Genomic DNA, 144,179 nt, shown 5'->3' with positions numbered 1-144,179 from the left:
AACGGTATACTCATACATACGTATATATATTCGATGGCCGTCTATAATTCTAACAGACCAGCATTCGCACGCCACTGAATTCGCGTCGTAAATACGAGCCGTGCTGCTTGTCGTATTTGTAATCGACGTAATCTGTCTAATACGACAATGAAGTCGGTTACCCATTAAACCGTTATTGAAACCGTATATGATTACGCGAATTACGGCGGGATAGTTCGGTATGCGCCATTGTAACGCGCGTGTGCACCAAATGCCCGGGTGTGTACATCGCACAGATTTGAAACACAGGCAAATATCGCAAATGCATTTGACAGGATTACACAATAACGATATATGACTATTTTATTTCATCGTGCTCAAATTCTATACGCCGTGCGTTTTCGTGTTGAATACATACGCATGCATAAGGTACATGGACATGTCACTGTTTCAAAATATTCGATATTTTTATTTCAAAGCACTCTTGCGAAATAGCCAGAAAGACGGTGTTCAGAGATAGATATTAGAATTATAGTGTGTAAAAGTAGGAGAAACCGAGGCCGATTGTCATACTGGGTTAATTGTCAAAATGCTATAAATCAATGAATATATGGCAGAAAAATCTCTTTTTTTGACTGTAGATTGTTAATATTAATTTGTTATATAAAATGATTTGCACCAAAAGCATTGCATATATTATTTACAACGATTTTTAAGGAAATGAAGTTAGTGAGTAAATTTTTCCTATCACTTGTTGTCTGACAAGTCTTTGGCATTATTAATCGCGATATCCTGTATTCATAGAAAATGTCTTAGAAAATTTTTGCTATAATTAATTAATTATCCTGACAAAGTTTGTGCATACAATCTTTTCTTTTTATTAAAACTGGCTATGTGGAATAGATTGACCAAAATGAGATGGGGTTAGGTGACAATCGATTTTAATATCTTTAAATCGACCCATTTTTAAAGAATATACTTACGAATAAATTATATTTCATACAGATATACTTTTTCATTATTCATATAGAAACTATGGTACAAAAACAAATTACCTACGTATTTTATGATTAAAACAACTATAGGTATATTTTATTTGTATTAATACTATATTTTTACTATTAATTAACTGACATTAAAATAAAAATTATATTTTTTATATGTGTTGTCAATAACAAATATGATACTGTGAATCCGTGTGAGAATCAATCCAAAACGGGGTTAATTATCATATTTCCACACAGCTTCAAAATTGAATAACTTATTTGTGTGATATGATAAATTTGAGAATATTTTTTAATACCTAAAGGATATAGACATTATAACATATATAATATTTCAAAATCATGTATCCACTTTTTTTTAAAAGTCACTAATTAAAAATTGATAATGATAACCAGCCTCGGTCTCCCCTACTAGATATTATTTGAAGAAATGTGTAGAAGGCATTATCTTTGTTAAATTATTCGATCATGCTAAATTTTCAACGTATCACTCTTTGGAAGCAGTGGCTTTCATATTTTAAGATTTAATTCATCTAATTGGACACGGCGTTTCGTAAATGTAGTTAAGAAATGGATTCCCGCGTGCTTATTGACTCCTGAATTTATTCGCTAGATAACTGCGTTTATTGCAAACGAGGGGTGCTTCTTAATTTAGTCACCGATAGCAATTCAATCGCGCGGAAATTTTCGGACCTCCATGAATCAAGTAGTCTTGTATTGTCGTATAAAAAAATAGTAAAAATACCTCGTCGCAAAAATTGTTATAAGTCATGAGAAAGGCTCTGAGATTTTGCACATTTAAAAAGGGGGATAAAAACGTCGTAATTTATGATATAAAAACCAGAGCAGATGTCACGCAATATTTTAGAGGTTTCTATTACAGATAAAAAATGAAAGACACGTGAGGAGGCACATGTTACGCCAGGCAGTTCCTTTTCTAGGATGATGTGAATATCTGCTTTCAGGATAAACATACCGCCTCATGATATTCGACTCCAACGGGCGTTGCTTTATTTCATAGAGAACGTACACCTGCAGAACTGTCGTCCAATTTTGGCACGAATGCCGGTTTCCGGTCCGATCCTAATATCTGCGATATATGGTAGCGACATTAAATCCGCACGTGTAAAAGACGATTTTGCTGAAATATTAAAAAATTTAGCTACATGCAGATCTGAAAATAATTTTGTTGGGCCATCAAAATAATTATGTAGCAACTAGTTGCTAAATCAGCTAGAACATCAAAACTTCTTGTAGCATTTTATTCAACACACCTACTTGAGATTAACACATAATTATTTAAATAGTCCAGCAAAATTATTTCCAGAACTTCACTGAGAGAAACATTTTTGGTACGATTTTGTTGACTTACAAAAACATTTTTACTTTGTAATTAAAAAATTATGTCGTTTGGTTAAAATAACCAAATTTTAATTAGAACACAATTTTTAAATTAAAAAGAAAGAAAGTTTTTCTAACTCGCATATCAAATAATGGTTATTTATACCAAACATTTCTTTCAGTGTGTATCTAGCTAATAGATACCTCAGCAAAATCGTTTTTTTCGTGCGCGTTATTCCTTCAAAATCAATCAGCCAGAATCATGCAAAACGGATAGAATAACAATTTAGAAAGGACATTGTGAAACAACGACGGTAATAATTCCACGCGATGTCATTTACGTCACAAAAATCCGCAGAATGTAATTCATCACGAAGAACGACGCAAGAACGTAACCGCGATATTTTTGCAGCGAACTTTTCAAAATTGAATTGCTCGTGCGCGCGCTGTGTCGCATCCCGATATGATTCTCGTTTCATTCTTTTTTTACTTTTTATGAAACTGGACTTGGAGTAATGAAGGATATATTTACGGCAAACTTTAGCGCGGTCACAGTCACGCTGTAGCGTGATTTACTGTCACTCTTATTTTTCGAACGTTACACTCTTGCGCTAGGCCTCTCCTTTGTATATTTTACGCGGTATTAAATTTATACTCATCTCCCTCTTATCGTCACTTTTTATCATCATCGTACTGCACTGCTCGACGCCCGTTTACCACTGTAGTTTATCGTAACGCGATCTTTTTGTTCATTTAACCGCAAGTGGACCAGAGGCTCATGCATCCTGTCGCGGAAATCCGAATTCGCCACCAAGCCGCGTACGAGCATGTCGTCAGTTGGTTAACCCGCAATATCCTAACTTCAGCTCGTATATGGTCGCCCTATTTGGCTATCAAATAATTCGTGTCCTATTGTAAACACCGATTGTAACCACGGTATAATATTGTTCCCTTCTATTGTCTTAATTCCTCTGTGATGTATGTAAAATGATTCATAAAGTGCAACTTGATGCATGATTTGATTTTCTAAAAAATTTAGAGGTGATGAAAAGCAAAAATTTAGCGACAAAAAATCAACGCTACTCTCTACTTGGACTTAAATCTCTCTACGCTTTAAGAGAATGAAAATACAGCCTCCTTTTGAGTAAAATTTCACGCTTTTTGAAGAAGTGAAATATTTTCACTCTTCCAAAAAAATAGCCGTATTTTCACTCTTTTGGAGTGAGATTTCATTCCAAGAAATTTAGAGAGTAGAATAAAATAATTAAGATAATAGAGATGTTTGACTAAAGCCACGTTTAGAAACATCACTCGAGTGCCTCCGTATTACTTTATTCGAGATTTTATCTTTGTTCATCAAATTTTAAAGCCACTCGGGTGATATTTCTAAAAACCTACAATAATGTCAAATGATATCATCTTAAAATAAATTAAAGCCGTTTGCATCTTCGATTATTTAAATTACGAAGTTTTGCATTTAATCTATGATCAGTATCGTTTATAGAAAAAAGGATAATTATTTTTAATATAAAAAATGAAGCAAAATCATAAATAGAGAATAAAACTGAAAAAAATACGAGAATTCTCAGCTTAAAGTCAAATTCTTAGAAAATCTCACATACAGGAATCATCGCGTTATTTCCATTGCTATTACGTACGTATGTATCCCGTTTTCACGCGATAAAATCAAACTCGCGATGCCTCGATTAGCACATTTCGACATGCGAAACGTATAAATCGCGGATATAGTTAGTGCGCGCTGTTTAGCGATTCGTTATTACGAAGTATAACCGCGCTCTGTCGGGAGCAAATCATTTAGAAATTTAATGTCATGAATGTTAAGTAACGTCCCTCGTTTGCGTCGCTCGTTAATGTACCAGGGGAGAGCAGGTAATTCGGTAAGCATAAATTTTAGAGCCACCGTTCCGCATTCGCTGCTCCTTTCAGTCAATATTTCAATCAAAGTCACATCGTAATTCTTATTCACGCTCTTGCTTTTATTTAATTTGCCATTTTTACGTTAAACAAATTTACTCTTTTGGCTGTTTACAGCAATTGAAAAGAACCAAATGAAATGATGTAACGCTGTTTAATTATTTCTATGATAATTATTTCGGGATATGATGGCTGCTATTTTTATTTGTATTACTTGTTTAGAATTAGACAAAATTTTATTATACAAAGTATTTGCATGAAAGAAATATTTCTAATATGCTTCTAAGATATTATATTTATATTAATCATTCCAAAAGTTTTTGATATAATAATAAAATCCTTAATATTGTATAGGGAGAATGATTTTGCTAAAGTATTTGAAACTTTAGTTATAAATACAGATTTGAAAATAAACTTGTTGGATCATCAAATAATTACGTAGAAAATTTAAGCCTGATGAATAATGCTGCAAAAAGTTTTGACATTCTAATAATCATGTCTAACAAGCAATCTATATTATTTTGATAATCCAACAAATTATTTTCAGATCTGTTTCTAGCTAAATGATTCAGAAAAATCGTTCTTTCCGTATGTAAATGTTAAATTTTTTAATTACTACAGTTCGATTAGAATATTTAGATAGCATTCTATTTAGACAGAAGGCGAGCAATAAAGTCATTTTAACAGATTATAGATTATAACCGTGATACTGGCGCTTATAAATTAAACCCACGTTTCCGATATTACTGTGATATTGTACGATACGTTATTTGTGTGAGCAACTTCATAATATGACCCTATCTTCCCTTCTGTTGTAACATCGACCCCCCGATAATTCTAAAATTGATGTCTGAATATATTCCTGATAGCCTAGGAATGAAAAGCGACGTGTAAAGAGAAAATTTTCACAAAATGTCCCTAAAAATTTGTAATCCTTATTCAAGACAAATATTTTTCTAAATCTTTATAGATTGTAAAGTAGATTAGTTATTGTGATATACGGTTTAAATGACAATAATTCAAATGACTATATGTTTTGCAATTTTGTTGATTCTGGGTATCATAGAGATAAATTCTTTCGAATGATGTTAGTTGTACACTTTTGTGGACTTGAACGTCGTTGTTAATGCCAAATGATTTAGTGTCAAATATTTAGTAATGCGCTCTGCATCATTTAGCTTAATGTATGCGCGAAGTTAAACGTTGGACGAAAGCGCTCTTGAACGTGACATCTTTTCACATGCTTTCAAGGCGATGACAAACGCCTTCTGCTTTGTCGCACGCCATCCGATGGAGAAAAGTTATGCATTTGCAACATCACAAACGAGGTCTTGATGGTGCAGGCTGCCAACAACAAAACACGAGGAAGTGACATTGTAAAAGTGAATTGAAAGCTCATGCATTTACGTCAAAAAATGTATCTTCTAAAGAACGAGATTCTTCATTATAAGTTCTTTATTTCATAATTTTTGACGAATTTGAAGAAAAACCGTATCTTTGAAGAAAAAGCTTATCTTCACCGAAGCTAATCGTGTCGATCGGCATACTGACTTCTTCTTTATAAAAAAAGAAGAAACTAGTATGACGTTCAACATAATTAGCTTCAATGAGAACATGCCTTGAGATTACTAAAACGCCGGAATCATTTCAGAGCATTTAATTTACATTTCCTTGGTTTAATATTTGTTCTTATTTACACGAACCTTTATGAAAGTTTCATTTGTTTCGCCAATAAATGAAAAAGTCGCGTTTGACATTTATCACTTCGTTAGGTCAGAATGGGTTAAAACAGACGATAGTGATTCTCACGAATCAAAATGGAAAATCAGACTCCGACTATGTAAATCCGTGAATTATACGCCGGGGCTGATCGTATCGAATGCACAGATAGTTTCGTAATAGATTTGTAACTCCTAGTCGCGCTTTCGTCTGGCCCGCGGTTGTTCGATCGACCGCCCTTGGTAATTCTACGATTAATGCGTTCAATCCGTCCCGCATTACACGCACGCTATCGCAGCACGCGACGATTTGTGCGTGGAGAACAGCGGTTTCCCCCGATTTTCTATCGCAAACGCGCGAATGGTTACCGAATTGTTACCGTTGCAGATGTTAGTAATATCTACAAGCATCAATAACCTTCGACGTTTATCTCCGTTCCACGTTTACAAAATATTTTTCACAATATTTCCACTTCGATTGCTAGCTCTTTTATCATCATGAAATCACATTGTGAGAAAATTTAAGTTAAAGCTTTGTATTTTTGATAAACGTATGATGTATGGCTTATCATAAAACAACATAATTATAATCATTACGTATTTGTTGTTAATTTATTGTTACAGAGCAGAGTTTCTAATATATTTCAATTTTTTTCATCAAATGATAATTATTAGAATTACGAATTGAATTAAGTATAAACATTATAAATTTATTTTCTTGACTCCAAGAATAAATCACGAATTAATTAAAATTGCCGATATGTAATCTGACTTAAAATTACAAATGTTTTCTCGAAAGATTTTCATGAATACGATCTTGAATGTTCTATCGACGGTTCCGTAAACAACTTTATATAAAATAATATGAAAAATCATCTTTATATATATTTATCTTCTCAAAATTCAATTAACAATTAAGGATTCTTTCCAAAAATCTAGCAGGCAATATTGAATGTCCAGTATCTATTAAATAGGAGAGAAAGAATATATATTTACAAACGATATATATATATATATATTCGTAATTTTAAATACTGTAACCAATCCAACAGCAAGCTGAAAGTTCTTCACATTCTTTCTTATTCTCAAGAAAACATAATAGACGTGTCAGAGAACGCTAAAGCTTTGAAAGAAAATGTTAAAATTACTCGAATCTAATGTTGAAATAGATTTTTTTCTTCGTATTTATTGTTCACCTGTTTGGAATAACACAGATTGGAATCAGAAAAATAATTCTTGATTAATTATTCATGCGACCGCGTCACCCGCATTTAAGTTATGAAACTTAGGAAAACATGAGTAGTACGCACCCGAAGACGCAGTGAAACCGGCGTGCATGGCATACCGCGGCGCAGCCATGTGCTGGGGATGTGGAGTCGGTGGTAGGGTCGCATGTGATGGCGGTACCGATGCCTGGGGGTGGACCGTCGCCGTCGGTCTCGAGAGTATCGTGTCGATGCCGTGGGGATTGCTGCCGACGGAGGTGATGGAGGTTGCCGGGCTGTGCTTGCCGCTGCCAGTAGGCGACGATTGGCCCTGCGTGATGGTGGATAATGGCACCGTGATACGCGGCAACTGGATGCCGCCTTGTTGCTGCTGGTGTGACGGATGATGCTGCTGCTGCTGCTGTTGCTGCTGTTGATGCTGATGACTCCTCTCCGCCATAGAATGCAGCGCTGCCAATGGCTGGCTACCGAGCATGCCACCCCCGGCGGCGCTCAGATTGAGAAACTGCAAAACATGGGGCGCGGCCGCCGCGTGGAAGTCGTGGAGCCAGGGCGGCCGTGGGGGTGGTGGCGAATGGCTCGAGGCGGGCGGCGGCGAGCACGAGCCCAGCGAGGAACCTGCGGCCGAGCTGCGGTCGCCCTGGTCCAGGTGGTGGTTATTGTTGCGTCGGTGCGCGTCGCTGAGCGACGATGACATGTTCTCAGTGATCTCGAGTCCGCCGCCCTCCGGCGTGGAGCGCGATGGCGGGTCCGGGCACGGGTCTCCGCTGTCGGCGCAGGCCTTGCCGCTGGTCAGAGAACACACCATCTCGCACCACGCATAGTTCGGTAGTGAGCGAAAAATCTTAGCCGGTGCTTAGCTACGCGCTGAATTGAGGCGTGTGGCCGCCTCGGAACCGCGGAGTCCTCGCGCGCGAGAGGATTCCCGAGGACCACCCGCCGTACCGAGGAAGAAGTCCGGCGATACGCCGATCAGTCCTTCGTACGAAGGTATACCGCGGTGACGGTTGTCTCACTTGTCGCGTTTCGCTAGTTGAACAACGACGCCGAAGCACCGATGACACAGGACACGTTTGACACTGAATCGCGATCGCGACCGCAAGTGGCACTGTTCTCGAAGGGGAAGGATGTTCTGTCGCTTTTACCTTTTCCGTTTCACCGGTGTCTCATCCAGGTCAATCACTAATCCCCATGATTCCCCGCGGATCGCACGGCGCGTCGTCTGCGCGCGACAGGCTGCCGATGACACGTTCCGCGAGTGGCGATCGATGAGTGGAGAGAAGTAATCACCGCACACCCTCAACAGTAGTCACCGGCTCGCCGATTTCGCGCGATCACATGGAGAACGAACGATCAAGGAACGATCAGTCACGGACTGTTCCGGTCTGAGGTGATCACCGACGGGTGGTCGACACGCGCGATCAGGAAGTCGTTGTCCGTGTCGCGACGGTACGGGGTCCTCGCCGAGTGACTCGCCGCGTCGCTAAATGGTATGCGAGTAGGGTGCATCGGGCGCGCGCGCTCTCTCTCCGGCGGGAGATCGAGTCTCTCTCCCGTGCCTTCGTCCTTGCCCTCGTCCTCGCGCGCGCGTTCCGGAAACCGACACGGCGGAGGGAGAGATAGGTCGGCCCTCGACGCGAGTCGATTGGCGTATCGTCCGTGGGTCGTTTAAGTGCTCGGGGGCGGTACCGACATCGGATTGGTCGGCCTGGTGGTTTTCCACCGGAAGGAGAGGTGTTCCGGGCGGGGCCTCTCAATCTCGCGTTAGCTTCTTGTTAAGCGTCTTTCATTGTGTGTTTAAATTCGTAATTTATGATCCCGACTGAATAAAACAAGAACTTGCTGGTTCACTCGCTCGTCCGTTCGCTCGCTCGTACGTTCGCTGGCTGGCAGGCTGGCTGGCTGGCTGGCTGGTTGGCTGGCTGGCTGGCTGGTTGGCTGACTGAGCCTCTTTGGCTCTGAGACTGGCCCTCTAGTTTGCTCGACGACTGGGCACCTCTGCACGACTACGATGACACTACTGTCTCGATAACTCGCTTCCTTCCTTCCGTCGTTCCTTCCTCGCTACCTACCTAACCGTCTCCTACCGTATCTCTTCCCACTTTACCTTCTCGTACCATTTAGCTCTATCCTTCCCGCCCACTCGACTCCTGTCTACCACCTATCTACCCTTCGGTCTTTCAACCAGTTCGAGTACGCGTAGACAGAGCAAATCGAGTTATTCGTTGCCAATGGTCCATTTGGCCTGTTCCTCCTATTCGTCGTACGTATGCCGATGCACGTGTCAACGAGAATTCGGTTACTTCATCCCGATGAACCATTGCCACGTCGCTTTCAGTGCGGCGCGCGGTTGACGTAACTAATGTCGGATGAACTCGCAGGTTCTCTCCGACTCTGGCAGCCAACCAATGTAATGTCGGCCGTGCTTCGTCGCTCAGTTCCGCTCTCGTCTATTGGATCCGCGTTTTAGACTCGCCTTCGACCGAACGGATAATTTACGGCGGCCGACTGCACTTCGCGCTCCGGTCATTAAGCGCCGCGTAGGCGGGGTGTGCGCGTTGCTTTTCTCTTTTCTCTCTTTCTTCTTCCACACTCTCCTTTTCTTCCCCACGGTATTCGTTCGAGAAGGAGTTCCACCAGTTAGACGTGCGCGACCGTATAATCCTTAAACGAATTTCTCGCAAATTTCTTTCGTTCACCGTATGTGAGCTAAATATGCTCAAACTTGGAGCAGGTTTCTTTCGGTTCGAAATTTTTTATCTTCACGTTTTAAACGTAGATTTTTCTGATCTTACGTACTAAACGGTTTTATAAGTAGATAAAATTTTGCTGGATGAAATAATAATGTTTTAGTTATAGCTACATCTAACTTGTATTATTCGTATTTCCACAAAAAATCATTATTGTGATAAAAAATTTTAATCAGCGAGTGTGAAATTCAGTTTCACGATTGTGAAAAATCATGAATATACAGATGCGACATTTTGAACGACAGTGTACGTCCGAGCGCAGTATCTGCATCATTAAATGCGAGCGTGCCGAGATCGATCGTTTAAGAGTAATTATGCTAATGCGGCCCGATTATGATGAAGGCTCGAAATAAGCTTACAGGGTATCATCATTACCACGTTCAAATACGTGCGTATTATTAATAATGAAACAATAATGGATATTATTAAAGCAGCATGACGCAATAATAGCCGGCTAGCAGCGCAGTTGCCAATATTTGTTGCACCGTATTAATCACCAGTCGCATTAATATTGCACTTGTGCACGTAGAAGGCTTTTGCAATCCGTTTCGCGCTACAAATTGTTGCCTAATTCGCAAGAAAGCTTTTCGAACGCTTCTCATAATTTCACAACTAGGACTATCTGGAACAGATTGAACATTTCTATTATATATGACAGACGTTCGACAATGATTTTTTCGCAAAGTGTGCATTTTCCTTATATCCTCTATTTAATTATTATGTCGATTCTTATTTGGCGAAGGGCAACGGCATAAAACTGGAAAAGGTTTCTCGGGCCAGTATTCTCCCGACCGAGCTGGATTTAAATCTATTTTATTTGACCCCAAAGGATCAGTCCTTTTCATGGAGAGGCGACTCCTTTTCGAGGGCCATCAAACGAGAAAGACAAACTCTCTCCTTCTTTCCGTTTTTCGGCCTTGCGTTTCCACCGACGTTCCTCGCAAATTATGTAAAACATGACGGGCAGCCAGCGACAAGTATTGATTCCCATCGCTAGATATTTTACGGCCTGTATTATTTTCAAGGATAGCAATTGTTCGGTCCGACGGAAGGTTTTCCATTCGCGCGAATTTCTCGCGAGCCAAAAATTCGGCTCTACTCGGAACGATCTCCCTTGTTATGCGAGTCATACATAACAGATCAGAAAATGAAGGAAATTATTTTCCTATAACAAATCCTGTGCAAATAAATATCCGACGCTGAAATGGAATTTTTTTGAAATTGTGGAGTCTTGAATTGTAGATCTCATACGATATCTTTACATTATTTTTTTTATCTGCTCATCTTATTGTTTCTAATTATATACTTTTGTAATACAGACCATCTTGTTACGTTTCAACAGAATTTAATGATTAATTATACATGTGGCAATTTTTTTTATAACGTCTTTTGTATTTTCTTTATGCAATCTTTATTTGACATTATGCTAGAATTTTTTCCCAAATTATCGACTATTTTATATGACATTCTGTTATTAAGTGAGCTAATGTTTGATGTGTCGATATCCGGCGCGAATCGAGTGGCAATAAAAGCGTTCTTATTTAAACACCGTTTCGCAGGATTATATCGAATAATTTGTTAGCTCCGATAAGCGCAATAGAACACGCCATATGCCGCACGTGATCGCAAAATATTAAATCCTAGTTGTGCCACGTATCATTGCCCTCGCGTTGCCACGGCAAGCTTATCTGTCAAATATACCTCGCTTTAATAAACCGTGCAATACGAAATATCACGTGAAAGAAATTCATTATTCTCAGTAAATAAAAATGGCTCGCTGCCTTGCTACTCTCTTATTCTTACAATTTTTATTACATTTATTTGCGTCTATAAATACATTTCTGAGTAATTTCGAAGGCGGTTCAGGCGGACCAAATAGTCGTGAATACTTCTTGACACCTCGCATAATCGCTTTGAGATACAACGCGTGCTCGGGACATAAATTTGTCGTTAAAAAACTACGCCCATTATTCGGTTCCCTTCCTGCAGAAAGTCGCTATACAAATTCGACTACTTGTATTCCCGGAGTCCCACCCCTTAACCCTCCCTATCGGCGACTGCCTCTTCCCTAAACCCTCTCTGATGGACCCCCTCCTCTCTCTCTCTCGCTCTTTCTTTCTCTCTTTCTCTTTCTCTTTTGTTATCCCTTCGGTTTAGGGTGGAATTATTATGCAGAGAGAGACCAAATTGTCCCATAAAATCGTGCAAATTACACACCCCGATGCGTCTGAGCTTCATCGTAGTGATTAACTGACAATAATGGTGAAAATCGGCGATTCGACGCCGCCGATTAATCGGGTATTTATCGACGCAGGACCGCCTGCAGAGGACTCTTTGCGATTGACGTCGTTTTAGGGTTTTACGCGTGTATCATCTGTCGTAGCCGCTTTACCGCGTGACGATGGGTTAATTTATCGGAAGATTAGCTTCAATTAAGGACGAAAGGGAACACGAATATTTATTCAATCGCGGCTAATCGCTCGGAAAAAGAACGTAGTCTCGGAATTCAAATTCCTGAACGAATTATGACATTCTGATCATCTTTATATTATTAGTTTAGATATAAACTATGAAGGAAGCACAAAAACATTCTAAAAAAATAAAATCGTGTTAGCTATTTTACACATTTCTTTTTAATGCACAGAAAGAATGATTTTTCATTTGCTAAACATTTTCATCAAGTATCAGTTCAATTGAAATTTTTATTCGTCCGATTGAAAAACGTCTTGGAGTCAAGACTCAACATTCGCCTCTTACGTATCTTGTGCTCTCTCATCGAGACATAAACGTGGAATTAGCAGTCCATTTGTACGCCCGAGTAGCACAGCTACTGAAAATCTTCATCTACACACTGAAGGAACACGCAAAACTCCCCTGTTACTCCGTGTGTCGCCAGTATAGCTAATTCGTATTCGCAGCACGACCTCACGTCGCATGATCACGCCGTATGGATTCAAATCCGAAACGCATCGAAAGTTTGCGATGTCGTTTTGCCGCCGCATAACTCACAGAGGACATGAAACTTTTTCGGTGCCCCTCGGCTCGATAATACGTTTCTGTCAAAGTTCGAAACAAGTCGCTCGGCAAAGGGCGGCCAGTGAGACACGATCGCCGTCAAACGTGATCTTTTTTCCTCCTCAATTGATTCGCGATTATTATTTCGCGAATGGCTTTCAAATGGCAGTTTGAAAAACGTAAGAACGGTTTATTTTTAATCCGTTGCTGCATCTACGTGCGTATGGTACTGCGAATTTAATGCGATGTGTGGAACAGATCCAAAGTTGCGTTTTGAGAAAAGAAAGAGGGAAAAACACACTGTTAAATTTATAATGTCTCTCAAATAATATACCCAATTTAAGTTATTTTAAATAATATTTATAGTATGGAAATATCCACTAAGGAGGTCTGACTCGAAGCTTTGTGATCGGACGCAGCGTTTCGTCCTGGTCCTACACTACTAGACTCATCAGTAAGGCGATGTAGTGTGGGAATTGCCTTAGACGCCTGGAACGAATCCAGAATGATATTCTATTTAAAGGGAATTCGCGATGCTTATGCGAACCGAGTGAGTCCCGTGGACCTCTAGTGGCGAGTCGCCACAATAGGTTCATAAATCGTTTATTATTATTTATAGGTTGCCACTATTCCTATTTAATATGATGTTAATTTAACTGAACAATTGTGGAGTTAAAAAACAATTTAATTTAAAAAATATAGACATTAAACTTGACTTAAATTTAGTTTATTATGTACTAAGTGCATACATTAATATGGACGTTGTTTATTTTAAAATTAATTACAAAAATGGATTGATTTACATTTTAACATACGTGAAAATTAAAAATAACAGAGTATTATTTAATAAGAGTTATTATTATTCTTTTGATTTCTAACAAGGGCGGATATAATAAGGAATAATTAATTTTATTTATTTATTTTATTTATTTTATTTATTTATTTTATTATTCGAAGAAATGTATATATAAATATAGTTTTATTCGTACATTATATTTTTGTGTATACGATACCAAAGTAATTATATTATTATATATGTTATTGACTATCAAGAAAATTAGATCGTGTATACATTTTAATTAATCAGACAATTTCTCGATTGTTCATTAGATATAATAAATACACACGTATTTCCCGAAAATTGTAGAAGAATCAAAAAGATACAAAATTTATCTCAACTGTCTAATAATAAATGTCCTGATGCTTCGATAGCTATGTATTAATTCGCCATACAATGGGACACTTTCGTCCCGCCCTTTCGTGCAATACATATATATTTTTCCAACCAATACATACATGTACATATTATATATATAATAGAATATATATATAATATATGTGCACATTACAGCGTCTGTATTCTTCGACAGGCATTTCCTTCCGTTCGGAATGTCGGCGTGGCGCGGCGGTGATAAACGGGGCGTCGAGCGGCGTCTCATCCTCGACATCTCGGAGGGCGGCCTCGGTAAGTGCGACCTAATTTTACGGAACATCGGCTCTTATTAATGACGCGACAAAGCGCAGGGCAGGTGAAGAGAGATATAGCTTGGCTGTCGGTGAAGAAGTCATTTCGCGCGGACACCGGGCCCTGGGCGCCATTGTGCTTGCGACTCGTCACACGCCGATGATTGCATTATATTAAGCGTGCAGAGTCGATCGCTCGCCCGTGGATAATCTGTATCGTGGCGGGCCCGTGGCAGTTATTCCCTTATTCATCCCCCTCGTCGTAATAGCCCGTGCTTTTTGCCCGGGATCGCCTTTGCAGTTTGGCTGCATATGGCCAATATTGTTTTATTTCTGTCCCAGACATTATATCGATCGATTGCGTCGTAAAGATGTCGATCTTGCGACGGACCCACGAATATGAATTTTCGAGAGTCGAGGGGTGAGATAGAGTTTTTTTTTCACGGCACGACTTACCGAGAGTTTTTTTTTAATTTTATCAATATTCTTTTATGTCATGTATGTCTATTTGAGATATAAAATATAATAGATACGATATATATGTCAACAATATGGAATTAACTTTTTTATTACACAAACAATTTGGATAACATAAATTATATTTGTCACAATATGAAGTAATGGTTCTAATCTCGACTCGTGTAGCGATGTTGTTAATGAGCCATTTTAGCCCTTCGGGGAACCATATCGCATAAGAGTCATAATTCATCCCCATGTAGACGACAAACAATAAGGCCAGACTTCGCGAAAACATACAGTAATACCGGAATGGATAGACGTATATTGTTATACAAGTTAATTGCGTTAATTTGAAAACGAGAAGATCTATTCAGCATAAAGAAATTTCGCGAAATTAATATGAACCGGCTGGTACAAAGTACGGCGAATATAATTTGAACCACAACGACGAAGTGTGTTTTTAACTCGTGCTAAGAAATTAAACGTTACTTAAGTTTTAAAATAAATTTCACATCTACTATATTTATATTATCAGCACATCGATTAAAATTTTTCATTAAATTATTAATGTATATAGAACGTGCATTTGAAATTTTGACAAAACTCACTATATACGGTTTTGGTAAAGTATCTAAAAATAATTTTGTTGGATCATCAAAATAATTATGTAAGACGCTCAAACATGATGAGTATAGTGCTGCAACTGACATTCTAGTAAACAGTTTGAGAATCTTACATAACTATTTTAATATATTATACAACAAAATTATTTTCAGATCGGTATCGCAATCTGAATTTTTTAACATAATCATTCTCTCGGTGTATTTTTATCGAAGAGCATTAATACTAACTGTGGGTTTTTATATACAGTATTATCGGATAAAACTCGTTACGATTCTCAATGGAGATATGGCACAATGACGATGACTTCTCCAGCAATGATTCCTCCAGCTAATGCCGAAGAATAGACAGTGAATATGATTCGTCTTTTTAAAACACTATTCGTCAGGGAATAATTCGTCTACCCTCCCCGAGTAAAAAGCTCATATTTTACGCGGGAACAAAACGTGTCTTGGAACGGCTACCCCTTGTGTGAGCCTCCGACACACAACGGTGCGACCGAGAATCGAGATCCTATCCCGGATTTAGCCCGGGTAGCCTTCTCGACTTCAAAGGATTAGACGAAGGATGCGATAGTAGGAAGCCGAGAGATGTTTTTCGCTGAGTTCTCATACGAGAACTCTCTTTCTCCCGCAGCGAGTAGTTTTACATTTCGTCACATTGTTGCGTCGACATTTATAAATGCTTGTGGTCCAGCGGCGGTCGATTATGATGATTATATGACGACGGGCAGGAAACGAGGGGGGGTAGGGGAGGCGAAGGGAGACCGGAGATGACGCTGGATGTGAGCCGTGATGCGATGGGACGAGTGTGATTCAGCGAAATCAATGCGTCTTCAGGAATACTGAAACGCCTGTTAGTGACGCTTCATCATTTCGCGATAATATTCGCGGTCGCCGCGCCGATTAATGAGCCGAGGCTCAACGTCGCTTTGAATACGGCGTATCCGGAGTCTCTAACAGTCGCACATCCTCCTTTAAAAACGTATTATCCCGCGAAAGCGATCCGTCGAATAATATTTTAATGAAATTCGAATTGAGATGGTTGGCATCATGTTTTCATTTCATAAACAACGCGTACCGGCTGCTAAAATAAGTTAACATAAGTCGATGTGAGATCGTTTTATATCATGGAAAACGTTCGATAAAATGTTGCCTTACGTAAGGTGAAATTACATTTGTTGCGCAAAAAAATGACAAATGGTAGGAAAGATTCTAAAGTTCCTTTGTGGAAATTTCGTATAAATAGGTGTACCTGTGAACCAGAACATACATAATTAATTTATCTGACGGAGTTAATGTAGTTAACTATTTGCGTTTGCAACTATTTGTATTCGCTCCAACGAGTAAACAATTAATGTACACAATTAACATACAGATTATTACACGGCTAATTGCTGCTGAATTTTAAGTGCAATCCGCCATTTATTGGTATTGATTTGGTCGGTGAATCGAGTCGATTCTGTAAATGAGAATTACTAAAAACCATATTATGTCCCTCGCATTTGCAATTCATATTTTTATATCTAAGGTAATAAAACATGCTTTAAATAAATAAAAAAGCTAATAAAATATTTTGTAATATAAACATTTATTAAAAATTACTGCGAATATAATCAGAGTGTATATATATATATATTTTTTTTGAATGTACATTTTCATCGATTCATATACATCCTTTATCCCAAAATACTTAATTATTTATCACTAAATGGTTGCTATAATTACATTTTTTTTACTATTTGAAACAGAAACGTGCCTGAAGTACAATAATTGTTTTTAACCTTAAATGGTATTCGTCCGGGATTTAATTAACTAATATTCGCGGTTTCAGGGTATTTTTCAACAACGTACACAGATGACACAGTGTAACACAGTGTCTTAGGCCGGAATCAGACTACGTATTGAAGAATGAGATTGAAGATTGAAAGATTGATGTTTGACCAATCAGAACAAAAGGAACCAAAATTTCTTTGTCCTTATTGGCGTAATTTCAATCTTTAATCTTTAATCTCAATCTTTAATGTATAGTCTGATTCCGGCCTTACACATTGTATCAAAGTGTTCTAACTGTGACACAGTATTACACCGCTCGACACTGTAAAAAGTTTGTAAGTACGACCGTGTAAAATAGATTAGATAGAGTCAATGAGCGCATTCAGCGGACTCAACAGTTGAGCAAGCGTTCGTTATTATTGGTGTATTCTTTTAGATCATCCAATCAGAATTTTAGATCTAGAAGAATACATCAATAGCAGCGAGCGCTCACTCAACTGTTGAGTCTGCTGAACGCAGTCAATGTTACCAACTTTTCAAAAAGTTATTTGGTAGCCTTATTTTGGTATTACTTATTTTGCAATAAAATCGTCAAAAATCGCCGATTCTGAAAAAAATTATAACTTAAGTCTAAATAAAAATCTTAAATCTATCATTGATACATTAAATATAATCATAAGAATAAGAATGAAAGACTACAATGCATTCTAGTGTTACATTTTGAAACTAAACTGCGTTCCAACAAGTATCTTACAGTGGAAAACACAATGTAATGTTCTGTGTCCTAGCTGGAAAACAGCCTCAGTACACTTAAATAGTTTAAATCAATGTATGCTTAAAGTTAATGTACTTGAACGATTTTTTATTTTAATGATCAAAATTCGAGGAATAAGATTACGTAACTTAAAATTATGTAATATTATGAAAAATATTTATTATAAACAATTTTTCAAAATGTAGTTGAAGAAAATGTCCGAAATTATTTTTGCTAAAATTACAAGTTCCAAACGGCGTGCGAATACCAACTGCATGTTTAAAAAATCGCTGTCCAGTAATTGAACTTTCGAACTTTCGATTCCGAGGCTGAATAATCGACGCTCCACAACATCGTAGCGTCATTAATGGCCTACTGGTGATCAGTGCTCCTTTCTTATAGGGCTACTTTATATCCGCGGCTGTAAAACGCTTATACGATCCGCCGTAAAAGATCGAAACGCATATATTACGTGAACGGGGTGTATCGTATACATTGCGATATACACAAAACACACGTGACCGGTAAAGACTGTCGGGATCACCGGGACGTTTTTACGATCAAACCCTATAACTACATTCGACGGAATTATTTGAATTTCCCAACGTTTGAAGATATTAAAACACCGGGCGGAATAACGTGGCGGCTGTATTAATCATTCGTCCACGTCAAATCTGTTGAAGCCGAAACGTGCATATCCAAGTTACGTGGATCGATTTGCGATTTATCGGCCGTTTTCGACGGCGCCGATATTCCCATTATTTCAGCATTACCGGAGATAATCGAGGCAAAACAATTGTATTTTCGAGGGATTACCAGTGATCACAGTGATCACGCGTTTCCAATATTTTTCCACATATTTTATGTGACAGAAGGAGATGCCGATAAGGAGGACACTTTATTTTTCATTGCATGCTACAACAGGCTTTAATGTTTATCTTGTACCTTTATTATAATCCCTCTAAAAGAACTACGTCAAAGATCATAATACAAAATTTATAACTGACGGCAGGTGTACATCAATATCACCGTTCATTCTACAGAATAACATGAATATATAAGTGGAGAACACATTAAAATTGACGTTAACGATCTGAAAAATAGTTTTAATCGTTCGTTTTCGTGATGAACGAAAAAAATCGTTCTATTGTAAAAGAAGATTCTTTAAAATTTCGTCATGATTATGCTCAAGTCTATGCGCTCTCAGTTTCCGTGTCGTGCAATCGCAACGCAACCCGTTTTTCGCTTCGCGCAACGTCTAATGACGTGCTCCACGCTGCATCAGAGAGTTAGGTGTAAAAGCGTGACTTCCAGCAGTATGCATGTCGCTACCGGCCACCAGATACCCTGTGAATGGACCTATATAACGCTCGGATGCTTTCTCCGTACGCTTACGATGACTGATAGACCGAGGAAGGACACTGACTTAAGCCTGTTTGTCGGCCCTTACCAAGCCCCGGTGCAGCAGCTGTATCCCCTCCCCCCTTCCCATCGTTCTCGTTCGGGGCACCGGATCCTTTCATGGCCCCCAACAAAAGCGGCTGTCGTATTTGGACAGCATTAGCGTTAAATTTGGTCAATGAAATGGTTTAACAGGACACTGCCGTAGAATATGGTGCTAGGGAGAGAGAACCTATACCTTTGATCCGAGAGAATTTCCCGTCACGGATACGCGACTGACACGATTGTGTTGTAACAATCGAAAAGTGAAGCGCGATGGTGACTCCTTTAGCTCTTTATAAAATACGATTAAATTTAATTATATGACATTATATCTATGTTACACAAGGAAAATTGTCTTTTACACTATTAGATCTATAGTGTTAAATTTAATTATTTGAATTCCCATTGCTTCTATTCAATATATTATTATTTTTAACTAAAACAAAGAACCTATAAAACTTTGGAAATCACTGACATAATAGTTATAAAAATTTTCAATTTAACTCAAGAAATGTGTATTAAATTTAACTTAAATTTAGTTAATATTAAAGAAAACAAGGTTATCAATGAAATATGCAATAATATTAGTAAATATTAACTAAATTTGTTGAGTTTTACACATTTCTTGAGTTAAATTGAAAATTTTTATAACTATTATGTCAATGATTTCCAAAGTTTTACAGGTAATTTTAATTATACTTTCAGACACTTTCAGATATTTTCAAAGTCTTCGAGAGGATTTTTAGAGTAATTTTACACTGGTTTTATAGCGTCAATTTTAACCGAATTTGAACTGTTTTAAACCATTCACTCCATTATTTTAGTATAAAATAACGATATATTGAATAGAAGTAGTGGCGACTTAAATTAGATTAAATTTGACACACATAAATATAATAAAAAAAGACAAAGGATTAATGGAATTGGCGTTGTAATAAGTGCGCTATTATTTCATAAAATATGTTTTGATATATAACATTAGTCTGGAAAATTTAGATGTCTTGACTAATCTTTTAACTATCATCAGTAATATCGATCTAATTATAACGTGCTAAGATTTGTCATATACGCAAATTAGATAACCAGATAACATGAGGCGATTCACTACTCCCCAATTTTTTTATCTCAGTCTCATATCTTTTTTTGTTATATTTATATTTATTATATTTATTTGTCATTTCTTGGAAAATTGTTTCTATTGTTGATTGTTAAATTTGACACTGTGGATTTAACAATGTAAAAGAAGAGAATCTTAGTATTCTGTCATCTATTATTGCGACGCGTAAGTGTAACGATAACTCCAACTGCGGCCGTTAGCGAGATCGGTGAAAGTAAGTTATTAATCATGCATGCAACTGTACACTTCCGGCTCGCTATAAGCATAAGAATAAACGATTCATACGAGAAACATAATGCACGCTTTGCCTCCACTAATTAAGAGCTCGCTCCTCGCTACTATATTCGGTTATTTCAATACTTTGCCACTTTCTGTCAGTCATAATTACATTGGTTACAGAAGAGTTCCGAGACACTTATCTGAGATACTTATTGAATTAGCGACGCCAATTGATTGTTGTGACAAGACAAATTTAACGTTTAAGCTATTTAGAGTTATAAGCAAAATTGATTTAGAATTATATCTAATTTTATTCTTAATCCGATGGAATCACGAATAAAATAATCAATGGATTTACAAATTAAAAAATATTTTATATTTTGTGCGAACATTCGTTAATCCTGGTCGTGATATAATTTTTCCTTTTTAGCAAAATTATGTGTACACTTTTTTTTTTCAAAGAAAAAGATGTTATATATGTTAAATACATGTTATTATTTCTTCATGGTATTATTTCTTCGTTTTCGATCTGGGTGTTTTTTGAGGAGTACGTAAATTTTACTCTCAAATTTCTCCAAAATAGAGGAAGGTGGAGTCTATACCCTTTTCCTCTTAACAAGATAAAATATCTTGTTAAAAACCTATTCGGTAATTTAATACTTTTAAAAAAATCTTTCTAAATCTAAGTAATATTTTCTTTGTATACTAACAATAAGTAAACATTTTCTTATCGAAATAAATATTTAATATAATAATAAATCATATTAAAATATTGAAATAAATTACTAACGTAAATATATATTATTGAATTTAAGTATTATTTTCTTTTTTTGAATAAATATTTATTTGCAGTAAAAAAATATTTATTTAATACTATTCAAGAAAATATTACTTAGATTTAGGAATTTTTTTTCAGTAGAAATATTAAAAAATAACCCTGAATTTTTCCACACTCTTCATAAAACCCTACAGAATAGTAAAATAAACAGATCGCAGATGGAGGATTTAAAATAAGAGTTCGCAGAAATTAAATTATACCATAATAAAGTAACATTTGGTCTAGAAATCAATCTTTTCAAGCATAACATTAAATACTAGAATCATATATATCATAGTAAATTCGTGACAGTATATTTAAATGGAAGAAGTAATTGGAATTATCTGATAGGTCCTGACGCTATCGTATCACCATGTTTTACTGTTATTACCGAGCATTGTCTGCATATCGGGGGGAACGGACATAGTAGGCCTCCACGACACTTAAAAACAAAATTCACGCCGTTAAATCGAGCTATACGATCGCTATCTACCCATCCAACAGCAAATCTCGCACCCGCCGCAGCATCCCTTCCGACATGGCGGGGAAAACATTTAAATTCTCCTCTCTATTTCTTCTCTCTTTCTATCTTACGCTGCTGTTTATATCGTGGATTTCTGACAAAGGTGCCAGGACACCCGTCTCAAGCAAATTATCCTAAACAAATTCGCCATTGCCTGTTAGGCACAAATTTGATTCACGCATGTGTCGGTGCGTGTACTACTATTGAGATTGATGGCAGATATAAGATATAAAAAATTAATAAAAGATTAGGACGTATTTTTTATTAATAACAATAAAAATTGTTATTAATTATTACATAAATATCGTATCTTATTTAATTGTGAAATATTTCCCACACTATATATCTTTTAAAATCTGTTGAAAGTAAGATTTGAACTCATTACTCTGGAAATTATTTTTATAACAATAAAGAAACATCACGATATATACACATTATTCTTTCTCTCTCGAAAACATTTTAGAAGATAGATTTGATTTTGTCATGTTTTTAGTGTAAGTATTAACGCCAAAAGAATAAATATTCTTTCTTTATTTAAAAACGTAGGTACACACGAAAATTGTGTAATATACCCTCTTTCATATAAGAAATTTAATTATTACGGGTGGGCAATCATTCATCGGCACCCTCCCTAATCGAGACACGGATTTACCACGATGCTGCTGCTGTTATTATTATTTATCCAGTTTATTAATTCCTTAATTCCTTAGCACGGTGCAGTCATCCCACTGGACGCGGCGGCGGACGCGCCGCGGAATAAAGACGGGGCCCTAATGCATCAATGTCATCGCGAGCAACATTGTTCCCGGCGCAACGACTCGCGCGCCTAACGACGTATTTATGACGTCACTTTGCGGCTTAAATAATAACCAGTCGGTGATGGATGGCCGCGGTGCGGCGCGGTGTGGTGCGGCACGGTGGCCGCGTAGAAAACCGACATCATTATTGTGATCGGGGGAAGAGGGGAGGTGGAGGGCCGATCGCATGAAGTTTCCACGGTGGATTCCTCGCGAGCGGGCGCACAATGCGTTGCACGGCGAACAGATGCAGCTAATCTCTCCGTATTAGCGAGAGCTCGATCACGTCGATCTCTCCTACCGGTCGCTTGTCCTTCATCCTTCTGGTAGCCCGCAGGACACGCCTCTGGTTGGTGTCGGTGCGATCTGGTCCTGTACAGGGTATCCTAGCGAACTACCGTTTACGTATAAGGTAATGTGATACAAGTTCGGAGATGATATACAATTATGAGCAAAATAAGATTTGAATTCAATTTTCGATATTCAAGTTTAGTTTTTTCCTGTTTAGTGGTATCCTCTATCCAGATTAACTAGCATAACTGCATAATCATAAAGAAAATTATTCAATTGCATATTTCTATTACAGAGACGCACATAAAATGCGATTGGATAATTTTCGTTTATTCGGCTACGCAAATTTCTTTACATAGATCTTTAGTATTCTCTACACAGTGATCATAGCTACCAAACTTTGAAGTGAAATTCAAAGCTTATTTTGTTCAGAATTTTATCATGTTCGAAATTGTACCACCTCATCCACCTCATCCACTCGATTGGAATCGCATTTCTCGTTAATGAAACGATTGAGATGCCAATTGTCTTTAAGTTACAAGTGATACGTGTGAAAGCGTCTATGAGTCAAGATCATTTTAGCGTTTATATACTACACGGAGAAAAATGTTTGGTTGAATTAACTGAAATTTTGATGACTGGAAAATGACGATCCAAAATTCTGATAAAAATTAGAATTTTAGTTGAGGTAACCAACACGTTCAGAATTTCCTTGATTAAATCTACTAAAATTTTAGTACGCATGAACTGAATTAAAAAAATTTTTAACATGGTTCTAATAAAATCAGGCCTGAAGGGGTTAATGATCATTATAAACAAGAGAAATCATCTTTGCATTTGTGCAATCAAGATTTTCCAAAGTACAGATAAATTATGGAACACCTGTTTATACATACACCATATTCTTATTAACCCTAAACCAACGAACTCGTACGCAGCGTAAGTAACCCCTCCACAGTGGAGGCCACTACAAAATATGATGTACACTCGAGGAATCCAACGACGGGGCCCTTTGGGCGGGACCTCGGGACAAAATAGTCAGCCGCAGGTTCATTACGATCTCAACAAATCGTGTATATATACCCGGGAGCCCGGAAATTCCCGTATGATTTATAGCACGTTTTCGGCCAAGGAGAACGGAGTCGAATAATCTGGTCCACGGCGGATCGACCGAGCGCCACGACTATGAAGAGATAGAAGAGGAAACGACTCCCGCGCATTGACTTCTCGCGATCTAGGGTGGAATAGGAGGGTCTCGTTCTCTCTTTCGCTGTTCCGCATTCTGCTTGTGCGCGCCTTTTCTCAGGACTCCAGACAAACGGGTACCGGAAAGTGCGCTGCCACTTTTTCGGTCACGGCGCGCGGCATAGAAACGCGTCTCACGCGAATGAAATCCAGGTACAATGGACCAAAAGCGTCAAATTAGGCGGTGCAGGTCAACTGCATGGGCGTCCCGTCCCTTCATCAGTTCGTGACTTTCGGCCGAACTCGGGGCGGCCCGAAACGACGACAGTGGCAGTTCTCTATCTCGCTCAACGCGGCACGGGGCCCAAAAGCCTAAGGGTCCTACCCCCGTCCGGATATAGGGTTGCCCTTATAATGCCATAATACAAATAAGCAGTCAGTCAGTCGTAGTCAGTCGCTGCTATGTGCAGCCCGGCCACGTATTGCCGCGTCGGTCTATTATAGTTCTTGATCTCCAGCCATTATGCGTTCTGCCTTTCTGCATCGTCCCCTTCTCCTCCGCCTTCTTCTCCTCCTGGCGGACCCCCATGCCTCTCCTGAATCGCGCTGCAAAGTCACTCGCAGTGAGCTGTATTACTATACGACGTTCCGTAGTGGCAGTCGTTCCCTGCCTCTTTTCATCCCTCGCATTAATGTATCTAAATATATAGGGTGTCTTATACATTTTTCTAATACATATACTTGAATGATATTTCTAAATAACGATGTATTTGAAGATTTTTCTTTGGAAAAAAATTTGTTGAACAATTTTGTTGAAAAGAGACCGTATCGTTCGTTGAAATTTTCTACGATATATCTTTGTAAGTCTTAAACTAAAATTCTATCGAAAGTTCATGTTATTTCATGTCTATTCTTTGTAATTAATTCTATGTCTTTATTAATTATACTCGTCTCTCTAAAGTTTAATCATTGAATATTTAAAAGTTATTAGCGTCTTGACATTAAAGAAGATTTAGATGCAATGTGGTTAAAGAGTGTGTCTCTGTCCTTAAAATTCAACATCTGGAACACCCTATATATACACATAAATGAGCATTACGCACACGTACAACAAATTCTCTTTGTGTGAACAGCCTGCAGAGTCCCTTCGTTGCGTTCTCGGATCATCGTCGGTGGTTTCGCATTGATGTCCCTGCTCGAGAGTATCGCGAGCAGAACTGCGACATGTTTAAAAGCCCCTAGTCGTGTTTCTTCAACACCCCGGTTCTCACGTTGTTCTTTGTAATAGCTATCCAAGAAGTTTCTCTGATTGTTAGTTGGATATCATTGAGCGATTATTATCTTTCCTTTCATTTCACCAAATGTCCTAACATTCAAAATACTTATATTGCCCACAGACATTTACATTGTTTCAAGATTTGTATTATTTAACAGTTATATATTCTTAGATTTTAACACAAAATTTTCGATCAATTGTGTAATCCAGTGTTAAAAATTGTAGAGTCCTGAAAAATTAGAATAACAATAATACAACAAATCTTTATTCTCTTGTCAATTTTAATTTGTTCTTGTAAACTAATTATCTCGGAGCAGGTGGTAGCAATCATTAGTCTTGTAATCGTACATTCGGGAAAACGTGACAATGTCTAGAGAGTGTCGCGGTTGTTGGTGGTAATTAGCGTACTACGAAGTTTTCGGATCGGAAATCGAAGCTCGTGGCTGTTTAGCTCGCTCACTTGCCCGCGCGGATGAAATTAAATGAAAATTCATGCCTTAAAGTTTATAATGGAATCTACCTTTCTGCCTTTTTTTTTAACGAGAAACTTTATAAGCCGCGGCTGCTCGACACGGTAATGCCGACGGAAACTTATTTAAAACTCCCCGTATTTCGATACGTCTGCCCTCTAATATTCTCAAGTACACGCGTGACATGGCGTTAACTTGGCTTTCATTTTTTATGTAATAGCTTGTACTTCAGAAATCGCACACTTCTTTGCAATTGCAAATTCTTTAATTGATTCGAGTCTGATTTTGTCAATAAAATTTCGAACAGACGTTTTACTTGTTTATTTTTTGTCCATTTTTCTTCATGAATTTCTTAAGCCTTAAATAGAATTTTGCGTTAACGAGAAACAAGATATATTTCGAGAATAACTAAGCATTCGATCAAATAGTATTTTTATTATTTGGTGTACTTAATTAAATGAACAGTTAATTTAATGAGAATTATTAAAATATTTCTTAAAAATATAGACGATTGCGTTTACTTGCAAGAGAGATGGGATAAGACATTTTCGCCGACGATCTTTCATCACGCAATTCATGACGCAAAACTTCCAATTTCCGCGATACATTAGCCTCGCAGCGTAAAATGCATCCACTTACGCAGGAGACGCACCCCTTTCCCATCCCTTTATCCTGACAGACAGGGATAGAGACGGGGTAGGCAGAGATCTATCGGAGAATTAGTGAGATCTACAAGTTGCACCCCCGCAAGTGAGATAGATAGATAGATAGAGAAAGCGAGCGAGAGAGAGAGAGAGAGAGAGAGAATGTACGCGGAGGCGGACTTAGACTACTAGGCTCCGAGTGCGGATTTTCCCCCATCTTCGCCCCGGTTTCACGGACGTTCCCCTCGCCTCTCCCTTCTGAAGCCCTCCCTCTCGCTACTCAACCCCCGATACCCTTGTTTCGCTCTCGCCGATTTAATCCGGGATTCAGCACTCAATTTGGTGCGTTACACGGCGGTTTGTATGCCCCGGCTCGCCTTACCCGCCACATCCGCTACCCTCTCTCATCCTCTTCTCTCTTTCTCTGCCACCCTCTACACGTATTACCTACCTACCTTCCGCACACACGTATACGGTAACCCGCCCATATCCCGGATCGCTGCGTCTCTTGTTTCTACCCCGTTCGCTCTCCTTCTCTTGCGAATGGAGACCGCTTATCCTCTTTTACTCCGTCCTTTCTGTCCCTTCTCTCCCTTCCTCTTTTACTTTTCCCGTTCTCTATTCTCGATTCTCTCCTCGCTATCCTGTCTCTTCCTGTACCTTTTTCTCTCTTTATCCCACGTCAGCGTCTCTATCTCTTTATCTTTCTCTTTTTCTCTTAGTTGTCTCTCTATCCCCGAGAACAACCACCCCCGCTTGAAGCCTTCCTCTCATCCCTCTCACGCTGTCCCGAGAGGGAACACTTGCCGACGCTCCTGATGTTTCCACTGTCCGTCTCCCTCTCCTGCTCCTTGCTGCCTCCGACGCAAACGGCGTCGTCACCATCACCGACGTCGCTTTCTCACCCCCTTCTTCGGCGACGCTACTTGGATTCGACCTACGTTTTTCATCCCTCTGCCCTCCTCCCTTCAAGTGGGACCAAGCGAACGCAAGCAAAGGCGTCGTTGACGTCGTCGTCGTCGTCGTCGTCGTCGTCCCCTCGTTCGCATTTAAATTAGATTAGATAAGTTAATCAATGCGGTATTCAAAGTAAAACCCGGGATTTTGTGTCGACCGACATGAACGAACTGGCAAATCGGAAAGAGAGGAAGGTAGGAATTATTGGCAGTTAGAAGCGTGATCACTGGTTCTCGCTCGCGTGAAATCTGGAGGAAGGAAGGAAGCAGGCAGGCAAACGGGAGTTGCACGACCGATGCACGCTTTTACTTTTCCGCGTATCGAATCAAGAGGGGTCGGAGAATTCCCAGCGCACATTCGTCACACTCGCTTATCGAAGTTTATAGCAAGCGATCGAGTTTCGTCGGGACGACGACAACTACAACGATCATGATCACGAGCACGATTCTCATGGCTGAATTCCTTTCGGGGATGATCTGCTGGACGCCCCGGACGCCTCGGGGCGGTATCATCTATCGTTGTCGAAATCATAATTTTGGGGGATTTGACGGTTATTAGAGATGCTCTATCGGCCAAATAATTAAAACAAAGAAATAATGCACGCTTATTTGATGTGACGCTCAACGCTCAAGGATATAAGGGGAAAAAGGCGGTATCACGACATTATAATATAGTAAAATCTTGATTATTTAATGGTAGCAAAAGTTTGGTTTTCTTGTCACACAGTATATATGTATATTAATGTACGTGAATTGCAATTAACTAACCTAAATAATTCTTCTTTGATTGTTGAAAGTGAGACGATAAAAATCTTTATCGAGATTATTATCGAACGTTTAATTTATAAGAATTTAGATGCATGAAAATGGAGACTTATGAACGAACGAGATTGGAATACAATCAGAATTTTTGATAAAGCTGGAAAGAAATCCGATTCATTTGGCCGGTTGCCCTAATGCGACGCCCCTTTTAATCACCAAGAAATGTCTACTAAAAGCACTGGAGGCCACTCGAAAACATCGGGACGACCCGCAACTTTAATCTTTCCCCACTGTTAGTGCTCTACGAGTGTCTGGATGTTCGTTCCGTTTAAAAGTCATATTTGTTTCATAAAGGGAACGCGCCACGGGTGAAAACCACACACCGCTACCCCGATTTACGCATATATTTTCTGAAGCGAGGGCGGGACTCCCCTATCCTGAATTTCTTACACGCGCGTGTTTACCGCGGACTTACAGAGAATAATGCGAGTTATTCTTGTACCGTCGATCTTGTATTGTAACTAATCTCTAACTTAAAATTGATAAGAATAATAGTTTGGTTCTAATGTAAAGTTGAAATAATTCATATAGAAGACAACTCATAAAATATAATTCATTAACAACACAAAGGTCGAAGGATAACAGCGATTAAGATCAATTGTAAGACAACAATAGAATTATAAATTCAATTATCATAGTGTTGTATATTATTTGTTAATTATTTTATTTTCTATATATTTTCATATCATTGATGATGAGTAAGGGTCGAAACGTTTGAGTTAATATAATTTTATTATTTGACATTACACCTGTAACCTATTAATTGACGTTATATTAAGTTTCGCAAATTAACAACCAGCGTCAAGCTCGAATAGCTTATTATACATCCTTATTGAAGGATAATAGCCTCTGATTCAATTTAGTGAGATATTGTGTTAAAATAATTATAAATTAGTTAGCTTATCGATTAAATTTTTTAGGTCTTGTTACAATTCACATAAAATTTTATAGATATGCAATGGAAATACGATATTTACTCTTTTTATCCAATCTTGCGAATATTCTATAGATAATTTCCCCTTTCTCTCTCTCTCTCTCTCTCTCTCTCTCTCTTGTCTCTTCTTTAATTATAAAGTTTATAAGTAAGACCATGATTTGATTGTAGAATCGCGCGCTCCGGTTTTATCTAACTTAGGATGCGGGCTTTAAACGTAATATCCGTTTGATTAAACTGCAATTTAAAGTTTCTTCTATAAAAGACATGCCTCATTATATTATCATAATTTTTAATCAAGGATAACACATATGTAACGTCCCATTATCAATTTTTCTTTTAACAATATTTTTAAAATTCCATAAATAATAACAGTCCCAATAATTAAAAAATTAAACGATACAATATAGGGCTAAGAACCAACTCAGGATAACATATGAGTAACAATATTATTGTAAGCAATATCAAAACATACAGACGTTTCGACCTCTATCGGGTTCTTCTCAATGTTAAAAAATAAATTTTGATGTTAACCGGTAACTACGCATATTTAATATATCAAGAAAGCGCATGTGTTTTCGCATGTTGGAAATAATAATTAAAACGGCTTAGATTCAATCCGCTTCCCATCGGAACTTGTAGTTCGTCTATTCCAGAAGTCACATAATGGGGTCGAAACGTCTGTACGTTTTGATATTGCTACTCATAATGTTATCCCGAGTTGGTTCTTAGCCCTATATTGTATCGTTTAATATTTTTAAAATTATATTTCTATCATAATATATTTTTTAGAAAATATTTAAAATAATCTTGTTTGTTTGATTAACTTTTTAAATTAATTTTATTGAAAATATTTGCATGAATTATAAAAAACTTATCTATACCTATGTATTTCTATAATCTGGTGAAATTTCTGAAATATATCATTCGTGACAAAACATGTAAAGATGCAATTATCAACGTAAGGATATCTGCTAATTTTCGAAATCAATTCTATTGTCAAATGGACGAGTAAAATCCGTACGGGGCGCACGTGCTCGCGTCAGATCGCGTCTGCCTCTGAGAAATACCGGTGGCAGATTGCGTGAAGTTTATCCATTGCGGTGGAAGACAAATCGACGCAGGAGGAAAAGGACCCTCTTAGGTACATCGGTGGCTGACAAACTGACCAAAGCTATCCTCCCACGACCCTCTCGGCCGCCACATTATCGGAAGCCTGTGGACAGCGGGACCATTTATACTGTTAAAAGTCCGACAAGAGAACGGACAGTGAAGGGGAGAGGGAAACAAGACTGAGGGACAAAGAGGGAAATGGGGATGAAATCGTTGTCCATTTGGAGGCAATACGAATGCAGTTTATCGCGCATTCGCGCAATGGCCGGCTTCCAAATCACCAGTAGCAGTATTATCCATCGTACTTTAGCGATATATTTATTTTAATCCGTTGAAAACTTACAAGCAAATTAAACGGGATCTCTACGCGTACACAGCCTCTGTCAATTATTTTATTTTACTATCTACAAAGAAAATTATTTTGTGTTTGCTTTAGTACATAAAATTCTGAGAATAGTGTGCTTATATTAACAGGACATCAGTGTGACTCAGTGAAGGATAAGATAAGGATAATAACGAAATTATCAATGTAAAAGACGCAATTAAAAAATAAGTAACCTTATCTATTTGTTACACAAAATATGCAAATATCATTGCTTTCCAGTAATGGAATATAGTCATACATTGTGTGACAGTAATACACACAGTATCGATTTAGCTACAACGTTGTTTAACTTTTTCTTGCCAGAATGAAATAAAGAAAAAAGTTTTATACACCAATGTCCAAATATATCTCAATATAATCTTGAAACTTATCGAAGTTTCACTCTTAGAAAAATGAATGGTAATGAAATGTAAAAAATTGGTATTTGTGAAGTGATATAAAACGACGACACATTCGAACACAGCATTTTAACTATATACGATTATATCGACTTGCGTCAGTTGGAAAGCACAGAATCATACACTGTAGGCATTTTTTAGCAAGGATACAATGAATTATTTCATTCTTCTTTAACGTTAGCGACAAGGATGATTCACTGTGTTGTACTGTATGTTCTTGCCGGAAAACGCTCTATGTTACATAGAGCTTTCCAATTGCTTAACACATCTTGACATAAACATTATAATTTAATTCTTTTAAGGTTGCGAGGTTACTGTGACAACAAAGAATTAAAAGGGTTAAATTATTTATTAACACTGAAAAACATGTAAATTAATTTGCATTTGTGTCAAGATGTGTTAAGCAATTGTAAAGCATCCAAATTGGAAAGTATCGCCTATGTATACGTTACTGGAAAACACCCAATCTCATCCTGTATCGATAAAAGTACGTCTCTTGCGCACCGTTTGAACAATTGATAATCGTATGGATATATAAAATCAGACCCATTGTAAAATAACTTAACAAGGCCGTAAGTATGTGCAATTTGCTCGAGATAATCAGCGAACAGAATGTATCCCAACCAGTCCGCTTTAACTCGGCGGCAATATGGCTGAACGAAATGGAGTGGAATTCCTTCCTGGGTGCCGGATGGAGTGAGTACGGTCGGCGTAGTAGTTGGTGGGCTATAATAACGTATAAAGTAATTAAGGACATCGGGCGGCAACGGCGGTAGAGGACGACAGCAGAGGACGACGAGGATCCAGGGACAGGAGGAGGGCAGGCAGGCAGGCAGGCAGGAAAACGGACAGGTTAGGGAATGCGACATTTACATAGTAATTAAATCGCGGGAGCAAGTGGGACCGTTGGGGGAGATACCGGTGCTCGAGCAATTACAGACGCATTAGATTGCGGTAAGCACTTGTTTATGGCCCGCCCTGCCTCTCCGCTCTCTTCGCTCTCCGCACTCGATTCTGTTCGGCCGTCCTATTGTCTAAAGCTGCTCTCTCTCTTTTTCCTCCTCCTTTTCTTTCACTTTCTTTTTTTTTTTTTAAGCTACCCGCGATGCACTAGTTTTGCACTTTATAGCGAAAACGCGCTCCGCTTCTTTTTCAAGTATTAATTCGAACGCGGATTTCCGGCGAGTGGCGAGGGACTTATTTGAGTATCTAATAAATTGCATTGTAAAAGTAAAGTTCGTTAGTCTATGAAATACGTTAACGGGAATGAAATTATTAATGCTTTATTTCAGAGAATTATTTACAAGTTATTTAAGTTTATTAATCTCATGTTATAATTGAGATAACAATTTTCAACCATTTCTTTTTACTTGATATCGATCACTGCAATTTTATCCTCTGTTAATGCCAATATCATCAATAATATATTATGCAAATGCATGTACATATAGAAAAGTGATTAATATACTATTTTTACATTATAATATAATAATATTCATTACTACTATAACATAATAATTTTCATTTCATTGAAGATAATGATAAGTATAATAACATCATTTCTTTTATATAAATCGTATTATATAGTCTTAAAATAGAATTATATTATTTCAACAAGCGTACTTTATTATTTTATTTTTTCTTGATGTTAATCATTCGTATTTCAGCAATTTTATTTTCGACAGTTTCTGTCGTGAGAGTACATACTGATACATACTGATACCTACTGATGTATGCACGCGTTAATTCACCGTCCCGTGATGGCCGACACGGTCACTCGCTCTATCCCCTAAACGCACCCGCTCGGATGCTGGCTTATGCTCTCCTTAATCCTGTGTCCTCGGATCAAATCGTTTGATCCTGGTTTGGTCACGGATTCTTCCCCTCGTCCTTGTGTCGTTTAAGATTCAGGCTTCGCCGCGGAATCAAATTCAGCTTCAGAAAGATTCCAGCTTATTTTAAGTAGGAATGTCATTTGAATCTGAAAATATTGCTTGCCGAAACTTGTTCTCGATATGTTATGACAATAGAATTGGATGAGAATAAGCTTTTATTACAAAAAAAAAAGGAATTATCCGATTAGGCAATCTCATCAAATAGGAATATAAATAAATAATTGCAATAATACTTAATGACTGAGTAATACACAGAAAAGACTATTTTGCTGAAGTATTTAATAAAGCTCGATGCACATCTGAAAATAATTCTGTTGTACCATCAAAATAATTATGCTTAAACTAATTAGAATGTCAAAACTTTTTGCAGCATTGCTCATTATGAGATTCCTACATAATTATTCTGATGGTCCAATAAAATTATGTTCAAATTTGTATTCAGCTAAATTAGATAGGGTAAAAACTAGATGTGGATCAGGCACTAGTTCCAGATCACTTTTTATATTTAAATAATTATAGTGTTTTCCACTAAGTGGTACTTATCAAAAGATTCTTTAGCATTTGTTTTATCTCTTTCAAGTGTCAATTGAATTTAATTTATTAGGAATAACGCTACACATTTTATTGATGTCGTTAAGTAATTAAATGTGTGAGATTAGCTAACGTATGTAAAAATTTACCCAAATAACACACAGCGCTTACAAAGCGTTAACAAAGCGCTAAAAAAGTGCTTTTTTAGCGCTTTGCAAGCGCTGCTGTGCTACTTGGGCATTCAAAGTGTAATATCATAAGAATTGCCTTATGGTTTTTATAGTAGGTAGTAAACAGTATTTATAGATTTCATGAAGAAAATCAACGTTATGTTCAATTGAGATTAAATGTGTCCGCGGATGTTGTTTAATCACTATGTTATAACGATACTTTTATTGCGTAAATTTATTATAAAAATGTTTAAAAACTTGTCACATCTTACAAATGACGTTATCTCGAAAAGATTTATTTGTTTTAAGTATCACAATAGAATATAAAAAATAGTATACATGTCTATATGCAAAAAGTGTTGCTATTTATAATTTAACTGTTTTTTATTGTTAAACATTTAATTTTCATTATTTTTTAAAAATTATCATTGATTTTTAACTAATAATTTTAAATTAACTTGAATGTGTTAAAATTGCATCATAATCCACAATTAGATCCTAGAACTAGGTGGATCATCGATTATAATTTCGTTATATATGTGTATATGTATATTACGATATATATGCGCAAATTATTTTTATTATTCTTACGGAATGTAGTAACACCATCAAAAGGGATAAAGTATTTGGTGATCCACAATTAGTACGTGGAGTCTAATGGTGGATATAATTGTCATTACTTCATTTAATTCAAATTAAAACATATAAAACGGTAACGAAATGGACTAAAATCACCCATAATGTAATCTTTATAATCAATTATGCCTATTAAATACTTTATTAATTGTTTGACATTGTCCTGGATAAAAAAATATAAATTTTTTTAAAGAGTGATTTACGACTAGTGTCCAAGTAGCACAGCAGCGCTCTCTCTCTCTCTCTCTCTCTCTCTCTCTCGTAAAGAAATCAATTATTCTTTCTTCTTAATTCGCGAAATTGTTCTCTCTTTCCACCCCTCTCATGTTAATGCTATTGACGTACGACGCGAAGTGGCGCTTAATATAAAAGCACGTCGGACGGTTCCCGAATTATTAATTATAATGAACAACAATCGAGTGACGCCAGGCCGCGGCCGGCGGGCCGCATTTATCTTAATGACGTCACGGCGTGATGCACGAGCGGTTGAAATGTTAAGTAACGATATTAATAAATAGTAGAGTCCATGCGTGCAACGTGCGGCGCAATTGGGGGCCGCGGGGGCGCAACCCCTCACAGCCGCGAGTCCAGGGGCGGCGGAACCACGCACTCACGCACGCGCGCGCCCGTGCGTAAGCTCGTATGAGTGCACCCCGGGCGAGAGAGAGGGTGCTGTGAATTATGAGCGCTCTGTGATATCGATGCATCAATTTGACTAAACGAAGGATTAATTTAATAACAAGTCAGCGGATGAGTCGTCGGATGATGTATAGAAGGGGGGATGGAAGAGACTCGTTTCGAGAGAGGACAGGGGATATATGGACCCACGTCGTGTTCTTTGTACCGCCCACTTATGGTGTTGCTTGATACTCTGTAAACACGATGGAGAAGAGAGATTGGGAGAGAGAGGGTTGTAAGGGGGAAAAACGCGAGTGCTCATATGGTGAAATTCCACGCCCTCTCTTTTCGGATCTACAGTGAGATTTTTGATATTCTATTCGAGATCTGTCATTTAACATATAATTAAATACGATATGTATAAAGTTAGTTGAATATGTTATTTTAATATAAACAGATTCAAAGTATGTATATGTTACAATAAAATTATGAATTATATCTATTAGTGAAATGAAATTAGTAGAATGAAAAATTTCGAGATTTTGATATAACAGTATTTTTCTGTAAAAAATTACATATTGGACATACAGAATATCTCAAATCTATATCAAAAGAATTTCGGGTACTTCAATGTGACTTTGGAATTCAAAGAGCTTGCTCATAAAATAAATATTGTTTTATTTGTTTGAAATGGTTTATTGTTTCGTACATGTTTATAAGATCAATCAATATCGTTACGTGACTTGAAAGTAAAAGACAAATAGATTTAACATAAATAGTAATAAATATTAATATGATTTATGTAAAATTTCTTTGCTTTTTATTTCTGATGATAAGTCAAGTAGCGATCGATTAACCTTATAAATATCTATATAATTTGCACTTTTCTTTCAACGCCTAATGCAAAGCAAAGGCTCATATTTTTGTCTCTTTATGAAGACAAAAAACTGTTTTTATCAAGGCAAACAGAATACAAGTACGCAATGAAAAACCCTCGGAGCTCTTCTTCTCTAATAATACAAGGAATCGAGCGCTCATGCAATTCACTCTGAAACGTTTCGCCAATACGCGGAACAGCGGGTGGTGCAGAAGTAGCGACAGCAGCAGTAGTAGCAGCAGCACGAGAGGAGGGTTGGAAATCACTTTCATCGCGACGTAATGTTACTAAGCGACAACTTCTCTCGCACCCTCTATCTGTCATGCCAATTAACCAGCCCTCTCTCCAGCCGTCGTCTCTTACAGGCCACTGTCTCTCTTTCTCCCTCCCCCCCTCTCTCTCTTTCTCTCTCTCTCTCTCTCTCTCTCTCTCTCCGGGAGGAGCTATCGGCCGGGATTTATGCGACCCTTCAGAGCAATATATTTTTCACGATTACGATACTTCTCGGGTCAATGGATTATGTGATATTCCGAGTACGGGGCGCATCTCAAGGTGCAGCGGGAGAAACTTTTAATGAGGGGCATTAGTCGTCGAGATCCGTTCAAAATGGTGCAAAACTTGCGAGTGAGAAATACGGTTAAGAGGTGCCTTTTGCATTAAAATGGAAATGCGAGACATGCAGTTATTCAAGTGTGTTAAATCGCGTGTTCTTCGGAAATACTTGTATTTTGCAATTTTCTCAATCTTTAAGTACACGGATATATATTGTTTCGTTATTTAATTTATTAGTATAAACTATTACTTAGAATACTGTTTTAGAATACCTACTGAATTTTGTGCTATTCTTAGCTTCATAATGTAAAACCATTTCGGTGGTTGATTACAGACTAAACAACGTCTATATTAACGTATTCACAGTAAATAAACTAAATTTGAATCAAATTTATCAGATACGTTTTCTCTTCTCGAATTAAGGTGGTTCTTTAGTAAAGTACCGAAAATTTGGGGTGCCTCACCAGAGTCCATCTAAAATTACAAATATCTGCATAATTTGGATAAAATATTTAAACTACGTGTATATCTTAATAAAATAGTATGGAACATACAATAGTAAATCAAGAGCTGCATCTTCAGCGAATGAAAACAAGATGAGATTGTTTACTTTTCGAGGTTAAAATATACAAGTTTATGCACATAAATATCTTTCCAGAATAGCCGTTGATCTATTTACTTTTTTGTGACCATTAAATTCCCAATTTTTTAAATTATTATAATCTCGTTTTTGAGAAAAGTCTGATAAGATTTGTGTGCAGTTAGTCAAAGAAGCAAACCTTATCTGTCACTAAGTTATACGTGAAAGGTTGTATTTTCAACATTTTTTTTTCTCTCTTATTTCATCGTTAACCTAGAATTTTGCACACCTCAATTTCGGTACTTCAACTTCATTATATAAAAAATTAGACATTTCTATGATAGCTCGATTTACTAAATAACCACCTTAAATTACTTAACTCCATTGTTTTATTTAGTTAAATTAACAATGTATTGAGTAGGAGCATTTTTTCTGTAGAAATGATTAAAAATAACTCAAATTATATATGAATTTAAGTTCAGGGGGCATCTATAAAATTGACGTCGCGGATTGTCTTGTAATAACGAATGAATTCTCTCCGAGTAAATTTTCTCACGCGTGGGTAGCCTTTAAGTATTATACTGCGATTTCAGAAAAATGCAACACCACCAAAGAACAATATCGAGGGTGTAGAATGACGAATTAATCGCCTAGGAATCAGCAATCTCGTCGTAGCCGCCATAAGGCGCGGGATAAAGCACACTCTCGCACCCCGATGATGACGCAGGAAAAAAAGATACAGGAAGCCATGATAGCAAAGATAAAGGAGCGAAGGGGAATAAGAGTGAGTGCCAAGAGTGAACAGAAGGAGAGAGGAAGAGAAAGGGAAGGGACGAGAACAAGTCAGTGGCGTAAAAAGGCAGGAGAACGATGGCAGGAGATCGTAAAGTAAGTTCGTGGCGTGGATGGCCACCTCGGGCTTTCCTAATGGACAATAACCGCGATATATCGCCTCATCCTGGAAGATCCTTCCCTGGCAACTGAATGACTACTACCGTTCCTATATCGCGACTTTAAACACAACTATGAATGCGCTGGCTCTTGTGCAATTGTATTGCACCATTTTGGCATCGTCGCTCGACAGAGCTTCGTTTTTGGAGTATGATTGGCACACCTTGTAAAGAATCCGCGAATTAAGAATTCATGAAAGTTCGTTCTGTAATGTTAAGAAATTTTATTTTCCGCAATCGGGGATTAATTTAGAAGTGAAAAAATATTTTTACTGATCTTTTTCTTTCTTTCTTTTGTTTCTTATTTAATTTATTATTAGGTTGTTTAAAATGTACGAATGTACAGTCTGCTCGATTTTAATTGAAGTTTATTACGAGATATTTACTTTTTTTTACTTTGTTACGTCGGGGTTTTTCATAAACTTCTAATCGAGTATATTTCTTTTTATTGACAAATATGGAAGCTATTAATGGAAGCTTTGTTTTGCGGATTTTACCTCGATATAAAACGAAATTGTGCAGAATTGGTCGCATGCTGCGCTTCATGAACGTCGGTCGGAAGACGTCACGACGCTCACGCGCAATCGCAAACGCAACGCTGACAATACGATCGTTTGAAATTCAGTTAAAGGGCGTCCCTTCAATTACGGGGGCGTCGGACGCCGGCGCCAGCGCCGGCCGCATCAATAAAAGATAGACACGGCACACGAGACCGCATCTCACTGATGCTGCATTAGCAGCTCGCGTCAAATCGATTAGCACGATTAATAACAGCAAACTATGGCGATCTTGGATAAGGGGAGGAAATGAGTGCCCCCTTCCCCTTCATTAAACCCCCTTAAATGCGACGTGATTCCTATATGACTTTTTTCCTTGGGATCGTTTTCTTGCTTGCGTTCATTTTTCTCGAGTAAAGTTGATTGATGTGGGAGGGTAAAATATGTGTATATACATATATATGTATAAAAAATACAAATTACACAAAAATATATACACATATGTGAAATATAAAATATATAAATATAAAACATTAAACAAAAATATAAATATTCTAGTTGTCTATAAGGAATGATGCAAAATATATTAGAAACTTGTAGCATATTGGAAGATCCAGCTAATCAAAAGAATAGATAAAACTCAATATTTTAATGTCCTAAATAAATGAGTTATTTGCCTCGTATGAAATGAAAATTCCTAATTTTTACTCGATAACAAAGCATCTTTCCGGATAAGACAATTGCGTTTTTCATCCGATAATTATGTATGAGATAAGTTCTTTGAATTTTAAGCAAGTTTCACCGCATCTACGCTCGCTGTCTAACGATTAGAGGAAATTCCTTTCGCGATGCCATGTCGTACGCGTGGCGTTTCGCTTTGTAAATCGAAAGGACGCGATATCGACGGAGAACAGAGGATCCATCCATTGCCTTTGGCAACTGATGTACGACGAAAAAAAGGTCGTAAAAAAAGGTGAATCAATCATAAAGTTAGCCTTTTATTCCGCAAAAGAACGGATAGAACGGCGCGTTCGCGGAACGGGAGATGTGCGAGGGGATGATGCTCGTAGAATCGGGGAGGAAAGGGGCGGAATATAAAGTTACGTCACACGTTTATTTCATTCCCGTCGATCCAATAAAAGTCCCAATAATAATTTCGGATGTTTTCCGATGCAACATGTTTGATTTAGTGTCGGACATTTTGTGATCGCATATCTGCCTCGTAAATCTCGCCGCGGTGGCGCCACTGCATAAAAATATCAAACGTCGATGTGTCCCGCGTTCAACCCCAATCCCGGGCGGTAAAATATTGCCCGCGATTCCGCGCGACGGAAATAGCCTTTCATGCCCCGCCGCCTGATAATTCCAGAATTTCGCAGATTTATACCCGAGAGAGACCATGGAAGATACGCGCCCGCGCTCGATCGCGCCCGTTATTATTAATCGCCGCGCGTAACGATAAAGTGGGACGTTTAATTTTTAAAAATGGCCCCTAACGAATATCGCCGCGCTGGCCACCAGTCCGCCGCGCGGTCGTCCGGCCATGCTGTCCGGAAAAATATACGTCAAGATTATGCCGGCCGATTCGAGTATAATGTCGCGATCGAACGACCGATCGGGCTACATCGTGATTGAGAATAAAAAAAGGTTAACAAAAAAATAGTAAGCAAGGAAAATACAATCGCGTCACTTTGTGCGGCGTGATTTTGATGGCGGACGTATATCAGTGCTCTGATGGTTGCGATCGGAGATTCCGATGCGCATAATGGCGGTCGATTGTAGCAGTTTTGCTTGTAGAGTATGTTCTACTGGGAGGGGTAATTGCATAACCGTTTCACATAAACCCTTAGGAACGGCGTGAAAGTTGATTTGCAACAAACGCGATTTACATGATCGACATTTTGCAATTAATATATAGCTTTTTCGGAAAGTACAATTATTTACATTACTTTACGAAAAAACTACATATTAATTGCAGGATGTCGATCACGTAAATCGTTCTTGTTGCAAATCAACTTTCACCTCGTTCCTAAGTATTTTCCTTGCTTATTATTTTTTGTTAACCTTTTTTTTATTCTTAGTCATGATGTAGCCCGATCGGTCGTTCAATCGCGATATTATACTCGAATCGGTCGGCATAATCATGACGTATATTTTTTTGGATTTTGGATGGAAAGCATGGCAGGACCATCATTGGTGCGGCGGACTGATACATACATATATCACTGATATATATTTTCTGTATGTATGTATTTTATTTCGATCAAGTGTTTCCTATCTTACATGACACATAGAATAATAAATAGAGTTCTGTTCTGAATTTGGTCGCGAATTACAGATTATTTAAAGTGAGCTTAACATAGTATAAGTTAGAATGAAATAGTATATGTATATAAAAGGTAACACATATATATATCCATCTTTTTTATTCTTATTTTGATAAAATTACTTGTAACCATACTCTATTATAAAGTCTCTAGCACAGACTAATGCCAAGAATGAAATTATCTGCGCAACTTTCAATCCTGCCTATTCTACGGAGTATCATATTATCGCCTTTTACTTAACGCTATATAACAAAAATGATGCCCTTCTTTTCTGCCATATTTTTCGCCATTACCAGGATTGCAATTGAATTATATTGATTAATTGTGCATTCGAGATGAATCGGTGCAGTTGCGTAATGAGATGAGGTACCATCACGTCTCTCAATAATAAATACTAGTCATCCTTTTTTAAGCATTCTACGATGAGCGCTTGATTAATAGTCGTGATTGCTTAACGACCTCGTGATGACCATCGATTTTATCATTAGAAGATACCGCGGTGTCTTATTCACCCTGCTGTCATAATTGTCCCCATTCATCTTATGCACTCTTCTCTAACGAACTTTCATTATCCAGCCTCTATCGTCGCGTGATACTTCGCACAAAATGTATGTCTTCTCATTTTTTATTTCTTGCATAAAAAACTGGCAAAAAGTATTAGCAACGCAGCATGTTGATAAGAACGAATAAAATTCACCGACTTTATCACACAGTCGAATTGATTACTTAGATATCACTATTTTGGCTGTAACATTTACAGCTTTCATAAACCAAAAGTGCGCTCTCAGCAAAAATTTAGTTATCGTAAAATTTAGCTATTTCAAGTTTGAATAGACAAAGTATGAAACTTCTCGATTTCTCCGATGGAGTTTATCGATGTTACATAATGTCGATCCATGTCCATATCATACTCATGGTAGCAGAAGACAGGTGAAACAACTTGAACGTACAGTAACCGATTTGGTTACAGCCAATCAGAATGCAAAAAGTAATAAGACAAAATTAGATTGGATAGAATTGAATTTAGGACAAAATTTGATTTGCTGGCTAATTGTTCTGAATCGCCGGTATGCACACCGCGTTTCGCCTGTATTCTTTCACCATGATCATACTTACAATTAGTTCGAGACATAAACGCGGATTCACGCAAAGATCAATGAGTGTCGAATGCGCAATTGACAAAAGAGGACAAGCCCCTATACCGCTTACACATCCAACGTTTCTCGCCATAGATCGGCAAATGTATTCGTCTCTTACGTCGAGTAGGGAACAACGAGCATCCAGTCTCGAAATAATGACGCTCCGGCGAGAAAAGGATCGACTGGACGCGGATTATTGAATTGGTACAACGAATGGAGCGCGCACTCCCATCGGAATATTAAAATAATCTGCCATTACTTTAATAAATCTGTCCCTCCGTTTTCCGGCGCTCCATTCCTCGGCTGCCTCTCTTCATCCACCCCCTTCGTCCCTCTCCTTCTTGTCTGCTCACCCTATCGTCCTCCTCGACCCGCCTTCTCGGGTTCCTCTCGAGCGCGAGAGCATTCGAGGCAGGCAGTCGCAGATGTCACTGTACCCCTAATGAGCGCGCTATTTTTCACGAGTATTTTTATCCCGTTTATTGGCTGCCCGCTTCACAAACTGTCGGCTGGATATTAATCATTCGGCTCTTACAACTCTGGTTTTATTTCTTCTAAGGATAAAGAATGGCGGAGGGGCAGCGAGGAAAATCTCGAAGGGGACGAGGGTACTCTTCTCTTGCTTTCTCGCTCTCGCTGTTCCTTCATTAATGTTATTAAACCGGCTTCCATGGACGCCATCTCGCCCCGTTGCGCGTCGTGACTCCACTTCACGACTTACGGTAGACTTTTCGCCAATATGATGCATCGCGAAGAATTACAGGACCTCATAGTTGTTACATGAGTTGTGAAGGATTTTGCATGTGCTTATAACTTTATGTAAATAAATTCATTGGTCTTGTTAATGAGATCAAAATGCGTAGTTTGATTATGATAATCCAAATATTCCAAATATCGCCAACCATCATTAAGTATGTATTTTTTTGTTACTAAAATATACAATATACTAGCATAATACTTCAATTGATTAACGTTTGCGTTTACCAGTTAATACGTCTTCAACGCTATTTTAGCATTTTTTTATTTATTCTTTTTCTAAAAAAGAAAGATCTATAAATTTTGACAATATATATCTTATATATTTATTGTTTGTTATGTTATATTTGTCTGTGTACATTTATCTGCTCAACACACTAATGAATTTTTTTCTTTACATGGAAAACACTTTGAAGATAACGTTAAACATAAAATTAGTAATCAAATTCTTTTCTTGATTAATGTAGAATAAGACAGACTATGATAGAGCTAAAAAGCTACATTGTCTAATTTTATTTTTACGTCTATGACTGATGAAAGTATCTTCAGAGTTGTCTCATGAACATGCATACTCTATGGCGTGGCCATTGTAATTTTTCGCTTTTCTAATATTATATCCTCAAGATCATATATTCAATGTCCAAAAAAAGATTTAGTACTATTTCTGTTATTATATTTTGCTACAAATTCTCAAAAAATTGGCTAACATCTACGTCAGGTGACAGCTCTACGACTTGAAAAATAAGTTTTTAATTTTTTTTCGATTTTAGTATAAAGTCCATTGCAACACTTCCCAATTTTGCATCTACTTTAATGTAAAAGGATTTTTTATTTTATTCAGTATAAATTCGGAGATTTTTATCGATTTGCAATGTATCGACAATTTGGTTTATTCCAGCATCCCCTTAACATGATTAGTCTTGTTTTTAGTTCCTTACTAAATGTATAAACCAATTATGATAAAGAATTTTACAACATTTGCAAAACTGTTTTCTCTATTGAACGCTGCCATTCTGTTTAGTAAAAATATATTAATACATGATATGAGAAAACAATTGGGAGAAGTTCAGAAAAAAGTATAGGAAATGCAAGCAATGAATCCAATCATTTTTCGAAAATTTCACATTTATTCAACTTGACAATGATTACAACAAACACATTTTAATAAAATTATGATGATGCATGAATCATTAAAAGGAATGTCACGCGTCGAAAATAATGTGTCCGATGAATAATACATTCAATGATAATGAAGAGAGAGCATATTAATTTCACATATAGAAATACAATAGGTATCGGTCTTGTATAAATATATAGAAAGACGCATCTTTATCCTTAAAGAGAAAATAAGATTTATGTTTTCCTTACTTGCATAATAAAGCATAAATAATCTCAACGTTTCAGCGTGCTCGCGCGTGTACGATTTTGACCTCAAAGCGTGTCTTTTGTAATTTCCAATTGTTTCCACATACGTTTAAATCGATCCTATTGTTAAAAAAAAATGAAATAATAAGGTATAAATAGTTTATAAATTTTTATTTGTAAAATAACAATCATAAAACGCTTGAAGATTGAATGATTTTATATATATTTATATGTATATAATATATATAATATTTATTATGTTATCAATTAGTGTGCATTGACATATAAAGAGAACATTGAAAGAAAAAATTGGTTCAATATGGCAGTTTTTTTAATTGGCTGCAATAGACAATTTTTGGTTACGTTAGTTTATCGAAATCGTATATTGACATTGCGAATTGGCTAACGCAATCATAAATTGGCTGCTACAATCAAAAACTGGTTGCTGCAGCCCATTAAGAATGCTGTACCATATTTTACCATCTAAATTGTTGCAGCAACCAATCTTTTCTTTCAGTGCAGATTTTTAAAATGCGTTTTATTCAAAATTTCATTCTTTTAATTAGAAATGGTGTAATATTCAATGTAGAAAGACTCACATTATAAGTTACTCCGGGATGTTTAAAAAGCATTTTTTTCATTATCACAATTTATATGTTGAAAAAACCTGGATATTTGAAACTCATTGGATTGTGCTACTTTTTACTATATATAGTATATATACATAGATACACGATGTAAAATTTATATAAACTTTTTATATCTAAATGTTTACATACTAAATTGAACAATATTCTGCTCAATTCTGAATTATAAAGTTTATATTTTTTATTAAGCACCGGCAAGGTATTAATAAAGATGACCAGTCAAAAGCAAATTTTTGTGATTGTCAATAAGTGGACTCTAAGATAATTGAAGAACGATTACATTACCGACTGTTTTGACTGTATCAATTAAAGATAACATGCTATCACGTTTGTTATCCTCAGTACAGTTAAAGTACGGTCGGTAATATCGTCAGTTATCTCCATCTTTATTAAGAGAACATTGAGATATAAAATATGTATATAATATCACTTAAAAACATATTAAAATTCTTGAGACATTTTATGGAACTATTAGAAAGACTTTGTAACATCTTTAAGATGTCTTATGTCCTGATTTATAATGTTTGCAGACATTATTAACCCTTGATGGTCACACTTCAAAAAACCCACGCGATGATTACTCTGGGTTAAAATGAGATTTAAATCTAAGATTTAAATACGATTTAAATTACGATTATCGTCCTGGTGAAACTTTCTCGGAATTTTTATACGAATTGGAACACTTCAGAACAACAAAGTCTATATCTTTTTTTAGAATTTTTTATATATATGAATTTTGAAACATTCTAATTGTAAGACATTTCTTATTCTATAAATTAAAAATAAATACCTTAAATTTCTTTAGATTTTATTTATGTATTTTGTTTCACATTTAATACATGATGTATTATTTCATCCTTGTTATTCCAAATATTAAAGAAGGATAAAATGATACATTACCAAGCAGAACAATAAGTCATTATGATGTCAAAATGACTCCAAAATGACCATTTAAAATCATTTTCCAATCATTTATTTCAATATCATTTTGACGTTATCGTGACTTGTTGTTCTGCTTAGGTCATTGTATGTTATACAATATGTAATGAAACGCAGCCTAAGATTTAAATCTCTCAAGATCAAAGCACCGCCAAGGTCAGGTCAAGATCACATCGATTTTTTTTAATGGAACATGCTACTTTTAATTACAGAATCCAATAGCTGGTGTTAAGAGCTTTTCAAAACACTATAATAAAATTATTTTTCAATAAAGTACTTTTCGAGTTATAAGGCTTGAAAATTACAGTACCGTCGGCATTAGCATTACGCAAGGTGTCCGACAGACGGTTAAAATTTCATGGTAACATTTGTCAAGAACAAGACCATTGGAAATTATATTTTAGCATAAACGCGCAAATTTTTCAAAAATTCTAAAAGGATCAATCGATAGTACATGTACAACATTCGGGTAAAAACATGAACAGATATTTATTATTATTATGCACATATATATGTTTAAATAAAATATTAAAAGTTGAATTTTATTATGTAAGATAATCTGAAAATGATCAGTGACTTTATCACGGAAATAGTCATTAAAAAATTATAACATTGTTGAATACTCCAACAAGTATCCTGTTATTCAAAAAGAATTTACATGCATATGTTAGTTGTTACATTTTATTTATTATGTATTCATATTTACTCTACATATTTACTTATCTATAAACATCATCAACAAATTTCTGTTTTCATAAAGAAGAATTTTTGATATGATCGTAAAAAAAGTCAGTACATGTCTAAGGTTTTGTGAATTTTCTACGTTACTTCTACGCTAACATCTTGATATAGAAACATTTTTAGAGTTGTCTCATGAACATGCAATAGGAGACCGCCGTTTGAAGTATCTTAGGAGATAAACATTCTTTATACTCTATGATTTTTACATATATCGATTTATATTTTAGTATATTTTTCCTCACCATTCCGAAATTCTGCAAAGACATTACGTAAAACCTGCAGGCAGTCAGGACAAACGGATGGAAACGTCGTTTCATTATTAACAATAATGGCTTTTGCTGTGAAACATTTGCATTATACCACGTAGAATTGTACCTGTACAAAGTCAACATAAAAAATATTAAAATATCTTCAACGTTTTTTTAATATGCAAAAGATTTTTCATTAATTATCAAACACCCTGTATAACTTTAGAATTATATATTATATACATTTTTACTTCTATCTTTGCAAATATGTTTAGTGATACCTACTTTTACAATCATTTTTATGCTTTTATCACTATTTTTATAATTATGTAATGTATATTTTCGGGTAAATATAAAACGTTGTGCAAGAAGAAATAGGGAGAGCGAGATTTTTTCTCTTTTACTTACTTTGACTTTCTCTTCCTGTTCTTAATTTACGAGGGTCATTTGAAAAGTTTTTAACCTCAACATAAAGATGGCATTACTCGTCAAAACCATTCTGGTATTACAATCATACATGTTTTGCAATACCTGTGAAAATTTTAGCCATTGTAGACACTCAGTTGTTATTTAATAGTCATTTGTGCCAGTCGATATTAGTGTTTTTGTAGAAATGGAAAAAATCGAATATCGACGATCATCATAACAAAAATTTACAAATTGCGATTCGAATTAATTAATTACCATATTCACCAGATCTGATCGTCAACAATTTTTTTCTATTTCCTAAGCTCAAAGTTAGATCAAACCTAGGCCCGGTTAGAAGGACACAGATTTTCATCAAACTAAAGCACTGACATCGACTGGCACAAATGATTCTTAAACAACAACTGAGCGTTCGAAATAGCTACAATTTTTACAGATATCTAGCAAAACACGTACGATTGTAGTATCCGAATGGTTTTGACGAGTAATGCCATCTTCAGGTTGAAGCTCAAAACTTTTCAAATGACCCTCGTACATCGGTATTTTTATAGCGATTCAGATGTATTTATTATTAAAAAGAAAATGCATTACTTACACCTTCTCGCATACGTTCAAGCTCATGTCCGTGATTTTTTGTGCCATATAATTAGATATGAATAGATATAGCAGTGCTTCCACAGCGAGACTGATAGATCTGAAGGCTCGATCAATATCGCCGCCAATGGTAAGTACCTGAAAGATTTTGTTTTTGCATTTTGATACGCTCGACGTGTTTCTGCTGTCAACATACCTGAGTTAATGCAAGGCTTAACACGAGAATTAATTCTATGATGTCCAATAGAAACGGTACTGTGTGATAAATTTCGATCGTACCAATGAATCTTGTAATATAAAAGAAGGTTATATATGTCATTGAAAGCTGTTACATGAAGGATAAAATATTCCTTGCAAAAATATATAAAAATATTTATCTAATATTAACATATATTTTTATGAATAATTTGTAATTTTTGTAATATATTTCCTGATAATAAGATTTTATTCGAACCGACAAGAATTAAACACTAAGTACATATAAGCATATTCGGGCCTATGAAGGTCAAAGCTAGATCTTTTTTGCCTAAATAATTCCCAGTGAATTATCTATATCCTATATATGTACATGCATATATATCATATTTCTGAAAAATTTCGACGCGCAGTTTGAATAACTACAAAAATATGATATATATGCATGTACATATATATATATATATATAGGATATAGATAATTCACTGGGAATTATTTAGGCAAAACAGCTCTAGCTTTGACCGTCATAGGCCTGAATATGCTTATACTTAGTGTATATTTCCTGATGCTTGACTTTTTAGGCAGAAAATCGTTTTAAATGGTAAAGAAATAATAATTTAAAAATATTAAAGTAATAATCAAAAGTATTTTTTAATATATATTATTTAACTTAATATTAAGAACAAATTTTTTATTAATTGTAATCATATAAAAATAAGATTAAGTGAAAACAATAAGTTACTCATTACTTTTCGGCTTTGTGTGCTACATGCTACACAATTGGAAAATTTGTGTTAAATTTAATACATTTTACGTGATCTCAAATGATCCACTCAAATTTTTGTGTTAATTTAACACAAAATAATATTACGAAGTAACACAAATGTTATGAAAAAATTAACACAAAACATGTAACACTGATACAGTTTGTAAAAAATCAATCATATTTGTTAAAATTAACGTTTCTTCATATTTCTTTATTAAAATTAACGTATTTATTAAAATTAATAAACATTAAATTATTTTAATTATTTATCTTAGAAATTACCCCTTTCAAAGAACATATTTTTATATTATTTTTTCACTTATAAATCGTGTTATTTAAATAATAAGAATTATTGAATATCAATTTAACATAAGATATTTAAATAATATAATCACATTGTGTTAAATTAAAACACTTAGATATGTAAATATTCAACAAAAAAATTTAACAAGGACTTGAGTGAACAGTTGAGAAAAACAAATACAAAATGTTTTTTACTATGTATAGCCAAATCTTTTTTTGCGGAATGTTCAATTAGACTAAACGGATTTACAGATTTCGCATGCCTTGTATAAAGGTACAAACTCTATAACGTTGTAATGCATCTGCATAAAAATGGCCATGTTTCCATAATTTATTTTTAAATCGTATTGTGTTGTATCTTTACTACGTTCAACATAAAATAAGCATTCCGCACGATACCTGTCAAAATTATCACCAATATTATTCTTACAATTGACTTTGAATGATGTTCATTTTATAATAAGTAGAAGAAAAGACGAAATCATCGATTATTTCCTGGCGGAAAAAAAATGTTTATGAAAAGGTACAGAAAAACTATAATAGATTGAACTACAAATCTCTTAAAAGAAATTCTTAATTTTTCGTAGTGGGACATAGAGTGGCGTTGTTTGAAGACGGAGGATTTCTTAGTTTTTCAAACAAACAACAACAACGCCACTCTATGTCATATCCCAAATAGCCAAGCGTGATATAGCATATTGTGCAAACTAATGCATTGCATATGTTGTTATATATTTGCTGTACATTTGCTGACATCAAAAAAGAATACATTATGAATACAACTATGCCTGCTTATATATGTAATCAGTTGTCGAAATTTCTAGAGCAAACTGTAAGCAATGGTAGTACATTATGTTGTCGGTAACATGTTAGCAACGAATAAATAATCGTTTCATCTTGACGGTCATGATGAAAACATGACAGCAACAGCATATCTATCATGGAACATGGAATGAATTCTGACCGGAATTATTCCGTTTTTTTCCAAAAAACGCAATAGAAATCTAGGGAATAATTGAATAATTTTGATCGGGATCTATTTCGACTTGTTCCATGATAGGTGTCCTGAACATATATAATGATTTTCATGCGTTGTTGCAAATATGTCTTCAAGAAAGTTTTTTAATTGCAGTTCGTTGCTAACAAAATGCTGACAATATGACAACACGAGTTGTTGTCGACGATATTCATGCTAACATGTCGCTATCAGTTTGCCATCGCAAGAATTCGAATTCCATGGAGTTCAACGCAACAAATATAATGCTGTTTCACCTTGTTCTGAGTTTGTCGAAATTGGTTGCTACAACGTTTTCGGCAACGTATGAATAAATACACTGCATTTAGCTGTCTGGGACTACGAATATCTTGGAAAAACTAATTTCTAAGATTGGCTCAATCTATGTAAGTTTTAGTAAAAATTTTTTTGCCAGCGCTTAACGGAAAAAATAAAGAGAATAATATTCAAACATTTTTTAACATGAAAAAAAATTTTTTTAATATGAAAAGAAAAATATTTTTTGTGTTTTTTAAAAAATAAAATATATATATTTGCTATATATCTGTATCCAGATTCAAAAATTAATAGACCAGCTGCGCGTTCTACATTGTAGCGATGAGTCGTCTGCTCTTTCGTAAATAATTTCGTGAAACAGTTTCTTACCCCAGCAGCTCGCACATTCCGCAAGCATGTTGCGTAAGAATCACACACAGAACGGTATTGGCATAATAAATTATTTCAGTTACATTGACCATAATGAATACATAAAAGTGAGTAAGGGTAGGATATTGTTCCTCAATGGTAAAGAACTCCAATTGAAAAGGTTGTATTTTCGGGCGAGACTCATTCATGGGCAATATAACGTCGAGGATATAGGGCAGAAACATCTGTAGGTTGCATACTGTCATGACTATGTAGAGAACTGAAAAATTTGATAATTGTAAATTGCTCAGTTCAATCTTCATTAATAGTTTACATTAAGAAATTATAAATTGAATACTCTAATGGCTTTGCCACATTTTCGCTTCTTTAAGATCTTCAAGATCATAATGTATTCAATATTCAAAAAAGGATTTAGAGTTGTTAGTATTATTTCTGTCATTATATTTTACTGCAAGCTCTCAAAAAATTTATTTAATAAAAATATATGAATACATGATATGAAGAAAACTTTGCACGAAATTTAGGAAGAAAAGTATAGTAAATGTGAGCAATGAATCCAATCATTGTTTGAAAATTCCATATTCATTTAATTTGACAGCGATTATAACAAACACAATTTAAAGATAAAATTGTAATTATGTATCCAAATCATCAAAAGAAACGTCGCGCGTCGAAAATGATCCGTCTGATGAGTAATTCACAATAATGCTGGTAATGAAGTGAGAGACTGATTTCGCACAGAAATACAGATTTTACATAGAAAGGCGCAGTTTTTTCTTTGGAGGAAGAGGATAAAAGCAAAATCTAAAATGTTTTTCTTACTCAAATAATACACTGAGAATAATCTCGACATCTTAGCATATTTGTGCATAATTTTTATCTCAGAACTTGTCTTTTGTAATTTCCAATCGTCCTTTATACGTTCAAATAGATCTCTTAGCTGAAAATAAATATAATGGACTATAAAAAGTTTATAAATTACGACTTGTAAAACAACAAGTGCAAGACACTTGAAGATAATTAAATGATTATATTGATATATATATATATATTTAACTCAATCGGTCTATTATCATAATACATCGATTGATATCAAATCATATATATATAATAATAATCAGATTTATATTTCAGGAAAGATTTGCTCGCGGATGATATATTAGGTTAGTGCAAAAATAATATCGGTTTTTATTGTTTTAAATTTTGGCGCTTTATTGTACATAACGTTACATTCAACATTATGTTCATGTTGTACCATTTTTAAGCGCAGATTCGTCTGTGTTCGTTGTGCTCATAATTTTGTGTGCACTTACGCTTATAAGCGCCATTTTTAATCATTTATTTTTATTTCTCACGCGCTGTAAACGCTCTTGTGACATGAAGCAAAATCGTTCACGTTTTGCTTTATAAGCAATTATAAATATAATAATAATGGATAAAAAAAAATTTATTTTGATATTATTTGGACAAGTGTCAACTCTTGTGTCAATGGTCGATAACGAAGAGGATTATGAGAGAGAGAGAGAGAGAGAGAGAGATCCTCATAGTGAAAATACCAAAATGTGCATGTTATATAAACACGTTTACTAGCCATTTTTTATTTTTAAGTTATACCACGCATTCATTGCGTTTACTCTTAGCCATAAGTGTCCTTAAGTGCTTACGCTTTTATTGCTTTATCCCATTGGACGAAGGGTTTGTGAGCAGTATTATAATATCTATGACATCACGATAACGTCATAAATGTTTCTGTGGCCTTTCTCTAAGCACTTACGACCGAAAAAATGAACGGTGCACTGAAAAGAAAGTCTAGTTATAGCTACCAAATATTGAGTGAAATAGTTTCAACTAAATGTTGAGGTAATATAACTAAACATAAGTTTACCTCTACAAATATTTAGTAAATATTACTAAACAATATTACCAACGGTAATACTTATTAAATATTTGTAGAGGTAAACTTATGTTTAGTTATATTACCTCAACATTTAGTTGAAACTATTTCACTCAATATTTGGTAGCTATCACTAGACTTTTTTTTCAGTGTGTAAGCGATGCTTATTAGAGCTTATTAAGCTTAAAAAGTAAACGCACCCAAAAGCTGTACAATCTGTACTTACGAAATAATAGTCCACAGACTAATAGTTTGCATGAAGAAACAACGTAGAGTTCTTAAAATTGGACTTAAACGTCTAATTAGTCTAATTAAAACGATATTGTTATACGAAAATTTATGTGCATATGTATGTGGGAGATATTGATGTAGTAGTATGTAGTGATGTGTCAATGATACGTAAATCGTCTGTGTGTGTTATTTACAATATGACTAATCGTCTTTAAGATCCCCTTAATATTTAATACCTCATTGGTGATGTAAGTAATACCGATAACCAACTGAGCTTACTTTGTCTATATGTTTGATACGTGCACATATATGACCCAGGCTAGCTACTGTAGGTATAAATTCTGACATCACATCGATTATAAAATCCGTGGTGATGTTAGTTGTACTAAAGGTCAACAGCTGTTAAAACATATGTTATAAATCTTTGATAAGAACAGAAGATAAACGTTCTCAAAAGATATATATTTGATTAACATTTGAAGTAGAATTATACGATTTATTATTTAATTTTATATTTTATATAAACGTATAGAAAGACATCTGCATTTCATTTTATTTAGGATCATTTTTAAACGAATATAATTTCAATTGTTAATTAATATACATATGGTTTAAATAGAAATAATACCCACATAACACAGTTCCCTGAAGCACTCTGGAAACATAGAACATTCTCTGGAGATCCATTAAATAACTGTGTTATGAGGGGCTAATATTGGAATTATAACATTGCTTTAATTATCTAGTTCCTAAATTCTAACATTTAATCGAAAAAATTTCTTCTAAATTATTTAATAAGAGAAAATTGTTTTCTAATATCACATGATTATACCTGAAAAGTTGAAGCCGACAGTAATGTAATAATAGTACTAGCTCTCATTAAATGAGCACTCCACTTGCTTTGAAAGGGCCATAGTCCAAAAAACGATAGGACAAGTTGATTTATTTTGTAGTAATGCTCGGGATATTCCATTTGCTTTGAAAGTCTCCAACAAATCATAGGAGCAAGAGCTTGTTGATTATTATTTTATTGCTATATTTATCTATATATTTTTCTTAAAGTTTATTCTATTTTTTTATTTCTGATTTTTTAATTTTCATTATCGAATAAATTGCAATGTTTTAAGTAATACATGTTTCGTTACTTTGAATCAAGAATCGATCCAACAACACTTGACGAATATAATCGTTCATATTTAAATTTGAATATTGTTTATTACTCAAGTTATTGCATAAAATGTAAATGGCAAACCATTTCTCCTCTAATAAACATCTGTCTATTTCTGTATATTTACTTACAACGTTTGCCGGAAATTCTTCTTTTGGAATACTTGTAATTAAATAAAATACTTGTATTTTCAAAACAGTTTACCGTTAAAATTGAAAATTGTTTCTAATGTAACTTGATGGCTTAATCGTCTTTCGTCATCAACTGTGCGAAATGGACTACTCGAATAATCTGCTTTACCTCGAACTTTTTTCATTCATCGTTCGTTTCCTTTGCCTCTAAATAATAGAAAAATAATTGCGGTACCGTCACGGTGGAATAATCACATATGCGAGAGGAACTAACACGGCAGATGGAAAATTGCCTGAAGACAATTTTTGTTCGCAAACCACCGGTTATTTCCCACATTATTACCGAACATTGTATGCACGCTGCAGATCGATCCCCTCGACGCTTTTGAAAAATTCGTACCTCTGTGCTAAATGCATGCATTTTTCTTTTATGTGATTCACCCGGTAGTAAAATTTAAAAAAAATAGAGATGAAAAAACATTGTACGCGTGCTGTCGATCGATCCCCTCGACGCTACTAAAAAATTCGTGCTTCCGTGTGCTAAACGCATGCATTTTTCTTCTATATAATTCACCATTAACAAAAATTAAAAAAATTAGAGATGAAAGAATCGTGGAGACCCTATGAACACATTTTCTTCAGGTCTACGCAATTTTTCCATCTCTAATTTTTTTCAATTTTGTTATCGGGTGAATTACATCGAAGAAAAATGCATGTGTTTAGCGCGGAGACGCGAATTTTTCAAAAGCGTTGAGAGTATCTATCGGCAGTGTATAATATTCGGGTAATAACGTGGAAAATAACCGATGGTCTGAGAATAAAAATTGTTTTCAGACAGTTTTCCATCTACCGTGATAGATTTTCTTGTACGCATGGCGATTATTTCGCTGCAGCGATACCGCAATTATTTTCCTGTTATTTAGAGGCAAAAGGAATAAACGATGAGTGAAAAAATTCCGAGATAAAACACAATATTCGAGACGTTTTTTTCATACAGTACGTAACAAACTACGATCAAACCACTGAGTTATACCAGAAACAAAGGAGCTCGTACTATATAGTATATGAAATTGGGTCACGATGAAATCAAATGGTTTTCTCATATGTCATAGTTTATGACCTGCTAAACAAAACATATAAGTTTTACTACTTTTAGAACAAAAAAATGAACAGTTTTCGTGTTTGATTCGCCTACAGTCGCTGACATCTCACCATAAAATGTTCAATAACTTCGAAACGCTGATTTAAAATGGATAAAATTATAGTGCTTTGAAAAGGTCTCAACAAAATCGGTAAGAAAATGAAAGAAAAAGTGCGGGGTCTCGCTTAAAAAATCCGAGTTGACTTTGTCTTGCCTTGGCAACGCCACCCAAAGTCAAATTGATAAAGCCAGTGGCTAGGCTTTTTTACATTCTACAACTTTTATCTAAAACATTTTTTTTTATAAAACTTATAGTTTTCCAGATATTTTGCCATCTCGGAACATTTCATATTCCTTATATGATTATATAAGGTGCCACATATAATTATATATTATCACATATGTAATGCCCAAGATATGTACTCATGTATAAAACGATACTTTTACAGAATATGTAGTGTAATTCCCTACCCTTAGCGTAATCCAGGATATGGACGTAATAAGGGCCTGGTTCCATGTGTGTGTGCGCCCGCGTGTGTGTATATGTGTGAATGAGTGGGGATCAGGATCCGGCGGTTCGTCACTCTTGCCCTATTTATTGAAGTAAAAAACCCGTAAATAGTACAGGTAATAATAACATGAAATAATAGATATTTTAAGCTGTCGGAAACCATGTATCGTGACATACCCGGTTTACGATAGATATAATTAAGGTATTATTTCACGTTTCTGTCGTCTGTACACACACACTCTCGCACTCACACACGCACGCACGCACGCACGCACGCACGCACGCATACACGGGACCAGACCCTTACCACATCCATGTCGTTGATCCTGGATTACGCTAACAATAGGGAATTACATTACATATTCTGTAATAAAGTATCATTTTATACATTAGTACATATCTTGGATATTATACAAGGTGTTTCAGAAATAAGGTCGGAGCCGCATTGGGGGCGTAGAATGGATCAAGGGGAACAAAAAAGTCTTATACCATTTTGAGATATTCGCTGTAGTTTTCGAATTAAAAAAGGAAACTTCTAAGGCAATGTGTGGTGAAGCCGTGCCTATATTGACTTTTTGTTGATTTGTGTGTCTTCCTTAGGAGGTGTACATTGTAGAGTGCAAAATTATATCATTAACATTATGTTACTATTAGTTTGTGTCGATTGGGTGGTTTCAGTGCCTGTGTTCTGAATGGGTCCATGAACATTGTAGTGGAGCTGATGATTCTGAAAATTACATATGCGATTTTTGTTTAAATTAATTTGTTTAAAGTTTATATTAATTTTGTATTAACATTGATATAATAATATATTGTTTCATTCCTTATCAACATTCCATGAAATATTATAAATTTTATTTTTTCAAGAAATTTTATATTTATTTCTTATACCATTTTGGCTTTACGCACAATTATCCAATCCATGCGCACAATTACCCGACGCGCAAAAATTTTTTCGCTTTTACTTTTTTTACTTTTGCCAGATACATTATCCGATTATCGAATGAAAAATTGTTCAATACAAGAATGCATATTGTTAGAAGAACGTTTATACTTTGTATTTCAGTGTTTATATTCACGTGTATCCTCTTAGAATCCAGCCCCTCGGTTACATTTTTTGAAAAAAATGCATGTTTTTAACGCAATGACATGAATTTTAGAAAAGTGTTGAGGATCAATCGATAATGTATATACAATGTTCCAGTAATAATGTGGACAGATATTTATTATTATTATACAGACATTTATGTAGATAAAATATAAGAAATTGAATTTTATTATAATTTTTTATTGCATAATATAAATTAACATAAAATTATCAGCGGATCCCTTACCAAAATTGTGGAGTCATTAAAAGAATTGAAATATATGGTCTTAAATATTCCAACAAATATTCCGTTATTCTAAAAAGGATTTACTTGCTTCTATTAGTTGTTATATTTTATTTATTATGTACTCATATTTACTCTGTATATATTTACCTGTAAGTCTCATCAGCAGATTTGTTTTCATAAAGAAAAATTTTCGATATGATCGTAAAAAAAAAGTTAGTAAGTGTTTCCAAAATTTCCGTGAATTTTCTACGTTACTTCTACGCTAACATCTTGATATAGAAACATTTTTAGAGTTGTCTCATGAACATGCAATAGGAGACCGCCGTTTGAAGTATCTTAGAAGATAAACATTCTTTATACCCTTTATGATTTTTACATATCGATTTATATTAGTATATTTTTCTTTACCATTCCGAAATTCTGCAAAGACATGACGTAAAACCTGCAGGCAGTCAGGACAAACGGACGGAAACGTCGTTTCATTATTAACAATAATGGTTTTTGCTGTGAAACATTTGCATTATACCACGTAGAATTATACCTGTAAAAAGTTAACATAAAAAATATTAAAATATCTTTCACCTTTTTTTAATATTAAAATGTTAATATATTTTTATAATTTTAATATTTTTTAAATATTAAAATAAGTCCCAAGTTCGAACCCCGACTGAGGTAGGGGAGACTGGGGGCATTTGCAACGGAGATAAGTTGTAATAATGGGTCTTTCTTTTAAATAATAAGAGATAAGATGATCGTATGAAGAACAAAAATAATCGGTAACGAGGCCTGCATCTGCCTTACGCCATCAATCGCGCCGCATGTTAAAAAAGTTATATGTACTGTGCTCAGACGAGAAATGAGTGATACAGAAAAAAATCTTGATATATCGTATCGCAACGTATAGTGAGCAGAAATATTGATACAACGAAATATCGGCTGTCTAATTTACGATATTGCTGATATCGATACGGATCCGATATTTCTATTTTTAGTCTTTTTAGGCGGTGCGTATATCGACATACGTATCGATACACAAAAAACCGATTTTTTTCAAAAATAACGATATACGTATACACCTACATATTTTATTTTTATTATATCTACTTGTAGATATTTTAGATGTATATAAATAATAAGATATAGTTACGTACATATAAAATATTTTATCTTAGAATTAAATATTATTAAACAATTAACGTTATAATATAGTACGTAAGTATAATGATGGAGTAAGAGAGTTTATCGAAAAGTTAACTTTTAAAGACTATTAACATTGTTTTAACAATTTTTTCTAATATATTGAATGTTATATTTAAAGAAAATTAGCATATATAACTTTAGAATTATATATCATATATATTTTTACTTATGTCTTTGTAAATATGTTTAGTGATACTTTTACAATCATTTTTATGCTTTTATCACTATTTTTATAATTATGTAATGTATATTTTCGGGTAAATATAAAACATTGTACGGAGAAATAGGGAGAGCGAGATTTTTTCTCTTTTACTTTGACTTTCTCTTTCTGTTCTTATTTTACGAGGGTCGTTTGAAAAGTTTTGAACCTTAATATAAAGATGGCATTACTTGTCAAAACCATTCTAATATTACAATCGTACATATTTTGCAATACCTGTGAAAATTGTAGCCATTGTAGACACTCAGATGTTGTTTAACTGTCATTTGTGCCAGTCGATATTAGTATTTTTGTAAAAATATAAAAAATCGAATATCGACGATCGTCAATATAAAAATTTACAAATTGCGGTTCGAATTAATTGACTATTATCATATTCATCAGATCTGATCCCCAACAATTTTTTCCTATTTCCGAGGCTTAAAGTTAGGTTCGGAGGATACAGATTTTCATCAAACGAAAACACTGACATCGACTGGCACAAATGATTCTTAAACAACAGCTGAGCGTCCGAAATGGGGGGGGGGGCTACAATTTTCACAGGTATCTTGCAAAACAGGTACGATTGTAGTATCAGAATGGTTTTAACGAGTAATACCATCTTCAAGTTGATGCTCAAAACTTTTCAAGTGGCCCTCGTACATCGATATTTTCATAGCGCTTCAGATGTATTTGTTATTAAAAAGAAAGTACATTACTTACACCTTTTCGCATACGTTCAAGCTCATGTCCGTGATTTTTTGTGCCATATAATTAGATATGAATAGATATAGCATTGCTACCGCAACGTAACTGATACATCTGAAAGCTTGATCAATATCGCCAATGGTAAGTACCTGAAAGATTTTGTTTTTGCATTTTGATACGCTCGACGTGTTTCTGCTGTCAACATACCTGCGTTAATAGAAAACTTAACACGAGAATTAATTGTATGATGTCCATTAGAAACGGTACTGTGTGATAAATTTCGATCGTACCAATGAATCTTGTAACATAAAACAAAGTTATATATGTTAATGAAAACTATTACATGAAGGATAAAATATTCCTTGCACATAAAAATATATAAAAATATTTATGTAACATTAACATATATTTTTATGAATAATTTGTAATTTTTATAATATATTAACTGATGCTTGACTTTTTAAGCAGAAAATCGTTTTAAATGGTAAAGAAATAATAGTTTAAAAATATTAAAATAACAATCAAAAGTATCTATTAAAATATATTATTTAAGTTAATATTGACAATAAATTTTTTATAAATTGTAATCATATAAAAACAAGATTAAGTAAAAACAATAAGTTACTCATTACTTTTCGGCTTTGTGTGTTACATGTTACACAGTTGGAAAATTTGTGTTAAATTTAATACATTTTACGTGATCTCAAATGGTCTACTCAAATTTTTGTGTTAATTTAACACAAAATAATATTACGAAGTAACACAAATGTTATGAAAAAATTAACACGAAACACGTAACACTGATACAGTTTGTAATCAATCATATTTGTTAAAATTAACATTTCTTCATATTTTTTTATTAAAATTAACGTATTTATTAAAATTAATAAACATGTTAAGTTATTTTAATTATTTATCTTAGAAATTACCTTTCAAAGAACATATTTTTATATTATTTTTTCACTTATAAATCGTGTTATTTAAATAATAAGAATTATTGAATATCAATTTAACATAAGATATTTAAATAATACAATCACATTGTGTTAAATTAACACTTGGATATGTAAATATTCAACACAAAAATTTAACAAGGACTTGAATGAACAGTTGAGAAAAACAAATGCAAAATATTTTTTACTATGTGTAGCCATAATATTTTTTTGCAGAATGTTCAATTAGACTAAACAGATTTACAAATTTCGCATGCCTTGTATAAAGATACAAACTCTATAAGGTTGTAATGCATCTCCATAAAAGTGGCCATGTTTTCATAATTTATTTTTGACCGTATTAAATCGTATTGTGTTGTATCTTTATTACGTTCATCATCGTAAAATAAGCATTCCGCACGATACCTGTCAAAATTATCTCCAATATTATTCTTACAATTGACTTTGAATGATGTTCATTTTATAATAAGCAGAAGAAAAGACGAAATCATCGATTATTTTCTGGCGGAAAAAAAATGTTTATGAAAAGGTACAGAAAATGTATAATAGATTGAACTACAAATCTCTTAAGAAAAATTTTTAATTTTTCATAGAATGGGACATAGAGTGGCGTTGTTTGAAGGCGGAAGATTTCTTAGTTTTTCAAACAAACAACAACAACGCCATTCTATGTCACATCCCAGATAGCCAAGCGTGATATAGCATATTGTGCAAACTATGCATTGCATATGTTGTTATATATTTGTTGTACATTTGCTGACATCAAAACTATGCCTGCTTATATATGTAATCAGTTGTCGAAATTTCTATAGCAAACTGTAAGCAATGGTAGTACATTATGTTGTCGGTAACATAACAGCAACATGTTAGCAACGAATAAATGATCGTTTCATCTTGACTGTCATGATGAAAACATGACAGCAACAGCATATCTATCATGGAACATGGAATGAATTCTGACCGGAATTATTTCGTTTTTTCCAAAAAACGCAATAGAAATCTAGGGAATAATTGAATAATTCTGATCGGGATCCATTTCGACTTGTTCCATGATAGGTGTCCTGAACATACATAATGATTTCCATGCGTTGTTGCAAATATGTCTTCAAGAAAGTTTTTTAATTGCAGTTCGTTGCTAACAAAATGCTGACAATATGACAACACGAGTTGTTGTCGACGATATTCATGCTAACATGTCGCTATCAGTTTGCCATCGCAAGAATTCGAATTCCATGGAGTTCAACGCAACAGATATAATGCTGTTTCACCTTGTCCTGAGTTTGTCGAAATTGGTTGCTACAACGTTTTCGGCAACGTATCATTAAATACACTGCATTTAGCTGTCTGGGACTATGAATATCTGTGAAAAACTAGTTTCTAAGATTGTCTCAATCTATGTAAGTTTTAGTAAAAATTTTTTTGCCAGGGCTTAACGGAAAAAACAAAAAGAATAATATTCAAACATTTTTTAACATGAAACAATTTTTTTTAATATGAAAAAAGAAATATTTTTGGTGTCTTTTAAAAAAAAATATATATATATTTATCATATGTGAATCTGTATCCAGATTCAAAAATTAATAGACCTGCTGCGCGTTCTACATTGTAGCGATGAGTCGTCTGCTCTTTCGTAAATAATTTCGTGAAACAGTTTCTTACCCCAGCAGCTCGCACATTCCGCAAGCGTGTTGCGTAAGAATCACACACAGAACGGAATTGGCATAAAAAATCATTAAAGGTGTAATGACAAAAATAAATACATAAAAGTTAATAAGGGTAGGATACTGTTCCTCAATGGTAAAGAACTCCAATTGAAAAGATTGTATTTTCGGGCGAGATTCATTCATGGGCAATATAACGTCGAGGATATAGGGCAGGAACATCTGTAGGTTGCATACTATCATGACTATGTTGAAAACTGAAAAATTTGATAATTGTAAATTTCTCAATTCAATCTTCATTAATAGTTTACATTAAGAAATTATAAATTGAATACTCTAATGGCTTGGTCACATTTTTACTTGTTTAAGATCTTCAAGATCACAATATATTCAATATTCAAAAAAGGATTTAGAGTTTTTAGTATTATTTCTGTCATTATATTTTACTGCAAGCTCTCAAAAAATTTATTTAATAAAAATATATTAATACATGATATGAAGAAAACTTTGCAAGAAATTTAGGAAGAAAAGTATAGTAAATGTGAGCAATGAATCCAATCATTCTTTGAAAATTCCATATTCATTTAATTTGACAGCGATTATAACAAACGCAATTTAAAAATAAAATTGTAATTATGTATCCAAATCATCAAATGAAATGTCACGCGTCGAAAATGATCCGTCTGATGAGTAATATAATACAATAATGCTAGTAATGAAGAGAGAAAATGACTGATTTTGCTCAGAAATACAGATTTTACAGATAGAAAGTCGCAGTTTTTTCTTTGGAGGAAGAGGATAAAAAAGCAAAATCTAAAATGTTTTTCTTACTCAAATAATACAAAGAGAATAATCTCGACATCTCAGCATACTTGTGCATAATTTTTATCTCAGAACTTGTTTTTTGTAATTTCCAATCGTCCTTTATACGTTCAAATAGATCCCTTAGCTGAAAATAAATATAATGAGCTATAAAAAGTTTATAAATTACGACTTGTAAAATAACAAATGCAAGACACTTGAAGATAATTGAATGATTAAATTTATATTTATTAAACTCAATCGGTCTATTATCTTAATACATCGATTGATATCAAGTCATATATATAATAATCAGATTTATATTTTAGAAAAGATTTGCTTGCCGATGATATATTAGGTTGGTGCAAAATTAATATCGGTTTTTATTGTTTTAAATTTTGGCGCTTTATTGTACATAACGTTACATTCAACATTATGTTCATGTTGTACCATTTTTAAGCGCAGATTCGTCTGTGTTCGTTGTGCTCATAATTTTATGTGCACTTACGCTTATAAGCGCTATTTTTAATCATTTATTTTTATTTCTCGCGCGATGTAAACGCTCTTGTGACATGAGTCGTTCACGTTTTGCTTTATAAGCAATTATAAATATAATAATAATAGATAAAAAAAATTTATTTTGATATTATTTGGACAAGTGTCAACTCTTCTGTCAATGGTCGATAACGAACAGGATTATGAGAGAGAGATCCTCATAGTGAAAATACCAAAATGTGCATATTATATAAACACGTTTACTAGCGTTTTTTATTCTTAGGTTATACCACGCATTCATTGCGTTTACTTTTGGCCATAAATGCTCACGCTTTTGCTGCCTTACCCTATTGGATGAAGGGTTTGCGAGCAGTATCTATGATACGTCATAAATGTTTCTGTGGCCTTTCTTTAAGCACTTACGATCGAAAAAATGAACGGTGCTTATTAGTGCTTAAAACTCGTAAACGTAAAAAGTAAACGCACCCAAAAGCTGCACAATCTGTACTTACGAAATAATAGTCCACAGACTAATAGTTTGCACGAAGAAACAACGTGGAGTTCTTAAAATTGGACTTAAACGTCTAATTAGTCTAATTAAAACGTTATCGTTGTATGAAATTTTATGTGCATGTTGTGTGTGAGATATTGATGTAGTAGTATGTAGTGATGTGTCAATGATACGTAAATCGTCTGTGTTATTTATAATATGAAAAAAGTGTTATTTATAATATGACTAATCGTCTTTAAGATCACCTTAATATTTAATACCTCATTGATGATGTAAGTAATACCGATAACCAATTGAGCTTACTTTATCTATACGTTTAATACGTGCATATATATGACCCAGGCCAACTACCGTAGGTATAAAATCTAACATCAGATCGATTATAAAGTCCGTGGTGATGTTAGTTGTACTAAAGGTCAGCAGCTGGAGAAACATATGTTATTAACCTTTGATAAGAACAGAAGATAAACATTCTCAAAAGATATATCTTTGATTAACATTTGAAGTAGAATTATACGGTTCATCTCAAGAATGTTCTAAAATTTTAAATAGTTTTATATTTTATATAAACGTATAGAAAGTTATCTGCATTTTATTTTATTTAGGATTGTTTTTAAACGAATATAATTTTAATTGTTAATTAATATACGTATGATTTAAATAGAAATAATACCCACATAACACAGTTCCCTGAAGGACACTTTGGATATCCATTAAATAACTGTGTTACGAGGAGCTAATATCGAAATTATAACATTCCTTTAATTATCTAGTTCCTAAATTCTAACGTTTAATCGAAAAAAATTTCTTCTAAATTATTTAATAAGAGAAAATTGTTTTCTAATATCACATGATTATACCTGAAAAATTGTAGCCGACAGCAATACAATAATATTACTAGCTCTCATTAAATAAGTACTCCACTTGCTTTGAAAGGGCCATAGTCCAATAAACGATAGGACAAGTCGATTTATTTTGTAGTAATGCTCGGGATATTCCATTTGCTTTGTAAGTCTCCAATAAATCGTAGGAGCAAGTGCTCGTTGCTTATTATTTTATTGCTATATTTATCTATTTATTTTTCTTAAAGTTTATTCTATTTTTTATTTCTAATTTTTTAATTTTCATTATCGGATAAATTGCAATGTTTTAAATAATACATGTTTCGTCGCTTTGAATCTAGAATCGATCCAACAACACTTGATGAATATAATCGTTAATATTTAAATTTGAATATTGTTTATTACCCAAGTTATTGCATAAAATGTAAATGGCAATTCATTTTTTCCTCTAATAAACATCTGTCTATATTTCTGTATATTTACTTACAACATTTGTTGGAAATTCTTCTTTTGGAATACTTGTAATTAAATAAAATACTTGTATTTTCTAAACAGATTACCGTTAAAATTGAAAATTGTTTCTAATGTAACTCGATGGCTTAATCGTCTTTCGTCATGTACTGTGTGAAATAGACTACTCGAATAATCTGTTTTACCTCGAACTTTTTTCATTCATCGTTCGTTCCCTTTGCCTCTAAATAATAGAAAAATAATTGCGATACCGTCACGGTGGAATAATCACACATGCGAGAGAAACTAACACGGCAGATGGAAAATTGCCTGAAGACAATTTTTGTTCGCAGACCACCGGTTATTTCCCACATTATTACCGAACATTGTATGCACGCTGTGGATCAATCCCCTCGACGCTTTTGAAAAATTCGTACCTCTGTGCTAAATGCATGCATTTTTCATTCATGTAATTCACCCGGTAGTAAAATTTAAAAAAAATAGAGATGAAAAAACATTGTACGCGTGCTGTCGATCGATCCCCTCGACGCTTCTAAAAAAATTCGTGCTTCCGTGTGCTAAACGCATGCATTTTTCTTCCATGTAATTCACTAATAACAAAAATTTTTTAAATTAGAGATGAAAAAATCGTGTAGACCCTATGAACACTTTTTCTTCAGATCTACGCAATTTTTCCATCTCTAATTTTTTTCATTTTTGTTATCGGGTGAATTACATCGAAGAAAAATCTATGTGTTTAGCTCAGAAACACGAATTTTTCAAAAGAGTTGAGAGTATCTACCGGCAACGTGTGTATAATATTCAGGTAATAACGTGGAAAATAACCGGTCGTCTGAGAATAAAAATTGTTTTCAAACATTTTTCCATCTACCGTGATAGATTTTCTTGTACGCATGGCGATTATTTCGCTGCAGCGATACCGCAATGATTTTCCTGTTATTTAGAGGCAAAAGGTATAAACGATGAGTGAAAAAATTCCGAGATAAAACACAATATTCGAGTCGTTTTTTTCACACAGTACGTAACAAACGATCAAACCACTGAGTTATATCACAAACAAAGGAGCTCGTACTATATAATATATGAAATTGGGTCGATGAAATTAAATGGTTTTCTTATATGTCATAGTTTATGACCTGCTAAATAAAAAACATATAAGTTTTACTAGCTTTAGAACAAAAAAATGAACAGTTTTCGTGTTTCGCCTACAGTCGCTGATGACATCTCACCATAAAATGTTCAATAATTTTGAAACGGCTGAGTTAAAATGGATAAAATTATAGTGCTTTGAAAAGGTCTCAATAAAAACGGTAAGAAAATAAAAGAAAAAGTGCGGGGTCTCGCTTAAAAAATCCGAGTTGACTTTGTCTTGCCTTGGCAACGCCACCCAAAATCAAATTGATAAAGCCAGTGTGGTGTGGCTAGGCTTTTTTAAACTCTCTCTACAACTTTGAAAGTATCATTTTATACATTAGAACATATCTTGGATATTATACAGGGTGTTTCAGAAATAAGGTCAGAGCCGCATTTGGGGCGTCGAATGGGTCAAGGGGAACAAAAAAGTCTGATACCATTTTGAGATATTCGCTGTAGTTTCAAATTAAAAAAGGAAACGTCTAAGCCAATGTGCGGTGAAGCCGCGCCTATATTGATTTTTTGTTGATTTGTGTGTCTTCCTTAGGAGTTATACATTGTAGAGTGCAAAATTATATCATTAACATTATGTTACTATTAGTTTGTGTCGATTGGGTGGTTTCAGTGCCTGTGTTCTGAATGGGTCCATGAACATTGTAGTGGAGCTGATGATTCTGAAAATTACATATGCGATTTTTGTTTAAATTAATTTGTTTAAAGTTTATATTAATTTTGTATTAACATTGATATAATAATATATTGTTTCATTTCCTTATCAACATTCCATGAAATATTTTCCATGAAATATTTATTTTATTTTTCCAAGAAATTTTATATTTATTTCTTATACCATTTTGGCTTTACGCACAATTATCCAATCCATGCGCACAATTACCCGACGCGCAAAAATTTTTTCGCTTTTACTTTTTTTACTTTTTGCCAGATACATTATCAGATTATCGAATAAAAAATTGTTCAATACAAGAATGCATATTGTTAAAAGAACGTTTATACTTTGTATTTCAGTGTTTATATTCACGTGTATCCTCTTAGAATCCAGCCCCTCAATTACATTTTTTGAAAAAAATGCATGTTTTTAGCGCAATGGCATGAATTTTTTAAAAGTGTTGAGGATCAATCGATAATGTATATAAAATGTTCAAGTAATAATGTGAACAGATATTTATTATTATTATACAGACATTTATGTTTATATAGATAAAATATAAGAAATTGAATTTTATTATAATTTTTTTTTATTGCATAAGATAAATTAACATAAAGTTATCAGCGGATCCCTTACCGAAATTGGAGTCATTAAAAAAAAGAATTGTAATTTATAGTCTTAAATACTCCAACAAATATTCCGTTATTCTAAAAAGGATTTACTTGCTTCTATTAGTTGTTACATTTTATTTATTATGTACTCATATTTACTCTGTATATTTACCTGTAAATCTGATCAACAGATTTCTGTTTTCATAAAGAATAATTTTCGATATGATCGTAAAAAGAAAGTCAGTCAGTAAGTGTGTCCAAAATTTCCGTGAATTTTCTACGTTACTTCTACACTAACATCTTGATAGAAACATTTTCAGAGTTGTCTCATGAACATACAATAGGACATCGCCGTTTGAAGTACCTTAAAAGATAAATGTTCTTTATATCTTCGTCATTATGATTTTTGAATATCGATTTATATTACGGTATATTTTTCCTCACCATTCCGAAATTCTGCAAGGACATCACGTAAAACCTACATGCAGTTAAAATAAGCGGGTGGAAGCGTCGTTTCATTATTAACAATAATGATTTCTGCTCTGAAGCACTTGCACTATACCATGCAGAATTGTACCTGTAGGAAATCAAATATCTTATTTCATTTTAGAATCAAATGTTATTTAAATGATTACTGTAATAATGTAGTAAATAATAATAGAGATGAAATTAGAGAGAGGTCAAATTTATATAAAAGTTAAGTATTATGTCATATTTGTCTAAAAGTTAAGTATTAACGAAAGGACCATTATCATCGTTTTTAATGATTTTTTAAATAATAAACGTTATTTAAAAAGAATATTAAAATATAACTATAATAATATTATAATATTATTTATTTTTGTCTTTGCAAACATATTTGACGATACTTTTATAATTACTTAGCGCATATTTTTAAATAAATATAGGTAAAGCATTGCATAAAGAGAAATATGGAGAATGAGAGCATTTTCTCTTTTATTTATTTTAATTTTCTCTTCCTATTCTAAATTTACATCGGTAATTCCAGTGATTCATACATATTATTATATATTATTAGTTACTACTATACATATAAATAAAAAATGTAAATGAAATAGCGCTCATTTCAGCGAGCGTTCGACTCTAACACGCAGTGATGCTCCGCGCGCAACCTGGGATCGCGCCCGAACATCCGGGCCCTAGTTATAACATATTTGCAATGTATCTATAATTTTTTTATTATTGACCTATTTATAATCATAGATTTTTTCATGCTGAATTCGAATACATAATAGCTCATATTTCTTCATCACATTAGGTTTATGAGCTTATAATTTAAAAATACTCAAAATAAGCCTGTTTGGCACATTAAGATTATAATTAGGATATCTCGCAAACTTAATGTAACGGAGCAGTTTGAGTTCCAGATTTGGTTTTAGCATGTCAAAAACGTTCGGCGTTACATACTGCTGTTTCAGGGTCAAAATTCATTTCGGCCTGTTATTTAAAAAATAATACATTACTCACACCTTCTCGCATGCGTTCAAGCTCGAATCCGTAACTTTTTGTCCCATGTAATTAGATATAAATAGATGTATCAGTATTAGAATAGTAACACTAATAGATCTGGCGACTCGCTCCATATCGCCAGCAGTGGTAAGCATCTAAAAAATTTCATTTTTATATTTTGATACGCCCAACGTGTTTCTGCTATTGACATACCTGCGTTAATGCAAGACTCATCGCAAGCACTAATCCTATGATATCCATTAGAAACGGTATTGTGTGATAAAATTCGATCATACCAACGAATCTTGTAATATAAAAGAAGATTATATACGTTAATAAAAACTTTGAGATAAAAGAGATGTTTCTTACATATAAAAAACATTTATCTGTTATTAACGTATATTTTTACGTAGGGGAGACCGGGGCTAATAGACTCATTTTTCAGTTTCGAATTTTTACAGACGAAATTAAGAAATTTATCGAAAAAATAAATTCTACACCAGTTACTACATACATTTGACTACCTAATAATATTTTCATAATAAGGGGAAATTGTTAACTAATATGAAAAAAATGCATTTTTTAAATGCATTTTATCTGATTCAACTAGCCCCGGGACCGGAGTAATTTGTTGACTAAGATTATCAAAATAAAGATTAATGTATTTTAAGCTACATCTTTAGTTATATATTAATAAAACTTTTATAAAAATATATTTTAAATACAAACATTCGTTTCGCAAGGCAGAACAATGCTTCTTTTTGCAAAATTTGTTCCTTTCGTACAAAAACACGTCGAATGAGCCTAGTTTTCGAGATTGGACATGAGGGAACTAAACTTATAACATTTACCACTGAGGAAAATCTCTTTAAAGGAATAAAATTTTGAGTAAGTACTGTAAGAGTCGTCACTAAATGAGTCATACAGTTCCATGCTGTGGTTAGTCTATAATATTATGCCCATCCGTTTATTTTTAAAAACATTAACAATATACGATAACAAAGGCACATAAACAAAAAAATCTGTTAGACTTTATTAAGTAAGAAAATACTTCCGAAAATCACTTTCATTTTGAGGGACTAAAATCGTAATCGTCCCACTTTTTCCGCAAAATACTCGATAAGTTGGACTAAACTGATTTAACATATAAATTAATAGATGCATCTGTAGAATGCATGCCTTTTATAAAAGTACAAACTGTATAATGTTGCAATGCAGCCGTACAAAAACGACCATATTTCTGTAATTTATTTTTCGCCGTATTGAATCGTATCCCACTGCATCTTCAACAATGTAAAACAAGCGTTCCGCGCGATACCTGCCGAAATTATGTCACTAATATTATTTTTATCATACATTTGACTTTGAATAATATTCATCTTGTAACAAGCGGAAGAAAAGACGAGATAATCGATTATTAACGAAAAAAACAGAGAAATAATGATAAAAATTTTTAGAAATGTGAGAAGTAAAATATTTGTATTTTTATTTCCTCATTAATGAAAAAGAAAAGTTATATCTACATTTTAAAAAATTTACTGAATTTTGTTAAATATGAGTTTGAATAGTACTAATAACATATATGTTAACATATATTTAATTTAAGTATAATTTTTTTATTTTAAATGAATGTTCATTTACTGTAAGTAAATATTTCGTTAGTACTATTTAAACAAATATTTTTAATAAAATTCAATAAATGTTTCTTTCATTGTATCATGTGCAAATCTGCAAATTGTCCAGCTTTAAAAGTTAATGGATGAACTGCGTGTTTTCTAGCGATGAATCTACTCTTTCGCAAATAATGCGAGGAGCAATTTCTTACCCCAACAACTCGCACATTCCGCAAGCATGTTGCGTAAGAGCCACATACAAAGTGGAAACGGCAAAAAAAATTAGTGATAATATCAAAATCACGAAGCATGTATGGGATCGAATGAGGTTAAAGTATCGTCCTTGATCGAAGAAAAAGAATTCAGCTTTAAAAGGTAGTATTCGTGGGCGGGATTCATTTATGGGTGATATAATATCGAGGATATCCGGTAGGAATAGCCATACGTTGTACCCCATTACGGCTACGTACTGCATAACTGAAAAATTTGATAATAATAAATTTCTTTTAATATATAATATATAAACGACCAGTAACGAACACATTCAGATCTTAGATTAAAATATATTTAAAATAAGGACTATATAATAAAAACGTTTCGATTCTACAGAGTTTTTATCATTTTATAACGCAATTTACGTCTTACATATATACTAACGCATACTCTATAGTCATTCCATAACCATTGACTTAGATTTAGAATTCCATCATCGTACCATGTTTTTTAGTGAAATGTAATCAAATATATAAAATTGTTTTCCTTTAAAACAAATCCTCGTTTGTCAACGAAGATCGACGTTTTTGTGCAAATTAATGGTAATAATCATATATATAAAAGATAGTCATGATGAAAAATAATTAACTTCAGAAATTAAAATTGAAGATACCTGGAGATGGCATTGGAGCTGACATTCTCAATCATCCTTAGGACAGAGTAATAAATAGAATATAAAATGCTATCTCCAGATATCTTCAATTTTAATTTCTGAAGTTAATTATTTTTCATCATGACTACCTTTTATGTATGTATATCACTATTACCGTCAATTTGGACAAAAACGTCGATTTTCGCTGACAAACGAGGATTTGTTTTAAAGGAAAAAAATGTTATACATCTGGCTACATTTCACTAAAAAGCATGGTGCGATAATGGAAATCTAAATCTAAGTCAATGGTTATAGACTACTATCTGGAGGATGATATGAAATGGCTAGAGTATGCGTTAGTACGTAAGACATAAATTGCGTTATAAACTGATGAAAGTTCTGTAGAGTCGAAACGTTTTTATTATACAGTCCTTATTTTAAATATATTTTAATCTAAGATCTAAATATGCTCGTTATTGGTCGTTTATTATACATATATTGTTTTGCTGTGCAAACTTTTGAGCGACATATTTTATTTATTATTATTAAATTTCTTTTAATATATTCTTTATTAGTAATAATAATTTATATTTAAAACTTATAAATTTTCTGAATATAATAACAAGTTCATTATAATCGTTCGCTTCTCTAAAATTATGTCTTCTGAAATTATATCTTCAAGGTAACAACTTATTCAATGTCTAAAACAAAATTCTGTACTTTTCAGTACTATTTCTATTATTTAATTCTGTTACAAGCTCTCAAAAAATTCTGTTTAATAACAATATATGATAAATGTTTATACCTTTACACAGCCCGCCTTAATGACTTCCAACCGATTTTGATGTTGAGGTTAGAGATGTAAATGACGGAAAAATATTAGAATTTTAGGGTAAAAAAAACTCGGAAATTAATAGTTTTTTTCCTTCGGCTTTGACAATTTTTTACTCGATTTTTTCAGATATTTTTTTTAGGCTATTTAGATCTGTCGCATTGCTTGAAATCCCCCAAAATTTTTACATTTAAAGTAATATGATTAGAAAAATAGATTCGGGCATTGAAAAAAAAAAAGCAGAGATGCTGAATGCAAAGAGTGCAACCAGACCTATTATCAACTTATCAAGAATTGCAACAGCCAATAATACATATTTCCGCTTCAATATAAAATTATAAAGATAAAAGTATTAAAAAATATCGAAATAACAAGAAAAATTAATTCTATTTCTTCTTCTACATATTTAATATGAATTCTATGTTTTTTCATGAATTTTATGTGATTTGGTCAAAAATACCATTTTTTCAGTAAAAAAAACTAGTTTTTTACTTGATACTTTTCTCTGAAGTCAAAAGTACCGTTTTTTTTACATCTCTAGTTGAGCTTAATCCTTTGTATTAAAAAAATTGCGTACAATTTATAAAAATTGTTTTGTTAATAACTTTTTAATAAACAATGAGCGCAGCAAAATATCTATGATTTTAATCTCTTTGAAGGTCAAGGTCGAGGTCGGTCGAAAGTCATTTGTGGCGGGCTGTGTAAAGGTAAAATTTTATCCAACATATTACTTATGTGATATGAGGAAAAAGCTAGGATAAAATAGTTTAGGATAAAAGGAAATGTGAGCAATGAGATTCAATCATTCTTAAAAAATTTCACATCTATTTAATTTAATGACAGCGATTATAACAAATGCATTTTAAAAATAAAATTATGTTTATTATATATGCATAATTAAAAGAGAAATGTCACGCGTGTTACTCATCGAAAGTAATGTGTACACGATGGATAATACGTCCGGTGTTGATGAAAAGGGAACATAATTGATTTTAAACATAGAAATATAGTGTCGATCTTATGGATCTTATAGATAGAAAGATACATCTTTTTCTTTGGATAAAGCGAAGTTTAATATTTTTCTTACGCAAATAATAAAACGTCAATAATTTCGACGTCTCGGCATGCTTCTGCATAATCTTGGTCTCATAATTTGTCTTTTGTAATCTCCAATCGTTCCACATATGCTCAAATAAATCCCTAAGCTAAAAATAAATTAAATAATAGCCTATAAATAGTTAAAATAAATTATAACTTGTAAAATAATAATATAGCAAGACATTTAAAAAGATAATGATTAAACAATTATATTTATTTATTAGACATTAGACAAATTATAATAATGAAAATAAAAGAAATTATTAATTAGCATGTTTGTTTAATAATCAAGACTTAAAAGAAATTATAAATAATGTATCATTTTCATTTTATCACAAATATTTTGTTATGTACATAAAATTTTTATTATATAACTATTTATAGCTATGATAAAAATAAAGACATTAATTAGAATTAGGCTAACTGCAATTCTGACATTCTATATATAGGTACACACATGAAAAACTTGTAAAAGCGACTTTTTGTGTAAATTTTTTATAAATTAAATGTTTATAATAAACATTTAACACATTCTGTCCGAATTTGCATAAAATTTATTAAGCTTATAAGTAACGACTGATTAAGCTTACTTTGTCTACATGTCCAACTCGTGCATACATTTGGCTCAGGCTACCCATTACAGGCATAAATGCTGGTATCATATCGATTATGAAATTCGCGGTGATGTTAGACATAAATAAGCTCAATAGCTGAAACATGTTATTAACCCTTGATAAGAACAAAAGATAATTCACAGAAAAAATTACATCTTTAATTAGCATCTTAAAGTTGAATTATAAATCATCTAAGAGAGGTTTTAAAATTTCAAACAATTGTGTATAGTTTTTATATAGAAAGATACATATAAAAAAATATCTGCATATAACAATCTTGAGAAACAAAATTTCAAGATGTATTTAAAATAGCTTATATATATATATATATATATATATATATATATGCGTGTGTGTACTAATATATGTATATATTCAATAAATTATGATATATTTCTTCAATCAGATTTTAACAAATATCTTAAATTATTTAATTGAAAAGAAAATTATTTTCTATGCTACGGTTATACCTGAAAAATTACAGATGACAGTAATATAGTAGTGATAACAGCCCTTACTAAACGAGTGCTCCATTTGCTTTGGTATGGCCATAACCCAGTAAGCGACAGCACAAATCGATTTAATTTGTAATAACGCTCTACAGGATGTTCCATTTGCTTCGAAAGTTTTAAACAAACTGACCGTAGAAGCAAGAGCTCGTCGATTATTATTTTATTGCTATATTCATCTTTTCTTTTTTTAAAGGTCTATTCAATTCTGCATCTCTAATTTTTTAATTTTATTATTGGTGAATTATATCGAAGAAAAAATGCATGCGTTTAGTGCGGAAACACGAACTTTTCAGAAGCGTCAAGGGAATCGATCGACAGCGCGCGTATAATGTTCGGATAATAACGTGGGAAATAACTGGTGATCTACGAACAAACATTGTCTTTAGGCAGTTTTACATCTGCCGTATTAGTTTTTCTAGCACGCGCGATTATTTTGCTGCAGCGATATCGCAATTGTTTTTTGATTGTTTACAGGGAAAGAAAGCGAAAGATGAGTGAAAAAAGTCCGAGGTAAAACATTATATTTGAATCGTCCATTTCGCACAGTACATAACAAAAGACGATCAAACCATCAGTATTATATCGGAAACAATTTTTAATTTTATCGAAGACTTTCTTGAAAATACTTTATTTACAAGTATTCCCCATAAGAAGAGTTATTGTCTGGGCAATGTTATAGGTAGATATACAGAAATAGATAGATATTTACTATTATTAATAATATTATACGTGTATAGATATTTATATTTAGATAAGATATATGAAATAGAATTTTTTCTGTATAAAATAAATTAACTAAAATTTGTATCATCGAATATCTTACGAAAATAAGAGTCATTAGAGAAATTGTAACACCGTGTTAAATACTCTCACAAATATCCTGATATTCTTTTAAAAAGAATTTACATGTACCTATGAATTGCTACACTTTACTTATATTATTTACACAACACACAACACAATAACAACTCTGCATATTTATTATACTTACTTGATAAAAACATTTTCAAATTTGTCTGATGAACATGCAATAGGAAATTGTTGTTTGAAGTATCTTCGAAATATATATATTTATTATTCATCGTTATTATGATTCCGAATATAGTACTCTTTTCTTACCATTCCAAAATTCTGTAAAGACATCACGTAAAATTTACAGGCAGTCAAGATGAGTGGCTTAAAGCGTCGCATCATTATTATTAACAATGTCTTTTGCTGTGAAACAACTGCATTGTACCACATAGAGTTGAATCTGCGGAACCAATTTTTTCTTTTTTTTTTTGGAAACAGAGTTATTAAGTTAATAAAAAAAGACATCTAATCTCTCTTCCTCTTTCCACATAATATACTTTATCCAAGTGATATCCTGGGAACATCTTCTGGACGTTTTCAGGGTGTCTCTTGGATATACAGGGTGTCCTTAAATTTCGGCATCACCTATCCTGAGCAGGTAGAGCGGACTAAACTGAGTCGAAAAGTCCTTTTTCGATGGTTAACGAGATATTAATTACTAAAAATCGCTAAATATTGGTTTTCAATAATTTTTTACTCAAATACTATTAAATTTACAGAAAAACAGCAAGAGATAAAAATTGTTTATTTTCTTCTTATAAAGTAAGAAATATGCGGGTCCTTTAAGGACACTCGGTATTGTATGTCTTTAATAAGTAAATATTATTACTACGGCAAATTATATTAAAATTTTTTATTAATATTAACATTTTTTCTTTTTCAAAATTACAATTTTAAAGAAAATTATATTATGCTTGTTATAATATTTTATTTATAATATTGCAAACTTGCAATTTACGTACCACAAAATAGTACATTATGATACAAGTGCGCAAAGTAGGTGTTTCCCACACGAGCGAAGTTTGTCGCCCGAGCGAAGCGAGGGTGACAAAAAAGCGAGTGTGGGAACACCTACGCAGCGCACGAGTATCGTATACTATTTTTCGTATACTATCGTGCTCAAAGTTCGATTTTGCACACGCATTTGTGCAAAGTATCACTTTCCCGCACGCTAAACTACAAGTGTGGGAAAGTGATACTTTGCGCACGCAAATGCGTGTGCAAAATCGAACTTTGCGCACGATAGTAGGAAAATATAATATCTCAACAAATGCGTTTATACACAATTATCTCACATATATTTTCGAATGAATTCAAAATACTGAATAAATAAATTCAGGGAGAACCTTTTTTCTGTCTTTTAATAATTTTATTTTAATTTCTCTTCTTTTGCCTTGAATAAACAATAGATTTTCAATATCAGCATTTTAGATACTACCGCGCGAGATGTACTTTTATAGATGTATTAAAGAGAAATCTACTTATATTTACATTTTCCTACACAGACTCGAACTCGTATCCGTGACCCTCTGCCCCATGTAAGAAGGTATGAATACATAACATAGTGCACAATAAAAATGTCCGATAGATCTGATAGCTCGTTCCATATCGGAAATGGTTATTATCTGAAAGACTTCGTTTTAATAATTTGATAACACTTGCAAACGCTCAACATATTTCTGCTAGCAGCATACCTGGATTAACGTAAGACTCATCAAAATCACTAAGCTTATGAGATCCATTAGAAACGGTACTGTGTGACAAGTTTCGATTATCTGAACGAACCTTGTAACATGAAAAAAATCATATATATTAAAATAATAAGATAAAGAATATTTTTTTGCATGTAATTAAATTAGTACGTATGTTATTAACATACATTTACTATTGGAAATTCGACTCAATTTCGTAATTAGAATATTGTTTTCACCGATAGAAAAAAAAGTAATAAAATTTATTTTGTGATTATAATCAATCTAAATGGAGTCGCGACAGGAGAAATATCTATTACAGTCATGTGTTAGATTTATCTGTATAGGGGAGAACGGGGTCACAACGCTCAGCAGATCGGATCGATGACCTTAATTACAAGAATTCTAAAGAATAATATACATTTAAAAAAAATAAAATTTTAATGCATCTAATAATCATTTTAATGGTTTTCTTTAAAGCTAAAATCCTGTAGTGTATGCTTCTGCAACAAATTTGAGAAAAACATCAATTTTAACTGAAAATATTAACAAATTTTCTTAGGGGATCGCCACCACCCCATTCTCCCCTATATTTGTATTGTATGATTTAATGCTAATACACTGAAAAGATATTCACAAAATTTGAATAAATATTTGTTTAAATAGTACCAATGGTACTATTTACTTACAATAAATAAATATTTGTTCAATTTTAAAAAATGATACTTAATTTAAGCATTAATTATTTTTTAAAATCAAATAAATATTGTATTTATTTTCTGTGAGCAAATGGACCCATTAGTACTATCTAAACAAATATTTATTTAAATTTCATGAATTTTTTCGGTACTTATGCAGAATAGGACCGTTTCCAAATTTCGACATTTTTCGGCTGTAATGTTGATAATAATCTTTGCTATGACTCAAATAATGATAATAAGTCAAGGGAGATCGAAAAATAAAAAAAAATTTTCTTTAAAAACGTTATAGTAGCGCATAGGGGCGCACGACGCTTTGCATGGAAGTCGTGCGCCTCCGAGCAGGGGAGGGGGAGAGAGATGGGATGGGAGTCGCTTCGGATGAAAATCGTGCGCTCCCAAGCAGGGGGGGAGGTGAGGTAGGAGTCGCTTCGCAGGAAAGTCGTGCACCCCTGTATGCGGAGAGATAAGGTAGAATAAATAATTTAAAAAGTCGGTAAACTATATATTTTTCGACCTCCTCAACTTATCACTATTTACGATTTTTTTCAGTGTAATAAATCTTTTGTTAGTTAAAATCATATAAAGTTACATGAAAAAGGCATTATCTAATGGCTATTGTTACTTTTCAATTTTCTTTGTAAAATACAACATTCTGTTTTATTACGCACATTGCTAATAAAAATGAACTTACGCTGGAATTAGATATAGCATATATTAAATAAAAGTACAAACTGTATAATTTTGCAATGCTGCTGTACAAAAACAGATATATTTCCGTAAGTTATTTCTGACACCTGAATTAAATCATATCTCGCCTCGTCTTTGATAACACAAAATAAGCGTTCCGCACGGTGCCTGTCAAAATGATTGTCAACATATTATCGTATAATGTATAATTGACTTTGTTGGTATCGTAACGATATTCGCCTTGCATTGAGCGGAAGAAAAGACGAAACAACTGTTTATTATTCGTGTTGAAAATGTAGAAGAAAAATAATAAACAATTTTTTTTAAAGACGCGATAAGAAAATTATTTTTAAACTTTGACCGAAAATGGCGGTATTTAGATAAAGTTATTTTTTCTACACAAAAAGAACGATTTTACTGAAATATCTAAAAATTTAGCTAGATATAGATCTAAAAATTATTTTATTGAACTATCATATTTGTGTAGGAAATTCAAGCCTGATGAGCAATAATGCTACAAAAAATTTTAATATTTTTAGCAATCAATTTGAGCATCTTATATAATTATTTTCATAGTCCAACAAAATTTATTTTCAGATCTATATCTATAGCTAAATTTTTAGATACTTCAGCAAAACTTTTTTTCCGTATAAATAAAGAAAGCGCATTTATTACACAAATTCGAGAATTAATAAAGCAGTTGAAAACTGAAACGCTCCATTTTCTAGCAATCTTAGAATCGTCTGCTCTTTCGCAAATAGTAAATTGCGCGAAGAGTAATTTCTTACCCCAGCAACTCGCACATTCCGCAAGTGTGTTGCGTGAGAATCAGAAATAGAGTGGAACTGACAATATAAACTATAGGCATGATTATAATTACAAGACATATGTGGAAACGAATGAAATAAAAGTACTGCTCTTCATCGATAAAGAATTCAGCATTAAAGGGTCGCCTCCGCGGGCGAGACTCATTCATGGGCGACATAATATCAAGAATTTCTGGTGTAAACAGCCATATATTATATCCCACAATGTTTATATACATCATGACTGAAAAGATAATTATAAATTTATTAGATAATTATAAATTTATTTATATATAATTTCAGTGACAAGACTGTGCGCGAAGAAAGGACTACACTATTAAAATATCATAAAATTTAATATACTTTTAAGTTATACAAGTTGAATTTAATTTCATAACGTTATATTAAATTTAATTACATTACATTAAATTTAATGTATTTGTAACTGAAAAGTATATTTGTGTACATGTATATGAAAGTATTTTCCATAAAATTTTATGTGGATTTGTATGAAACTTAATGTATATTTAAGTCTACTGTAATTTAGTTTTCATTAAAACATTTATTACTTTTCAGTTACCTCATAAACATAAGCTTTCTTTACATATTACTTAAATTTATAACGAAATTTCTAACAGTGTACTCGTATGTCACTGTATGTAGAAAAAACGAAATTTGAATGAATGGCAGATAGCTACATAGATAGAAGATATTAATTTTTTGTTCTGCAAAAGTATCATATTGTAACTTTGTTTCGAATTTTTCAAAAAAAAGTAGCATATTTATAAAAGATACAAAATTAAGCCGGTGTGAAGTTGGCACCCCATTTTGAAAAAATTGATATTTTATACACAGTTCTGTTTGCACCCACAATAGTTCTACAGTTCCTGCTAAGTTTTAACAATAGTTCCGCTGATTTAGTAAAAAAAAATTTTTTATAAATGGGGTGCCATCTTCGCGTGGCACCCCAAGTATCGCAAAAATTAATTTTTATTACGAAATTCTAAAGTTCTCGAAGAGTTTTACAGTTCCTGATAGATTTCAGCAACAGTTCCGGTCTTTAAGTATTTTTAAACAACTTTTTAAAGTGAGAGCCAGCACCCCACCGCAAGAGTAAAGTACCGCGTAACAGTCAGTTCTCGCCGATTTTTTGCTATTTTCCTACAGTTCTACAATAGTTCTGTAGGTTTTGCACAGAGTTCTGGCCTCTACGTATTTTTAAACAATTTTTTAATCTGACTGCTGGTAGCATATTTTTTATAAGTTTGCGATGCCGATAGTCCCTATTGTTTTATGGCAGTTCTTGATAGTTTTCGCATACCAGTGACTGTTTTAAAAATAGGAACCTTGATAAAAACCTCTAGAAAGCGTTGGAATTATTGCAAAACAATAGGAATATAGCAAAAAGTCGGCAGGAACTATTACGTGATACTCTTGTAGTGGGATACCAGCTCTGACATTAAAAAATTGTTTAAAAATACATAGAGACCAGAACTCTGTGCAGAACATACAGAAAGCGTTAGAACTATTGTAGAACTGTAGGAAAATAGCAAAAAGTCGGCGAGAACTGACCGTTACGCGGTACTTTACTCTTGCGGTGGGGTGCTGATTCTCACTTTAAAGTTGTTTAAAAATACTTAGAGACCGGAACTGTCGCTGAAACCTATCAGGAACTGTAGAACTCTTCGAGAATTTTAGAATTTCGTGATAAAAATTAATTTTTGCGATACTTTGGGTGCCACGCGAAGTTGGCACCCCATTTATAAAATTTCTTTTTTTTTTTTTTTAAGTAAATCAGCAGAACTATTGTTAAAACTTAGCAGGAACTGTAGAACTATTGTGGGTGCAAACGGAACTGTATATAAAATATCGATTTTTTCAAAATGAGGTGTCGACTTCACACCGGCCAAAATTAAAGCGTACTACAATACCGAAAATATATAAAATTTAATCATTACAAATAAGGAGAAACGTAATAAGGAGAAAAATTAAAAAAAAAAGACTAATATCTGAAATGCTTTACATTAAATTTAATGTCACCGATATCCGTGCGACAGAATATCTTATTAGTTTAAATGTCAATCTTTATCTATTTATTAATTCGACTAATCATTACAATCTCATGTAACTCCATTTAGTAAGTTTAGTCTTCAAAAAATTTTGTAAATATATGTATAAATATTTTTCATGCTTATAATGAAAAAAATGATTATCATAATCTTATACGTAGAAATACAGTCTCGGTGTTATAGACAGCAATGTTTGTCCTTTTCTTCTGTAGATAAAACGAGGTTTAATGTTTCTCTTACTTATGTAATAGAATGTGAATAATCTTGAGATCTCAGCATGCTCATGCATAATCTTGATCTCATGACGCGTCTTTTGTAACGCCCAATCTTGCCACATACGCTCGAATAATTCTCTAAACTAAAAGAAAGTGATAAGTAAAGAATCATATATTTTTTTAAATCGATAATAAAAATATCAATGGGCATTGAGACACATTGGTATTTCCTGATAAAAAAATTAGAGAACGATTGAAAACAATAGGATTTCTATCATTTTCTATAATTATGATATCATTTTTTATAATTCTATGATATTAGCAATGGTTGAAAACACGCGATATAGGCAATAACTCGCAAACTTTCCGGTATCATTTTCTACAAGTTTATATCATTTTCTATCGTCGACCTCGCAAGCATCACGATTAATCGGATATGAATCCTATCGTATTTTATCGGGTTCTATAAGATTTGTATAAGATTGATTCAAATTAATGAATTCACTAGATTTCATATTCAAAACAATAGAATTTTTTAATTTATGAAATTTATGTTGCATATTTTGCCTGTGTATAGCTTTTATTTATTTATTATTATATACGTATTAGTGAATATAAAAACACGCCATTGTCTGAATTAGCGTAAGATTAAGCTAAATAACGTTCCCTTGAACCAAAATACAATTTGTATACACAAAAGTAATTTTTTCTATTTATCTAAAAATTAATTGCTGTCTAGATTTTTGTATATTGGAGACAAAAGATGCATTCTATTGAGTTTAATATAAATTATAAAGATCTAAAAATTTTTTTAGAAACTTACTTTATCTATGTGTATTATACGCGAATACAAGTTGCTCAGACTACCTAGTGTAAGTAGAAGAGATGGCATCCCATCCACTATAAAGTCCAAAGTAACTTCAGTTGTAAACATGCTCGAAATCTAGAAACAGTGTTATTAACTCTTAATAATAGTGAAATAATTAATATAATTTCATGAAAAAAATAATCCAGAACACAGATAATTCGATTAAATGTCTCGCGTGAATACCCTCCGTTATAGCTCCGATAAAATAGTAATATCTGTTTGGTTACTGCGTTTGTATTTTATTTGTATTTTAATATTATATGTTATTTCCGATCTTTTAGTTAGAAACATATTTAATATTTAATTAAAAAACAATTATTTTTTAAAGCTGCGACTACCTGAAAAAATGCAGACGACAGCATGAAAACAGTGATAACAGCTCTCGTTAAATGAGCGCTCCATTTGCTTTGATAAGGCCATAGTCCACTAACCAATAGAAGAAATCGGTTAAATTTGTAGTAATACTCTTTAGGATGTTCCATTTGCTTCGAAAGTTTCAATCGAACTGACCGCAGAAGCGAACCAGTTGTGTTACTTCATTATAGTCATTTTCCTCTAAAGTCTGTCTAATTTTTACATTTCTTATTTTTTTCTTCCAGCATTATAGCATTATAGGCAAATAACATCAAAGGAAAATGCATGCACTTAACGTGGGAGCGAAAATTGTTCCAAGGTGTCGGAAGAATTGATCGGTAAATTATTCAGTATTCGCGTAATTACATGGGAAAGAACCATCGGCGGGGTCTCCAGATGGAAATTGTCATTCGTTTTTTTTCTACAGTTTTTACGGTTTTTTTTCACGTGTGATTATTTCGTAGATTATAGTTTGTAAATAATTTGTATCGTTTCAATTTTTCTATAATGAGAAAAGTTGAGGTAAGAATTACAAAAAATTTAACGTAAAAAAATACTTTTGCGGCATTCATATATATTAACTTCACAGTACACTATTATCGACTAGATACTCTTCTATAAGTGATCGTTAAAAACAAGAGAAGTATTTCTTTTTAAGATATAGATATAAGTTTAGATGTAGAATGCAAAAAGTAGATGTTCAATTCTGTGGTATCAAGGAAAACGAAAGATATATATACAAGAGAAATCCTTACTATAACTGATTCCTATTTTTCTATTTTTCTAAATAAAATTTTTAGAGACTTGTATCTTATAAAAATAAAAATAATATAAAAATAAAATTTACTCATCAAAGAAAATTTTCCATTGTAGTAAGAATCACGAATGAAATACTTCATTATATTTTTGAAATAAGACGAATTAATGTAATTATGAAAAAAAAATTTATCAATCAATTCAAACAAGGTGTTTAGTGTTAATGATTCAATGTAAATGCAATCAATTTGTAGTCAACGATTTGATGCCGATTTTCATCCTGTGTACGCCTTGATTTATAGGAAGTTGATTGGAGAATTATGGGTAAAAGGAATACGAGATAGAATTATAATTGGTTGCGGGACTAATAAATTGATATTGTACTTAAACGCTATATTTCACGCAGTATATAATAAAATGGCGACAATATCTTCGACTAGATACATCTCTTCTATACAAGATCTAAAGATCGGAAATATTGTTAATTTTCCAATGACAGATTCCTTGATTTCCTATTTTTTTTAAAATTAAAATTTTTATAGAAGAATACTTTTCTCTAAAATTCACTCATCTAAAAATATAAAAATAGAATTGACCTACACATAATTCTTTATAGAGATCTCACAAAGGAATGAAACCGACTTTTCATGAAAAATAAATTAACTATAGATTCGTCAAAGAATCTCCCATTGATGTAAGAATCACGAGTGGGATACGTCATATTTTTAAAATATTTGCATAGAATCACAAAGTATTCTAATAATTACAAAGTAGTTGCTCGATATCTTCGCGTAGAGTAGCAAAGATCGGTCTCTCATGACTATTCAATTGCCAGCATGATAACATCAATTTTCTGTGAATTTCCTGTGGACAGTTATCTGGACAAGGAAGACGGTGACCACGTTCCAACGCGTTCAGTAGGTCCGTTATAGTCGTCATTAAAATTTCTTTCTCAGCCACTCTGGCTGACAGTTGTGGATCGACGCCATAGCTAAAAACTTCGTACATTGTCACACCGAATGACCACACGTCCGAACGCGTTGAAAATTTGTTATGCCTCAAGCTCTCCGGTGCATACCTTAAAAAAATTGTTTATTTCTCTGCGTAAAAAAATAATTCATCTTAAAAGAATTAACAAGAAAATATAAAATATTATATTATGTAATATATATTTTCAAACATGAAACGTTATTTTTTTCTATTATTGTTAAAATATTGTGAGAAAAGATGAACATATTTTTTACAATACTTACCATTTAATTGGAATATTACGAAGAGTTTTAAATACATAATAATCACTCGCAGCTATCACTTGCGCAAGACCGAAGTCGCTGATTTTCACTCGATCTTCGTTCGCTACTAGGATATTTCTTGCTGCTAAATCTCGGTGAACAATGTTCATACTACCGAGATACTCCATACCCGCAACGATGTCCAGAGCGAAGCCTAATAGTGTTTTATATGCAAGGCTGTACCGATGCGAACTTAGATAACTCAATAACGAGCCGTATTGAATAAATTCCATTACCAGAATTCGATCCACTGAGCACAAAATTTTTACAATGTTTGGATGATTGAGTCTCTAAAAATAAATTTAAAAAGAGAGAACAATGAATATAATTAATTTACAGAAAGTTTAGACATATCATTCCTGAAAAAATAACGATTGATTCTTAAAACAATGATTCACCTCCATGATTTTAATTTCTCTTTCGAAGTCAAGCACATTTTCTGAGTCCTCCTGCGTCTTGAGTTTCTTGACGGCTACATCCTGCTCCGAATCAACTTCCTTACCATTGCGTCTTCTGAGCGTACCCTTATATACTTCACCATAAAAGCCTTCGCCTATACGTCCTTGCAAGATCACATCCAAATTTTCATTTATCTCGTAAGTACGCTGCCATTGGGAGCTATCTTTACTGTTGCAAGCTTTGTCATTGGTTTTGCTTTTATTAGTTTTGCCTGAGCTATCTTCGCAACTCGGACCACAATCGTTACCATTACCCGCAAATGGCATCTTGTACAACTCGCTGTTTAGCCAACGCAGATAAAACGACAATTCGTCTATGTTGCTGTCTTGATTCTGATAGCTAACCAATTGCTCTGTAGCTTTTAAAGAAATTAGTTTAATTCTTAACTCTCATATCAGTTATCACAATTAAATATTATTACTTGTATTACAATAAAGAAAATAAGATATAATTATTCTAATGTCTAAAGATAATTTGACATTTTTATTTCGTAAATAGCATCAACTAATCAAGAATAATATCAATTACTTTTGTAATTAAAAAGATTGAAATCGACTCACTATGATCGTTCCAAGTAATATTAGTGTAATCAGTGACCAAACTCGTTTGCGATTCGCTATTCGATTTGCTTTCTTCTGTATAAATACTACCATTCTCGTCATTGTTTCCATCGGCATCTCGGAAAAACTTGGGGCATATAGTAGCGTAAGTATGAGTTCTACGAGCGTTATATACTTCATAGAGGATCTGATTGATATCTCGCATAATAGCCTGAGGTTGTTTCCTTGCTATGGAATTATTTTTGCCCCAGCATTCCAACATTAATTTATAGATTTCGTTTGGACAATCTTTAGGAGGAGGCAATCGGTTTCCACATTTATAATACTGCAAGATAATATCATTTAATCATCATAGTCAGAGTTTCTAATAACATAATTCTATCAACGTAAAAAATTAACGTAATGAAATTTTTGTTTGTAATAAATATACCATTTTAACAGTATGAGTTTTGTGATATTTGGGTGGGGGAGCCCCTCTGGAAAATATCTCCCAAATAGTTGTTGCCAATGCCCATATATCCGCTTGAAGACTATATTTTGCAGATGCAAAATCCGTGTAACATTCTGGTGGTATCCAATATATACTGCGCAAAATAACGAAAAATCGTGGATCCTTATATTACATTTGAAAAGAAAACAATGAATGTAATTAAACAAGATTTTTATTTCTTTACTTACTCGTCCTCGGTATAAGTGAAGAGACCAGGATCACCCAACTTGACAATGAAGCTGTTATCTGTATGCGAATGTACGAGAACGTTCCGGCATCTTATATTTCCATGAATTACACGATTCTCCTCCTACATATTCTTGCATGTTAAAGATATTAACATTAAGATATAACACAAATATTTGGAGAAATTTACCAAATGCCATAGAGCTGTTGCCAGACAGACGGTGGCTTCTACCATATCAACCGTTAATACAGATTTACTATTGCTGCACAGGTACTTGTCCAGCGGGCCCAAATTCACTAGCTCGAGTAGCATTCCGATCGTCGGGGCTACAGTTATGCCATATAATCTGAAAAATTGAACATAGTATTTTCACGCTTTAATACCTTTCTAAGATTTCTGATATTTACCTAACTAAAGCTACTGAACGCAATTGGCTCCATTTGCCGACCAATTCTAAAAATTCTTTGGTATAATTATTCTCCTCCGTCTTCAGTATCTTCATCATAACCTCGAGCTTCTTGCCTTTAGCAACTCGCCATATAGCTCGATGCAAACTCGTCATTGTCGTGGAACAAGTCAAATCTTCGTCGCTTTTTGCGATTGCTTTGTATACTTGCAATTCATTCCATGGTACGCATCGCGGCCCACCTTGCAATAGAGTAGTAATTATTTCCTCATCTGCCGCTACTTCGTTTACGATGTTTTCCGAAGCGCAAAGTAATAATTTGGACTTGTCTAGAAAATAAATTCTCTGTATATAAATGAAATACTAAAATATCGATATTTTTCTTCTAAAAAAAATATATACAATTCATATATAATTAATTAATATATACCATATTCCGAAAATCCCAAGCATTTTCCAAAGTATATTGATTCATTGGGATTTTGGAATGAAGAAATTAAATGTCTCAAAGATTCGTATACTCGAGAACTGTTTGTCATTACAAATTTATCAGGTTTAGTCTCTACTACTTCTTGCGAAGATATAGTTCCATCTTTGTTGTAAACGTCGATGTAATAAACACAATACTCGGTTTCACTCTCGCGCAGTATGTAACTTCCAAGCTCGTTGGCACATTTTTCCTTAAGCTTCGTATACGAGAAATCCTTTCTGAAACATTTTTGAAGACTCTATGTAAATATTACATATGTACTTTCTTTCATCTTGTAAAATTCATCTTACCCAACTGGTCCATGGCACCTTAATTTTTGTAATCTTTCTAAAGAAGGCGTAATAATACTAAGATCACCACTACAAAGATTAAAATTCCACTTAACAGATAAGCGATAATATCCGTCCAATGCGGATACAAATGATAATAAAATCGCTTTTGTGTCAAATTGTACACACAATGGTATGCCAGTCCTCCTTCCAATTAACACAGTGTTGTTTTTTCTAAAATATGAAAATGTGATAGATAAATATATATTCATTGTTTTTATTATATTTTATTAATATGGGCCATAAAAATGATTTTAATTTGTATTAAGATTGTGCATTAACAAGAAAAGCCAATGTGTTGAAATATATTGTTACATTGCATATATTTGTTATTACCCTATAGAGAGAGTGGAAATGTCCTCTATCCTACAAATCGTTTTCCATGTACCAATGTCAATCTCACAGTATTTTACTTGCTCTATGGTAACCCTAAGTAAGACTTTAGCTCTTAGATTAGGAACATCTTTATCCATTAATGCTGTGTATTCCTCATAGGGATAATTTGGAGCCATGCGTTCAAACTGTTTCAAATACTGCTCCTTGACATATGCAGCATCATACCCAGATAATTTTGTAAGTGCATTGTGAATAGGTTTTCTAATAAAAAAGGCATGCCTTTTTATGCATTCCTTAGGTATATATTTTTTATATTCTGATTCTACAATTTCTCGTGGGAGTTCTTCTTCAAGCATTACCCTGCAATGAAAAAATAATAAATAAACAATTGTTTATTCCATATTGCTCTATCAAAGAAAAATGGCTTGTACGTTACCTATACATATCGCTAACTCCTAGGCCAATTAATTCATGTTTATGTTTCTCATAAACAATGTCAGGTACCTTGTTATCCAATACATCCTTACGAACTTGTTCAAAATAATAATTATATGCATTTAAATCTATTTCTCTCAGCCTGTCCATACTAGATGGCTTGAATCTCAAGCGAAAGTTAAATCTGTATTTCTCCGAGTCTTCTTCCAGTATGTGACCACAAGGGAACCATAGTTTTGAAGAATAACTTTGCAGTGCAAACAGATGTCTTGCTAAAGGACTTATATTGAAAGTATGGCATATCTATAAGTTAAATAGTTTTGATTTTTAAAAATATTAAGATTGCTTTGCATACAAAGATAAAAATAAAAGATTATAACCAAAATTTATTCAAATATGTTATGGAAAAATAAATTTAATTTTACAGAAATAATAAAAAAGGTGCAATGTTGACAGAATAAAAAATTAATAAAAATAGACTATGTAGATTTATTAATAATTTTATAAAGATCAATAAAAATAATATGATTAAACAAATTTATTTTGATTTATTAACATACAACTATAATTACAATTCAACAGCCAGTGTGTCTTGGGGAGAGCAGTGGTCGTACATGTGTCACAAATCAAATTTTATAATACAAATAATACTGTAGTTATACATAAGATTTCCTAAATTAATTTAAATATTTACTGTATCTTCTTCAATCAATGGCTTTTGATCAACTCAGAATACAAACAGTAACCTTATACCAATTAAAAATTTTCCACACAACAATATAAATGTTACATAACATATTTTGTATGTATATAATAATAGATACATTGTTAAGCAGAAAATTATAATTATTGATATAACGTCATTGTTAGTTTGTGTTCTATACAAATAAATAAATATTAACAAAAGAGCTGATTTCCTGTTGATTTCTTGATTCCAATTAATGAAGATAATACAGTGTATGATTAATAGATAACATAGAATAGTTTTCACACAACAATATAAGTGTTTTCAAAATTGTCAAGTCAGAAATGTGTGTTTTTGCCATAGATATACAATAACATTCCATTCTGTTTTATTTAACTGAAAGAAAAAGAATCGTACACACCTTTATACACAGATACTCGATGGTTTCACCAACAGTAAATGCAAATTTCAATGGTTTATCTCTGTTGGCTATATAAATGTATACATAATGTGACAGTCGCGGGTCGTCATCCATATTAATTTACAAGGCGTCGGTCTCATCAGAAATATTACATCTTACAGCAATCCTCGATACCCAACGCACACCGATTTGTTTTTTGTTTACCATGTGTGATAAATATAGCGAATTCAGTCACCTGCATTACTCTGCACTTGTGCAGACTAAAGATTACTATGCCTAAAGTTGTTTAATGATAAAAATATAATGCACATATCATGATTAATAAAATGTCCAATATTAATATTATTACCTCTTTGATGAAAAACGCATTCAAATCTATTCTATCGATCAACACTACTGAGCCCTCCTATTTGGATGTTTTTTTGTAGAAAATCTTTACTACAGTATAACCAGAGAAAAATCTGAGAGAGGACATGACCAAAACCTATATATAACCGCAAAATGCTGCCGCGCACTACTGCCCTCTGACAAAGTGAATGTAAATTACATAGCAACGTCCACGTTTCAATACTGGAGATGATAAATCGATATTTGGTTCATATAATCGTGCTACACATGTATTGATGTATGCCTTTAAACCCTAAACACAATGCGAGGCAATAGCGATTGCTGGATTCACACTGTATCTGATTTTCGTCGTACGACACACTTCAACCAATCAGAAAACAGAATTCCGATGATACGAAGCAAAATCCATCGGAATCCTGTTTTCTGATTAGTTGCAGAGCGTCGTACGACGCAAATCGGATGCAGGCTGAATCCAGCTTTATGCTGTGCCCTGACTGTGGTCAAAGTCTCACTACAAATGCTATGAAGCGTTTGATGGACCAATTAGAAGAAAGAATTTTACAAACTGACCAATTAAAAGACGCTTCGAAGCATTTGTAGCATCGCGTTGACCGTGCCCCCTGATATGCTTCCGCCATGCACCTTGTATTCTTAGTATTCTTACATCATGATAGATGGTATTCTGAAACAATCCGCCGGCGGTATCGATAAATCGTTCTGCTTGTGAGGTAGTTATTCTAGCCGCATTATGAAGCTAGTAAGGTACGTAAAATATATGTGAAATTATATAATAAAAAAAAACATAACAAAAGGACTGAATTTTCTATACATGTAATTATGTATGTATATGATTTCCGTGAGAACTGTAAATGATTCTATGCGTGTACCCTAACCTATAATTTAAACGTTTTTGCGCCAAAACACTGATATTTCTTCAAAAATTAATGTTGCTTTTGCAGATTTTTGATGAAACTCAGTCACGAGACTGTGACGATAGAACTAAAAAATGGCACTCAAGTCACCGGCACAATTACAGGTATGTCAAAGTGACGTTTTGTTGTGTGACGCTACTTGGCGTCAAGTAGCGTCAGGTTAGAAACAAATCTATGTTGATGTATAAAATTAATTACACACATTAATATGACAGATTATTTATAATTAAAAATTTTTTAATTTTCTTATAGTATAGATATAATAGAGTATAAATATATAAAAATATATTTTTGTGAAAATGTATTAATAGCAGAGAATAGAGGAGTTACTATTCCGTTACTTTTTCTATTACTTATAATAACAATTTGATAATGATGTATTTTTTGACTGTAATGTACTGATTTGAAATAATCCATTACGTTATTTACTTGTCTTAATTATATGATTTTGTTATGCGATTTTGTGACATGATTCTTTTCAGTAAGGATAACAAAAAAAATTTGTCACTGTCATTGTTATTATAACGGAGTAAGGATAAGGAAAGTAATGGGTCTTCTACAATAAGCTGCAAGTCAGAAGTTCTAAGCGATCTTAAGTCATAATCGGTGCAGTTGGCCAACAGCCAACTTGAACAACTTGGTTAAGACTGGTTAAAACTTCTGACTTGCGGTTTATTGTAGAAGGCCCATAACGGTGTGACAAGTAACTAGTTATTTCCATTCCTTGTGTGTATTATTATTAATTATAAATTATTTTAAAAACCTTTTTATTTCTAATAGTGAATGTGAGTGGATGCATTGGTGTACTAAAGCCATTGTATACAAATTAAATGTAAAGATCTGTGTTTAATATTAATACAAAAACCAGTTAAACCATGATATTATCAATACATTTTATTGTGCTTTTAGATAAAGTATATATTTTCTAATTTAAAATAATTGCATTTTACTTTTACATTCAAATTAAATCAATATATAACAGCTTTAATATGTGCCAGTACACACTAGTGTATCCAATCAAATTTGCTATTAATTATATATTTCAGAACTGGGATTTATTTGCATATTTCTGCCGATTTTTAGCTTGGTTCCTGCCCATCGGCTGCGCGCGGGTTGGTGAAATAAGGGATAGGAACCAAGCTGAAAATCGGCTGAAATGTGCAACTAAATTCCAGCACTGGTATATTCATATGTGATCTAATGTCATTTATTATTGATAAATTATTTTGCTGCAGGTGTTGATGTTGCCATGAACACACATCTAAAAACAGTAAAAATGACAATAAAGAATCGTGAACCAATACAACTGGAGACTCTTAGTTTACGAGGAAACAATATAAGATACTACATTTTGCCTGATTCATTACCATTAGAAACATTACTAATTGATGATACACCGAAGGCTAAAGCCAAGAAGAAGGAAGCTGCGAGAGGTATGTTTATGTGTCTCGGCATATATTTATGTGTCTAGTTTTAATAATAAACAGAAATATCCAATATTGAAGCAAGCTACAGATAGCAAAATATTCCACAATCCATTTGTTAAAAGTATTCAGTACTGAAAGGGATAATCCAACAAGTATTAATCCTATATTTATACTTTTAACTTTAACTGATAAGAGATATTTTCTTTTTTCTACTTCTTTGCAATTATCACAGTTATATAATAAAGTTTTCTTTAGTTACATTAATTATACTATTTGTAGGTGCTGCCCGTGGTAGAGGACGCGGCGCCAGGGGCGGTAGAGGTGGCAGGGGTGGACGAGGTAGAGGGAGAGGCAGGCGATAGTGACATTCAACATGTTCTTCACATGTATTTTCAACATACACATTTTTCTATCTTTGTGAAAAGAATCATTATTCTGCTAATTTTATAAAAACGAATCTATGCGAAGCTGTTTTCTTGATATAGCCCTGATAATATATTTCAAGATGATGTGGACATCCATTTTTAACAGATTTAAATGTAGGGCACACAAGCATTCCGATATTTTAATCTTGTATTCGATTTTATCATCTTGATATGCTTGTAAAGAAATATAAAAAATTTGTAAAATTGATTTTCAACTATTATAATTACATATATGTGTGGTATATAATTAGCCATAGTTTTCATTGTAATATAATTCATTTAACATAATGTAAACTCCTTATTTGTTAATTCTATTAATTTGAATAATCTAATATTAATTTAAATTTCATTGTATTACAAATTTTTCTAAAAGGAGTTACAATTTATAATTGCAAGGATATCATGCTAGTACAAATTACATTTATTTCATTTGCGTCAGAGCGTGTGTGCGCCCACCACCCGTACGATACCATTGTAAAACTCAAAGACATAATAGATTTAGATCAATATATCTACGATAAAATTACTATTCGATATAACTAGAATGATATAAGACTTTCTCTGTAATTTAAATATTTCGAGGACTTTCTGAATAAAACAGTATGATTAAAAGCGCAGTTTTTATTAGTTTTTAAATTTAAATGTCATTTTGCGTATCAAACCATATTAAGTTCGCTTTTGTTATGTCCGCGTTAACGAACTTCAACGTATACTCGTATATTCGTCTAACCACTTCTGTCAACATTTACGTTACACGAAACTCCACGACTCGTGATACAATGTAATTCGCACGTCGTTATTCGCGGCGATCCCGTCCAAAAATGTTCGCACATGATTATGTGGAGGTCATCAAAAAGGCTGATCATCAACTGCTTACAATTTGTCATTAGATGCGGCCGCAGTAACTTCGATGCGGATGATTTAGATGACATTTCGGATTACGACGTCCTGGATGTTCCTAGTAATGTAGCGATAATTGCCTTTTACCGCGAAGAATTATCTCTGTTGTTACGAAAAATACATTTATTTAAAAATATTCAGTTTAATCAGTGAGAAGAGCTCTTATTTTGCCGTATTATAAGTAAAAAATAAGTAGAGTGCAAAGTGATCATTAAATTTTTATATAATTTTTTAATGCCATTTATACAATTTATATTGACATGATTCATACAAATTGTTTATACAAATTGGCTTCTAAATGTATATACGTAAAAAATTTTACTATTGGATTTCTACAAGACAACAGAATCTATTGAGATAAGTCAATATGCTGCCAAATGAATTTGAGCCAAGCTGAAATTTAAAAGTTTAAATTATAGTATTATTGAAATATTTTCCAGAGGATCAATTATGGTAGATTTATTGACCCATTCAATTATAGATCTATTTTTTACTCTTCTCTATTCATTCTTCTCAATACAAGTTGTATCATTTTGGTTTCTTAAAATTAATTAGCTTTTATAATTTAACATAAATTAAATGGATCTTACAGATCTAACATTAATAATCGTGTTGTAGATTTTGACGTCAATAGAAGAGTTAAATATAATAAAGTGTCTGATTGATCAATTCTAATCTTATTAGATATATCTAAAATATTTGATCTAATCTAATCTTATTATATACTAAAATATTATATGATATGAATCGAATTTTGCATTATACTAATAGCAAATTCGATTGGCTGTTCTCAGTACTGGTGTACATCGAAGTCGTCATAGATTGACGTAAAAATGTGTGTTTAATATAAATACAAAAACCAGTTAAACCATGAAATTCTTAATACACTTTATTGTACTATTAGATAAAGTATGTATTTCATAATTAAAAATATTTGTATTTTACTTTTACACTTTGATTAAATCAATGTACAATTTTAATATGCACCAGTGCGCACTAGTGCGTCCAACCGAATTCGCTACAAAATTGATCAATAAAAGGCAATTGAAAAAAATTAAGGTAGCAATAATTGTAGCAATCCCATGGTATATCTCAAAAGATAAATTAAGCCGAAGATATACTACCGACATGTCGCGGTTTGTGAAATGTTGGTATCGTAATAGAGAACGAAAAATCGCGGGCGGAATTAATCTTGGCGATAATAAAAATCATCGTTGATTTTATTATCTTGGTTCGCTCTCGGTTCTTGGCGGGGTAAATCAGGGCGAAAACGATCGATATTGCAGATCCGGGGGTAGCTTTACGACGAGACATGAAGTGCTCAAACGGACGGTTCAACGTCCTTGCAGTGCATTTTCAGCCGCAAACGTTCGCGCTGCCAAGGCAACCGCGCCAGGACGATCTCCAGCATCGACCGGACGCGCCGGGAGCGAGGAGGACCTCGCCGCCGGAAGTGGTGACCAAGGTGCTGCAAGCTCTCGAAGAGATGGGCGAGCCCGTGGGACCGTCGACGGTGGAAAAGATGCGCGGGGCTTCGTCGAAGTCCCTTGGGTACCTGCTGCATTCGGGAACATCGTCGACGAGGATGAGCTAACAGATTCGCCACTTCGCAGTTTCGATGAACTTCTACCTTGTGGAGTCCAGAGTTCTTGCTACCACAGCCACTCGGGACTCTCGTACGTGTGGACTCCCAGAAGAAGCGAACGATTTTCGTCCATAGAATATTCGACGTTCGTTCTTGTGATTTTACCTTTTTCTTCCTTTCTCTTATATGGACGTCTAAGTGTTAATTGTAATAATATTATATGCGCGTGTAGAAATAAACTGCATACGATACTTGAAAGATCCGAAAACTTTGCAGTTTGGATTCCTTATCGAGAATCATTGATTGCGTTTTTCATATGCGATTGTGTATTTGTCTGGCTATATGTTGCATATTGTTGTATTTACTTCACCAAAAAATGTATCAACGGCGAAAGCTATTACAATAAAATCTTGTTACGACAAACTCGGTCCAATTTCCGAGTTGAATGAATTCTTCGTATTGAAATTTCGTTAAATTTCTGATAGACCGTGTATTGATGTAAAAAACAGCTTCATTTTTGTAGACCATTTCCTGGAAATTTTTGCGGTGAAAAACATTCGATTGTAATTTATTGAAAATATTTCTAGAAAAGTCTTTTCATATACTTGTATAAAATACTATTATATCAACATGACTATTGTTGTTATTTAATGTATAATTATCAATAAATATATTTTATTTTACTGTTATGTTAGTGCATTTTATTAGATGCATGAACTAAAACGAAAGGAAAATTGGCTTAGCTGTCACCAATCTTTTTTATTAAAATTATTCATCTTATTTTTGTAATCTAGAGAAATTACATAAAGGCGTCTGTAAAATGCATTTAACAGGTGTTTTATTTATACATTTGTGATTTATTGATCGATACAAATGGGCGCAATTAAATTAGTGAATGAAGTTGCGATACGCAACATCTCTTTTAGCGGATTTGGGTGGATGCACTAGTGCGCACAATCTGCAGGCTGTGTACACAAATTTATCTATAACGTCTATCAAGAGAGATATATCACACATAATTACTTTAACTGAATAAAATTAATTATATTATAACAGTTATATTATGCGAACAACACTCATGATAATTATATTTTATTTTACGTGTATATCTCCAGTTTAAAATCAGCTTAATTCTTATGCTATTTTCATAACAAATGAATAAACATTATGTAATAAATATTTAAAATAATTATTCCTTTTTAAATTATTTCAATTTCAACAAAGATGTCGAGACTCGGAATATTAGGAATAGTTATGAAAAAATATCAAAGTATTAATATTTAAAATAGAGTAAAAATATACAAAATTATCAAGAAATATATAACAATATTCTGATTGAATTATGATAGAACGAATATTTCGTTCTTAGCAAGGAATTATATCGTTTCCTTCACCAAAATCTGCTTGTGTATACCAAAGATCTTGCATACTACGCAGTATCTTTTTAAGTGAATTAAGTACGGCAGTTTTCAGTGCGTATTTAGTGCATGCAATAGCTGAATTCGCTGTTCATCGAAATCCTTTTACAAGAACCCGATAACGCCGCAGGCAACGCGCTCGCCTGACGATCCGGTCTTCAGACTCTCTTCGGTTCCGCCGCGGCCGAGGTCGTCTGGTTTCGCGTGGATCACCAGAGCTCTGCCGATCGCACCCCGGACGCCCACTAGGCTCAAGTAGTGATCCATGCCGTCGATACGCGCCACTCCGTCCTCTCCGACCTCAATATTGCCGAGATCACCGACGTGACGTAACGGATCACTCGGTGCTCCGTGATTCACCTGAAACGCAATCACTCTTCGTTTACCGTAACGTAAAATGGAGAGAGAGAATGTGTTATCGCGCGAAGGAGATCGCGACGGCTCAATCCGCGAGGCGTGAGTTTATCAATTTGTGCTAATCACGTCGCATTTGCATTCGAAGAGTTAGATACGAAATTTAAATTTAAACGTTAATTAAAAAAACAATAGTATAAAGCAAAACAAGTCTAATAGTCTATACTATTTGACCCCCCGCCCCTGGGGTTAAAAACTCTACACTTATGGAGGAATGCTTATTAATTTATCATAAACTAATTGTGATGAGAATAGGTTGTCCTGTCCATCCTCTTTTTTTCCTCAAACGGGGGACATCGTCTTTTTATAATAGTGTCCGGGGATGTTCGGGAAAATTTTCCAAAGGTGTCCCAAATGATTACCGCTTGTAATTATCCCAGAAAATCTCTGTGGACGCCTTAGAAAAAAAAAAGACGAGTAAAAGAGAGCGTCCGAGGAAAAGAGGACGGATGGCAATCCTAGATGTGCATAATTTAGAATTGCAAAAACATTATTACCATGTACGGATTGAAATGCGGGCCAGCCGAATTGCAACCTTTCCTCAAATCTCCTTTTTCGTGTACATGGAATCCATGCAAGCCCGGATTTAATTCCGTGATATTACCCGTGACCCTGACCCCCTCGGGATGCTGCTCCAATGTCAGCATCCCTCGGGGCCCATCCATCGGCGAACCGTCTTCACCGAGAGATTTCATCTCCACTACGGCTTTCAAACCGACTGCCTACAAATTAAAAAAAAAAGGAATCATAATTATTTCAGATGTCAATATTTATTGGCAGGAAAGATCAACAAAAGTAGTAATTATTTTATTTGAAATAAAAAAATATATAAAAGAAAGTAGCATTTCGAAAGTTAGATAAATAGCACATTTGTCTAATACAGAATGTCTCATGGGAAGCTGCTGAAACTAATCATTTTTAAACGCATATAGGAAATAGGAAAAATAAAATATTTAACATCATTTTTGTAAAAAATCCATGTATATACTGTACACGTATATTATTAAGAATTTTAGCATTTCGAAAATATTCCAGGTAACAAGCTATCGTTATTTTGACGTCGATAGTTAGTTATTTTAAATTATTGACGTCATGTAACCTATTCAAGATGTAATAATGACGTCATCTTTTGATCAATTAATGACATCATTTATTTATGACGTCTTTACAATGTCATACTTAATGATATCGAATAAATAGCCAATTGTCGACGTACTAGTCATTATTAGTGATCAATCAATTAATAACGTCATACATTTATTCCGTTAATAACAAAAATAATTATGTATCTTTGATGTCAGTTTATGACGTTATGTGAGTGAAAAGAAATATAAGAATTCACGTCATTTTTACAATGTTTAGACGTCAAGAAGAGTATTATGGTTCTTAAAATGAAGTGGAAATTACAGAAGTAATTGAATTTACTAGAATATTTATAACTTCAACACTTAGCAAATTTGATCATTTTTGTAATTTTCATTTCGTCTCAGGAACCGTATAGATTCATCATAAGAATAATTAATGACATCAAATGGACACCTTGCTCAATAACACGATAAAAATGACGTATTTTTGACGTCGACTTATGATGTTATATACTTGACAAATCCACGTCATTTTTACGATGTTTGGACGTCATTTTAAACATCACATTCGTCAAAAGAATAACTAATTAATGATATTAAATAGGCGACATGCGACACCTTGCTACCTGGGATATGTATGTATTTTAAGATTGGCAATATTTGATATTTTTATAAACATTTATTAAATAATACGAATATGTTCGATCGTCTCTACTTGATAATAGATAGATAAATAAAACTGGTCGCAAATGTCAAATATCGTGCTTTTGAATTGTGTCACTTTTGAAGTAAAAGAGCGATAATTATAAACGATTACAATGTGTCCTTTCTAAATTTTTTCAAGTGAAATTCTATTTCAAAATAAAATGAAAATACTGTCACTATTGAAAACGAGTGAAAATATTTGCATTCTTGAATAAGAATGTCACATTTTCACTCTTTTTTTTTTTTTAATATAGTGACAGTATATTTTCATTCTTTTGGAATGAGATTTTACTCCAAGAAATTGAGTCCCGAAAAAATGGTAAATATCTCGATAAGTTTTTCGATCGAGAATTCATAGATTGGCGAGGAGTAGAACGAAAATCTACGCAACCGAGTATCTACGGAAGCAATTTGTTACTGCTCGATTATAGCTCGATTAATCCATAAATGCTGCCGCGCGAGCGGAGTCCCGCGGGAGAACGCGAAGACCGGAAATTGATAATGACGCGTCCGCGAGTATCGCGTACGAGTGATGCACTATGTAGTGCATTCGGGAGAAGAGAACGGTGTGCTTCCTATCTAATTTGTTCTGCCTACTAAATCGCATTAGAATTGCGCCACTCTTGCGTTCATCTTGATTTACCTACCTCGCGATTCGTGCGGACGTCAAGTTTATTTGGTTTTTTCTACTTTTTTTTTGTATAAGCGAGGTTGTGGTTCATGGATAAAATCCGCAATTACCAATGCGACTGGGGGTATAATCTATGGCGACGATGAAACGGTTAGAAACTGTGCGCAAGGTCGGCCGTAGTGAATCGCTGCTTCGTTAGAATTGCAAGGGGCATAGGCGAAGAGCGACCGCTCATATAGTGAAAGCGTCCTCGTGGCATAACGACGCGCATCAGTCGACGTCCTTCGCGATGTTTAAATAACTTAATGGCTAATTATGCAAATTTCCACGTATTAAAGACAGACTGTGTAGTTAATGACTAATAATAGAGTCGCGCCGATGGACAGGCCGATGAATTGTATCGCCACGTTCGTCGCGGAGGATGAAGAAGTCACGCGCATGGAAATGTTTACCAGAGATGCACACGAAGAAAGAGAGCGATGCTGCGATGCGTTGTTTAAGACGATTCGTACACATCTTCTCGATACTAAACGAGAATAAAACGAATAAATTTACATATTTTCTTTGAAAAATATATTTTCTTATATATATCATTTACTACAGTAACAACAAAAAATAAAAAAGCAAAGCTTTCCAGAAAATAAGTTCGAACATTTTGATTACAATTTTTTTATTTTAATTTTGAAATGTAATTTTGATAACTGATTGCAGAGAAATAAAAGTAGGTTTTTTCAGTTTTTTTGTTTTCGTTCTTTTTTGCAAAAATTATAACTTTTGAGTCATGTCCTTGTAGCAAATAAGCGATAATTTTTACTAGAAATGAGAAAGTCGCTTCCAATGAAAGAAAAAGGATTACAATCATTATAATTTACTATAATTTATAGTCATTTTTTTTTATAACATCTATATATTTATATTTATTTTAATAATACAAGTTATAGTTGTTTCAATGGTGTCATAAACACATAAAAGCTTATCATAGTTGTAATAATCATAATTATGACCCGATCGAAGTCGAAACGTTTGTTTTTGTAGCGCTTTTCATTTGTAATTTTTAATATACCTATATCATTAATACTGAATTTATTATATTTGGCTCGTAGCCCTTTTCAACATTATTTCTTTTAATTTTATATTACTTGACTCATGTATTTCTTTATTTTTTCTTTAATATATTTTTTAGTTATTATTATCATAAATAATAAGTAAATGTTAAGAAAATAATTATATTTATTATAATTGCAATTGTGTTTATTTTTATTATATAAAAATGCTTATTTTATTTACCCATCCACATTTTGATATTTTGTTATATTAACATTTAAAAATATCATATTTACAGTATAATTTTTTTATGATTGATGGAATTATAAATATAAAATTATTACTAATATTATAGCAGCAATAATTATGTAAAAACGAAGCTCATAATTATAATTATTTTACCGTACAATTATAATCATAAATTTCAAATTGTAGCAATTTAGCTAAACATTTTTTCTCAGTGTAAGATTTTTATCAAGTGTATGTAAACAAACGTATAATAACAAAATAATATGTGAATCTGTATTACTCGATTTACTAAATTTTCGTTATAAAATGTTCATTCATATGAATAAAAATGAGTTGATGTAACTCGTTTTTCCTTCATGCTGTATCCATATGAATGATAAATTATTACGTTCTACATAATTCTCGTTTCATCTTGCAAGTAACGCCGAATGACAGATGATTGCTACTTCAATAACGTTCGGCGGAAATGTTCGTAACGGCTGTTATTTGCACGTAAGGCTATAAATATGACGATACCAATTACCGCAAGCATTGAGATATACGATTACAAAGTAATCGTATATCGAGCAACAAAATTACATGTTGAGTTGATCAAGGGAAATTAAAGTTGAATAAATGGCGATATGAGGAATAGCTCCGTTAAAGTTTAAGAGAAAAGTGAAAGGATGTTCATTAAATGTTTTCGCACAAGTTTAACAAGATTACATAATTTATTTCAGGTCGATAAGATCCGTGTAAGATGCGAAATGTAAAGTGAAAAGGTTGACCGTATTGTTGGTTAGCAATTATTCGATTAAAAATCAGAAAATTTTAAGCGACCAATCTCACAAATTCTTTACAGCCATACTTTAAAAGTGAAGTATGACTGTAAAGAATTTGTGAGATTGATCGCTTAAAATTTTTTCTCGAAAGTGGAGATGTGAAAACCGAAAATATTTCAACAATACATCAATCTAAGAACTCTTGAAATTAAAGATTAATTAAGCTAAAAGTTTTTAAAGCAAATGAGAGTTAAGTACCGTTAATAAGGCACACATTGAATCTATTTCGAATTAAACGAAAAATACAAACGTTTCGGTTTTCTCTTTGGATCATTTTTAGGGTCCTATTATATAACATAAGTTCTTTCTTGATTTCCAAGTATATGCATTGGATTAATCCTAGTCGGATCAGTGTGTCGTTTACAAAGGTTGTAATCATGTAATGTAATTTAAATTCAATATTTCTTTATAATTTTCACCATATAATTTTCCTATAATATAATACAATATAATTCTCCAAATACAATATTTGAATAATTAAATTATCTTAAACACACAGATATATCATCAAATTGATGATTTATAATGCAATATATAACGATTAATATCAATTTTCAATTTTATTAGTAATTATATGAAAATGATATCACAAATTATAAATAAAGTTATATATAAAATTTTAAAAATATAAGTTGCTGAATAATTGTAATATAATGCCATAAAAATTCATCACACAATTATAAAGAAATTACTTTGATGATTAATATGGGCAACAATTAATATCAATTTCCAATTTTATTAGTAATTACATAAAAATGATAAATTCCGTCAAAAATTAAATAAAATTATTTTATATAAAATTAAAAAAAAACGTGGCAGTTTCTGAATAATTGTAATCAAATATAACGTAAGAAAAAGAAGCGTAATGCCATATAAATTTACTATGATAATATAAAAATAATTTGTGATTTTGATGATTAATAGGCAATGATTAATATCAATTTCCAATTTTATCAGTAATTATTATATATGAAAATGATAAATTCCATCAGAAATTAAATAAAATTATTACATAAAAAGAAAAAAGAAAACGTGAGAGTCTTTGAATATCTGTTATCAAGTATAATGCAATAAAAATTCGTCATATATACAATATCAATAATAAAAAAAAGACAAAAATATAAATACGTACGAAATAATACGGTTCCATATAAACCTCGTAGAGATCACTCCTAGTCCCAGGATATCCCGGCAGACTCCTAATGAACAGAGTCCTGTCGTTCACCGAGTCTGCTGTCCTGTCGTACGGTCCAGCTCTCGCGATCGCGATCATACCGATCAATATCGACAGCCGCCACATCTCGCGAGTCAGGAGTTCCGAAGGCGTGCCGGAAAGATTTAGCAGCGATTTGGTCCTCGCGAGGAGTCCTCCAAGTCGATCGGAGGATAAAACGGGTCTGACGGCCAGGACTCGACGGCGTCTCCAAGATCTGCTTGCTGTGTTTCTCCTTCCTCCTTCTCCCTGCTGTATTACCTCCACCTTCTCGACTCGATCGCCACGAGACCTGGCAGCCCGAGATTCATCCACTTCTCACGATAACGATCTCGGAGCCGTACCGATCAAGGAGCTGCCTCCGGAACCACCGCTTTTCAAAGACTGCTTTCCTCAGAGAAGAAAAAGAAGAAGAAGAATAAGAAGAAGAAGAAGAAGAAGAAGATGCTGTAGCGGCAGCAGCAGAGGTAGAACTAGGAGCTACCGGTTCGATTCCCCATGGCGTGTATTTATGCGTTGCGTCATCGGCGAGTCACGACGAGGACAAGGCAGGTTGTACTTGGGCGCCAAGCTCGAGGAGTGCCGTGACACCAGGGGGTCTCTCGATCGTGGATGAGCGATACCGATTTAACGAGACGCGATCTCGCGATCGCGTAACCGCTATCGGCTCGCAATCGGTGATTGCGTATGTGAATACCTGCTCCGGTCCCTCCTTCTTCCTCTTTTCAGACACATCAGTTCGGTGCATCGTGCCCGATGTACATCCGCCGTATTCAGTTCTCCAATGCACGTGGCCCACGCGCGAGACCGGCTGAGTGAAAGCGAGACGTGCCCCGCGGGTGCTTCTCGCTGCGGCCTGACGGATCGCTTATACTCCGCGAACTAATCTGGACATAGTCATCTTGTAAGTAACTCCAAGAGGCAAACGTGAAAAACTGCGAAAACCAGGACGGACAACTTTCGTAATTATCCAACTGGAACGGCAATAGCCGTTGCGTAAAATTCATCATCGTCAGGGGCTGTAAAGGTTGATCCGAACTAATTGATTTTCGGACGAGAATAAATTAAATTACAGAAAGTAATAGAATCAATTAATTGCGTCATATAACGAACACTGATTCTGAACACTAATTAAAAACTCTTTAATATACACTCACTCTAACACAGCTCTTTACTACTAATTAAAAACTCTTTAATATATTACATTTTTTTTGTAATAAAAGAAATAATGTAATAAACGAACAAAAAAATATCGACATAATTCACTGATATTGTGTTTGTTCTTTATTTCTTTTTATTGTATATTTGAGTGTTTGACATTTTGGCATTATGGCTTTTTTTTATTACCATTATTGGTTTCGTTTTATTCGTACTTTTTCAATATATGTATAATACGTTGAGTTTCATTACACATTACCGATGGAAATATAATTTATTCTATTGACAAAAATGTATTGCTAGCCGTATTTGATTTTAATATTAAAAAGCTAAATGATTCTCATGAGAATTTGACATCGCTATGAATATTAATCGAATTTTTCCCGTCGCTATATCGATATCTATGTTTTATTAAACTTTTATCAAAAGGTTTTGCGAATTATTCATATAAATCGAATTTCACGTTGCACATCTCTACCGAGTATTCCAAGTGTAGTATGCGAGGTTTACTTACATAGTTGCAATCATCCGCATTTGCATGCACAAACTGAATGTCGCCGTATCGCGGAATCGCGGTATTCACGGTGCGTGCGGCGTGCTAACGATCCGCGAAGAGTTTTCTTCAATTCCGAAGATACCATAATCCGATATCGCGTTCCCAGGAAACGACGCAGCGCGGTGCACCGGACGACATGCTACGTAGCAGATTTTTAATCACGTTAGAATAATTTACGATTATGCGCGACAATAAAATTCTCTCGTCTCTGTGAAAAACAACGAAAGACAATAACACAAGGGAGAAGGAGGATGAGCAGAAGAAGGAGAGGGACACAAGACGGAGATCTTGCTACAACCCGGTGCATCTGACAATGAGTGTAGGAGTGTAGGTTAAGCATGGTCGGATAGAAATAATAAGCGTCCTCAAGGTAGCCCTTGAGAGATACAATTCTCTTGAGGGCTGCAAATAGTACAAATAGGACACGAGGATTATAAATGATACAAATAAGACACGAGGATTACAAACAGTAAATATAGTTTCAAATGTATTAAAAGTTTGGACTGCAAACAAATCTGAGAGACCTTAATGGGAGGATCCTGTTTGCCTACTTACAGCACCGTTTGCCTACATCACTTTTGCCGACAGTTCATTTGCGCAAAAATTATTGTCTACAGTTCAATATCATTGTTTACTTGTACTATTCTCTGCTTTAAAAACACTAATTTTCTGCTTTAAAAACGAATTCTCTCTTTTGAAAAAATTCTCTGCTAAATATAAATTATTTTCTTACTTAACTTTAATTTTATATTTGTGCAAAAGTGCTTGTAGACGATTGGGCTGTAGGCAATAATTTTTGGGCACAAATGAACTGTCGGCAAAAATAATATAAGCAAACGATGCTGTAGGCAATCGATTTATAGGCAAAAGGAGCTACCTCGACCTTAATATCTCTATTAACGGAACATCATAGTGTGAATTGTCAATTAATTCGTGAAGAAATTCGTCATTAATTCGTGAAGAAAGGCGATGGTACATATTTAATCCCCCAAAGTTAATATTAAATAAAATTTGTGTTACATTTGACGTTAATGAAATGGAAAATTGCATTTATCTAAAGATTTTCGACGTACACTAAAAAAAATTTGTTAAATCTATATATCTTGAAATAGTATTAAGTAAATATTTACTTATATTAAATAAATATTTATTATTTTCAATTAATAAAAAAAAATAGTTAAATCACATTAATGATCTTTGTAGTGAATAAATACATGTTTAGTAAATATTTACTTACAACTATTCAAACAAATATAATATTTATTAAAATGCAGTATTCTTTTTCTTAGTATATGACAACGCGAAGATGATTGCAATTGATTTTCGTAAAGCGATCATTAACATTTAACTGATAACAATCGCTTTTATATATTTAAACTGTATTTGAAATAATATAAACAAATAAATTTTATAAAATAAAATTTGATAACAGTTGAAAATTAAACAATTAAAAATTAATAAAATAATGCATTAAGCTTTCATTAAGTTGATATTTTCACTTATAAATCTCGACATATGATTTCTATATAAATTCTAAAATGCTGTTTATCACACCATTATTATTAACTGTATTTGAAATAATATAAACAAATGAATTTGGTAAAGTAAAATTTGATAATAAATAGTTAAAAATCAAATCATTAAAAATTAATAAAAATTGCAAGCCATCATTAAGTTGATAAAGTTTATCGATAAATCTCGACATATAGATTCTATATAGATTCCTAATGTGCTGTTTACGCAAGTTTTTCCTTATAATGTTAGAAATTAACACAATTACTCATAATTGCGTCACGATTGGCACAAATGCTTACTTTTTTCTACAACGTTGAGCTCAACGATAATAATACATAAATTTTATTTTCAATGGGAGATGGTAAATGCTTTCTATGACGAGATACTCATCTTTGCAAAGCAGCGTTATTGCCGAAGTTTACCTTCGAAGATATTCCGCGATATATGTTTTGAAGATTGACAGCAACGTTGGAGAGTCGCACCTCGAAATGAGCAAGGTAATCTTTATTATCTTACAGCAGATGAAATCTCGCAGGGTCAAGGAGGCGAACCGTGAAGGTGTGTCATATCTTTACGACACCGATGTCTACGCCACTTTATGGCGCAGGAGTATGTCAATGAAAGGAGATGTGGTATCAGAACAACAATTTGTGTTTTACGTTGACCGACGAAGATTATTACGCAAGAGAATCTTGCCAATCATCCCGTTCGTTACTGGAGATGTTTAATTATCATCGTCATTTAAATCAAGTCGCCGATATATCAGTCGAATTTATAATTACTCTCTCGCTAATTCGCATCGAATTTTTATTTACTCAAAGAAAACTTCAAATTTTTTTTTTTATAAATTGTATTTATTAGTACAAATTGGAAATTCTTGAAAAAGAAATAAGTTATTTTAATCAATCAGTCTTCATAGTATTTAATGTGTGAATGAAATTTATTTTTAGAAAAAAATGGCAGAGAATTAATTGTCTTATTTCCAAAATAAAATGTCGTTTTCAGTTTATGAAGTTTATTTGAGTAGTTTATGAAGTGCGATTGGAGTGAAATTACCTCGTTTTCCTGAGAATGGGAAAATCTGGGTGAAACATTATAGACATGATTCGATCAGAATGTAGTCCGTCTATAAACTATTGCACAAGGTCTATGAAACCTTGGCGCCATGATGAGTAATGTTCTAGAAGAGGGGAGATAAGACAAGGTGTAGGTACACGTAGGTATGTACGAATGGTGGTCGACCAAGGAAGGCGAATGTCATAACTGCTTTCCATAGGTTTCAGTTTCTTCTAATCGGTGCTACCGTCAACGCGTTGTTACATTTTTATCGTTTGTGCCGTTTAACCTGTTAATTAAACATTCATCATAATCGATTAGTGCGTTTCAAATACTTCATATTTCGCGTATTGTACTACTTGTAACACATTTATGCAGTCTTGACTATAAAGATAAAGCACCATCAGTTTATTGCAATTTCTTGAAAAAAGCAGTAATAAAAAACCTATCAAAACTAAAATTGTTATAAAAATAAATATTAATTTTCAATAACACTGTTTTTATTTTTTTTATATATTTTTAAAAATATAGAACGTTTACATTAATTTGTAGAGATGTTTTATTCTTGTGTGCGTTTAATTTCTAAACTCTAGAAAGAATTTAAAATAATTTAAAATTTCAACATCGTTCTCTTTTAAATTCCATGACAGAAATTTAATCATGATTTATTTGTAGCGCGTAAATTTTTTATTTTTGACTTTCGAACTCTATGAAAATTTGCACCTGCTTTTCTCACAAGAAAAGCAATAGATAAGAATGTGGACCTTGAATATTATCACTTTAGGGGAAAACCGGGCGAGAATTTCGTTTATCGTCTCGTATTTAAAAATATGTATATTTATTTATTTTGCGTCGTTTTTCCAGGCAGTCTGCCGCCTGGCATCGGTAGACCGCGATCGGAAGATTTTCACGGAATATTTTTCGCAAATGACGAGTTGCCGTCTGGAGAGAAGATCGAAAGAATCCACCGGCAAGTCTGAGAGGGGATTCCTAAGAGCGGGTCGACGACCGATCGGGTACACGCGAACTCATCTCTGAAAAGGAACCGACTTAAAGTCGCTTAATCGCGATAACGGCTGCGGTGACGAGAGAGAAGTGGGTCTCTTCTCTCGTCAGTCCCTCGTGGTTCACGTCTCTCTTTCGTACTTGATTCTCCAAGTTTCTTCGTTGCAAGACGCAGTCGATGTTCGACGCTTTCAGACGCATGATCTACGCGAGTGTGCGTCGATAACGTGCGTCATATAGTGAAGAAATATCGAGGAAAAATAGTGTCGCGTTCGCAGCTGTCTGCAGTAGACAGCCTTAGTTACGTGGAAGTCACGAGTCTTCACAAGGTAAGGAAGAAAAGAATGCTCTCTTTCTGAATTGTCGAATGATTTACATAAAAAAAAAAAATTGAAACGATTATAGATTTTATATTTGTACATCATGTATTAAAGAGGGAATTTTAAAAAAGCAACAGTTGATCCGACAAATACACCGCATTAATAAATTCGAAAATCCTTGGCGATTTTTTCGCATCTCGTAAAAAGTTAAGTATCTTGGTGAAAAAAAAATCATAGAGAAAAGTTTAAAAAGATATGTCTAATTTAAAAAAAATACAGCTGCAAATTTAAGTTTTGGTTTCATATAGAAACAAAATTTTGTTTTTACGAAACTAATCGTAAATTTGTAGCTGTATCTTTCTATATTTAAGTAATTTAGTAACAAAATCGCGTATATCATAAATTTACGATTTTGTTACTAAATTACTTAAAATTGAAAACTGGTATTTTTTCGATATTTTTTATTTACTTTGAAGTGCTATAACTTGAGAAAACATTGCATAAAAATTAATGAGAAAGTATTTTAAAATAGATTTTCTAAGCTTTAAAATGGTTTTCTTTTTTTAAGTTGGTATTATAAATTTATCAATGACATTGAATTTTTTGTATAAAAACTTATTTTTACAAAATGTTTTTCTTATGAAATTAAAAAGTTTATGGAAAAAAGAAAAAAAGGAAAAATATAATATTCTATTATAGATTTGTATAAATTGTGTCAAAATCTTTTAAAATTAAACTTTTTCAAACTTGTTCAAACTTAACTTAAATTTAATTTAAATTTTAAGACACAAGAACATTGCAAGTGTTACGAACTTATAAAATGTAATGTATGTTATGAAAGAAAAATAATGCTATTATGTATGATTATAGTAAATTGTAATTACATGTATATCAACTTTTTGTATTCTTATTATCTTTAATTTGCCGGACAAAAATTGTTTGGTTACCGATTGATAGTTATTAAACAAATTAAAAAATATATATTATAAGTACAAAATATGAAGTACATAAAATTACTGAGTGATCTTGAAATTGGGATGATGTATTTTTTTTTAGATAAATATATCATTCACAAGAAAAAGTAACGTTTCTGACTCATTCGTAGAAAGGTTAACTCATGTTGTTTCAGTAATCATCCGTGTAATTAAACCACATAATTATTTCGCGCATCTTTGGAATTTTTCATAATAATTATGAACTCGATTATTTTCGAAGCATACAAGAGATGTTAACTTTCGATTAGATGTGCTTATCTATACTTTTTGCAAATGTTCGCAAAGATATCAAATATCTTATAAAAACAAGAACTTGTTATATAATACATTAATACATGGTGCAATTTTTGCATTGAATATGTATTATTGACATTTGTGTACTTTTATAGACATGCGATTTTCATGTTGCAATGGTATTAAGTATTAATTGCACATCATTAATATAGTCTTCGAGTTTCATTTAAAATTATAATATCAGTAACAACAGTTCACTTGCGGTTTTTTTAAAATAATATCTAAGCTTATGAAGGATAAGAATGTGAGTGCAAGGAGAACGGTATGCACTTTTTTGCCTCGTTTATTTTACATTTGCAATACAATCGATAAATACATCCGCATTCTATTAAATTTATTAACTCATACTTTTTCACACATAATATAAATTGTTTTTCAAAATAATATTTTAACATGTACTAAAATATTTGCATTAAATCTTATCGTAACATTTTTTAATGCTTGTTGAAAATCATATTTCCAAGTCCAAACTACATCGCACTTCCCATATTGTCAGTATTTTATTCAATTATCTTGCCGTGAATATATTGGATTTACGAGGTAAGTCTCACGTTCGAAAACACATCAGGCGCATGTGCAGAAATGCGACGATTATCTCGGTGACTTATTTATTATGTGAAACACTCATTGTTAAGCAGTATATCGTGCACGTTACACTGCACTATACGATCGTTCCAGTGATAAAAAGAGGCTTCGTGCACTTCAATAGAACATTATATACACCTGATTTAATATTTTTTTAAAACGAACGAATTTTTTCAGAAATATTTTGCAATACTTTGCAGCCTCATATCTTCTTCGATCTTTTTGTTGCAATAACACAAATGCAATATTTGATATTTTTTTACTCTTGCATTTTAAGTGATTTAAAAATTCTGATAACTCTTAAATAATCTGAAATATTTGAGCAAGTAATTACTGGCTAATTATATATTTTATATATATTACATAAAAAATTTGCAAATCCCATATTAGGATTTCTTTTCCAAAATATTTTAAGCGTGTTTTTACTCGCGTATTTTTATAATTCAAAAGATTAGAAAAAAAAAGAATATAGCTGTAGGAATTCTGTCACGGTTGTTAAACGAAATGTCAAAAATTCCTCGGCGAAGAATTTCACTCACCATCCGCATGCCGCGGAATAAAAATCATATCATAATCTTCGCGTCGAGCGGGCTTACCTGTTTTCTTCTTATTTTTTGATCTGCAACATGTCTAGTGCCGTTCCTATGAGCGACAGCCACATTAACATTCGACGTCAACGTCGACGTTTTACGAAGTCGCATGTCTTTTTATTTCCCGACGTATCACGTCGCGGCGCGGCGACCGGAGTGAATATCTTGCGCTCGCGCCACGCTATTTCCGAGATCAAACTGGTTGTAATTGTTGAACGATTGCGTTCAACGATGAATACGAGCGCGCAATTTCTGATCAATTTCGCAGACATTATATTACATCAATCATAATATCCTGAGACTAAGTTCCCTATAATTGCGCGAGTATCGAAGCGAATGTCTTGAACGTTTCTTACGAGACATGTAAAATCTTTAGGCGTAATTTGCACTATGCAAAAATTCCTAAATATAATTATTGTATCACGAAAATATTATATTATAAAAATCGATTTATTAATCACACTATTTAAATACTGTTAATTTAGCCGAAAAACGAGCCTAAAAATGAATAATTTAATAATAAGTATTACCTAATATATATATACATAAAAAAATTTGTAAATCATAATAATACGAATAGTTTAATAAAAATCAATAGTTAAGTAGCAAATAAAGTACATTATTTAAATATAAAAAATCTTTCTTACAAAGTATATTTAAATGTAAAAACTTTCTTACAAGGCATGTAAAATCGATATATTAGCTTATACATTGTAAAAGTTCCTGAATATAATTATTGTATTACAAAAATATTATAACAATTATATAATTTACTCACACTATTAAAGTCCTATTAATTTAGTTCAAAAGCAATTTAAAAAATGTAATAAATTAAATAATACAAATTAATATTTTAAATGCAAAGATTTACAACTGACTCATAACAAGAAAAATAGTTTAAATAGTTTACAAATCAACAAATAAGTAGCGAATAAAGCATTTTTTTTTAATTTAAACTCATGTTCGAAGGATATTTTTTAATTATGTGTTTATTTTGTATTATTATACACTGAAAAAAAATTTATTATATCTTAATAAATATTTCTTTAAATATTTATAAGTAAACATTTATTGAATGTTACCGAATGTTAATATTTATTTGATACAAGAAGCATTAATTTGGTTTAACTATCATTTTCTTTAATAAGTAAATGTTTACTTATAAATATTTAAAGTAAAGAAGATATAGTAAATTTTTTTTAGTGTATTTATTAAACTTACGATTAAAGTAGCAATCCATCTACGGTGTATGAATGAAACATTGATATTTTCATCCTCTTGCAACTCGGTTTGGTATAAAACCTAGTCAGAGCGAGCGACATTTCCCGATTTTCACGCTGCGGAAGCGCTATTAATTAAATTTTCCTTGCATATACATACTCTGCCGGAAATAATAATTACAAAGTTCCAATTGTGCGAAACGTTACTGCGTAACCGGACTGACAATCAGAGCTCTGCAAATGCAATATCCGGTTTCCTTTATAAAGAGAATCCAGGCACACAAAAGAGACTTCAATCCGAAGCACAATTATCCCCACTTCGTTGGGATGCGCTATAAACGTCCATCAATCTCGTTCGATTCACTTAAAAATACACCGCTCGATCGTTCGGATTTTTGTCGATACAACGATAAAAGCTGAAGCTCTTTGGAATCATGATAGTTCTCTGCAATCGAGCTTCAATAATACTATAATATTCTTCTCAAAATATGGCTGGAAAAACAAATCAACGATTAATAAATAACTTTTAAAAACTATTTGAAGAGTTTGGGATATTTAGAGGTATTGAAAAGCTAAAAGATTGTCTTCAAAATTTTCCTGATATCTCTACTATATTTTTTATTTAAAGTATTCATTGATTTATAATTATAAAATTTAATGCAATATTTTTCTAATACAATAGTAATAGTAATTATACACTTCGAAAAAAGTTTTGCCCTTTTAAAGTGAACACACTCTATTAAAAAATCTAAAACTCATGTTTTTCATTATGAAAACAATGGTATAAATTTCTACAAAACAGCAAAAATACGAACAACTCGTTATACACACTTTTTTAGTGTTTATAAGTTTAGAAAATTTAATGTAATGATTTTATAATGCAATAGTTTATAACTACTTTGAAAAGATTATTGTCATTCTAATTTCGTTGAAAAACTCAACAGATTAAATTGGATCTTATTGTTTAAATGATATTTTTGATGTGAGCGTCATGCGTTGCAATAAAGATAAAAATAAATTAAATTAAAATTTATAATATATACATATATCCAACTCTGTAAACTGCGTGCCAAAATCATTTTCAATCTTGAAACGCAATTATAAGTCAAACTGGAGTAGTAATATCGTAAATTAAACTTATAAGCGATTTAATAATATTAATGTTAATAATATTAATTATTCCGGTAAAAATAAAAATTCAAGTAAATTTTACCAGAAATATTGTATCAATCAGAATTCCGGTTATCTCAACTAGATATCTTAACCAGAAAATTCTGATTCGTCCATTTTTAACCAGAAATTTTTTTCAATGTAAGTATCCGTGTAGAAAATGTTAGACACAACGATTAATTAAACGTTTATGAAATCGGTATAAAAACTAATGTAAAACGTTTTTTTTTACTTGAAAAATTTACGAAGTGCAAAACACAAACGTAGAAACGAGATAAGTTTTACAAAATAATAGTGTGAAAAAAATGAACAATTTCTGAAATGGCTTGGTTATATCACAACGTCATTATATCGCGCGAGTAATCGCGACGACGCCGACGAGGAGTTGTGTCGGTTATAATAGGTTATAATAGGTTTTCATAAAGAAAAAAGAGAGTTGCGACGGTCGAATTATTTCTGATAATAACTCGTGAATGACACATGTTTATTTTCAGTACAATAATTACGCGATAATGAACATTATTCTGTTTATGCTATCGTGTCGACTTTGAGCTCACCTCAATTAAATATTGATAATAAACTGTAGCCGAGGGGGATGTGAGTGCGCGTTTTGAATTAGAAAGAAAACAAAGTCATATCTTTAGCTCAAAATTATATATATTGTATTTTAAAAAAATGACAATTATAATATTCGACAGAGCAAAGTTTCAACTTTCAGGACTTGTTTTTTAAATTGCGGTACGACGAATTTTAACGAAGTTATGAGCAATCAAAGTTAAACTGCACCTTTTATTTAATCCGGATAATTGAGTACGTAACAAAAAATTTTAGAAACATTTTGAAAAAACGATTTTGTAAGGAAAACTTTAAGCTTTTGCGTTAGAAAATCGAAAAATTTACAATTTTTTTTGCAGTATTATGCAGTAGTTTGGTAGAGTTAGCGTTTCAAAACCGAAAAATCATTTCGCGCGTTTCCACGGACTACATACGTATATAGTATATAAATTCACACAAGAATCATACAAGCATTTAAGATCCAGTTAGACCGATTAAGGCTTTGATTTCTACAGTTTGTGTTATCACACATATACGGTCCTATAATATATTATATTGAAATATCTTTTATTATTAAACGTTTGTTTTGTAAGGCTATTTTAAACGTAAATATTTTAAACGTTGCACTTTTTACAGTGTAACACATAAAAACAGTATCAATTATTTTCATAAAGTATTATTTGTGTTAACAAAGGCATAGAATATTTACTTAATTTTGAAAATCGGAGAACAGTATAAAATATCTTTCGAATAATTATTATTAGCGGAAGTGTATATCCATGGCCATCGCCACTTATTGTTAGTCATTGTACTACATTTTGATTTTTATAGCTATTTTGATACAGAAATCTTTTGGATAGATGTAAAAACTGAATACTGGAACAATAATATAGCTTTAAAATTATCAAATGTTCCAAAAAAGTATATCCGAGTAAAAAAAACTTTCAGGGCCGAAGTAAAAAGAAACTTTTTACTGAGTTTTTAATTCACAGTTTTACATATGTGAGTGAAAAATATTTCGGTCAAGGCAGTTTTTTGTGCCTAATAATATTTCTTATGAATTTATATTTAAGTATACATTACATATTTCTAGTTCAAGCTAACTGCGCGCCGACAAATTTGTCGGTCTTGAAACACAATCCTAAACCGAAGTCGGAGTAATAACACAATCACAATTAAATTAACAAGCAATTTGAATAATATTGGTGTTTATAGACATTTTAAGATCTTAATAATTTTTTCTTATTAAGCGAGGTAATATGTTTCGCAATAAAATTACCTTGGCCGGGAATCAAACCTGCATCTCTCGTATTCCGTGCAAGCATCCTTTTTAATTACCAAGGCAAGTTTCTAGTTCTTTTTCGATTATTTTCGTTTTTAGTTATCGTGTTCCCGTTATGTGATTTTTAAATATATATATTAAATTAAAAAGTATAATTAAAAATATTAAATACCATATATTAAGTAAACAGAAAAACGATATTAAAATAAAGTCTATAATTTTTTCGAATACTTTGTAAGTGATTCATATAGATAATATTTAATGAATATGTAAATAAATAAAATGTCCATTTATTGCCGAGCTCGGCAGACAGATTTTACGTGTAAAAACGGCAGGTTTAATGTTCGGCGATTTCTTCGCGAGTGTTAACAAGTCACTAATGATGCTAATTTTGCTCTCACGACGGCAAGTTTCGTGTACGTTCGTTGGTGACACACTTACTGCAGTTGGTTACTTGAACAAATTCAAGAGCTCCGATTATGAATATCTAACATCCTTTTCACTATTATCCTATTAATCTAAACGGTACATATGTTGTGTCGTGTGGCGCATTGCTAGCTTCCTAATAACAGTCAGCTCTAATCAAAACTAAACTGCTAACGTTCAAGTCAATAAACACATCCGAATTTACATCATGGATTTGCGCGATTGTTAATTAAATCAGTCGCTTCTATGTAAAGTTCCTATATCTTATCTTTTTATGAAAAATATTAAAAATGTTTTTTATTTGTGTTAAATCGATCCTCGTTAGAATTTCGGTGTCGAATTTTTAATATATTTAAGTGTTAACATAATGTGATTGTGTTATTTGAACATTTTGTATCAAATGAATATTTTTTCGTTTAATAATCAATATTAAGGTTAAAATAACACAATTTACGTGGAAATAAATAATTAAGTATAATGTATTTTTTTAAAACGTAATTTTTAAGATAAATGAATAAAATGTATTAATTTAATATATTATGTATAAACGTTAATTTTACTGGGACGTGTTACTTTAACATGTTATTATATTTTTTATTTGCTTACAAATTGTGCCAAAGTTATACTTTTATGTTAATTTTTTACATAATATTTGTGTTACAATTTCCTAATATATTAATATAGTGTTAAATTAACATAAAAATATGAATGGATCGTTTAAAATACGTGAAATGTATAAGTTCAACACAAATTTTACAATTATTTATGAGATTGCCGTGATAATCATCTCAAAAATGAATATAATTATTGCTTATTGGTCATCTCAAAGATATTTTATAGAATTCATGATAGAAAGATATTTCATGACATTCATTTTTCTTTGCTAAGTATTTTGATCTTTATCAGGCATTGATCCAAATGTGCTAGATAATTTCAATATCTTATATTAACACAGTAAAAAACATTGAGTATTTGTGTTGGAAACAGTCCACTCACGTTCTTGTTAATCACTTATGAATTTTAACATACTCTAGTGTATATTTCTTAATTTAATATGATTATGTGCTACTTAAGATTTTGTATTAAACTGATATTTAACGTTATTTTTTGGTGTCAAAATGACATAATTTATCAGTAAGTGAGTAAGTAACATAAAAATAATGTGTTTTTAAACGTAAATTTTGAGATGAATAAAATACGTGTTAAGTTAACATATCATAAATGTTAATTATATTTAAAAAATATATTTCTACAGTTTATTTACAAATTGTTTTAGCATTATCTTTTTTGTGATAATTTTTTTTACAATATTTGTGTCTTTCTAACATTCATCTTATGTTAAATTAACACTCGGATATACTAAAAATTCAACACAAAATTTTAACAAGGATTCGAATGGATTGTTTCTTGTGGATTGATACAAATATACAATGTTTTTTACTATATATGTATTTGCGGCTGATAATTATGTTGCTGTGGAATTATCGTTACGTTTTATAACATCAATTGTGTAGCTACTTTGATTGGCTGAATCATACCGTGCAAGTTTCTTTCGCCGTCACGGGGTCTAGCGGAGGGTCCAGAATCTTCCGTTGTCTTCGATGGTCATCCGGTCGCCGGTGTCGTCGGTGCATGATCATTTACGAGATACTCGTTCGTGACTGATTTGTCTGCTCTACGGGTGGGGGATACTATGCCGATATAAGCGGAACATGGGCCCAGCATCCGCAGTCAGCCAGTCAGTCATTCAGTCATTCGGTCATTCAGTGCCCAGTAAAATAGTGCCCGCCCGCCCGGTAGGTTCCTTTCACTTTTCGTGTGCTTGCTTCTCTGTCGGCCGCTGCGTCTTATCACACCTCGAAACTTCGCGCCCGCGATGTACGTACCGTTGCGTAATCCGATTTATTACGCGAACGTGAGACGAATTGCCACTAAGAACCTTTTGGTTGCAATAATTCGAAATTTTATCAGTTTCTTTGTCTTATCTCTTTCTCGGGTTTATCTTGCGACCTCGCGAGTTTCCGAAATTCCATGCCAGTACATGAGCTAAATCGTTCGGAGCTCGATTTGATATTTATTTTTTGTTTTGTTTTTAATTAAAAATTCCAAAACTTGAAGTAATGAGCGATCAGTTAAATTGTTAAAATAGAACTCGGGTTGTAGTTATTACCGCAGTGTCGGTAACGCGAATTAATATTTTTATTGTACATATGGCACATTTGATAGATAAAATATGGGCGATTCAAATAATCTCCATATTGGTGGAGAATTTTTTCGGAAATTATAATAATTGTACATATTTGTACTTACTGTAGGGAATCGAGGATACTAAATATAGTGCATTGTTATCTGAAATGCAGAACTATAGTGTAAAACTACAGTGCAAAGTCATCGCATATCTGACAGAAATAGTCCGCGAGCATAACACGTTAATCCATAACCTGTAATGCTATGTAGATATGTTCATGTTAAATTCAATAATTACGTGGTCAATTGCGCGGTTTATTGGGGTTTAATGATTGAGTAAGGTAATAGCTCAAATTAAACTTTCACAAGCTCTTAATTAGTTGTAACATTTTTAATTAATGTAAATTTTGCGATGAATCATGGAAAAAAACAAGAGAAAATAGAAGAATATACTCATATATTGCAAATCCGTAAACTTTCTGTTCCTTTATCGCTTCTGTATTAATATCAAATACAAAAATTAAGAAATATGTAATTATATAAAATCATAATATATTATAAAAATTATAATGTATAAGAACCATAATTTTTGAATTCTTCAAAGCAAATTTTGTTTCGAATTTTTTCGAGTGGATTAATGTTTTACTTTCAAATATTCTGTACTGTTTAAATTTGAAGTTTAAAACTTCTTAATTATCTCTTTAGTACTTCTTTATTAATAATGTAAAAATGATAAAATATGTATTCATATGAAATTAGAACATATTACAGAAACTACGATGTATAAGAGTGAACTATTACTTTCGAATTCACAGAAGCAAATTTTATTTCGAATTTTTTCAAGTCGTGAGTTAATATTTTCTTTTCAAGTCTTATATTTTTTAAATTTGCTTAAACCTTTCCTTTATCTCTTTAATAATTTTATTAATATTATAAATTCTTTATTAATATATTACAAAAATTATAATTTATCAAAATAAATCAATATTTTCAAATTTCTAGAAGGAAATTTTATTTCAAGTCGGTGAGCTAATATTTCATTTTCAAGTCTTTTGAATTTCTTAAATTTGATGCGCTTAAATCTCTATTCAGATTGTGTACATTGTTTAAATCCTGTCTTGAAATTACGCTGTAAAGACTTTTCAACTTAGAACGTTCAATTCTGGGAAATGTAGGAATGTAACAAGGCGTTCGCTATAAGTCCTGATTAATCTAACACAATAATAAAAGCGGCCGATGGACACGTCGGAGTGTACATGACGTGTAAAGCCGGTCTCACGCTAGAAATGGAAATACATCGTCTCTCTCTTTCTCTCTCTCTCTCATCGTGTACATACCCAATATACATACACCAGACCTGTTTGGTGTCCGTAAAACGCGTCATCAATTCGCGCGGTGCTTATGTTAAAACGCTGATCGATGAAGTCGCGCAGGTGTTGTGGACGAACACCTTTCATCATGAATCGATATTTTCTCGGAAGCTCTTGCCGCCGCATTTCCCGAGTTCACGGTGCTTTTATCCATTTCTAGGGATATCCGGTCACGGAAAAATTCTGCGACCACACGTACTGTTAAATTGACTCGCACTTGCACTGGACTGAGCGTTGAGCTCCTTGGACCGTGAATTTTCCATCCAGTGCGACGTTCACATGTACACATTCCACAAAGAGAACGCCAGCGAATTGAAATAATCGTTTTTCTAGTAATAAAATACAAATGTTAATAAAAGATAAATCAAGTTTAAAATAATACAGAAACAAAGACTTAATAAATATCTACTTAAATTAGGATTAATTTGAATTAAAATAGAATTTATATAAGCTGAACCAAGTTAAATTTTAATAGATATTAATTAAGTAGGAAATATTAAATTACAAAAAAGTTATACTAAATAAAGGAAATGTTATAACAATATAAAATATGATACGTTTCAATCCTTTTGAGTCATTTTCAATGTCGTATGATAAAAGATAAAAACAGTGTATATAATTATAGTAAAGCTATAAATAATAAATTGCTCATAATAATTGTTGCGATGGTTTTGAAACGATGGTTTCAAAACGATAACAATTAAGAAAATAATACATCTCGAAATTGATAGAAAAATCTATTCTATTTTATAAAATATTCTCGAGAATCGAAGTACCAGCGTCTTATACTAATGATATTGACGAGAACCTTTTCAATGTAAAGATATACTTATCGAAGCAAAGAAAGGCGAAGATAAAGTAACGAGAAAGGTGAAGTATGATAAAATTGGTAAAATACCTAGAATGCTTGTATTTTAAAAGTGTTCTTACTGACGCCAATCATATCGAAATTGACAAGAAAATCTCGAATAAACTTGCGCTCATATTTCATAAAGACTGCGTGAGAAGAAATGTGCAAACTGATAACAACTTGAAACGTCAGGAATTTTATGTATTAACAAAGAAAGTTATATTTTTCTTACAAAGTGATTGATGTAAGGAAAAATTATTATTTTTTTCTTATTATAACTTTCCATATTGATTCATAAAATAATATATACACTGAAAAAATTTACTAAATCTGAATATATATTTCTTTAAATAGTACTGTAAGTAAACATTTATTTACGGTACTGATTAAAGAAATATATATTAAGACTTAGTAAATTTATTTACCGTGAATAAATATTTGCTCAATAAAAAAAATGGATAGTTAAATTAAATTAGTGATTCTTATACCAAATAAATATACGTTAATCTTAATAAATATTTACTAAAAAATATTGAAAAGAATGAAAATTTAGCATTTTTTTAAATGTATACAGGATCCAGTTATCGCACTACTTTTTAAGAACGTGTTCCTGAAACAATTTTTGGTTTTGTGATTCGAGAGAGAGAGAGAGAATTTTAGTCGCTACTAATTAAAAAAAATATAGCCTCAACATTTTCGTATTAGGCTTTTCGACTTAAAATTATCACAAGAACGTGTTCTTAAAGGTAATGCAGTAGTTGCAGGGGGGATACCCTCTATATATAGATATTTCATGAAAGCAATATAGGATCATTAGTGAAATGAATAGGGACATTGATAGGAGACAATAATATAAATGTTCTCTGTCAATGAGGTAATGATGTAGTAGCAAAAAGGAAAGTTACATTGAAATTAAGTATAGTAGATAAGAACCTAGAATATTCGATAACTCTGCGTTATCCGACGCGATAATGTCACCTTTATACAGCTTTACATAAATTTACATTAATTTTGTGAACCTTGTATTTTGCGAAAGCTGCTTACACACAAGTCACATAAAAATAAATTCTGTATTGATTAATAATTATTCTGAATATTTAATGATACATTACGTCAAATTCTGAACATTTTACATAAAACTACACAAAGTTATTAATATCTGTATAAAAATTTATGGTATTTATAATGACTCTACATTTAGCTCGACATCGACATGCGATTCGTAGCTGCTGTTCGGAAATAAAATTATATAATTTTGTTAATTAATCGCGGGCAAAAAACTCATGTATGCTGTTAGAACGTAGTTCGTGCATATCACGAAGGTCATCTAACAGCTAAACTAATATTAAAAAATAGATTGTACATATGTATATGTCTTACGTGTAATAGGGGAAAATAAATCGCTCGCTAATTTGATGTGATTGACTGTTTGCAATGTGTCTCACAGTCAGTAATATAAAGTGGCTTCACCTTCACCTTATAGTCGATGCACTCATCGACGCATATCACCTTTCGTAGAAATTATATAAAAGGCCCGCTTTCTTAAATCAAGCGACGGTTGCACTTCAAGGACTGCGTAGCCCGGATTATCGATTAGTCCTTTACATGCAAGGCTACTGTTGGTTAACATTAATCGGTTCATTTGATCAGCGCGGCTTTTAGATCGATTAAATTATACTTGTGTACGTGAGGCACGCAAATAAACCTTGATCGAAAATTACCAATATTTCTTTAATGGATAGTTCATAATTAATTATTTAGTTACCTGAATATATATACAATTATTTTTCATACTGTGTGTTTAAGTATCTACTTTCTTCTTTTACGAACGTAAAATCATATGTTTGCCACAACGAAAAATACTGCATTTTTTATTAAAATTTTGTTATAAGAAAATATGCATCTCGTAAAAAAGTTACATGAAATATTGTAACGTACTTTTTAAAATGTATATTTCTTTATATATCTTATGCTACTTTATACTGAGAAATAAGGAAATATTTTCCTATTTCCTTGCTAAGAACTTACAAATTATTATTGCAATAATTGCATCTAGTAATTGTTCTTTTAAAAATAGCGACAATTTCAGAAAAAATAGATACACGCAGCAAGAAAATATTACACGTATATGCTATATAGCTTTGATATATCGTCAGTTTTTTGTTATTCTTTTATTAATTACAGCTCAAAACCCAATACGCATGATGAACCGAATGGTTGCGTTACTAGTGGCAGCTGTAATTGCTGTTACAGCTACACATGCGGAAGAGGTATGTACAATAATCCAAATATTGCATATATTAATCCATTTCTGTAATAATAAATAAATCATCACAAGTTTCCAATGCATTATAATGTATGCGAATTATTATCGTAATCAGCGTTGATTATAATTGGTAATATGAAATAGTTCCAAATTAGACAGCAATCATTATGCGACATTCGTAAATGGCGATTATAATGCAACGAGCAAATCGAAAAATATATAAGTGCGCTCTTAAAGAAAAAATTTCATCTTTGAATTATCTCTTTATTAATTTAAAGAAGAACATTTTGAGAATATCTCGAATATTATAATTAATTTTATCGGAGAAAATATCATTTTACTTTTTTGTTCTCTTATTCCAGTAGTATTTTCACTTAATTTTTAATTCTTAAAATACTTAAGTAACATTAAAAATAAAAAAAGTAAAATTATTATATTAAAAATCAAGGATCTAAGGAAAAGTTAATTGAATTCAAAAATTGAAAGTTTTTAAAAGATGATATCTAATTAACTCCTCTTTTTAAAAAAAAGAAATTTTATTTTTATTGGGTAAAACTGTTTGCTATTTTTCGAAAGAACTACAAGCTGTTATTGTTAGTAAATATATTGATCGTATCAAATCTATTCGATTAGGAATTGGTGGCGGTCGTCCATCTAACATCATTTTCCTCAAGAAATGTCACGGGTAACTTGAAGATTGTTCAAACTCCCTTGGATGGACCTGTTACTATCACTGGCACGATCTCCGGACTCACAGGAGGGCTACACGGTTTTCATGTGCACGAAAAGGGAGATTTGAGTGAGGGTTGCAAATCCGCGGGAGCGCACTTCAATCCCGAGAACGTGAGCTCCTACAGCAGCCTACCTTTATACAATTTTCCTATTATAATTGCTAAAATTCTATCTCTTGTTCTTATTTTATGATAATAATTAATTCAGAATTAATTAGTTACTACAGTTTTGACCACAAGCATAAAGCACTTTCAATTTATTGAATTTTCTTGAAAAATACAGTGAGAAAAGGGAAGGACTAACAAAATATTAAGATTGTTATAAAAATAAATATTATTTTTCAATAAAATTATTTTTAATTTATTTTTCGTTAGATATAGAATGTTTATATCAATTTATGGAAATGTTTTATACTTAAGGTCAAGACTTCTTTTCTCTTTTTATTATAATGTATAACCTTTTAAAAAATTTTCATTTTTAATAAAATTCTATCTCTTGTTCTTATTTTATGATAAAGTTCTCTGCTTTTTAGCTTCTCTGCTTTATGATAGTTTTTCATTAATCTACTTCTTCAACTACTTCGTGCTATTAACTTGTTAGAATACTCACGGCGCTCCGGAAGACACTGTCAGACATGTCGGCGATCTAGGAAATATCATGGCCAATCCTGACGGAGAAGCGATAATAAATATCACTGACAATATCATCTCGCTTAGAGGATCGAATAGCATCGTGGGACGGTCCATAGTTGTACATTCCGACGAGGACGATCTTGGCAAGGGCAATCATTCTCTTTCTTCGACAACCGGAAATTCTGGCGATCGTTGGGCTTGCGGTGTCGTTGGCATCGAGTAGGTTACAGCTTCACAAATACGTTTCTGTTATTTTTATTTGCGCTTTGTGTTATTAAATTTCCGTTATGATTTTTTATATTGACGTATTTTCTTCATATAATATAAAGCTTATAACTCTTAATTCTCATGTAGCATCTGTCATTCATGATGCAATAATTTTCAGATTTCCGACAAAAACATTAAGATGTTTTAATTTTATTTGCTTATTGCTTATTTGTCGCTAAATTCTTATATGTTTCAACTTTGTTTTGTAAATAAATGTTTAAAAAAATATTACTACAGATAACAACGAAAAATATACGCATTTAGTGCAGTAAAAACTTTTCTAATATCTGACTGAGAGATTGAGATTGAAATTGGATTGATGTTTGACCTACCAAAGCAAAGTTTATTTATTTAATATTGATTTTCTTTCTTCTGATTGGTTAAATTGCAATATAATCTTAATCTCAATCTCTAGGTACAGGCGTTAATGACGTTTGTAATATATATTTTATAATATTTTATGTAAGTAATATCTCTATTATATTATTATTATTATGATATTAATATTATTTGTACACGGTTACACACAATAATCCTAATATCTTTTCATGAAAAAAATAAAGTTAAACAATCGCACCTTACTGTGTTCTACACATTACAGAAAAATCTGAGGTACTTCGAAGGAAAATGTCAACGGTCGACGGAAGAGAAACAAAAAAGGATCAATACCACCCGTAGATTTGATTAGGAATTTGCCCTGTTTAGAATTGACTCAATATTGTTTAAACGTTACTTTCTATGTGATTCTTTCTTTATGAAATGACTTGTATACATTTTATATGATTTATAAAAGAATTTTGTCGTTTGTAATAAACTGAAAAATGAATGTAGAATTATAGTAGGAACGACACGTGCACTATGTAAATGTGTTGTAACTTTTTCTCTGTCTATTGATTCATAGTGTGTCTATGTTTTGTACGTAAATTGTTGATGATACATTAACAAATGTTTTGTTCCTCTATGTTATTTCCCCAATATATCCCCTCTTGTTCTATCCAATCGCTTTTTTGTGCTTTGATAAGAAAAATATGTTTTTAAAAATATATATACCTTTTTAAAAATATATACTATGCTATAAGCGCAATATGAAAATGCCTCTATAAATTATTTCACGATCATACACGTTTAGATCTAAATGATACGCGCATTATATACTTTTGTATAGTTAAGAGAGAAGCCGATTAATCTGCATTTTTCTCGGACTATAATAAAGTGGCGCCGTGATAATACTTTAATAATTTATGACCTTCCTCTGCAAAATACTAATAAAGTCTGGAAAGTTAATAACACCGTTTTCCATAACGATTATTCAAAAGTAATATCTGGACAATCGTGTAATAAATATCATAAAGGTCGCAATTTATATTAATCGCAAAAGTTACTAATATATTTTCTCTCTCTCTTTCTCTCTCAGAATGCAGTAAAAGAATTTACAAAAAAATATATAATTATTAGAAACAAAATATAAATTTTTAAGACTTAATTTTTAAGCATCACGTTATTTAGCATAGAGTCTTAACATATAGTCTCAGTTGTACCGATGTTTTTAACGCATTTTATGCTTATTTTTTCGTGTCGTTGCCAATATATTTGTTGTTTGAGTAATACCAATAAATATTAATGCTTTTAAGAATGCTTGCAATATTTATTCTGCTTGTGACTACCGTAACACAATCGCAATACGATTCATATAGAATTTGCAATTCAGATTTATGCGATGTGTTGAAGTGTAGTACGTATTTCATTTAAATGTAGATACAAATCTCAGGTCTCATCGTGCATTATTGCATTTTGCACGTAATTAGATACGTGGCAGATGCACGCAGTTTGCGGCGCAAAATTGCGTTGCTCTATGAATTTTTTGATTGCCGGAAATACCGGTAATAACGTCGTGCATTTCACATAATGTTGTGCAATTCAATTGAAAGTACAATTATCGATTTCTTCAATGTTGTTGTTTCTAGGTCGTCGTACGGCAAGTGGAATTCTGGCTCATTTACTACGCCGAGCGTATCGATCCTTGTGATATTCTGCCTCATCGCAGTACATCAACACCTCAAGTTCTAACTCCCATGGGAGCTCCAAGTAATTCCGTGTCTTGTTCGAAGATAAGTAAATTACATTTGCATCTCACAAATAGCGAAAGCTGCGACCATCCGACTATTCGTCAACAATAATATATCAGCAGTAACAAAATTTTAACTACCGCTATAGAGCGTCGCAGAATAGCGTTATGTCAGTAATCGTTAATTATTTTGACGTAAATGTAATTTACCGGCCGATTACTATAAATCTCATTGCAATAAACCGACGAGTAGTTCGATTTTTTATGTATCGGTGAACATCAAACTATATCAGATTGATATATCGAAAGATCAAGTTTTTCAATCAAGTTTTTTAATTTAATTTAACTAATAAATAAACAACGAAAAATTTCGTATTTATATGCATACATATGATTTAATATTGTGCAATATTAATAAATTTAGCAATAATACTTACAATTAGAAATATTTAATTTACCATAAGTCTGAACGTAAAATGATTTGTTCGAAACACGTCTAATATATGTACATACGTAAATATACTGTGAATTACGTATATAACAATTTGCAATTTTGCATCTACTTAATTATTTAATTAATTACAAACGTACATAATAAGAATCAACTTATAAATGTTATTTGTTATAGGATAGTCAATTTCATTATTTGTATCCTTAGTATAATATGAGGCTACAATTTCTTTGTATTTGTAACATGCATTTTTGCAAGATCTAGAGTTTATATACATATAATTGTAATTTTTTTAACAGCTATATTCCTCAATTTTTTAAGTGTATACATGTTGATCGATAAATTCACTTTATTCGATGTACAACTTTTTCGATCGATGTTTCTTTATTGTAAATGTAAAAAAAACTGTATTTATTAAAATAAAATTCTTGATTAATTGTAAAAATCGTCTTGTTTTCTATTATGATCAATCTCATCTAATTGTAAATCTAATTGTAAAATTATTTATTAGTAAATTTTTAAGTAAAGATTAAGTAAATCTTTTAAGTAAAAATTGGAGTACGAGTTTAGTGCAAACACAGTTATATGTGTTCAAATTTGAACATTTAAAACTAGAATATTCAACTTTCTTATGAATTAATTATTTTATTAAGAATAACTACATTTGTTGCGCTAGACTCTTATACTCTATATTAGAGAGAGAATCCTATTTTAATTTTATATTTATTTTAATTTTAAGAGTTTTTTTGTTCGTTTAAATCATTAAGATGCTACTAATAATATTAATATATTCTGTATTAACTTCACTATATAATAAATAACGCGTAAATATCGAAAATATTTTTTTACATGGAATACACGATGAGCAGAAAAGTTGGAAAAGGAGATTTTAGCCATGCAGTGTTGAACTTTAAATTATAACGTATTATCATTAGGCATGTACCATTACGTGCAGCTACCTGAGGAATGAGCGTAATATCTATATTTACCATGTTCTCATTAACCTATATAGATAGATACGTTTCCATAGTACGGCACGAAACTGCGGATTTACGCGAATCCTAACTGCATGTGAGGAATAAATTTTTCTAGAAGTTGATAGTTCTCTTCTCTTTCCCTGATGGATTTCTGACTCACAAGAGCAGGTCACAGTATCATGAAGTAAAGTTAATAGGTACTGAAGAAACGTACTACGTAGATCTTAGTGACTATCCGTCCTAAATTAAGACGGACGGTCTTAAATTTTAACTCTGCATCCCACTTAAGTGGGATGTAATAATTATTACAATACATCCTAAATCCAAGTTAAGGACACAATTATAAATTGTTGCTCTTTTAAGTAAAGTCCGATCGAAATTTCGGTTTCGGTTTCGGTTTCGATCAGTCTCAGTAAAAAATTAAGGTTTCGGTTTGATTTCGGTCGAAATTAAAAGAAAATTTTGGCGGATAAATGAAACTATACAAGTTGCAACGCGTCGGTGAGGGTTAAAAAAATTGTTCGATTTTAATTATTTACTCGTTGATTAAGCTTAAGGCAATTTGAATACAAACTTTGATGTGATCTTAGTGATAACTGTAATTTGATTTCTTTAAAAGTCGAGGATGAAATATTATTATATTATTATAGTTAGATATTTTAATAAAATCTTGTTTTTTAAAGAGTACACTTAGAAAAATGTCCGTTCAAAAAGTAACAAACAGATGTTTCCGATTGATTTTGATCGGATTTATAAGACTATCCGATAAAATTTATCGGATTTATAGGACTATCCGATAAATTTGATCGGATAATCTTATATAAATCCGATCAAAATCAATCGGAAATATCTATTTGTTACTTTTTGAATGGATAAAGCCCGGAAATTTTTTTCAGTGTACATAAATTTGTCATGATTATTGAAAATCATATGGTTTCTGTAAAATTAATCCAAAAATGTCGATTTCGACCGAAAAAAATGTGACTTCGTTACCTTCTCTCTCTCTCTCTCTCTCTTAAAGCAGAGAGTAGAACCACAAACTCAAACCGGAGGATATTGTTTCACTGTAAAAGTTAACTATGTTTTTCTACAAGATAATACATTCATAAATACTGATTGTATCTTTTGTGTTTTTTAGCACTCTCTAGAGGTTTACTTTGGGGGGGTGTCAATGGCGAGGGAATAAGTGACCATGGTGACCATCGACAATCACCTTCGCCTAGAACTACAGACCAATAACGAATTTGTAACGCAGGACTTCGACTTGGAAACCGTGCTCCCGCCTTCGGTAGCCTCGAAGCCGAGGATTTCGATCGAAACCTTCCCTGTAGGCTCGGACAAAGGAGCACCACCTAGATCGCTCTCATTGACCGTATGGCTGCCGCACGGAACGCAAGCCGATCGACTATATGTCTGAATTTTTAAGTTCCACGAATTATTGATTCGGAATAATAATAAAATCAAGATAAAGTTTAATTAATTTTAACGACAGACAAATACGAAAAAATATCATGGAATCGTGCGGGATGAATGTTATCAAATACATTCTCTTTATCTTCAACTTAATCTTTGCGGTAAGTAGAACGAGTTGAAAGAATAACAGTTGGAGGAATAACAGTTTTGTTAGGATTGATCTTGGTGACAAATTTTTGAAGTGAATCAGGTATAGGAAATATCCTTTTTTGATTTTTATATTCTTATTTTCTGAAATTTACGGATATACCCGGTTTTTAATAATTTTTCTGCTTGAAATATTTTCAGGTATTTATGTAGTGCGCAAAAGAATTCGGTTATTTGTGATATGCTTTTTTTGTACATAATTGTAGTTTAATATTTTCGAAAATTTTATTTATATACTGAGAAAACATAATATAAATTTCAATAAATATTTATGTGTGAGTATATGCCAATTAAAGATTTATTTACAATAAATAAACATTTGATTAATAAAAAGAAATGATAAATCATACTTATGTAAGTATGCGCGCGCGCGCGCGTGTGTGTGTGTGTGTAATGTAGGCTAAAACAATATACTTTCCTTTTATACTTAAATACATAATTTCCAATTATACCCAATTTGTTTTATTTCTAATCAAGGAATGGAAGTAACTCGTTACTTGTAACAAAGTTACAATTACAAGTTACTTTTTTTGATAACTTTACTTTGGTAAATGTGTTACTTTTTTTTTGGTAACTGTAACGATAACGAAGTTATTTTTTGGTAACGATAACGATAATGATTTTATAGTTACTTTTATCGTTACTTTGCACATGATTGGACACGGTTCAATTGGACACAACCACTCATAACGCTTAAGACTTAAAAGCCCCTAGGCATCCGTCCGCTGTGATTGGTTGTTGGTCGTCGATTTAAAAAAGTACGAAAAAATGACGAAAAGTTACTTTCTCAAGTAATGGTAACTGTAACGAGTTACTTAAAAAAAGCCACTCATAACGCTTAAGACTTAAAAGCCCCTAGACATCCGTCCACTGTGATTGGTTGTTGGTCGTCGATTTAAAAAAAGTAACGGAAAAATAACGAAAAGTTACTTTCTCAAGTAATGGTAACTGTAACGAGTTATTTTTAAAAATTGGTAATTGATAGCAGTAACTTGTTACTTTTAAAAAGAAACTTTTCATTCCCTGTTTCTAATATACTACTCAACAAAAAATAGGAAACACTTTCGAACACGCTCAAAGTTACGCAACATTCAGAACACTGTAACTCAGTGAAAAATCATCGCAGACAAAAAATCAAAAAAGCATTTGAAAGCTTGAAATCTCTACTTTTAAAATCGGATTGATATTTCAATCTGACTCTTTTACGGAGCTTGTACAGACACAAATGGATACCCGTCAAATCTGAAAATTTCATACAAATTTTACGAAAGTCTCTGGCGTAAAGTAAAAATCACACAAAAATGCGGTGTACAGCAGTTGAAAAAGTGAATCTTTAATTTCAATTTACTTTTTTATTGAATGTTGTACGAATTTTTCTCAACGAGTTATTGGCAAAAATGATGATTTTTGCTTCAATGTTGAATAAAAAAGTAAATTAAAAAAAAAGATTTGTAACTCAAGAAATATATTAAATTTGACTCAAAAGATGGGTAAAATTTTGATCTAAACGATGGAATCTTTCTTATATATATTTTCTTGTATTTTTTTGATGCGCTGAATCCATTTGCAAACGTTTATTTCAAACTGATTTGATGGGAACATGTAGAAAATCACATTAAAAGTAGCACAATTTCGTCAAAATATGATCTTTGATTGCAATTTTTTAATATTTTCTCATCAAAAATTTCGCGAGGACGAAAAAAATACGTATACAAAATTAAAATCAATTTTTTTCAGATATCTGGTATAGGTATTATTGTGGCTGGCGCGTGGGTATTAGTAGATGTCGGCGAATTCGATCATTTCATGGAAAGTAGAATAATGGCACCACCTATAGTGCTTATAGTAGCGGGATGTATCGTTTTCGCTATAGCTTTTCTTGGATGTTACGGAGCGATAAAGGAACATTACAACATGTTGATCGCGGTAAGTTAAAAAAAAACAAAAAAATTAAAAACTCAGAGTAAAAAAATTGTGTGTTAAGGGGTTACATACACCTAAGTGGATCAAAAAAATCTATTTTCTAATTTTTATATTTTCTTATAATATAAAATCTTAAGATTATTTTCCTAAAGTAACAATTCGAAATACACAAGAATAAAAAAGTTATAGTGTTATAAGTTATATTAAAAGTTTTAGTTAAAAAAATAAAAAAGTTACAGCGTTATAAATTTAAATTAAAAGTTATAGTTTAAGGAAACAAAAAATGCATCGTAGGCAAGCTAAATTCGTTCAAATGTTTTAATTTCATTTTGTTTTTAAATATAATTTTTTTGTGATGGAAAACAATAAATAACTCTAAATTATAGTTGTATATAATCTTTGATTAATTATGTTAATATTAAAAACAATTTAGTTTGCGGTCGCATTGTTAATAATCTTCGTAATTGAGCTCGCGGTGGGCATAGCGGCGGCAGTGTTTAAAAACGATTTTAGCATGGCGATGAGGAATACCCTAAAGGAATCGATGAAAAACTATACGGAGACTGACAAGCAAGCCTGGGATAACGTGCAGAAAAAGGTCAGTAAACTGAATCTGGAGCACAACATAGTAATGGATTTGTCGATACAAAAGATGATGAAATAGTATAGCTTCCGTGCCATAAAGAAAACAATGGTTTTTATAATGATGGGCTAGGTCACTTGGAATAATCATCGTGTGCAAATAGGCAATTAAAACCGTTTTAGTATTGTAGGTACATTGACTATTCTAACTATCTTTGTATTAACACACTTATATCTTTTAATACCTTAAATTACTTTGTCCTACTTGGACAACAATAGTTTTGTAACAAAATATATTATATAAATTAAATCGCGTAATTAAATAGAGTAGATCGAGGCAAATCGGATCATTCTTCATTCGTGATAAAAAACTAGTTTTATTAATATTTCAATAAAAATAAGTTTTATTAAAATTTTTAATTTTTCCAACTTTGGCTTAGATTTCATATAATAAAATATTACACAAACAAAATATTTCTTATTGCTCAATTAAAAAATCAAGAAGAGTGAATTATCCAATTTATCCCGAAATTGAAGAACAAAGCGAATCATCAGTTTACTAAACTAATTTAGCAAACTATACACTATAAAAATTATTATAATTTTCAACATACCTTTTCGTTACAAAGTTATAAAACTTTTTTATAACATAAATTTTTTGGAATCGTGATTTGTGTAAGAAAAAAATTCTTCGTGCACTCAGGATCTCTGCGCTTATATCATTAACTGATATTGAATTATACGAACTATAAAATTGTTTATTTTCTGGTGCAGAAGATGCGGAAATTAACTTGCAAGGTGAAACAACTCGTTTGAAAAAAAAAAAAAAATTAACGACAGATTTCGACTAATTCTCAAAATTTATACTGATTCGCCTTGTAATCCGTTTCGATTCGATCCACTCTACCTTTAATCAGTATTGGCGCTGAGCCAAAATAATAAATAAAAAATAATTATTTATGAATTATTTAAAATAATTAGCATTAAATTGTTTCAACTTTTTAAATTAATTAATAAAGTCCGATTATACATCGATAATTATTTTATCTGTTTATACGACAGTTGCAATGTTGCGGTGTGGATGGTGCTAGAGATTGGATTGATAATGTAAATCTAGTAGGGGTCATCCCGCCATCATGTTGCGATGAGACAATGACGATCTGTCAAGTCGTGACAGCAAATAAAGAAGGATGCTTTAACAAGTTGGAAATGCGAGTTCAAAATAGCGCGACAGTCTTAATTGGTGTGGGCATTGGAATAGCTTTTGTGGAGGCGAGTAAAGTTTTAGTTTATATCTATCATATTTTAATCAAGCCAACACTATGTTGACACTTTACTTTATTGCAATAAAATTAAACGGGTATTAAGTAAAAGAGGAGTAATAGATGTAAAGAAAGTTTTTCAATTTAAGAATCATATAACTTTTTGTTGTAACAAAAATGTAAATTGTATTTAAATTTGTTCATCAAATATTATAATAGCAATATTTTGAATTAAAAAAACACATTTTTTTCTTTTTTAGATTGCCGGTATTGTTCTTGCTTGTTGCCTCGCAGCGGCTATAAAAAAAGAAAGCAATAAATGAAACGAAATCCATTAAATAATTTATGTTGCGTCAGACTAATTGTAAGCTGTAAAATTCGCTGTTTCATTGAGATAAAAATACGAATATTTTTAGCGGCTTAAAAGTAACAAAGCTAAAAGATTTATATTCGACCGTTTAAGAGATTTATCAACATCGACGGATAAGAAGCACATCTCATTAACTAATTATTCATTTCATTTATTAATATCGCATACTGATTTTCAGCAATATTTTTTACGCTCGTCTCAAATCAGTAAAATAACAGTCTTAATCAAGTTTCAATAATTACTCAATATCTGCATTTATTATGCATATTTTATAATTATATATACTTTTGCTTTTATATTATGTAATTAATTGCTTATGTAGTTGCGAAGGAAGCTAGAAACATTTTCAATATAAAAAAATATATGATTAATATTATTAAAATAATATTATTAAAAAATATTAATACTTCCTTTTTTTCAATGTGTATCAAAATGAGATTTTTTAAGAAATCGTGTTCCTCACACAGAAAGTTAGTTCATAATTATATATAGAAAATATCCTACCGTAACCAAGAAACAAAATAATTATGAATATAATCGGTGTGTGTGTTGTGACGATATTTTTAACGTAATATACACGTACAGTTAATATTACCTATTATATTATTACATGTGTATTATGATATATGATATTTCATTCCTATTAAAGGATTGATTTATTTGTGTGGTTATACATAAATGTGTGCTTGTATAAATGTGTGTCTAATGAAAATGTAGGTTGTATGTTTTTATGTGCTATATAGTTGTATCTATTCCTACAACAAATATTTATCTTATCTTTCATCTTCAACACATCGCCAGCTGTAAATTGTCATCTTCCTATATGTACAATAATAGCTATACAGATATTGATCAATTCGGCATATTTTTTAATTTACCTATTATACGTATAATGTGCATATTTTGTATAAGTAACACATGATTTGGCAATCTTCTGCGAAACTAAATTATCTAATCTAACATCATGTATTTATATTTAATTATATTTACCTTTAACGGTTCCGTTGTTAACAGAATGTTAATTTCTTAAACTGATTTTTTATTTTTCAATTAACTTATCATGAGGCTTAATTTAATAATAATATGTAAAAATTGTATTATTCTAGCTATATATATATATATTGCATTGTTATAGCATAAAATGATGATTTTATAGTGAGTAACTTTTAAAGTTACCACTATACAAAACTACTAGTTTAATTAATCATAGCTATTAATCATAATTATTAATCATAGCTAGAAAAACACAATTTTTACATCATCATCAAAAGTGAGTTGAATCTAAATTTCAAGTTCACTAGGCATACATATAATAAGAAACTGGGCCTTTATGTTATACATATATAATGAAGAAACTAAAAGTATTCTAATTTAAATTAGAATATTGAAAATATTCATAAAGTGTACTAATTGCATTAAATTTCCTTTAATGATAAATTGTTCTTTAAATTTAGAATCGCTCTTCTTAGCGACAAACTTTTCTAAACGTTATGTACAAAACGTCTAAGTTTTTAATATTAGATACAAGTATTATCTTGGTTAGATATTTTAATGCTAATATAATTTTTTCTAAAATAATTTATTAAAGTTATGTTATTAAATATTAAACTACTATATAGATGAACATAAAAATTAACATAATTGTTACATAACAATGACATAAAAAAATATTTAAAAAAAACTCCCCGGCGGGGAATCGAACCCCGGTCTCCCGCGTGACAGGCGGGGATACTAACCACTATACTACCGAGGACTCTTGTATTAAAGTACTTTTTTCATACCATATAAGCGGTTTATCTCACTTTAAGGAACATTTATGTATGTTGTATGTGTGATTGTAGGCTGTAGTAAATATAGATTTTATGTAATAATAATTTATGCGTATATAATACACTTATGGTTACATATTCATTGTATTAGATGTGTTTAACACATTTTCGTATTATCAATAAAATCAAAATTCTTGCGAAAATAATATACAGATATAGTGTAATACAGTAATTATTTTATTCTTGTTGTTTGTCAATGTTAAATAAGAAATAATTCACTGCGTTACAAGTGGTTGCGTTTAGTAGAAAAAGTATAATAGTTTAATAAGTACTTTGCGCTAATTGGATTATATTTTTAGATCTATGAGAAATAGTTCTCTATTACAATACAAATCGATAAAAGTGTAATTCAATCAGCGCAAAACGCTTATTAAACTGTTTTTGTGTTGAATAGCAATCATAAAACTTTCTTCTTAAGAAGAAAACGTAAAAACTGAAAATTTTATCTCATTGAAGATAATAAAAATGTTCACTTTTCATGTTTCCACTCTAGAAAAAAAATTATATGTTCGCTATTCTAAATACGTGTCTTGCTAAACACCCTGAACCGTTTATACACACATTTGCAATGATAATACACATTTAATTTCATTGAAAAATAATTTTGTAAAAGATACAGCTTTGATTATGTATAAGTATAAACACTTAGCTGCTAATTTATTGCATTTTTTTTTATAAAATGTAGTAATGAAAGAAAGATTCAAAAAATATTAAAATTGTTATAAAAATAAATATTACGTAAAAGTAAATTTTTGTGAAAATGCTTTAATTCAGTTTATGGCTAAGTAAAATTTTAATATGTAAGAAAATATCCTGTAATTTATAAGATGACAAAACCTGATCAAAATCTGATCAAAAATTTTTATTCTGCTAACTTAAATGATGGAAAAAGCAGTAAAAACGCACTCCGTGACAGTTTATATTAAAATAAAAATTAAATAAATGAAAGATATCTATTAAAGATGTCTTCCTTTAGTCTTCTTATTACATTTTTATTATCATAAATAAGATATATGGTTTGAACTTATAAAATTAAAAAAAGGAAAATGTGTATCGAACTCTCTCGTATAAATTTAATTCACATTTGACGATACGTACTTATAGATCGCAGTTGCCATCTATACGACGCGAGAGAAAGCCACATGATTTATCGATCGAGTTACAAGTAACATGTAAAATTGTAAATTAATGTCTTAGAAATGACTTTGTCGCTTAACATTTACAAAAATAGTTATATTTTATTTAATTAATCAAGTTTATATTGAGTAATATAATTATTTAAGAATAATAATTATCTATTAAGAATTGTGGTAAATAATCATGAATATAACGAGCACCGAAAGCTGTAGAGGTTCCGTGGTGTAGCGGTTATCACGTCTGCTTTACACGCAGAAGGTCGCCAGTTCGATCCCGGCCGGAACCACTTATAATTTTATTCTTTACGATAATTTTTTTTTAAATATACGAATATATAGCACATATAAGAGCTAGGAGCTAAAGATTTATTTTTCTATTTTTTTAAATATAACAACACTTTTTATAATATTCACATTCTCTATGTTCTTAATGTTTAATTATAAAGTACTTGAGAATTTTTTAATAATAAAATATAAAATTATCGATATAAGTCTTTAAGAATTGCAAGTAAAAAAATTTTATTTTTTACTTTGTATTCTCTTATCTTAAAAATGATCACAGAAAAGTTCAAAGCTTGCATAACATAAAATCATGATGCAATATTGTAATAATGGATATTGTTCGACAAAGGGATAAAAGGGTTATTATGTTCATTTAATTTCCATGAAATCGTATTAACACTATGAAGTACGTGCAAAAAAGGGAGCAATATATATAGCTTTAATTATTACTTGATTAACGTACGCGTGCATTAACGTTACAATTAAAAATTTTAGATATATCTTCCTGTAATTCATGAGAAAAGGTCTGTCACAAACTTGTGGAATTTTTTGTCAAAAATTGAGAAATTATTATATCAAACATTCTAATTTTTTGCTTAAAAAAGATAATTGTCAGATAATTATATAGTATGGAATATTTATACACGTAAATCTAAAAGATGACTTCAACGTTTCCTCGTTGAAAGAGATCATCTCACATACTTCGATTGTTTGTATATGGGAGAATGGATGGACAGCATGTGCTTTTAAATGTGCATTGATATTACCTTATTCGCTATCTTACCTAGTGAGATAAAATGCTGAAAGAGATTTGAGATTGAAACCGGACTTGCTGTGGTTGTACTGGCAAAGAAACAGTTGGTTAGGCACAGGTGGAGGGCCAGGTGGTACGGATTCAGTGAGACGATGAATGAAGAACTCGAAAGGACCCATGCTCAATGCTGTTTCCATTCTTGCCTCTCCTAAGACTCGAATCCCTGTAAAGTGACAAGACGAATGAAAAGACCGAATATCAATTTCGGTTTCCTGTTGCATCCTACAATGCTACTGCCTACAATCCTTTTCCTACATCGATCGATCTCAAGATGACTGACGTACACGTCAAGGTCGTTCGATCAATTCAAATCTAAATCTGATTTCATTGGAATTCAATATTAAAGCAATATTTTCTCTTAAACTACTACGGACATTTAAATATTATTTCAACGAAATTTTATTTTGTATCATATATAATTTAAATATGGTAAAAAGTGCCAAAGATCGCCAAAGTTAGATGTTTCGAATAATATAATGTTTTTGGTTTATGAATTTAATTTGTCTCAGATGTGACTGTGCGCCGAAACGTTCGGGCTTTTTAAACACAATCAATTTGAGATGCTATTCTTTATATATAGGGTAACTCCGGCAAATACGCCGCAGAAGTCAGAAAAAATAGAAGAAGTAAGGGTAATTTTACCGCAATTACTCTATTACATCCCTTATGGAAAAAGACACTGAAAATTTCGAAAAAAACACTGAAAATTAGGTGTTAACACTCAATTTTCAGTGTTTTTTTTTAATTTTCAGTGTCTTTTTCCATAAGGGATGTCTTTATGTTATATTAGTATTGTGTTATGATTTCAGCTTCTTACTGTTAATATGAAATTAGTGTGAAAATTATTGAATCGATCTGTAATTTTTTTTTCAGCTTCGAACACAAAATACACCAGCAACAAATATATTAGCGTGTACATTTTAATCGTGGAAAAGAAATCTTTATTCTGTGAAATCATTACGAAGAAATCCGATAGAAACAAAAACGTTAAAAACGCTAGTTTTATCGGTAATACAGGCGGCACCAGCAACCCCTTAAAAGAAACAAAAACAAAAATACATTGATATTATACATTTTATTTGGAATCCAAATAAAATAATATATATATGTATAATCGGTAGAACTCCCAATCTCTCTTCTTTTTAATTTTACTGATATTCAATGTTCAGAATATTTACTGTTCAGAAATACATTAATTTTTCAAAATTAAAAGAACACGAATTTTTAACATACGTATACTATCAAACTATGAATATCGCCCTACAATTAATGCTTTAAGAGTAAAAAAATATTGCGTAATATGCTTCGGGATTTACAGTTACAATTCGTAATTACAATTTCACGGTGTTACTTTGAGTCCACAGGTGGGCTATTGAATATGTGCGATGTTCGAAAGTAGATGATCGTTTATGAATAAGACACAAGGAGTGGCGCACCTCCCGCGTGGAGCGATCAGTTTCAATGATGGGTTCACAACCAGCATTCGATCCGTTCGATTTCTTTCACTCTTGACGCTCGCGTATGTCCTGCAGGGACTATTTGTACGCAGGACCATGAAATCTTGATAAACCAGTCTTGGCTACAGTCGTTAACGTCGCCGGTTATACGTTCACCTGCAGCATTTTTCGGTCCATCATTTATGCGGGTTGAACTTGACCCCGAATTCTTTGATCTATCCTTTCTATCCTCCCAATAAGAAAATATTCTCTCTTTTTTCCTAAAAGACTTCGTAGTGCGATCGCATCGGAAAATTTCAATTATTACACAGTATATGAATAATTCTGAAAACAATGCACTAACAAAAATGTACTTGTTATAAAATTAATTATTTAACAAATTTTATCGATTCTGCATTACATTCTTACAACACTATCTAAATAGCTAAATAGCTATCGTTATTTGATGCATTTGTTGAAACCCTACAATTTTTGTATAAAATATTTTTCCAATAAACCAATACTTTCTAAAATAATTAGCCGTTCTGGAACTTTTGACACACATTACGTACTGAATTGTTATCTACTAAATTAATTTCATATCAACATTCTTCGAGAAATACGAATTATAAATTTTACGTTAGTCACATGCGTTTTAAAAAAGAGAGAATTTTTATTTCCATAAAAACCTACTTCTTCCAGTTTAACTTTTCAGATTAATAATTATCACTTAATTAGAAGCAGAAAGAATACAACAAATAATAAAAATATTCTTTTTTTAATTATTTCTTTTCCGGCGATCTCTTTTGCGTTGCAAGCGAGCACGTTCTTTTTGTTGCCAACATTTTCAGGAGAACGATACCCGTTTTAACTCTTCCGCTTGACGAAGCACGCGGAATTGAGACGAAATCGATGGAAAAGGATGCTGGCAAGTGCCGGCATTGGTGGAGCCGTGGTGCACGCGTCTGCATGCAGGATGCTGCGGAACGGTTTCCTCGTTGCACTGGGAACAAGGGAAAAATCGATGCACATTCACGCCAGCTCAGCTGTGCTTGAACGCCTCGAACTCGGCCGAGTCCCGAGAATGCGAACGAGAATCGGGGGTAAGTAATTCTAGGGTTTAGACTTTAGATAATCGGCACACCGTTGCGCGCGATTAACTACAGCGGAGACTAGACTCGATGTCAGCATACGAATTTAGATGGTACGCGGAGATTTAACCTCGTGAGACTAGACCTCATTTAGGCCAGTATTCATATAGCCCGTTCTAATTTAAAATCGTCTTAAGTAACATTTTAAGATGCTGATGCGGCTCTCTGATTGGTTCATAACATATTAAAATAGTACTTATAAGATAGTTTTAAAGCTTTGCCTTAAACGAGCTTTTTAAATAATTTCTATGTGAATTTATATTCTAAATATGTATAGTTATTTGAACTGTGCGCCGAAATGATTTTTCGAACTTATAAACGCAATCGAACTACTACGGTAATATCACAAATTAAATTGATAAGCAATTTAATAATTTGATGCTGAATTTGGCATCCTGTTCGAAAGATGTTAATGTAGTGAAAAACCGTAAATAAATAATAAGCATTTTAAAAATTTGCAAAGAATTTATTTATACGAAAAATATCAGCTGAACCAGAATTTGGACTTGAAACTCCCGACTCTCTAAAAAAGGGGCGTCATACCAATTTGATTATTGAGGCATATGGAAATATTTATCATAATAACTAGTGAAAAAATGTCATTTTTCAAGGAGACGTATATAAACAACTATATGTAGAAATTGGATTGATAAGAATAAATAAATTAAAAGAAATAATCGTATTTTCAGTCAAAGTGGATCTTGGTGCTCAATAAAATTCATATGTATATCAAAATGTGACCTATTCAAGATATAAAAAACATTAAATAAAAGACATTTTCTTTTAATTAAATGTTATATTTTTTCTACGGTATTGTTTTATATATTTGCTAGAAAATAGTTTATAATAAATTATAATAAACTACGTTATTTCTTTTTTGAGAAGACCGCGAAAAACATATTTAAATTATTGTAAAAGAATTAGATATGCACTGCTGAAAACTGAATCTTTCCGATTTCTCGATGAAATTTTGTAAAAACCTTCATTTTAAGTTAAGGAAGCCCTTAAAGGGATTTTTGGCAACTGCTATGAAAAAGCTATTTTTAAAAATCAAATAACAAAATGCATATTGTATTTATATTAATGATGAAATTATCAATTTTATTGTATCACCCCAAGTCTCCCTGTCAAGGGGCGCACGACTTTCCTCTCTCACTCTACCTCTCTCTCTCCTCCCCCTTGCTTAGGGGAGCACGATTTTCATGCGAAGAGCGCGCGAATATTTATTCATTTTACTACTTTATTTTAAAAAATAGTTTTTTTTTGGAAGTCGCTAAAAATCCCTTTAAGGGCTTTCATTTTGACCTAAAATGATGCTTGTTGTAAAGTTTTATAGAAATCGGAGGGTTTCGATTTTCGGAAATTTATCCAAAGAATTTTTTAATTACGTTATAATGATTTATAACAGATCTATCTATTAAACTATTTGTTATAAATACCTTCATACATGTATTCTCCTACAATGTAATTATACATAGTATCTATAATTATAGATTTCCATAAATAGATATTCAAAATACAGCATGTGGATGTGTCTTATATTTTTATCTGATTACTGCCATAAGTTGTATACATTACGAATACGTTAATTCCGATATTCGCCCGCGATTTCGCCGTCCCGCGTTTGAAACGGATACCACAAGAGATAAATATATGAATTTGCATAACTGCGTAAGCACGTACATATGCATGGGTTGGACAGATGTTAAATGTCCGAGAGGCGTACGCCGCCTTTGTAGCACAGTGTATGTGTCGCATTTAAATTAATTTTGCGTCACGTGACAAACGGCCACCGACATGTCCAACAAATTGATGCAGTCGTAAGAACTGCTTAAAAGAAGCAACCATTTGCAATTACGTGCGAGTCAGTTTCAGTCCCGTCGAAATTCTCACGTCGTGTCGGTTTAACCGCATAAGTTTATATTGGTTATATACCGCGATGTAAACTTACATTACAATTTATCAGTGCAGTCAACGATAATATGATAATAATACAATAATTGCGTTAAGCAGAGAAAGCAGATTTACAACTGATGTAAAATTCTTCAATATGATTGATTTAGGGTAAAAGTGGTCCAACAATGAACCATGTAAATTTCAAAGGTTTATATTTTTCTCAATTATTGAGTTGAAGATCTAAGTTTTATTAACATATAGTTCATGAATTTAGTTGGTTACATAATACTGTAAATAATAACTCTTAAGCTACTTTTTAAGTTTAGCCACAATTTCGATTATTTAAAAAAACAAGAAGTGGTTCATTGTGTACAAGAAGTGTGTACACAATGAACCATGCTATTTTTAATAATGAACTACATGTTTTATACTGCGAATTGTTGGGATTATTTTAGTTTTACTATATTTTAAAATGTTTATTTAGAAAATAGATAATTATAAGATGATAAGGATTTATGAAGGCTGATCGCGTTTTTCTACCAGATTCTTTCGTTTTATTTTGAAGGTTATCGTAAAAAAGGTTATGTGGTCTACAATGAACCATTGTTCACTACATTAAAATGATTCATTGTAGACCACCTAATCTTTTTCATGATAATCTTCAAAATAATGCGGTAAAATAATACAACAGAAGAAAGTTACTTACAGAATAATAAAGCCAAATGTGCACACAAAATTAATACACAATGAAAAAAATAATAGGTATAACAACAAAAACATAAAAAAACTTACTTTGTGACCCAAAATTCTTAAAATGTGATATTCTTGGCGCGATCTGCCAGTTGACTGAAAAGTCGAGGAAGGGTTCAAATGCGAGTTCGCTGCATGATAACAATCTGGTAACAATCTGTAACGTCGCATTTATGAAATATCGCAATGGTTCATAGTGTACTACTGGTTCACTGTTGGACTACCCTGTACATTTTGATCCAGTGAGGTACTGGGCAAGATCAATTATATAAAAGAACTTTAGTTACAAGACTGCTTTATCTGCTGAACGCAACCATTAATAAAATAATTAAATGTAAAAATATTTATTTTGCATTGTACACACTTTAATGAGATATGACTCTAATTCAGTGCCATATCTCACGCAGTTTCGCAAAGAGCTTTGACCAGATAATTTTTATTGTAATCATACAAGAGAGAGTACGGCATACGTTGGCTATCTTATCTTATCGTCTGACGCTTTCAGTGATATTATACAATCATACCGCAGCCACGAAGGAGCTATATTTTAATAATAAAATTTCCATAAATAGCACAAGATTATATGAAAATATATCAAGTACTTTACTGGCAAGAGAATGCCCAAACTGTATTCTGCATGTGTACGTCTCGCAATGAGGCAAAATTCCAAAACCCCTATTGATAAGAAGTCAAGATTATTCATAATGATACGATTATTAAAAAATCCACGAGCAAATATTTCTCTTAAGTTGCTAATCGATGGGAAACCATTGGAAACTTACAATTTTAACATGCGATTTGTTCGGGATTAATTTTTTTTGTCGGCGAGTTATGTTATGGCACGATGAATGCATTGGTGAAGATCGTGCTCGTGATAAGGTAACCTTTGCCAAAGCAACTTTACGGTGTCCGAAAAAAAGAAGAATCGCGGAAGCGTTCGAGTCAAAGCCGTTTTAGGAGCCGTGTGTGTTACCTGGTATATTGGATTAATGCGCGTTGGAGTTCAATAAATTTCGCGCGTTAGATATTCAGATATTCCAAGCACAAGGTGTGAGTAATTCAGCTAATAATACCGTGTCTAATCGCGTAATGTAAGACTGGAGTAGAAGAATCTTGCTTTTGATCAACGTACGCAATTTCACGTTAAACTTTGGCCTCCGATTTGTAATGCACTTCTATTGGTCTGTATGGAATAATGAATATTATATAAACAAGGGCAGCAGCGTAGACTTTTGCATAATGCACAAGAGAATCAACCAATCAAATTCTTTCCTTTCTATAAAATAAAGACTTCTGATTAGTTCATTCTCTTACATATTATGTGAATTACGCAAAACTTATGCGTTATGCAAAAGTCTGTGCTCCCGTCTATATAAATGTTGGGACCGGCTGATTGTAGTATAGGGTTGATTGTCAAAATACTTATAACTCAAACAGGACATGGCAGAAAAATTTCTTTTTTTGATTTAGATAGTTATAATATTAATTTGTTGTGCAAATTTGTGGTGCAACAATGACAAAAAATTCAAATTTTTTCGTATAAATATTTTAAGTATTCAAAATGATTTATGGAAAGTTTTATTGCAATTCAGAGATTGGATATAAAGATCTAGAAGAGATAAATATTTTATAGAGAGAACAACTAATCTCTGCATCGCAATGTAATTTTTCATAAATTATTTTAAATAGATACTTAAAATATTATATAAAATTATATAAAAAATTGAAATACTTGTCATAATTTTATGATACATTTCCATACATTTATATTAGAGTACGCAGAAATAAAAAAAAACTACCTACGTAA

General features: G+C 32.6%; 8 protein-coding genes, 1 long non-coding RNA gene and 2 other non-coding genes across 17 annotated transcripts in view; 5 read left to right on the top strand and 6 right to left on the bottom strand.

Moving 5' to 3' along the window:
• The window catches only part of HGTX (HGTX homeodomain transcription factor), a 43,443-nt gene extending 35,419 nt beyond the window's left edge, over positions 1–8,024 (bottom strand). Inside the window, exon 1 of the mRNA XM_018502625.1 lies at positions 7,288–8,024. Within this exon, the coding sequence (XP_018358127.1) occupies positions 7,288–8,011 (724 nt within the window). The 5' untranslated portion in view covers positions 8,012–8,024. The remainder of the gene's footprint in view (positions 1–7,287) is intronic.
• Positions 8,025–57,563: 49,539 nt separating this feature from the next.
• On the bottom strand, positions 57,564–69,030 carry LOC108757938 (uncharacterized). The gene is made up of 3 exons (XR_001939927.1): positions 68,996–69,030; positions 67,952–68,084; positions 57,564–57,589 (listed from the first exon to the last, which is right to left on the bottom strand). It is a non-coding gene; the product is annotated as an uncharacterized LOC108757938 (long non-coding RNA).
• Positions 69,031–69,178: 148 nt separating this feature from the next.
• Positions 69,179–71,061, bottom strand: LOC108757923 (uncharacterized). Its single transcript, XM_018502624.1, has 2 exons — positions 70,803–71,061; positions 69,179–69,281 (listed from the first exon to the last, which is right to left on the bottom strand). Exons 1-2 carry the CDS (start codon positions 71,045–71,047, stop codon positions 69,179–69,181), a joined length of 348 nt encoding a protein of 115 aa, XP_018358126.1. The 5' UTR covers positions 71,048–71,061.
• A 13,140-nt stretch (positions 71,062–84,201) lies between these two features.
• Positions 84,202–90,047, bottom strand: hop (tyrosine-protein kinase hopscotch). Of its 3 annotated transcripts, none has more exons than XM_018502656.1 (14): positions 89,950–90,047; positions 89,601–89,876; positions 88,496–88,797; positions 88,060–88,419; positions 87,685–87,897; positions 87,335–87,612; positions 86,906–87,233; positions 86,688–86,844; positions 86,500–86,621; positions 86,252–86,405; positions 85,822–86,146; positions 85,201–85,619; positions 84,764–85,092; positions 84,202–84,588 (listed from the first exon to the last, which is right to left on the bottom strand). In XM_018502656.1, the coding sequence occupies exons 2-14, from the start codon at positions 89,712–89,714 to the stop codon at positions 84,267–84,269; spliced, it is 3,423 nt and encodes a 1,140-aa protein (XP_018358158.1). In that variant the 5' UTR covers positions 89,715–89,876; positions 89,950–90,047; the 3' UTR covers positions 84,202–84,266. The 3 variants fall into 3 exon arrangements, with proteins under 3 accessions (XP_018358158.1, XP_018358159.1, XP_018358160.1); XM_018502657.1 differs by having other exon boundaries at positions 89,601–89,850; XM_018502658.1 differs by having other exon boundaries at positions 89,601–89,845.
• A 570-nt stretch (positions 90,048–90,617) lies between these two features.
• SmD1 (small ribonucleoprotein particle protein SmD1) lies at positions 90,618–92,875 on the top strand. The gene is made up of 4 exons (XM_018502636.1): positions 90,618–90,710; positions 90,908–90,984; positions 92,116–92,313; positions 92,587–92,875. The coding sequence occupies exons 1-4, from the start codon at positions 90,697–90,699 to the stop codon at positions 92,667–92,669; spliced, it is 372 nt and encodes a 123-aa protein (XP_018358138.1). The 5' UTR covers positions 90,618–90,696; the 3' UTR covers positions 92,670–92,875.
• A 509-nt stretch (positions 92,876–93,384) lies between these two features.
• On the top strand, positions 93,385–95,736 carry LOC108757935 (uncharacterized). Its single transcript, XM_018502638.1, has 2 exons — positions 93,385–93,693; positions 94,982–95,736. Exons 1-2 carry the CDS (start codon positions 93,564–93,566, stop codon positions 95,224–95,226), a joined length of 375 nt encoding a protein of 124 aa, XP_018358140.1. The 5' UTR covers positions 93,385–93,563; the 3' UTR covers positions 95,227–95,736.
• Positions 95,737–96,553: 817 nt separating this feature from the next.
• Positions 96,554–103,233, bottom strand: LOC108757942 (superoxide dismutase [Cu-Zn]). The gene is made up of 3 exons (XM_018502646.1): positions 102,717–103,233; positions 97,547–97,771; positions 96,554–96,995 (listed from the first exon to the last, which is right to left on the bottom strand). Exons 1-3 carry the CDS (start codon positions 102,882–102,884, stop codon positions 96,741–96,743), a joined length of 648 nt encoding a protein of 215 aa, XP_018358148.1. The 5' UTR covers positions 102,885–103,233; the 3' UTR covers positions 96,554–96,740.
• Positions 103,234–107,313: 4,080 nt separating this feature from the next.
• LOC108757943 (superoxide dismutase [Cu-Zn]) lies at positions 107,314–126,196 on the top strand. 4 transcript variants are annotated; one of them, XM_018502648.1, is made up of 6 exons: positions 107,314–107,402; positions 107,947–108,098; positions 122,116–122,201; positions 122,831–123,040; positions 123,530–123,780; positions 125,793–126,195. In XM_018502648.1, the coding sequence occupies exons 3-6, from the start codon at positions 122,133–122,135 to the stop codon at positions 125,893–125,895; spliced, it is 633 nt and encodes a 210-aa protein (XP_018358150.1). In that variant the 5' UTR covers positions 107,314–107,402; positions 107,947–108,098; positions 122,116–122,132; the 3' UTR covers positions 125,896–126,195. The 4 variants fall into 4 exon arrangements, with proteins under 4 accessions (XP_018358150.1, XP_018358151.1, XP_018358152.1 ...); XM_018502649.1 differs by lacking the exons at positions 107,314–107,402; positions 107,947–108,098 and adding an exon at positions 108,223–108,416; XM_018502650.1 differs by lacking the exons at positions 107,314–107,402; positions 107,947–108,098 and adding an exon at positions 117,222–117,324 and having other exon boundaries at positions 125,793–126,196.
• Positions 126,197–128,513: 2,317 nt separating this feature from the next.
• On the top strand, positions 128,514–133,268 carry LOC108757937 (CD63 antigen). Of its 2 annotated transcripts, none has more exons than XM_018502640.1 (5): positions 128,514–128,732; positions 130,679–130,867; positions 131,298–131,462; positions 132,509–132,718; positions 132,969–133,268. In XM_018502640.1, the coding sequence occupies exons 1-5, from the start codon at positions 128,514–128,516 to the stop codon at positions 133,029–133,031; spliced, it is 846 nt and encodes a 281-aa protein (XP_018358142.1). In that variant the 3' UTR covers positions 133,032–133,268. The 2 variants fall into 2 exon arrangements, with proteins under 2 accessions (XP_018358142.1, XP_018358143.1); XM_018502641.1 differs by lacking the exon at positions 128,514–128,732 and adding an exon at positions 128,832–128,895.
• A 1,491-nt stretch (positions 133,269–134,759) lies between these two features.
• On the bottom strand, positions 134,760–134,831 carry TRNAD-GUC (transfer RNA aspartic acid (anticodon GUC)). Its single transcript has one exon. It is a non-coding gene; the product is annotated as a tRNA-Asp (tRNA).
• A 1,426-nt stretch (positions 134,832–136,257) lies between these two features.
• On the top strand, positions 136,258–136,330 carry TRNAV-UAC (transfer RNA valine (anticodon UAC)). The gene has a single exon. It is a non-coding gene; the product is annotated as a tRNA-Val (tRNA).
• Positions 136,331–144,179: the final 7,849 nt, after the last annotated feature.

This window comes from Trachymyrmex cornetzi, unplaced genomic scaffold (genome assembly GCF_001594075.2).
Source record: "Trachymyrmex cornetzi isolate Tcor2-1 unplaced genomic scaffold, Tcor1.1 scaffold148, whole genome shotgun sequence".
NCBI lineage: Eukaryota > Metazoa > Arthropoda > Insecta > Hymenoptera > Formicidae > Trachymyrmex > Trachymyrmex cornetzi.
The sequence above is the reverse complement of the archived record's forward strand: the minus strand, read 5'-3'. Positions and strand labels throughout refer to the sequence as shown.

What these genes read in the sequence shown, in the direction of transcription:
- LOC108757923 (XM_018502624.1), bottom strand. Translation starts at nt 71,047, where the DNA reads ATGGGGTACAACGTATGGCTATTCCTACCGGATATCCTCGATATTATA. An exon ending in GGAATGTGCGAGTTGTTGGG is followed by an intron (nt 69,282 to 70,802) that starts GTAAGAAATTGC and finishes TTATATTACAAG; the next exon opens with ATTCGTTGGTATGATCGAAT.
- hop (XM_018502656.1), bottom strand. Translation starts at nt 89,714, where the DNA reads ATGGATGACGACCCGCGACTGTCACATTATGTATACATTTATATAGCC. An exon ending in AGGTGCCATGGACCAGTTGG is followed by an intron (nt 87,613 to 87,684) that starts GTAAGATGAATT and finishes AAAATGTTTCAG; the next exon opens with AAAGGATTTCTCGTATACGA. An exon ending in CAACAGCTCTATGGCATTTG is followed by an intron (nt 86,622 to 86,687) that starts GTAAATTTCTCC and finishes AAGAATATGTAG; the next exon opens with GAGGAGAATCGTGTAATTCA.
- SmD1 (XM_018502636.1), top strand. An exon ending in AGTCACCGGCACAATTACAG is followed by an intron (nt 90,985 to 92,115) that starts GTATGTCAAAGT and finishes ATTTTGCTGCAG; the next exon opens with GTGTTGATGTTGCCATGAAC. An exon ending in GAAGAAGGAAGCTGCGAGAG is followed by an intron (nt 92,314 to 92,586) that starts GTATGTTTATGT and finishes TACTATTTGTAG; the next exon opens with GTGCTGCCCGTGGTAGAGGA.
- LOC108757935 (XM_018502638.1), top strand. Translation starts at nt 93,564, where the DNA reads ATGATTATGTGGAGGTCATCAAAAAGGCTGATCATCAACTGCTTACAA. An exon ending in CGACGTCCTGGATGTTCCTA is followed by an intron (nt 93,694 to 94,981) that starts GTAATGTAGCGA and finishes ACGTCCTTGCAG; the next exon opens with TGCATTTTCAGCCGCAAACG.
- LOC108757942 (XM_018502646.1), bottom strand. Translation starts at nt 102,884, where the DNA reads ATGTGGCGGCTGTCGATATTGATCGGTATGATCGCGATCGCGAGAGCT. An exon ending in ATATGGAACCGTATTATTTC is followed by an intron (nt 97,772 to 102,716) that starts GTACGTATTTAT and finishes TTTAATTTGTAG; the next exon opens with GCAGTCGGTTTGAAAGCCGT. An exon ending in CGCATTTCAATCCGTACATG is followed by an intron (nt 96,996 to 97,546) that starts GTAATAATGTTT and finishes ATTGCGTTTCAG; the next exon opens with GTGAATCACGGAGCACCGAG.
- LOC108757943 (XM_018502650.1), top strand. Translation starts at nt 117,237, where the DNA reads ATGGGCCCAGCATCCGCAGTCAGCCAGTCAGTCATTCAGTCATTCGGT. An exon ending in AGTGCCCGCCCGCCCGGTAG is followed by an intron (nt 117,325 to 122,115) that starts GTTCCTTTCACT and finishes TATTAATTACAG; the next exon opens with CTCAAAACCCAATACGCATG. An exon ending in CGCACTTCAATCCCGAGAAC is followed by an intron (nt 123,041 to 123,529) that starts GTGAGCTCCTAC and finishes TTAACTTGTTAG; the next exon opens with AATACTCACGGCGCTCCGGA.
- LOC108757937 (XM_018502640.1), top strand. Translation starts at nt 128,514, where the DNA reads ATGGTGACCATCGACAATCACCTTCGCCTAGAACTACAGACCAATAAC. An exon ending in ATTACAACATGTTGATCGCG is followed by an intron (nt 130,868 to 131,297) that starts GTAAGTTAAAAA and finishes AAAACAATTTAG; the next exon opens with TTTGCGGTCGCATTGTTAAT. An exon ending in GGGATAACGTGCAGAAAAAG is followed by an intron (nt 131,463 to 132,508) that starts GTCAGTAAACTG and finishes TTTATACGACAG; the next exon opens with TTGCAATGTTGCGGTGTGGA.